The sequence below is a fragment of the Halichoerus grypus genome, chromosome 1 (genome assembly GCF_964656455.1).
Source record: "Halichoerus grypus chromosome 1, mHalGry1.hap1.1, whole genome shotgun sequence".
NCBI lineage: Eukaryota > Metazoa > Chordata > Mammalia > Carnivora > Phocidae > Halichoerus > Halichoerus grypus.
This window is the reverse complement of record NC_135712.1, coordinates 147,692,868-147,837,046: the sequence shown is the minus strand read 5'-3', so window position 1 is coordinate 147,837,046 and position 144,179 is coordinate 147,692,868. Positions and strand designations below refer to the sequence as shown.

Genomic DNA, 144,179 nt, shown 5'->3' with positions numbered 1-144,179 from the left:
AAAAAAATCATAGCAGATTTTTCTTTTTCTGGCACTGGTCCAATCAGGTAATCTCAAAGAGCAAAATCATGATTAGGAATCAATTTATACTAAGTGCACTTGAGCTTTGGAGGGAAAAGCCAAGCAAAGCCAAAACCACAGAAATCTCATCTCTCAACGAATCATTCTTCTGGATTTCAGAGTTGGGCTAAAAACAAAGGATAGATGGCTTTGGCCCTACCCGTTGTAACCTTTCTGCACATGTATAAATGCTCCCTGCAGGTTGGAAAACACCCTTGGTCACCTGGATTTGTCTTGTTTCATCACAATATCTTTAAACAGGAGCCCCTCAACCTTGTTGCCCATTGGAGTTTTTGGGAAAGCATTGAAAAAAACATAGATTCTTGGCTGTCACCTCTGGACATTTAGATTCAGGAGGCCTAGAGTGGGGTCCAGGAGTCTGTGTCTCTAAAAGTTTCTCCAATATATTCTGATGTGTGACCCAGAGTGGGAACCACTGCATTCAATCTTATCCACACTTTTCTAACAAGAGTACTTTTGCCTTGAGTTTGAGGCAAAACTTATCTCCGAAGGAGTATATCACCTCCTACCTGCAGACTATGGTTTCTCTGCTTTCTATGTCCATTTTTTATTTAGCTGTAACATTTTCGTCAATACTTCTAGGATGTTTGGCCTCTGTTACCACAGCTTTGGTAAAATTTCTGAAATAGCACCTGCTAATAAAATATCTCTTTGTATCAATATGGCTCTTTGAAGAACATAAACTTGACATTGATCTGGCATGTAGAGATTGCTAGTTTTTGGATTTGGCTATAATTTTTCTCCTTATCTTTCAGAGGATGGGAGATAATGGGAGTCTTCTATGGAAATAGATTAATAATACTAGTTTTCTAAGAACTGTGGGTGTTTGGGGAAGGTCATATATTCAAACAGCCCACAACTGTGCTTCGTCTTTGGCTCATGGGAAAAACCTGTAATTCTTCCCATATAACCCCAAGCATATATCTTTACACCATTAGCCATAGATTGGCCCCCGAGTCCCGCAGCCAAACCTTTGCTGGCTCAATCTTGCTTGTCTTCTAGGTAAGAGATCCTCTCTTCTTATCCCAGCTCGCCACCACTGCAATCCATGAGCTCCTGGAACACACGTTCAGCTTAATATTCAGGCAGAGCAAGAAGAAACTCCTCTTCTGCTGGAGAGGCTAGTGAGCAGCTCTGGTAGGAGAAGTGAGTCCGAGACCCCCCAGCTCTGCAAAGACTTACACTTGTTTGTGCCTTCAGTGAACGTGCTCCGGCCTGTCTGATAGGAACGTCCCTGGTGTTCAGGGAACTGCAAGGACTCATGCTTCCCTGGGTGTCATTCCCATTTCCCGTCACGAGTCCCACCCTGGCTGCTGGTTCTCCAGAAAGTGCACTCCTTGGACGGAAGCAGGGCGGGGGTGGAGGGAGGGGGCGTGGGGAGAAGCTTATGTGTGATTAGATGGTAAAGTAACAAATGTGATTTTAAATGGTCTCGTGGGAAACACTGAAACCCGAGGAAGCAAAGAGGCTGCACTTAGATAAGGATGCCTCCAGCATGCACAATAGACTCCCAGCCCGGAGCAGGGCTGCCTAAAAAGAGCTGGATGGGCTGTTTCCCACCATTGACCCAAGAAAGCAGAGTTGCACCCATTCATATAGTGCCTTCCTTGTCTCTAGGTCCTTGTTCCAGAACAAACACTCATGTTTGCATTTTGGAAAAATTTAAATGAAAAAAGTGTTTGAGTAATTTTCATATTCTTCATGCGTACTCAGTAATAGACTAGGTCATATGAAACAATAGTTTGAAATGAAATTATAGAAAAGGTCTCAAACCCCAGATCTGATAGAAGAAAAGAGCAGGAGAAAATGACCTGTACACATGGCCATGGGACCAAGAGGGACGGGGGTAATGCAGAGGGTCACAGCCCGTCCTGACCCCACTGTGTCTGCCTGGTGCAATGTGGGCTGGCACGGGAAGTGTCCCTCAATGCCAGTTTATATCACAGAAGGCTAACTGGCTGGATGCTTTATTCAAAATTTCCCAAATCAAACAAAAAGCAGCTTCTTCAGGTCAGAATTCAGATCATATGAAATGTCGACCTCTCTCTGTAGGGACCACAACTTTCAAAGGGCCAGGCCAAGGAGGGCCAGCACCCCCACTCCAAGGCAGAGCTCAGTAGAAAGGGTGGAGACTGGAGGGTTTGGGCATTGGGACAACATCATGGGAGGGAGGAGAGGGAGAATGGTCCCTCCTTGCTACTGGTTCCCTGCAACCTCCTCATGACGCTTCTTCTTGTGTTCCACCCAAGCAATGGAATATGCAGTTCCTCCAAAGATGATGCTTCTGAAATACAGTTATCCTTGAACAACACAGAGGGTTAAGGGTGCTTGACATCCCTTCTTGAAGTCGAAAAACTAGGTATAATTTTTGACTCCCCCAAAACTTAGCTATTAATAGCCTGACCTGAAGCCTTCCCAATAGCATAAACAGAACATTAACACGTATTTCGTATGTTATATGCGTTGTATATTATATTCTTACAATAACGTAATATAGAGAAAAGAAAATGTTATTAAGAAAATCATAAGGAAGAGAAAAATACATTTACAGTACTGTACTGTATTAACCAAAAAAAAATTCTGTGTATAAGTAGACCCTCACAGTTCAAACCTGTGTTGATCAAGTGTCAACTGTATTTATGGATGGAATGACATGCTCTCTGGGATTTGCTGCAGAATAATCTAAAGGGAGTGGGTAGGGTGGGGTAAAAATGAAACAAGATTGGCCATGAGTAGATAATTGTGGAAATGGAGTAGGTAAGGATTTATCACACTATTCTTACCACTTTGGAAGATGCTTGAATTTCTACAACAAAAAGTTTTTAAAACCTGATGCTCATGCAAAATTATTAACTCTAGGCTCTTACATGAAAAGAGGATTATGACACTATAGTGATCCTAAACTTTATGAACAAATACTCTAGCTATCTGCAGAAAATATTGTCTGGAAGGAAAGACACCAAAAGTTTATTTATTCGTATATATATATATATATATGGTGGAATTAGTAATGTTTTAAGATTTTCCTTTTTTAAACCTCTCTTTGTATAATTTTTTCCACAATAAACATGGTAATTAAAGACAATATTTAAAGAACATGGTTAGAGCTCCAGCTCCCAGGATCTCTGTTCTGCAAGTCCTGGTCTGGTGGGTAGGAGGGAGGGGCTGCTGGGAACGCTGGCTGGGAGAAGGAAATCCTTGCACTTAGGGGGTGTTCCCTGAGCACCCCAGGGTGTGTGTTACACCCTGTCATCACTACAGGAGAGCATCTTCAGTGTTCTCAGAGGTGACATCCTTAAGGGAAACAGCCCTGGGGTTGACGTCAGGGAGGATTTGTGTCCTTGGACAAGTAACCTGATTTCTCTGGCCCTCATTTTCCCCACTACTGATTCCTACCCTCCAATACACTCTCCACACAGCAGCTAGAATGTTCTCTGTAACAGACATCTGATCAGAAGTCACCTCTGCAGGAAACTCCTGAATGAAGGCCATTGATGTTACAATGAAATCCCAGATCCCAGACATAGCTTGTGAACTCTCTGTGTTCTCTTAGCTTAGTGGTAGCAATGGTCCACCCACCCCATCTCCGTGTCCCGGTGATACTGGGCTGCCTTTGGATGCTTGAACACACAATGCTGCCCTCCAACTCAGGAGTCCTTGCAGATGTTTTTCTCTCTCTTGTTTCCTTTCGTTTAATTTCCTCCCCTTTCCTTCACTTACTAATATCTGGTTATCCTTTACTCCTCAGACTAAACATCACTCCCTTGAGAATACATTCCCTGATCCTCCAAATCAGGATAGATACTCACGTTATACCCTCACATGAATTCATTCTCTCATTCATTCAACACACTTTTACTGAGAGCCATCTATGTGCCAGGAGCCCACAGTCTAGTGTGGGAGAGAGATATTGAACAAATAGTTCTGATAATGACCATGAAAATGTGTCTTGTGATGGCATATCCATAATGCAAATTCAGACAGCAATGGGTGAATGCTCTCATTCTTAGCTGCTGGCTCATGAGCCTCATGATAATGCATCACACATCTGACATGAATGGACTTTTGGGGCCTCACTTAAGGCATTATGGCCAGATTCTAATGTGCAACCAGTTATAATAGGAAAAAGCAAAGGGAATGAACTGCTTATATGACCAAGGATATAAAGCACTTCTTCAAGCCATTTGTTTAATGTCTATCTTCCCTACTATTTACTTATTTAACTAGTGCTTAAGAAGAGCCTACTCTGTGTCTATGCTGAGTGCTGAGGATACAAAAATGAAAGGATGAAATTCCCCTCTCGTGGAGCTTACATTCTAGAAAGGGAGGTAGAAAATAAGCAATTAAAAATTAACGAATGCAAAGTCGAAATACTATGGTGTTTATGCCAGACAACTACCACCAGGACAGTTATTTCAATCATTAAACCTAATGTAAGAAGTTATGTTCACAGAAGGAAGCTCAAGTCTCTCATTAAAACAAAAAATTTAAAAACTGTATTCAGAAAAAAATTAATGAACACATACATGGTGATGTGGTTTAGAAGAAATACGTATATGGTCTTCCCCTGTTTCTGGCACAGAGCTCCTGAAAGGCTTGGAGTTTCCAGTGATGAGAGTCTGTTATCATGTTAATGGCGTGTCTTTTGGAACTCCCCAAGGATGGGAGCTGGTTGCCAGGAGAACCTACCAATGAGTGGAAGCTGGGAATTTCTGTCCTGCCCCCTGACCTCCGGGGAGGGAGGGGATCTGGAGGTTGAACTAGCTGCCAGTGTTTTAAAGGCCAGTGATTTAATCAATCGTGCCTATGTAATGAAGTCTCCATAAAACCCAAAAAGGTGAGGTTGGGAGGCTTTTGGGTTGGCGAACATGTGGAGATTTGGGGAGAGTGATGTGCTAGGAGAGAGTATGGGAGCTCCATGCTTTTTTTCTGCTTCCATGTACCCTGCCCTATGCGTCTCTTCCATCTGGCTGCTCCTGAGTAATAGCCTTTTATAATAAGCTGGTAATCTAGTGAGTAAACAGTTTCTCTGAGTTCTGTGAGCCACTCTAAAAAGGAGGGGTTTGTGGGAACCTTTGATTTATAGCTGGTTCTTCAGAAGCACAGATGACAAGCTGGGCTCATGATTGGCATCTGAAGCAGAGGACGGTGTTAAAAAGGAGACAGGAGGCCCACAATGGAGTCGTTTTTGCTAAACTCCAAATCAGCAAGCCGAGACTTAACACCTAACCTCACTGCAGTTTCAACCCCTTGGGAAGGTAACTTTTAGCCAGTCAACGTGGAATTACCTGGTCAGCACTAGTGAGACAATCTGCCAGATAGACTCCTTCTGCTACCTTTATGGAAATTGACCTTGCTTGAAACAGTGCGTTCTTTGCTAATAATTTCTATTTTCTGCGCCCCTTGTTGCCTTTAAAAACCTTTCTGGTGGAAGGAATGGGGTGGTGGCAGGTTAGGGTAGTAGAGATCCTTTCTGTTTGTGAGATGGGATGCTGCCCTACTCATGAACTATTGAATAAAACCAATTAGATCTTTAAATTAACTCAGTGGAATTTTTGTTTTTTAACGTCAGTCTTGGGGGTCTGACCCCTGAGCCGTGGAATCTGCTGCCAACCCCAGGTACCGTCAGAACTGAGCTGAATTGTGGGACACCCAGCCAGTGTTGGAGGCTTGCTTGTTGGATGTGAGGGAGCCCCCCAACACACACACACACACACACACACACACAGTTGTTGGAATTGGGGGCTCAGGACACTCTTAGCATATTAAAGGAAAGAATAATTTTTCAGAAAGCAACATATTTTGCAAAGATTTCTTCTGCCCCAGACAACCAAAGAATTATTTGGTGATGTAGACTCATTTTACTTCCTTTTACACAAACTTCTCTTCCTGTGCTTCAGCCTAGGGACCTTCCTGTCCCTAGTAAAGACACCTCTGAAAGTCTTCTTCCCCAGTAAGTTACCACTGCCCTCTGGTCTTGTAGGTGTATGTCTTGTGTTCATCTCCCTTAGAAGTTCTTTTTGTGCTCCTTGAGAAAATGGTGTCCATGCCTATTCTGGCACACCTCATAGTGCTAGGTGCGCGATGCACCAAGAAAGAAACTTTCTGTGCTGCTAGGACTCCCTCCCGGCAAGGGCCCATGACTTACTCTTGGGACTCTAGCACCTGGCACCATGCCTGTCTATAGAGTCACCAAGCTAATACTTAAAAGGAATTGTTCTTTTTAATCCATCAGCTATTTGCTATGCGTGCATTTATCTCATTCTTTTGAATACAGGTTATGGTCTTAGCCTGCTGTAGCAACAATTCCTTACCTGTAAAAGGGCTTTATAGCTTACACTTTGATACCTGATGATGTCTGGTGGATCAAATGGTCCTTATTTTATATTATGTGGGAAACTGGGCTGAGAGTGGTTGAGAGGCTTCATGAGCAGCACCCAACCATGCAGTATGAAGACAAGGAGGAGAACTCAAAGTCTCCTACTCCAAGGCTCTTAGCAACACAGATTTCCCAGATGTGACTCTTGCCTCCTTTGATTACTGCTCCTGGGGCAAACCAACTCTTTTCAGGCAGTAACTGTCCCCTGGAATCATGGCAGTGGTCAGATGAGTGGAAGGGAGAGAATCATTGCCAGTGTCATGGTTCCTCTGCTTTCCCTGTTCCTCTGAGCTCCTGTCATCCATCTCTGTGCCTGTGATATGCCCTGGACACAGGTTGTGTGGGCGAGGGGGAGCCCAGGGCGACGGTGCCCTGTGGAGTCTGGCCTCCTTGTCAGAACTCCAAGCACCAGGAAAGGCGAGCAGCTTGGTTTCCATGGCAACCTGCCCACCCGGTCCTTGCAGCTGCAGCCCCTCTCGGGGCCCTTGAGGCGGGGGCTGTGGGTGGCCCGGGGGAGCCCTGTGCCCACATCGGCCCCCACCGGGTTCAGGCCCGAGGCAGGTTGTTCATTCTGAGCTGGAGCTTTGCCTGACATGGTTCCCATGGGGACGGCTGTGTGCACATGCTGCCTGTGGTCAGATCCCCAGATCAAAACTGCCCTGCAGTTCAAGCAGCTCCTGCTCAGAGCCTTTGGAAGAAAGACTGAGTTTCAGGTGCCCTTGTCCCCCAACCATGGGTAGATTTAAGAACACGGCACAGTGGGCCTTTCTCTCCCATGCATAGGGCATTCCCCCATGCCAGGGCCTAGGGGCACCAAGATGGCAGGGGCATAGTTCCCACCCTTAAGAAGGGGCAAGGAAAATGGTGGGGCTGGTAATTACAGTGCATCTTGGCCTGGCAACAGTGGAACTAGGACCAAGAGACAGGAGGGACTGACCAACTCTGGGGAAGTTTCAGAGTGGGAGCAGGAGGAATTCCAAGCACAGAAAGAATGTGCTCTCTGAGATAACAAAGTTTGCGTGCTGTAGAAAAGGGGAAGGTGGAGGTGGGGCTGGGGGAATGTGCAGGACTCCCCTGTGGAAGGTTGCAGAGCTTGGGCTGTGTCCTGTGGGAAAAGAGGAGTCATTTCACACAGGAAAACAGAGTGGCTGGATTAGCGCGATTTAGAAAGGTCACCATAGAGGCTGGGAAGGGACTGGTTTAAAGAGGGGATGAAAGGTGGAGAGGACAGTGAGGTGGCTGCAGAAATCCTGGCGAGAGCCCAAGGCAACTAATCTCTCTCAGAGTCACGGGCCTCCTTCCACGTGAGGTGTGGCCAAGGGCATTGATTCTGTGCCCTTGTGTGGAAATGGCAGGAACCAGGAGGCAGGAGATCTGGCTATTTGTTGTCAATGCCTCACCCAGCTGCTGTCACGTGTCAGGTTCCCAGGAAGACTCCCAGAGGGGGGAGTTAGCCTACAGAGGTTTATTAGGGAGATCCCTTGGGACAACATCTGTGAAGGGAGTGGGGTGGTGGCAAGATAGGGCAGGGGAGAAGTCAACCATAATGAGGGCAGCTCAGGTGCTGAGGGGCCTGTCAGAGCTGTCCTGCATTGGGTGGGATGGCCAGGCCTTTATGACCCTTCTTCAATTGGTGATCAAATGTGGGCTATCCCCAGAAGGGCATGACTTTGGGGATGCAACTGCCAGTAGCTGAGGCATCCCTGAGAGGCTGGCAGGTGAAGTCTACCTCCAGCACTCCCAGAGCTGGTCAGGGAGTCCTCGCTGAAGTGAATCTGGCATGGTACCTACTGTGCCCACCATATCTACAACTTCTCCCTGCTTGTGTGGGGTCTGGGCAGCTCTCTCAGCTGGAAAATTGATGGGTTATCTGGATTATTTGGTCTAGAAAGTCCTCTCCAGCTCTATTCTAATCTTGTATGCCTCTAATGTCAGGGAGATAGTAATAGTAGCAAAAATAGCTACCATGTCCTGAGTGCCTACTACATGCACAGACTCCAGGCCTTCACATTTTACTTCATATCATCTTGTTTCATCCTGTGAGACAAATACATGTATTATCCCATTTTCTAGAGGAGGATGCAGGGGTCAGACAGGGGAAATAAGTGCCCAGGCCCCCAGCACCCAGGGGACAGAGTCTGGCCCTAGGGCCAAGTACGTCAGTTAAGGTACGATGGCGTCCTTCCTCGTTGCTGCTGGTTCTGTGCCAGAGGCTGCTGCAGATGGGGCCCCAGAGTTGCAGGAAGATTTGGGGGATGAATATGTGACTGTCACTTAAGTATGAGTCGGTGAACAAGGTGTCTTTACCTGTCAGGATCCCCATGTTTCAGGGATGAGGCTGGCAGCACCCCCTTCCTCCACCTACACACTGCCTACTTAAGTGTCCATGTCTAGGGCCTGGGACTGTCCTCAGGGCCTCAGGGGTGGAGAAGTGACACAAGAAGAAAAGACACTGCCTTCAGTCTTGAGAAATGCATGTGTCTGGTTTCTAAGCAGAAATCTGCTCAGTGAAAGTGCTGCACCTGAGGTGGACTCTGTTCCTCCCTCTCCACCTCCTGAAGGCATAAGACGGTCACCCTCATCCTCTGAGCCGCCGAACTTGCCAGGCGTGCACCAGGACCTCCTTTGACCCTCCCATCAGCCCTGGGAGGCAGGCATTGTCCTCTCCACTTCACAAAAGAGGAAACTGAGGCTCAGGTGAGTTAGGTCACTTGTCTGCATCATGTGGTCATTGGGGCAGGCCTTGACTCTGGACTAGTTTGTCCACACAACTGTGGGGCAGAGGATCAGGAGAGGGTCTGGCTGAAGACCAGCACTGCGGAGGATGGAACAACATGGGCTAGAGCAGGAAGGAGGGGGAGTCATGCGGGGCCAGAGGGAGGTGGGGGCTGGTTGTTCTGGGAGCCATACAAGGGAGGTCCTGAAGTAGCATCTTGGGAGGGGATTCAGAGCTGTGGAAAAGGGCAAGTGTAGATGAGCTGGCTTGGTGAGTCTTGGAGGGTCTTTAAAAGGTAGTGCTGAATGACAATCAACTGGGGATGCAGGAGACCTGGTCTCTCCCATCTGGGTCTCAGGGTTCTTTGAGGCAAAAATGCCTCAGGGGTGGGGAGGGTGGGGAAAGATGAGATAGAATGGTTTGGAGCAGTGGTATTCAGACTTCAGTGTGCATTAGTATCACCTGGAGAGCTCATTAAAACAGATTCCTGGACCCACCCAGTTATCCTGTCTCTAAACATGGAGGGGGGGCAGGGTGAGGTTCCCCATTCCTAACAAGTGCAGCAGATGCTGATGCTGCAGGTTCTGACTCCACTGTGGGTAACACAGGTGTGATGGCCTCTGTGGGCTCCTGCTAACCCTGGCATCCCAGCTTCCTGAGACTCTGAAATGGGCTTCCCCAGCAGCTTCCCTTTCCCTAAGGATGGCCACTGCTGCCTCAGGCAGGGGAGAAGGGGTCCCTATTGCTCCAGGAGCCATGACTGAGAGTGGCTGCCATTGGGTAGATGCTTTTGATGCTGACTTTACAGGTAGTAAGCCTGCAGTTCAGAGAGGTAATCCCAGAGTTTACACAGCCAGGAAGTGCTAAAGCCAAGATTAAATCCTGGAGCTTAGCTGAGACCTGAGGGCACGAGGCATAGACACTACAGGGACTCATCCAAGACCTATCATGACCTAGAATGTCCATTGCTCTCAGGGATGTTATAAAAAGACATTTGTTTGAGAAGCCTGGGGCTCTGTAGGTATGAGATTCACTGAACCACCTCCCATCCCAAACTCCTGAGACAGGAAGGTCACTGGAGTGAAAGAAGGACACTGCACGGTGGTCAAGGAGTCATCTGGAAGGAGATGGAGTGATACCATGGCTTTTCCCCCTTGTGGTTCCAACTTACAGGACACAAATGGACCAAGTGTAGTAAACATCATTGAACTGTGCATGAGCAGGCAGCACTAGGGAAGAAAGACACTCTTGCAGGGAACAGAATGGGGCTTGGAGTGATATGAATTTGAATACTAAAAGAGATGTGATTTTATTTTCTATCTCAAGCTCCTGGTTACAATAGGATTAGATGGGGGTGGTGCAGGAGAGATGCACTATTACTCACATTATCTCTGAAATAGATTCACATTCGTTTAAATGACAATTGTTTTAGAGTCATAATTGATACCTGTTTTCATAACTTCAAAGTGAGAGAAAAAAAAGATGGAAGAAAAGGTGCCTAAATCAGCAGTGGCAACCTGAAGGTGCCATGGAGAGACAATAGCATCTCATCTGACAGAGTGCCATTTAAAGGAAAATGCATTGCCTGGTATGGATTCAGGAGAAGCTGGCCAAAGAGATTTTTAGAAGAAGAGAACATTTGGGTTCTCAAATATCTTAGCCCTTGATTGGAGGAAAAATTCAGAGATGGGCTGGAAGGAGCAGGGTGCACCCTAAGAGCTATGCCATGCCCAGGAGAATCGGGAGCTCGGAATACAACTTCATCTAAATGGACAAAGGAAATACGGGATGGCTGTTAATGGGTATCTCAATCTAAGATGAAATAGGAGTCCTAGGAGCATTTCAATATAATATATGTTTAATTGAAATGAACTACATATCTTAAATCAAAATGATGTTAGCAATTCCATGCAGAGTAGGAATTGCTCTGTGACCTTTATTTTCTCCCTCTCTAATGTTTATTTTGGGAGAGAACTCTTAGCTCAAGTATTGGCTGAATGGACGATTGATTAAATGAATGAGTGAAGTTGAAATCGTCAGAGGTTCTTGAAAATGGACTTTAATAATGCAGTTAATTTCCTATGCTTTCCAAGTTTTACTTTGATAATTAGAATATGCCCTCCCAGGCCCTCCTGGCCCATGAACCAACCACGGGGTGAAAGATGAACGCAGACACTGGGCAGCAAGACTGGGGCAGTGAACCAGCTGGGCCCAAGTCTCTGTGTGTCAGGAGCTGTGCACAGAGTTGACATTTCAGGGGAGGACACTCAGATGGCCTCTCCCTCAGTAAGCCCACGTTTTGGGCTGTGAAGGTTCACGCACTGGGCACATGTAATTCTAGAACAATCTGTGCCTGGGGCCAATAAAGATGACAGTGCTGTCTGAAGCTGAAGAAGGACACCTAGCAGGTGGGTGGAGACTGTGTGTACTCAGAAACTACTATTTATGCAAAGGAGAAGTGTGCATCCTGGCCCACGACTTCTTTCTCTGGTCAGAAATGACTACAACATGGTAAACCACTTTAGATCTCCCAAGGGTATGCTTCCTGGCACTCAGAGCAAAAAATTCATCTGAGCATTTCACTAGAGGTGGGTCAGGGTGGGCTGGAACCTTCCTGGAAGGGGCAGGGCTCCTTTATATGGGGAGGTGGAGAGGTGGGATGGGAGCAGGGGGAGACCCAACAATGGATGGGCAGAGGGTGGCCAAATGTCATTGGCAGGAGTATCCTGTCCAGAAGCACCTGTCAACCTTAGGAATTGCCTTGGATGATCCTAAATGCATAGTCCAGAGCCCCATTCCTAGAGATATTTTCTTTACTCTTTTCTTCTCTTTTCTTTTCTTTGTAGGTTTGGAGTGGATTCCAAGAATCTGCATTTTTCATAAGTACTCTGGATGATTCTGGTGCAGAATGTCCAGCATTACTTTTCGGGTAATGTATTAGTGTGGGCTGTCATAAAATACCACAGGCTGGGTGGCTTAAACAACCGAAATTTATTTTCTTGTAGTTCTGGAGGCTGGAAAGTCCCATATTAAATCTGGCAGGGTTGGGCTGCTGTTGAGACCTCTCTTCCTGGCTTGTCGACAGCCACCTTGTCACAATGTCCTTACACGGCCTTTCCACTCTGCCCACAATCTCTGGTGTCTTGTGCTCTTTACTTATAAGGACACAGTCCTATCAGGTGAGGGCCCCATCCTGATGACCTCATTTAACTTTAATTATCTTCTTAATTACCTTCTATCTCTAAACACAGTCACATGGGGAGTCAGAGTTTCAACCTATGAATTGGGGGGTGGGGTGGGGCACAATTCAGTCCATAGCAGATGCCACTCCATAGAATAACGGGGCCTGACTATCTGGTAGAAGATGGTGGAGGACACTCAGTGACAGGGGCCAAGACTCTGGCGAAGGATCTTGTGCAAGCAGGAAGCTGATGCCAAGGCTACCTGTCTCAGATCATGGGAGAATCATGCTCACATGCTCAGGGACAAGTAATGCTACATTACTTTAGTTTTCTAAAATTAAATGCCCTGTGTCTATGAGCCCCCATCCATCCAGGAAATGAGAACCCCATCTTAGTCATACCTGGGAATCTTCCTCTCTCTACATCTTCCCAGGACTGAGTGAAGTCCTCCAGGCCTCCTTACAAGGTCCAAAACACCTGGGGAAGGTGCTCTGGCCTTGGTGACACACCTGTCACAGCGGCCATGCTTATCATCTAAACCTGCATGGTCTCTCAGAGGTGCTAGGTGGCTGCTTGGTGCCCTGCCTGATGGGACATCTTCTGCCAGGGCTGAGGCACCCAGGGCCTGGAATGCAGCTTCCCTGTGGTATCATGAGGCTATTTTGCTCTGGTTCTGCCATCTTCCCTGGACACCACCACTACTCCTAGCTCAAAATTTCTCCCTAGCCAAAGTGAAGTAAAGTGCACAAAGTGTTGAGGTTTCTGGCATGCAAGAAAATCCTCTTCCTAGTTCCAGGCAGTGCCTACTTCATCCCTAGACCCAGGCAGTGGATGCACCACCCCATGCCTTCCTGCTGTGGGAGAGGCCCAGTAGGCCTGTGATGGAACAAAGCTGACCCTCCTTTTGGGATCGGGCTTGGGGAAGAACAGGGGAAAGCTGATGATTTGGTGCCCTACAGTGTTTAATGGCCTATCCCTAGCAGATTCCTTGGAGAGTTCAGGCCTCTGGAATCTGGAGCACAATATGCAGAATCATCCAGGCCTAGAGGCCAGGGAAGACCAGGGGGCATATCTCCTGTCTGAAAAGTAATGTGGCCAAAAGAGATCCACAAGAATGAGCAGACCATAGAACATCAGTGTTGAGAGAGAACTGAGAGCTCCCCTCATCAGTCTCCTTGTTTTGCAAATGAGGAACAGAGACCCAAAGACCTGCCTAAGGTTACACAGATGGCTAGTTCCAGGGAAGGAGCAGATCCCTGAGACCCCCTTCACTCTGGCCCTGCTCTTCTCCTTCTCATCTGGTGTGGGCCTGATTCCTCCCCTACAACTAAGTCTTATAATTTACCTAGTTTTGCTGACCATAACATTGCCAGGTGCTTTATCAGAAAACCTGCAGTACTTCTAGAAGCCCTAGGGACACGTGCACTCATGTCCACGCAGGCACACATGTAACACGCACACTCATATATACATACACTCCCCTGCTCCAAGGTAATCCCTGTTAGCACAAGAACACTTGTTTTTCCAGAACATGAGCCAAACACCCAGCACAGAACTCTGGCATGCAGCTAGGGGAGAGAGCTTTCATATTTGCTCCCCACACTAATGAAGAGTGTGGATGCTGCAGCCAGCTTTCACCAAGCTCAGAATGGGAATGGGTGTCCATAGAGGGACCACCACCAGACCACAGAGTCAGGGAGAAGATCCAGAGACTCCCTTTGAGGAGTCCTAAACCCACTATGCTTGGCCGAGAGTCCATGAACCATCAGGAAAGTGGGGAGCCCCTTACTGCATTTGAGATCTGGCGGCCCTGCATCCTGATCTGGGCATGCTGCCACTGAGGCAGAGTGGGAAGGGGACCTGGGTGCAGCTCCAGATTCCTTAATCAGCACTGACCCTCTGCAGCGAGCTGTTCTGACCACGAAGGATGGTGAGAGCAAGGGAGGACAGCACTAATGCTAACAATGGCACCAGCTGACCCTTACTGGTGCTTATTATGTGCCAAGGGCCTCACACGGATCATCTCATTTCAGTCCCAGAATGAGTGTGGACAAGGTAGGGGGGCAGCAGGTGACGAGAGGGGACTTGATGAGTGCCTTTGGGAAGGCTGGGATTGCCAGGGCTCGCTGCTGGAGCAACGTGGAGCACAAGGGAGAGGGAGGAGCTAGGATGACTGCCAAGCTCTTCTGATAAAATATGCTAAGTGAGTTCTAGGTCTTCCCCTGAACTTAGCCCTGAACTCTTCAGCCACTAGCTGGGAGCGACCCAGGTAGTGAAAGCAAGAGTGTCTGTGTCCTGCTGGCCACAGCTCCACAGCAAGGGTGGGAAGGGAGCAAGCGAAGGAGGCTGCTCTCGGGACCCCTGCCCTGTCTAATTTCTGGCCCCTGGAACCATGTTCTCCCTCCTCCTGGGATCCACTGGCTTCTTCCTGACCTGCTGCTCCCAGGTGAGGCAGCCAGTGGGAGGCGGGAGACAGGAGGAAGCAGCTCTCAGAGAAGAGGGGAAGAAAGGCTCACTTAGTCCAGTTGTTTCTCTGGTGTGCAGCTCGGGTTAGTCAGACAGACCTCGGAGAGTCAGAGGCAGCTGCTGCTTTCACTGCCTTGCAGAGCACGTGACTCCCTTAGTGGGTAAGTGTCCGTTTGCCATAAGTACTTAGGCAGCTCCCCTCCTCATGCTCCCCCAGGCTCAGCACCAGGAGCCCTACCCCGATTCTCCATGGTCAGCCCTCAGGGAAGCAGCGGGTGGGGCTGGCAGGCAGACCCTTCAGCCAGAGAGGAGTAGAGAAGGAGATCCGAGTGGGGCCAGACTCAGTGGAGGGAGGACGGACAGAGACCGTCACCTTAGGTGACAGGCAGCATGCCCAACCTCCTCACCTACAAGTCTCATGGAGCTCTGACAGTAGCCCTGAGAGCCTAGAGGTTTTATCTTTACCATTTTAATGCCACTCACTCAACCTGAGTGAGTTGGGGCAAATTTTTCCAAGTCACAAAGAGAGAGTCCAGGTGGGATGCTGAGGTGGCCAGTTCCTTGAAGATCTCTGCACTGTTGAGGGCAGCTGAGAAACCCATTTGGACTCACCCTTCAGAGTCCCTGGGAACCCTTGGCTACAGAATTCTGGAAGTCTGGGAGACCTGGGGGACCAGGCGCCAGGATACAGGCTCCCACACAAGGTCACTTCTTTGGCAGCATCCGAATGATTTCCTAACAGCCAAAGGCATGCAACAATTCTCTTCAAGGAATGAGACTGGGAATTCCTTGAGGGAAATAGGACTACCCTTTTGTCACCCTTGTAGCCCCATTCTGACTCTTCAAAATCTAGCAAATATACGTGCAATAAATATTGAATATGTAGTAATAATAATACAAATTGAGCCATATCTCATCTAAGGATCACGATTATCTCATTAAGTAGGTATTGTCATTATCAGTTCCATTTTTTAGATGATTAGAGCCTCAGAGAGATTGTGGAGTGGATCCGAGGTCACCCCAGCTATTTGGTGCATGGATGTGAGACCCAAGTGGCCTCCATTGTCTGCCATGTTTTGGGCCCAGAGAAAACAGAGTCCTTGCAATGAGGATGGTATAGGGTTGGGGGCAGACTGCACTCACAGACCCAGTGGCACCCTCTCTAGCTCACTCCACCTAAATTTATCCATTTCTGGTCATTTTATTTTTTTAAGTTTTTGTTCTAGTTCCAGTTAGTTAACATACAGTGTTATATTAGTTTCAGGAGTATAATATAGTGATTTGACAATTCTATATAGCACCCGGTGCTCATCACAAGTGCACTCCTTAGTCCCCATCACCTATTTCCCCCACCCCTCATGTTCCCCCCACCTCTGGTAACCATCAGTTTGTCCTCTATAATTAAGAGTCTGTTTCTTGATTTGTCTCTATTTTTTTCCTTTGCTTGTTTGTTTTGTTTCTTAAATTCCACATATGAGTGAGATCATATGGTATTTGTCTTTCTCTGACTGGCATTTCGCTCAGCATTATACTCTCTAGCTCCATCCATGTCATTGCAAATGGCAAGATTTCATTCTTTTTTATAGCTGAGTAATACTCCATTGTATATATATACCACATCTTTATCCATTCATCTATCAATGGACACTTGAGCTGCTTCCATATCTTGGTTATTGTACATAATGCTGCTCTAAACAGAGGGATATGTGTATCCCTTTGAATTAGTGTTCTTGTATTCTTTGGGTAACTACTTAGTAGTGTCACTGCTGGATCATAAGGTAGTTCTATTTTTAACTTTTTGAGGAACCTCCCTACTGTTTTCCACAGTGGCTGCACCAGTTTCCTTTCCCACCAACAGTACAAGAGGGTTCCTTTTTCTCCACATCCCTGCCAACACTTGTTATTTCTTGTGTTGTTGACTTCAGCCATTCTGACAGGTGTGAGGTGATATCTCATTGTAGTTTTGATTTTCATTTCCCTGATGATGAGTAATGTTGAGCATCTTTTCATGTATCTGTTGACCATCTGGATGTCTTTGGAGAAATGTCTATTCATGTCTTCTGACCATTTTTTAATTGCAATACTTGTTTTTTGGGTATTGAGTTTTGGAAGCTCTTTGTATATTTTAGATATCAACCCTTTGTCAGATATGTCATTTGCAAATATCTTCTCCCATTCCGTAGGTTGCCTTTTAGTTTTGTTGATTGTTTCCTTCACTGTGCAGAAGTTTTTATTTTGATGTAGTCCCAATAGTTTATTTTTGCTTTTGTTTCCCTTGCCTCAGGATCTGGTCATTTTAAATCCAATTTAAACTCCATTATTTTGTTCTGGGAATGGAATACATAGGAAATGTTGTATTACCCTTCAAGGTTGATGACAGAACCATTGTATCAGTTAGAAAATCCCCACAATTGCTTGAAACAGAGATTCACTAAAGAGCAGCTTGAAGAATATGTGGATCTTTTTCTCTAACGTAATGTAATGTGCAGAAGTAGGTGATTCTGAGCCAGTACAGCAGATGCATGAGTCCATTGGGTCTCACACTTTTTGCATCTTTCTTCTCTGCCATCCTTAGGGTGTAACTTCCATTCTTTAGCGTGCCTCAAGGTCACAAGATGGCTATTAAGCCATACCAGCACATCTGTATTCCAGGCAGGAAGAAGGAGGAGGTGGGAAAAGACAAAAAAGCACATATCAACTGAATTAGCCCCCTTTTTAAGGGAGCTTTTCTAAAAGCCTCATCCAGTGATGGTCACTTATACCTCAGTGGCCAGAACTTAGTGCAAGTCCACTCTTAGATTAAGGGTGGGTTGGAACTGTATTTGTTTTAAGGTGGGCACTTTGGTGCCACTAATAAAATCTGATTTCTTTTACTGAGAAAAGAGGAGAGTGGATATTGGATGAGCCCCTTACACCGTCTGTTATAACTTTAATTTGTCTTGGCCCGACTCAGGTCATGATGGTCAAGGACAGCCCCGAGAAGCATTTTTATAGAGACTAAGCTTTAAGTGACTTGAGCATCAGAAACTTTGAGACGAGCCTGGCCAGCTCTAAATTCTTTCTAGCAGCATCCTCAATAGCACAGCCTGTCTCTGAGTTGGCCTCAGGTAGGAAAGCACTTATCTATGGAGAAAAAATACATTTGGGGGGTGCCTGGGTGGCTCAGTTGGTTAAGCGTCTGCCTTCAGCTTGGGTCGTGATCCTGGAGTCCCAGGATTGAGCCCCGCATCGGGCTTCCTGCTCAGCAGAGTCTGCTTCTCCCTCTGCTCCTCCTCCCAGCTCATGTTCTCTCTCTCTCTCTCAAATAAATAAATAAAAATCTTAAAAAAAAAATACATTTGGTTTGACTATGCCCTGTGGCTGCTATGAGCCTCGGGGGAGCTAATGCACATAACAGCACCTCATATAGTGCTGCACTAGACACATATAGGTGTCTAGGACTGCACTACTAAATGGGGTCTAAGAACCAACAGCATTGGCACCACGTGGGAGCTTGCCAGAATTGAACATTCTCAGCCCCACTCTAGCCCTAATGAGCCAGAATCTTCATTTTAACAAGGTCCCAGGTGATCCAGGTGCATATTTAAGCTTAAGAAGCACTGCTCTGAAGAGTTGAGGGCTTGTCTCCTGAGGGAGGCCAGGTGACAGGAGACAAGTCAGCTCACCCAGGATACTTCCTCAAGCCTGATTAAGTATCTTGGGAGAGTCATTCTCCCCATCTGGGCTCAGTCTTCCTGCTTGTTATAGCAGCGGTATGCATCAGACCCTTGCTCCATGAATGTGGTCTTGGACCAACAGCATCACCATCACTGTTAGGAATACAGAATCTCTGGCCCCACCGCAGGGTGATGGAGTAAGTCGTCTGCATTTTGGCAACCTCCCTAGATACTGCATCTGTCCATTCAAGTTTGAGAAACCCTGCACTAGGTGCTCTATGTGCCTTGAAGTGAGAGAAATCAAAGTAATGTAGGCAAGTGTCTCCAGGGGCCTGGACTGATGTGGATGATGAGAGACCACTGATTCCTGCCGCTGCACAGGTTGGGCTGAGCACAGATAAACTCCCTCTGAAAGCTCAGTGACTGGCAGACCACAGGGTCAGGGAGTGTAGGGAGCCCCACCGCTGGTACTGCAGATAGATGCCTGGACTAGGGCTGGAGCAGGACCAGCTGGGGCTTCCTCATCTGGCACTTCTCCTCTGGAGCTGGATGGGTACCTGGAGATCGAGGCAGGAGCTGCAGGTAGGCTCTGGGGATGGCTCTGAACCATGCCTCCCTCTTCCCCTTCTCTCTCTCCAGGGTAGGTGGGCACAGCCGAGGTGCAGGGGTGGGCAGTGTGCACACCATTGGGTCGATGCCACTGGCTTTCAGCAGCAGAAGGAAGCGGAGCCTACCTTGCCCGTCTTCTTGCCACTCTACACTTGGTTATTAAAAAGAATCCTTTAAGGCTGTTTGCTGTTTGGGACTAAATAAAGCTGTGCTCCCACTCCAATTGGGCTTATAATGGAGTCTAATTTTATAAAGAAGCCGATTAATGGCTTTGTAAATATAAAAGAAAGGATCCCTGCTTTTTTTCTTGACCAGAAGGCCCCAGAAGTTAGTCCTGTAAAAATGTCAAATCTTGCTTTAAAGAATGGCAGGACTTCTCTGAGGAGAATAACAGGAAATGACTCACAGAGGGCACCCCGAGGCAGCTCTGCTCTACAAAGGGCCCCCCTGCGCAGTAATGTGAGGCAGCTGCAGGAGGAAGGTGCCCCGCCCGCCCACGGGTGTGTGTGTGTGTGTGTGTGTGTGTGTGTGTGTGTGTCTGTCTGTGTGTGTGTGCGCGCGCCCTTGCCCATGCTGTCTTCTCGAAGCTGGGTCTGTTTGTGGGGCCTGGGAACTGCCGGCATGCTGGTCCACAGAGACAGAGCAGCGTGTGAGGCTGAGAGCCCACACAAGCAGCATTTGTTGCTTCAAGAAAACTCACCTAGAAATAATGCTAAACTAACCACACCAAACTGCCAGCCCACACTCTTTACTGTGGTAGACTCTCTTTGGATCTCACCTTGATGCTATTTGATGAGCAGGTGGAGACAGGGAGATGGCTCTCCTGGTTTCTTGTGGACTAACTCCGGCTTGAATCTTCTAGTCTGTCATCCACCCCTCCCCCACCATCCTTTCTCCCCCTTGTCCTATTCCTGCCTCAGTCCCTAGGCTTGCCTTGTCCAAGGTCCTTACTGAGGACAGCGGTTCTACCCCAGACTTCCAGATCTCAGGTGATGGATGGAGAGGAAGATATTCAGATGGAACACACTGGTACAACCACAGCATTGTTAAGATATTGAATTTTTTCCATGCCAGTTGTTAAGTGGCTACTGCCTTGAGCCTCTGTATTAGTCAGAAAGCAGAATCCACCTCAGATGGTTCAGGAAACCTGAATGGAGTGACTGTTTACAGAGGTATGGATATGCAGTTGTACTAGTTATCTGCTGCTGTGTAACAAATTACCCCAACATTTCACAGCTTAAGCCAATGAACATTTATGATCTCACAGAATTTCTGAAGGATGAGAACCTGGGAGTGGCTTGGGTGGGTGGTTCTGGCTCAGGATGTCTCATGAGGTGGCAGCCAAACTGTTTGCAAGGCCTGCAGTCATCTCAACACTTGCCTAGGGCTGCAGGGTCCACGGCTGGGCTCACTCAGGGGATGGTCTGTTGGCAAGCCACAGTTCCTTGCTGGCTATTAGTTAGACCATGTGGGCCTCTCCCTAGGGTTGCTCATGACCTGGTGGCCTGCCTCTCCCAGAATGAGTGACCAAGAGAGTGCAAGCAAGAGGGTACCCAAGACAGAAGGCTGCAGTCTTTCCTAGCCTATTCCCAAAAGAGGCATATCATCACTTCTGCTTATTCCATTGCCCATACAACACAAATCTGGCATGGTGTGTGGGGAAGGGGCACTCAAGTCAATGAGTACCAGAAGGGAGAGATCACTGGGGCCATCCTGGAGGCTGGCCCCCGTAGGCGTTAAGGATGTTGAAGCACTCAGAGCCCAGCAATGGTAGGAAGCTTTTCCACCCCCAGACCCAAAGGGGTAAAGTGGAGCTAGACCTGTGGAAGAGGAGCACAGAGCAGGACAGAGCCACTGCTGGAAACACAGGAGCAAGCAGGAAGCAGGGGATATAGCCTGACTTCTTCTTCCTTCCCTTCCGTCTCCTCCTCGTGCCTCCGATGAAGTGAACCCAACTGAAAATCAGGCGGCAAGTGAGTCCAACTGATGCAGCCTGAAAGGATCAAAGAAGGATGGCAGAGAATGGTCTAAGGTGAGCATGTGAATAAATGGATTCTAACCAGCACCCCCAAATGTTCTCTGGCCACCCCAGCTACCCTGGCTTCTTCCCTGTGACCCCCAACCCCAATTATATCCTATGATCCAACAGTTCAAGGGCTACACTGGCCATACCTCTAATCCCCACACTCACTGCCTGCACACTGACCACTCTCAAGGACCCTCCAGTACTTAGTGACCTCCATTCTGTCTGGTCAGTGCCCAAGACTTACCAGTGTAAATATTTTGAATACCACCTCTGATCAGAACAGACAGCAAGGGAAATAATTGGAACCAAAGCAGAGAATGATGGCCCAAGGAGAGTTCAATGAGGGAGTTCCATCTAGAAAAGGGGGAGCCTCACTGTCTCACATTTCTGAAGCAGCCGGAACCCAGAGCAACATCGGGCTCTTGGGTCCCTGGGGAAGGGCTCCCCTGGCTCAAAAGAGCTGCCTTTTAGCACATGGAATGAATCTCTCAGGGCCACCAGGGCATTTTACCCATTGTTTGTCGTGCAGTGTGGGGCCCCAGTGGTGTGATGGGAGAGCAGACAAACCCCATGTTTCCAGACAGAGCCTCCTCCACACTGTGTCCGAGCTGTTCCCTGCATAGTGATGGCATATGTAGAGTTTAAGGCTAGGAATCTTCTAAGGCGTCTCGGAGTGAAGTTAGGCAGAGAAGTTTTCTAAGGTGGAGCCCAGAGCTGCTTTGGAAGGGAACAAGAAGAGGAGGGCATTCCAGTGCAGGGAATTAAGGGCAAGAGGATGTGGGGGGCAGGAACCACCAGGATTACACAAAGGCCAGCTAAGGGATGGCAGGACATGAATAGAAAGTAATGAGTGGGTAGATTAGAGGTAAATTCCTCATCATGGCCTGCACAGGAAGACCCAGGCCCTGGGGCCTGCCTGAGACATGGAGCCCATGCCTGAAGCCAGCTGTGGCACATCTGGGGCCAGCTGATGAGATGCCTGGAATGGCACAGGAAGTTGAATGCCATACAGGAAAGGTGGCCAGGTCACTGTAACCTGGACTGTGCTTTGCATAAATCTCTGCGTGTTAATTGTAATGTATTTACCCTCAAAAAGAACAGAAACCCATCTAGAATTTCTCCCCCTTTCCCAGCACTTCTATTTTGTGGCATTTCTGCCTCTGGCCATTCCTTTCCAGATCTCTAACCTGATGTGTCTTCCTGTTCTTGCTCTGCTCACCCAGCGACGGCAGACTGTGAGAATGACCCGGTGAGCACGCAGCCTTTCCTTTTTAGTCACGTCAAAGTTAGGCCCACAGAGGGGAGGCGCCTTGCTCAAGGTCGCATAGCAAGTTGGTGGCAAAGCAGAGGTCAGGACCCTGCTGCACTGTGAACAAGGGCAGGGAGGTTTTCTCAGCATCATGTAGAGGGAGCGGGAAAGCAGTTGCAGGCCCCAGTGGCTCTGAGAAGAGGCTGCTGTGGGGCTCATCAGAGCATTCTTAAGTGGAATTGACTTTTAGGCATTAAATTTTTACCGGAATGAGCTCACAAGGTCTTTAGGGAGAAGGAAAGTGCCTGGCATTTCCTGCCTCTTGGGGCAGCGTCTGGGGTGCAGAAAAGCTCATCCTCGGGGCTGCAGTATGGAGCCCTCCCCTGGGAGGGAGAAGAGGGGTGAGGCCCCTGAAGAGAATGCAGGGCAGGATACAGAGCTCAGTGGCCAACTGGTTCTCATTAACTCTAGGGGAGGAAGGGAGGGTGGGAGCTAAGTACCACCCAACAGCCCTCGAGCAGTCATGCCTATGCAGTGAGTGCCTACAGCAGGGGTAGGGGGGAAGAGACAGGTAACTCAGTTGCTGCTCATAGAGAGCATCCCTCCCTCCCCTGACCACGCTCACCCACCATTTCATCCCTAAACCTGTCCCACCATCAATCATGGACCTCGGGTTGGATCACTACCAATCTCAGGGCAACGGTTTTCTTATCTACACACAGTAATGACCAGTTAGTTGGTCAAGACGATGTGTGGACATCTTTTGAGCTTTGTCATTCCTTAATGAGGGAGTTACCCCAGCTCTTATCCCAAGAGCTTCTTTCCAAATACTGAGGCAGCCGCTCCTTTCCCCCAGGCAGGGTGTCACTTTTGATGCGCAGGCCATCCCTGGAACAACAGGAGCCACTCCCTTCAGGCTTTAGTGCTAAAATGAAGGTCCCGAGGCTTATGGAGATTTATTTCCATTTAGATCTGAAAAACTCAAGAGCTGCGCTTTTTTTTTTTTAAAGCAGACTTATTGACGTATAATTGACATACCATGAATTGCACATTTTTAAAGTGTACAATTTGATAGATTTTGATATGTATTATTCGCTTATAAAACCATCACTACAATCAAGATAGTGAACATATCTATTATCCCCAAAAGTTTCCTCATGCCCCTTTATCCACCCTTTTACCAACCCTTCCTTCCCCTAGTCCCAGGTCACCACTGATTTGCTTTCTGTCACCACAGTTCAGTTTACATTTCTTAGAGTTTTATATAAATGGAAACATACAGTGCATATCTGCTTCCATCCAGTTTATTTCACCTAGAATAATTCTTTTGGGCATCATCCATGTCATCACTTGTACCAAGTAGTATAGCCTTGGATGGAGATACCTCAATTTACTTATCCATTCACCTGTTAATGGATATTTGACTTGTTTGCAGTTTGGGGCTATTAAAAATAAAGCCACTATTAATATTTGTAAATAAGTCTTTTTGTGGACATATGCCTTAATTCCTATTAGGTAAATTTCCAAGACTGGAATGCCTGGTTGTGTAATAGGTTTATGTTTAACTTCATAAGAAATAATCAAGCTATTTTCCAAAGTGTGTACCCTGATTTCCATTCCTACCAGTAATATATGACAGTTCCAGTTACTCCACATCCTCGCCAAAGCTTGGTGCAGACTTTCCCCCCTTCTTTTCTCTTTTCTAATAAATGTGAGGTGGTATCTCACTGAGATTTTAATTTGCGTTTGCCTGTTGACTAATGATGTTGAGCATCTCTTCATGTACTTTCTTATCAGTTCTTCAAAATCATTTACCAATTTTTTTTATTAGATTGTTTTTCTTATTATTATTGAGTTGCAAGAACCCTTTGTATATTCTAGATATAAGTCCTTTGTCTGGTATATGTTTTTCAAATACTTTCTCCCAGTCTGTGACTTGCCTTTTCATTTTCTTAACAGTGTCTTTTAAGAACAAATGTGTTTAAGTCTGAAGTCCAGGAATACTATATCCAGCAAAACTGTTTTTCAGAAATGAAAGAGAGATAAAGGCATAAACAAAAGCTAGAGGAGTTCATCCCTAGACCTGCCATAAGAAATGCTAAATGGAGTTCTCAGGTTGAAATGGAGGGATGCTAAGGGCCAACAGGAAAACATATGAAAGTATAAAATTCACTGGTAAAGGTAAACATATAGTCAAACTCAGAATATTCTAACACTATAATGGTGGTGCATAAATCACTTTTATCTCTAATATAAAGGTTAGAAGTCTGCAGTGGCTTTCTGCCCAAGGGTCCTGTCCCCATGCTTTAATAAGATCACCTTTTTTTTGCACCAAAAAAAAAAAAAGTTAAAAATCAGTAGTGTTAAAGGTAATGTAGCGGGGTGTCTGGAAGGCTCAGTCATTAAGCGTCTGCTTTCAGCTCAGGTCATGATCCCAGGGTCCTGGGATCGAGCCCCACATTGGGCTCACTGCTCAGTGGGAAGCCTGCTTCTCCCTCTCCCATTCCCCCTGCTTGTGTTCCTTTTCTCACTGTCTCTCTCTGTCAAATAAATAAATAAAATCTTTAAAAAATAAAAAAAATTTAAAAAGTAATGTAGCTACACTACTGGGTATTTACCCCAAAGATAACAAATGTAGTGATCTGAAGGGGCATCTGCACCCCAATGTTTATAGCCACAATGTCCACAATAACCAAATGATGGAAAGATCCCAGATGTCCATTGACAGATGAGTGGATAAAGAAGATATTGTATATATATACAATGAAATATTACTTAGCCATCAAAAAAAAAAAAAAGAAATCTTGCCATTTGCAACGATGTGGATGGAACTAGACAGTATTATGCTAAGTGAAATGAGTCAATCAGAGAAAGACAATTATCATATGATCTCACTGATATGTGGAATTTAAGAAACAAAACAGGGAATCTTAGGGGAAGAGAGGAAAAAATCAAACAAGATGAAACCTGGGAGAGAGGGATGCCTGGGTGGCTCAGTCAGTTAAGCGTCTGCCTTTGGTTCAGGTCATGATCCCAGGGTCCTGGGATCAAGTCCCACATCGGGCTCCTTGCTCAGTGGGGAGCCTGCTTCTCCCTCTGCCTGCCACTCCCCCAGCTTGTGCTCTCTCTCTTTCTCTGACAAATAAATAAATTTAAAAAAAGAGAAGAAGAAAAAAAAACCAGAGAGGGAGACAAACCATAAGAGACTCATAATCATAGAAACAAACTGAGGGTTGCTGGAAGGGAGAGGAGTGGAGGAATGGGGTAACTGGGTAATGGGCTTTGAGGAGGGTATGTGTTCTAATGAGCACTGGGTATTATATAAGACTGACGAATCACAGACCCGTACCTCTGAAACCAATAATACATTATATGTTAATTAATTGAATTAAAATTTAAAAAATGTTAAAACAAAAACAAATAATACCTTGGACGTATACTCAGATACAGTGAGTCAGAGATTAGTGTGGTATTTTGTCATTTATTTAATAATCATGTTTACTCAATTCACTTTATTGTTATGAACAACTTAATAAACATCCTTCAAGTTATAAAAAATGTAGCTACAATAATTTGTTAATGGATGCACGACATAAAAAGACGTAAAGTATGGCATCAGTATCATGAAATGTAGAGAGGGGGAAGTAAAGGTATAGAGTTTTTGTATGTGATTGAATGTAAGTTTTTTAAATTAGTTTTAAATAGACTGTTACGCTATAGGATGTTTTATGTAAGCCTCATGGTAATAACCACACACACACACACACACATGCACACACACACACACACAATACCTCCAGTAGATACACAAAAGATAGAAAGAAAGGAATTAAAGTATACCACTATGAAAAATAAATAATAAAGGAAGAAAACAAGAGAGGAGGAAAGGAACTACGAAGAGGCAGAAAACAATTAACAAAATGGTAATAGTAAGTCCTTACTTAGCAATAATTACTTTAAGTGCAAATGGATTAAATTCTCTAATCCAAAGGTGTAAGAACTGACACCATAAAAATTTTAGAAGAAAACATAAGGGAAAAGCTCTTTGACATTGGTCTTGACAATGATTTTTTGGATATGACACCAAAAGCACAACAAAGCAAAAATAAACAGGTGGGACCACATCAAACTAAAAAGCTTCTGTACAGCAAAGGAAACCATCAACAAAAGGAAAAAGCAACCTACGGAATGGAAGAAAATATTTGCAAAGCATATATCAGATACAGGGTTAATATCTAAAATATATAAGGGACTCAAACAACTCAGTAGCAAAAAACCAAACAACCCAATTAAAAAAATGCACAAAGGACCTAAGTAGGCATTTTTCCAAAGAAGATATACGCATAGCTGACAGGTACATTAAGAGGTACTCAATATCACTAATAATCAGGGAACTGAAAATCAAAACAATAAATATCACCTCACACCTGTTAGAATGGCTATTGTCAAAAAGATAAAATATAACAAGTGTCAATTAAGGTGTGGCATAAGGGGAACCCTTGTATACTGTTGGTGGGAATGTAAATTGGTATAGCTATTGTGGAAAATAGTATGGAAGTTCCTCAAAAAATTCAAAATAAAACTAACCATACAATCCAGCAAACCCATTACTGGATATTTATCCAAAGGAAATGAAATTACTATCTCGAAGAGGTATCTGCCCTTCAATTATCATTGCAGCCTTATTCATAACCACCAAGATGTGAAAACAACCTGTGTCCATCAACAGATAAACAGGTTTTTAAAATGTGAATGGAATATCATTTGGAATGCTAACGGAATACCATTTAGCCATGAAAAAGAAGGAAATCTTGCCATTTGTGACAACACAGAAGAAACCGGAGGGCATTATGCTAACTGAAATAAGCCAGACACAGAAAGACAAATACTGCATGACCTCACTTATATATGAAATCTAAAATATGTCAAACTCATAGAACCAGAAAGTAGAAAGATGGTTACCAGGAGCTGGGGTGTGGGGGGTAGTGAGGGAAACAGATATACTGGTTAAAGGGTACAAGATGGTATATAAAGGTATAAGATGAATACGTTCTGGGAATTGAATGTACAGCAAGGTGACTATAGTTAATAATACTGTATTGTATACTAGGAATTTTCTAAGAGAGTAGATCTTATGTTTTCTCAGCATGCCAAAAAAAAAAAAAAAAAAGGAAACGGAGATGATGGATGTGTGAATTAGCTTGATTGTGGCTATCATTTCACAGTGTATACATATATCAAACCATCATGTTGTACACCTTAAATATATATAATTTTTATACCTCAATAAAGCTGGGGGGAGAATAGAGTACACGCCATCAGTGTGACTTGTATCCAGAAGTGATTTTTAAATATAGAAAGAGCTTAGAGGAGGTAAAGGCACTTGAAGTTGCAACAGCTGAACAGCCACAGTGGTTTTCGTTGGACTGTATGCTCCTTCCAGGTGGCTTGGGTGGGGGACTGACGGAGATTAAGACAGACGAAATCAGCATGGCCACCATACCTCTTGTACCACCACTATTACATTAGCACACTTGAAGCCTGCATTAATAGCTGTACATATATTGTCCAAAAAGCGGGGGAGATTCTGCTCCTGCCCCCTGCTAGAGGGGACCAGTATTGTGCTCTCTTTCCACCAGCTGCTAGAGGAGTTTGCCTGGAGGAGGGAGAGAATGATAAAAGGATGGAAACTAGGTCAAAATATTAGGGAACCGAGTACATTGACAGAACTGAGCATGCAGAATTTGCAGGGGGGCACAGCATCCGCATCTCCCCATGTAGTGGATGCTTCCACAATGGAAGAACTTCGAAAACATGCATCATCTCCAGAGGAGAGGAGATGGATGGTGAGAGGTTCACAGAACGTTACCAGGGAAACTCTGTGTCCTCCTTCAATTGCAGTCACACTACCCCTTCGTGTCTGGCCAGTGTGGTGCAGTGGTTGATAGCTTGAGCTCTGTAGCCAGACTGCTTGGGTTTGAACTAGCCTCTTACTTCCTCCATATGCCTCAGTATTCTCTTCAGAACAATGAAGATTAAAAATAGTCTATGTCTAATAAAGCTGTCGTGCAGATTAAGCGGGGTAATCCTGCTAAAGTGGCAGCCGAGTCCAGAGTAAGTGCTCAATAAATGTTAGCACCTGTTTTCTCACCGCCTCTATGATTACTCCGTGCGCAGCGACGGATAGGATTGCCCAGCAAATGACCCTGGAGCTTCTCTCTGGGTTGCCAGGCAACAAGCTATCTGGGACCAGTGGCTCCCCCTCCTTGAGCAGGAGGAGCTGTACGGGATTTCAACTTTCCCAAGGGCACTGAGCACTAGTAGCTGACATTCCAAGACAGCTCCCCTGGACAGCTGGCTCCTGAGCCTGGATTGTTTATAAGGGAAGCTCTCATGCTTGCTCAATAAAAAGGTGGAAGAGTAGGCACTTCCTTACACAGGGAGTGGGATCCTTCCCTGGAACACAACTATGCTATGTCCTGGCTCCTTGCTTGCTTCTTGGTGGAAGGGATGAAAAGGTGGGACCATGTCACTCATCTTGTTGGCTGGGTATTTCTCATAAAGCCTGCTCCATGCCCAAACTGCATGTCATGGTGTTTACCTTCACCTACCTTCCCATACCCCTCCCTGAACTGTCTCTCCTCCTCATCTTTACTCTCTGAAAGTATGCCCCCAGGACGAGTCCCCTGCCTCCTCCTAGATCTGGATATGCTCCACTCCCCCATGATTTCATCTGCTCCTGCGGTTTCAAATGTCATCCCTGTGCTGAGGACTCCTGTTCATATCATATCCTCAAGTTCCTGGCTGGATACTGTCACTTGGACCGGGCATTTTAAACCTTCAAAATGCTCCAAACTGAATTAATTTAAAAATTTTCCTCTGCCATAGCCATGAAACCAAACAAACCCTTGCCCTTCTATACTCATTAACTTGGTAACTTGTACTGCTATCTATCTTGTCACCCCGACAAAAATCCTAAGGTTTCCCCTAGACCCTTCTGCCATGGCCAGTTAGTTGGCACAAATGTTGGTCACACTTTGTTGCCCCGCCTCTCTCCTCACTCAGTGCCTCTTCCCCTCCAGGACCAGTATTCTGCTCTCTTTCCACCTCATTCCACCCTGCATGCTCTGTCTGATTAATTTTTCTCCCTCTTTCAAATACTTTCAATGCCTCCCTATTACCTAAATATGTTATAACTCCTCACTCTGGCATTTAAGGCTCTCCACAAAACAGCCCATTTCTAAGATTCTATTGGGGCTGCTCCACTAACTATACTCTTAAGTCCCAATTGGTCAGTTGGATAGCTGGTACTTCCTTACAGTTTCTACACTGTCTCCTTATACTGCTTACACTCTGCTGTCCCTTCCACTTCAAACACCCTCCCGAACAAACCTCTCCCCAACCCCCGTCACAATCCTGTACATCTATCAATCTCATCTCGGGTGCCCCACTCTCTTTCATGAAGCCTTCCTGGGAGCCTGCCTGCAGTGACACTCTCAGAGCAGAAGGGTGTCCTTGGTTTACTGCACCTGTTCTGTTGCATTGTATTATCATCACATGAATGCTTGTCTAATACTCTTCCCAATCAGCATATATGCTCTTGAGGTTAAGGGCCATTGGTTGTGAGCAGTTTACACAGGATGGTACTGTACTGGCCCTCAGGAACATGTTTGTTGATTGAATTAAACAGGGGCTGATTTGCCTGAATATAAGACTCAGAAGACAAGACAGCTAGCTTCTTGTGCCTGTAGGGCTGTTTGCCCTGGACATTCAGCATGGCCCCAGGAGGACGGAGCTCAGACTATCATCTCTGTCTTGGGGGGTATCCTGGATCCTCGAAGAGTGAGAGCTTTCTCAGGGGGAGAGAGCTTTCTAGCACCCATCCATGATTTAAACAATTCACCACTTCCTGCCTTGACTTTCCTCCCCTAGCCCTCAGGCTCACACACAGATGCTGTGCAGTGCTCAGAAAAGAGCATGTTGGGCATTTGCTGCCATCTAGTGAAGGAAGTGTGGCTCAGTTTCTTGCTAAAGCTAAGCAGATCTTGTGCTCTCCCTGAGAGCTGGCTTCAGGAACCCAGCCTTGGCAAAAGGGGACCATCTGGGGATGGACAGGTGTGTATGGGAAAGGCGAAGCTTCTGCACAGAACAGATCACACCCAGGCCTTTAAACTGTAATCTGGGATGGGCAAGACCACATCCTTCCAGAGCCTCCCCTACCTCCAGCCAGAAGGTATTCCTGCTGGAATGATGGTCAGCCACCTTGTTCAGAAAACTTGGTAGGCATCAGTAAAACACCCAGTGTTCATAATCAGAGGCATCTTTTAGGGAAGTCATCAGTCATCCATGGTGCCTCAGGTGGAACTGGCCATGACTTTGGAACTGGTGATTTCTATGAGGCCCTTGCAGCCCTGCAGCCTTGCAGCCAGCCCCTGTGGCCCTGTCTCAAAGGTTTCCTGGCTCTGGGACCCCCCACTGCCCTTCCCCAGCATGGCACAAAGGCTCAGGCACCACCAGGTGAGTGACCGCACACTCATTGGGTTACTGTGAGGTACAATTGAGATTATTCATGACAAATGCTCAGCCAGTGCCTGATGCACAGCAACCACAAGTAAAAATTAGGTATTGATAATGATTAGATAATGATAGTATTGCTATTTTGCCAATGCTCCAGAGCATAAGGCTGCCTACAAAACTCATAAAATTCAAGTCCTGGATGTGAATACACACTGAAAATAATCACTGGCTCAGTGCACCAGAGCACCCAGTGCGGGGCAGGGAGGAGCCGGTCAGAGGCTCAGAGGCTCAGACCTCAGACGTTGGGCTGCTGATGGCATGCCAGCCCCTCTAGCCTATCTGCAGGACTGCTTTGCACAGGGTTTTACTCCACATTTCAATTATCACAATGTAGGTTCTCTACTCCCAGGGCAGCTTCTTGCCAGGCCTGATGTCTTGTTTGGTCTCTGGGCATCTCCAGTTTTTAGGGAAGTCCTGGGCCTTTTGATAGGCCTGGGTTGTTCTCTGGACTGCATTTCATGCAGACATTCAGCCAGAACTGAATACAGGGGTCATCAAGCTAAGATCGCTGGCTAACCAGTGCCTTCTCTGGCCCTCCAACACCAAGGTCCAGGTGTGGCTAAGAAGGTGCTCTCTCAGTCCAAGGTGGCCACCACAGATTTTTTAAATGAGGCTTTCTTATTGGTTCCAGCCAGTGCTGTGCTGGAGCCAACTAGGGCCAGCTCACAAGAACTGATTGGGCATCTCTTCCCAACTTCACATTGAGGAATATCATGGTGGTAGTCAGTCCTGATGGGTGTATTCACCACAGAAATCAATACATGTTACAAATCGTGGCACTTTTTTTTCCTGAAGAGCTAATTGTTACACACTTATCAGCATATGATGGGCTCCCATCTTAATTCCAAACAAAGCATCACTTTTGAATGGCTACTTACGTAGCCACCAAAGAAGATTTTTTGAATGAAATGTACCATCTGAATGAAATACATCTAAATGAATATACCATCTGAATGAAAATACAAACTGAAAGTCTCATTTATTTATTTTTTTTCCCAAATGTATATAACGGAGATTGTAGCTGGTGGAAGATAGGGTGGTAAATGACAAGTCAAGATCACACCTTTTGTTCAAAATAAACCCCAAATACTAATGTTGGTAAAAATATCTGTAACAAGCTATTTATTTATTGGCAGGTTTTGAATTTTTACTCCGCATACAAGAGAGTTATATGTGATAAGCCACATACTTGCATTGGGGAAAACATTGAACAAAGGTATTGAGCAATGTACCTAGAAACAATATGGGGAAAAACACTATCTAAATTTTTAACATGTTTTTTGTTTCTTATTCTTTTTTTTTTTTTTACATGATTTGAACTGTGTTTCAATCCCGACATTGGTGTGTCCTTTATAGTCCTTCTAGTGTCTTTTTCCTTGCTAAAACAGTACCAGTGATTCATAGACAGCCTTATCTTCTATCCCTGTAAGACCTGTTTGAAATAAACATTGAAATATCACTTCTTTTAGGCAGAAAAAAATGGGATGGCTAGTTCAGGGAGTCAACTGCTTGTTCACACACTGAGCTGTGGACCCCTGGAGCTCAGATGCCAGAGGCCAGGTTGTGAGGCTGTGAGGTAGGAGTGGAAGTAGGGGCTCAGTCGTAGTGGACTTTGCCCTCGGCCACCCCAGAGCTGGACAGGTCTCCATTGCAGAGTGTGTGGAGTGGTGAATGGGGCCTGTCTTCCAAGGCACATGTGGACATCTTCAGCCTGTATTTTCGAAAGGCCTTTTGAATAACAGCAGCACATCTTTCCTCTTCCTTCCTCTTGGTGGTGGTGACTATGGGTTCATATAACTTCTTGGAAGGGTTGGCTTCCATGAACTTCTCCTCCATCATCATTTTCATGCTGTCCAGGCCACCGGAGTCACCGAGTACCCTAGTGGTGAATGCGAAGAGAATATCCAGGCAGTGGAGACGATCTCCACTCACCATGGGCAAGTCCATCATGAGAAATTGAAATTTATTGGGCTTTGCCACGCGCAAAGGCTCAGGAAGGGCATCAGCAAAGTCAGAAAGGGCAGAATATTTGATGAACTGTGTTGCTTCTGGGTCAAACTTTTCCCAGACTTCATAGAATATCTCAAAGTCATCTTCACCCAAAGGGTCCTCACTTTCTTCAGTGGCTGTGTTAAAATTCTCTAAAATCACAGCAATGTACATGTTGACAACAATGAGAAAGGAGATGATGATGTAACTGACAAAGTAGGTGATGGCTATGGCAGGGAGGTGACGGCTGTCTAAGTTGGGGTTGCATGAATCCTTTGATTGCAGCATGGGCTTGAGGAGGGCATCCCAGCCTGCTGAGGTGGTGATCTGGAAGAGACAGAGTATGCTGCCGACAAAAGTTTTGAAGTTGAATATGTCATCAATTCCATGCTCCTCTTTCACTTTGCAAAAACAGCTCATACCAAAAATGGCATAAATAAACATAACCAGAAAAAGTAGAAGACCGATGTTGAATAGAGAGGGAAGAGACATCATCAGAGCGAAAAGGAGAGTCCTAATTCCTCGTGCTGCCCGAACAAGTCTCAGGATCCGACCAATCCGAGCCAAGCGGACAACCCTGAAGAGTGTTGGAGGGAAGGGAATGTGCTGCTGGTTCTCCAAGGCAGAAACCATTGTACCTTAGGAGAAGGAGATAAGGAAATTAATTTCCAGCAGGCATCCTGCTTTCAGATCCAGCCTCTCTCTCCTGCCTTGGAATCTTAGTGGGGCCAACTTTAATCAGTACTTTGTAATTTGTGCACTGCACAAATTAAGAACTTTCTTTATCAATATTGGGAAAATATCTATCTGTGTCTTAACTTGGAAAATAATTTCCAAGCACTGTACAACTTTAGATGGGACTTTAGATGAAATAGGATGTCTATAATATTGAAGACACCCAAGGAAAAGAAAGAGAATGCAGCTTATGAAAGCCTATATTGTGACTTATCTCAAACACTTGAAGTGCATTATCTATATTGGGTTTTGAAAGTCACTCATGAGATAACAAATATAATAGTTTTCCATATTTATTTTCCATATATCCATATTTATTGGATATATAGAATGGAAAGCAGATAAACTAAGGATGGAGTCCTTCAGATTAGCATAAGGAGAAACTTCTGATACTGATTGATGGTTGACTTAAGCCTGAGCTTTCAGTGGAAATTGTGGAACTTCTAACCCCAAAGCTCCTTAAAAAGGCAGGGTTTTATTTGCATAGGGGAATTTGAACACAGCCTCCTACAGGTGAGGACAGGACAGGGCTGGAGGGAGATGGTGGTGTTGGGATGCTCAACTCTGGGTGGAACCTGCCACGGAGCTCTCATATTTGTCAATATGCTCATCCCAAGGAAGGACTCCCGAGATCCACTCAAAAAGCTTAAGGGATTAAGTTGGAGATACTTTCCTTATTGTTATAGATGCCTCCAAAAATAGCATCTCGAGCAAAGTTTTCTGCAAACAGCTAATTATTTGGCCTAAAATGTCATCCTGTTCTCTCATTGCCTATTCTGTAAGCAACTGATACAAGATTTGAAACAATTCACATTTTGGTCCAAATATTATAGAATGGCTGGAACATGCTTGCCTTGTGTAGACATGGCCTTGCTCTTGCTCTGGGTGGGGGGTCCTCAAAGGCATTAGGGGTGATGGGCAGCCAAAATTGTCTGCTATCCCCTAATGACTAAAGAGAACTAGTTCATAATATATTTCACCAACTGCCCAATTGTGCCAACGAAGTTGAATTCATATGTTAATTGGACAGCCAAATCTAGTGAGATGTAGATTTATTAAGTTCCAACTTAACAACAACTGGAGGAGGTCCACCCTTTAAGGCTACCTCCTTCACAAATATTTCTTTGACTAATAGGAGCCCACAGTAATCTGTCCTTTATTTGAGCTCAGTTCTTTTGCATACCATGGGATTTGGTGTACAGTTTTCTCTTTTTCTGACTCTTTAAGGTGAGTAAGTCTTAATACTTAAACCGCATTGTTAACTCCTAGAGAAGGATTCACTTTGACTCATACTCATTTTGTATTTCTCTAAAAGCTTAGGAAAGACCTTGGGAAAGTGTAGAGGCTTAGTGTTGGGTGGCAGATCTACTGGCAAAGGTGTATAAAATGCTGCCCACGTTGGTGAGTAGGATTTGGCTCAATGTGTGGATTTTCTCATCCACTGGAGCAAAATGCTATCCAGTGCTCTGCTGTGTAACTGCAATTGCCTAGCAGTTGTTCAAAGGACAGAAGTAAGAGATATTTCCACAACCTGCATGCTGGCTAGCACTGCCTGGAAGGAGTTCAGTAAGTAGTGGAAAAAATGAGCTGCTCTCTGCATATTGGAGGAAGGGGTTCTTCAAGTTCTCAGAGGGCTGTGCCAGAGTCATTCTACCATCATTTTCCTGACCTTATTGCTGCTGTCAATTTCACCAGGACTTGGAATTGGAATTGACTGATAAAGATTAGCAGTCTATTTCACTGGAGGTGTGTGGAAGGATTTATTTCTAAACTTTATCTACATAAACTTCATGGCTTAGAAACCAGAACAGACTATGAACTGTACCATTTTCTTGTTCTTGGAAACATCTGCATTGCTACTGTAGTGATAGGAACCAAAATATTTTGATCTCACATATCTGTTTAACACATTCTTTCTGAAATAGTACAAAATCTTCCACTTGTGAAATCAGTTTTCATTGTCTTCATTGCTTTTTGAACTATGGGAATGGCCCCTGGGTGGTTGCACACAATTGTAAAAAGTCAAATTACTGGTTTAGTCAAAAGCAAACTGCAAAAACCCAGAGTGTAAACTCTTATGGTTTAGCCATGAAGAATTTAATTTCAAAGTTGATGTGTGTGTGTGTGTGTGTGTGTTATAAAAAAGGTATATGGCAACAACACTTTTTTTCTCTATTCTTCTTCAACAAATCTTATAGTTAATCCTGCCTATGTTCAGAAAAATACACTGATTATAGAGCAAGACTGTTTGGTGAATGGGGTCCAAGCAGTTGAGACAAGCATAGTTCATGCTGTGGTTTAAGTTAACATGGGATACAGAATAGAGAGAAAGCATTGCTTGCCCTCACGACACATTCTTGGAAACCCAGTCTAGGCTGGGCCATGGAGGTCCTATATAGGAGGTGAGAGAAGACCTAGCAATGTCACAGGGGCGCAATAATTGTGATCTGATATCCACATGGATTTCTGAACTAAAGAAAACCATGGGAACTAAGTACCAAATCCTTAAGACTAAAAGATGCTCATGAGAGTTTATAGTTGCCCATGAAAGGTAGACCTTTGACTCAGTTACCTGGATATACCAGGTATCCCCACAAACACTTTAAGGTCATCTTAGCTTTGTCTATTTCCATTGAATAAATGGATCCACACAATTATTTAACTCTATTTCAGTAGTGTAAACAGTCAAGGGAATGAAAATTGCTCTGTATCTCCTAGCAACTTCCCAGTAGAGAATGGCATCAATACACCTGTTTATTTTTTCAGAAACCACATTAAGCCTAATTTGTTGCTTTGTGGATAGTTTGGACATACTTCCAAATGGTAAGATTTACTTCTAGCTCTCAGATTAAAGCCCCTTGGGTTTCTGATATTACTTACTAACAATAGAAAGAATCACAATCACACAATCAAATAAATTCCAGCCAATGGTGAAGTAGTATTGCCTCAAAGCAAAGATTTTGGTGAGACACTCAATTGTAAAGATGACCACAAAGGCCAGGTTGAGACGCTCAAGGATGAGTTTCGTGGCTTCAGACTGGTCATCTGATTCAGCCATCATGCTAACCATGTTGAGGAAAATGAGGATGATGATGATGATGTCAAAGACCTGGCTTGTGACTAGGTCAAACACGAGACCTTGGCATTTATTCTGAGATGGAAAAGAAAAAAGGAATCTTAGATCATTTTGCATTGTAAGAATGAAATCACATACACAAAAAAGGCACATACAACAGAATTTGTCCTCTCTTACAATTGAAGCAGTTTCTTAAAAAATGCACACCCGTTTTAAACAACAAGAAATTCTTGCATTTACATTTTCATTTAAATTTAATTATGTAACTGTTTTTGAAGTTGTAAGCTTATAGCTTTAATTCCATTTTAAAACGAAAAAAATGTTTGGTAATGACATAACTTTGATGTGATGGATGATGTTTTGCTGAAATAAAACAGCTCCTATTGGATTTAATAATAAAAAGATGAACTTCAGTTTCTATATTTCATCTGTTTCTTTATTTGGGCTTCAATAATATTAATGCAGAGAATACCTACTCACATAATTATGTTGGACGAAATGGAATTAACATCTCCAAGCCTCCACTTGTTAATTCAGAATGATCAGACCTAAGTATACTTAACCAAAACTCTGTATTCAAGCAGTTCTTGAATGCCAATTTTCTAAATATGGTTCACTTGAAAATAAGGCTAGATAAATGGGATTGTGATGTAATGATTACTAAAAACAGAAATAGAAAAATTGATTATTTCATTTTATTATTGATGGTGAACTTACATATTGGTTGGTACATAGATGGTCATACTACTCACAAAGTAAGTATATGTTAATTACTCTGGTTCAGGTTCTAGCTCAAGTTTGCATGCCTAATCCACCACGTACAGTGAAATGACTCAATTGTCTCACTATATTTTCTGTAATCTAACAGCTGTGAAGCACTACTTCTCTTTACTTAGTGGAAAACTATTCTTAAACACAAACTCAGACATGAATATTGTATGGTATTCTTGACTGTAAATGGGTTGTTTTACAATATATGTATACATTAAGGTATTTTATATCATATTATCATCTAATTGAAATATACATACACTAGTCTATTTAGAAAACTCATAAACTCCTGAGAATCATTTTTAGAACCCTAGGTATCTCTTATGGTAATCAGACAAAAGATGATGTTGGTTTGTGGTGGTAATAGTGGAGAGAGATATAAGCATTTAGGTTTAAGAGCTAATATGGAAATAGATGCAGAAGGAGTAAGTTTGAATGGAGGTGGCTATGGGGAAATGATAGGTTGAGGCTATCGTTCTGGTTGGTGGAGCCATTCAAGAGAACAGAGAATGAGGCACTTTGGAGGGAAATGATAAGATCTGTCCTGAGAACACTGAATTTGAGGGGCCAGTGGGGAATCTGAGGACCTTGGGCAGGTAAAGGTATGGGTTTGGAGCTCAGGTGCAGAGCTGGAATGCAGATGTGGAGTTCAATGGCACCAATACTGACATTAACTAAAACTATGAGAGTGGACGATATCAGTCAGGGAGAGCAAGGACCATGAGAAGAAAGAGGATAGGGACAGCACTGGAGGGATACTACATTTAAGTTGGTGTCTTTGAAATTTTGTCCCAGAATCATTAAAACTTTTATCAAGGAGTCTGGAGAAGAAACTTGAAAGTCAATTGCATTTGCTGTGTGAGAACACTTCTAGGAAGTCAGAAAGGACCTGGAGAAAAGATACTTTTAAGAGTGCTCTCCAGGGAATCACAGTGATTGGCAAGAACAACAGTGAGGGAGAGTAAGCCTAGGCCTAATAGTTTAACTCCAGGATTTAGAGAAACAGAGATCAAGAATACAAGTTACCTAAACTGGTAGATATCAAAAAGCATTCGATATCACTTTAGAAGGTACAGTGAATCCTACACCTCAGTATCATCTATGTGGATGGTTCAGAAAGAATCAGAAATGATTCCAGATCCCTTCCTCAAATGTTAAAAATAAAATGCATCACTGCTCAGGTTAAAACAGCTAGACTCCCCCCCACCCCCATGCAATTGCTATTCATTTGTTACAAAGGTCAAAAATAATATTTAGATTTTAGAGATTAAAAAAAGTCTGTGGGGAGATAAAGTTAAGGGTTAACAGCTGATTTTAAAATCTTAACTCAAACTAGGGACATCTGGAATATGTATTTATCTCATGCAACAGTGCTCTCTGGAATATAGCAGTTAAGGTAAATGTGATACATAACTGGGGAGATGATACCTGCTTGTTGGAGTTACTCCTTGTGAAGCCCTGACTGGTAAGCTGTAGCTACACAGGGAGGGCTATGGCATGACACCTATTTCCAGATGAACCATGTGATGAACATGCCAGAAGACATAGTTAAAGCATGGAGGTAGAAGCTTGCCTCGGATAAAGTAGTCCTTGCCCACCTGAAACTCATCCCTTGCAGCTTAGCATGCCCAGTGCAGGGGAGAGGCCTCAAAGCTGCAGCTGTGTCATTGCAACTTGTGTTTGGCTATGTGCTGCCTTTTGATTCATATTCTTTATGAAATAAATGGTTAAATATGTGGGAACCTATTGTGTCTCATGATTCTTTTAGTTAATTTCAAATCTAGGACCAACTGGTATTGAGTCAGTGGTTGCACAGCATGCACATGTAAATAAAAATTCTCTTTGTCTTTTTTGTTGGCTCAAGTTCAAATAAGAACCTTTCCAGATATAATTGTCTCATTAACCTCTCAGTAAAAAATTCTTCATTGTATAAATTCTAAACACTTTGCCCTAACATTCCCAGATATTTTTAGTGCAACACAAATATTTAATCCTAGTGGGATGGACTCTGTGTGTACCCTAAAACATACTCTTTCATTCAAATAATAATTACTGAGAATACACTTTAAGCCAGGCTCTTTTCTGAGTCATGGGAATAGCAGTAAACTAAACATACCTTTGATAATTTGGGGTCTCGTGTTCAAATGAAAATCTCTAAATCCTATACATGCTTCGGATATCAAGCCCTTCTCCCATACTACTTTCCTGAACTTGCCCATTGACCCTCCCTGCCTTGAAAACCTTCAAACTTACTTGTCAGACCTACCAACTATGCCTAGCATATTACTTTATAATCTGATGCGTTCAGGTTCCAGCTCCTCAGTTAGACAGCTCTGGAGTACCTGATAAAGCAAGATTCATCGAGAGCAAGGGTCAGCAAACTATATCCTGTAGGCCAGATCTGGCCCACTACTGGTTTTTGTATAGCCTGTGATTTTATATTTTTTAATGCTGGGGAAAGAACTGAAAAGGAAAATAAAATTTTGACATGTGAAAATTAAAGAAATCCAAGTTTTAGTGTCTATAAATCAAGTTGCACTAGAGCACAGCCATGCACATTGTTCTATACTATCTATGGCTGCTTTTGTGTTATATGGCAGAGCTGAATAGTGGTGGCAGAGACATTGTGGCCTGCAAAGCCTACAATATTTACTATCTGTCCCTTTTTTTGTCAAGTCCTGATATAGAAATTTTATGATAAATACTGATGAAGTGGAAGCCAGTATGCATGACCTAGACTTCACACCAGAAAAGGCTGGAAAAAGATATTATAAATGCATTTTAAATTGGTCAATATTTAGTCAAAACTATAATGAGATATCACCTCACACCTGTCAGAATGGCTAAAATTAACAACATAAGAAACAATGGGTGTAGGTGAGGATGTGGAGAAAAAGGACCACTCATGTACTGTTGGTGGGAATACAAACTGGTGGAAAACAGTATGGAGTTTCCTCAAAAACCCAAAAATAGAACTACCTAAGATCCAGCCGTCACACTACTGGGTATTTACCCAAATAATACAAAAATACTAATTCAGAGGGATACATTCCCCCCGATACTTATAGCAGCATTATCTATAATAGCCAAATTATGGAAACAGCCCAAGTGTCCATCAACTGATGAATGGGTAAAGAAGATGTGGTATATATACAAAGGAATATTATTCAGCCATAAAAAGAATGCTATCTTGCCATTTGCAATGACCTGGATGGAGCTAGAGAGAATAATGCTAAGTGAAATAAGTCAGAGAAAGGCAAATGGTATATGATTTCACTCATATGTGGAATTTAAGAAACAAAACAAATGAACAACGGGGCAAAAAAGAGAGAGGCAAACCAAGAGACAGACTCTTAACTATAGAGAAGTGATGGTTACCAGAGGGGACGTGGTTGGGGGGGATTAAGGAGTGCACCTGTCATGATGAGCCCTGGGTTACGTATGGAAGTGCTGAATCACTACATTGTACACCTGGAACTAATATAACACTGTACGTTAACTATACTGGACTTTAAATTTTAAAAAAAGATTTAGTTAAAACAAACTATTAAGTTTACATCATTGCAATGAGTATATACTAAGCACCTATTTTGTGCTCACTAAAAAGCAAATGAAAGTTGTTGCTCAAGTTCTTATTATTGAATTTGAATGTCTAATTTTCCTAAGGACTTGAGCCAGACACCAGTGTATCTGGGTCTTTGTTGAGTTCTTAGATAATGTCTGTAAACTTAAAAAATAAAGAACAGCACTGCAGACATCTGAGCTCAAGACCACTTAATGGATCTATGTATTTAGAATGAATCAATTGCTCTCACCAGAGGTCTTGGAATGGGCTTTTGAGGTTTTTTGGATCCTAATTTTTTCATTGCATTATAGTATTTCTTCTGTTCTTCTGTCATAAAAATGTCTTCATCACCTAAGTATTTGGAGAAGATGAGAGCTAATTATCATTAACAGGTTTTTTTGGAAACAAGTTCTGAATTTTCAGAAATAGTTTCAAAGTTATATTACATTCTATCAACAATTCCTAAAATTCCATTGGGAAGCAAAAGAGGCTGGACTCTATAGGAGGGCTGAAACAAGATTTAAATTAAGGAAAGGAAAAAATGCTACTTTTATAAGCTATATCTTACTTTTTAGAATATGAACAAAGATTACATACTGTTTGCAAACATCCACATCTTTAAAAAATTGAGTATATTTTAGGTTGCATAAATCAAATCACAATCCAAGAAAAGTAGATATTAGTAACAAAAATTTAAACAAAAATCTCACCAAATGGCAATTAAAATTCTCTTAAATAAATGAATAAATGCATATATTGCTATTAATAAAATTTTCCAGACCCATTCTCAGAGAAAAAAGAACTAGAGAGCTTTAAATGTTTTCACTTTTGAGCAAGAACAAATAGAAATATGAACAAGAATTTTCATTTCTGGAAATTTTAGGAGGAAGTAAAATATCTAGAAATGCTGGGTAAATTAGAACAGAATTCTTTTAAAATGTATAGCTAAACTTGCACAAAAGTAAGGAAAATCTCCGGCGTCTGAAAATCAACAGTGATCAAAGAGTAGCAAATTAGCCTGAAGCCACTGCTGGCCTAAGAGCATTTGCTAATCTCTGTAAAAACTAGAATCTTGGGCCTTAATAACTACAAGGGAGTCATGGGGAAAAGGTTTATGCCAAGGACCCTGCATGAATCTGAGACTCCTTAAGTGCTGCCGATGAAAGGGTGAAGAAAAAAACAGAATCTGTCAATAGGCAGTGGAATACAAGTAGGAAACTGTCTTAGTCTGGACTATGGGTAAAAACCCCGTCTTCCCTGAGAATCTGGGAATCTGGGCCTGCCTTGATGATGGTGTGGGATTTAAATTTTCACCACTACCAGTATGGACCAAAAATATACATCCCTAGGATCATCTTTTCAACAACGGTCCTAGGGAAACTGGATATCCACATGCAAAAGAATAAAGTTAAATTCTTACTTAACACCATACACAAAAATAGCTCAAAATACATCAAAGACATAAATGTAAGATCTAAAACAACAAAACTCTTTGAAGAAAACATAGGGCAAAAGCTTCATAAGACTAGATCTGGCAATGATTTCTTGCATAGGATACCAAAGGCACAGATAACAAAAGAAAAAATAGACAAATGGGACTTCATGAAAATTTAAAATTATGTGCATCAAAAGATACTATCAATGGAGTAAAAAGGCAACCCACAGAATGGGGAAAAATATTTATATATCATATATCTGATAAGGGATTAATCAGAATATATGGAAAACTCCTAAAATTTAACAACAACAACAAAAAAAACAGCCAATGTCAGAGAAATTACTATCTGTGTTCTCTTCTAGAATGTTCATGGTTTCAGGTTTCACATTTAGGTCTTTAATCCATTTTGAGTTTATTTTTGTATATGGTGTTAGAAAGTGATTCAGTTTCATTCTTTTACATGTAGTTGTCCAGTTTTCCCAGCACCATTTATTGAAGAGAATGCTCTTTACCCATTTTACATTCTTGCCTCCTTTGTCATAGATTAATTCACTATGTAACTATGAGTTTATTTCTGTCCTCTCTATTCTGTTCCATTGATCTTTGTGTCTATTTCTGTGCCAGTACCATACTGTTTTGATTATTACAGCCTTGTAGTATATCTTAAAATCTGGAACTGTGATACCTCCAGCTTTGTTCTTCTTTTCTCAAGATTGCTTTGATTATTCAGGGTCTTTTGTGGTTCCATACAAATTTTAGTGTTATTTGTTCTAGCTCTGTGAAAAATGCTGCTGGTATTTTGATAGGGATTGCATTGAATCTGTAGATTGCTTTGGTTAGTATGGACATTTAAACAATATCAATTCTTCTAATCCACGAGCATGGAATATCTTTCCATTTGTTTGTGTCATCTTCAATTTCTTTCATCAGTGTTTTAGTTTTCAGAGTATAGGTCTTTCACCTCTTTGGTTAAATTTATTCCTAGGTATTTTATTCTTTTAAGTGCAATTCTAAATGGAATTGTTTTCTTAGTTTCTCTTTCTGCTACTTCATTATTAGTGTATAGAAATGCTACCAATTTCTGGGTATTAATTTTGTGTCTTGCAGCTTTACTGAACTCATTTATTACTTCTAGTAGTTTTTTGGTGGAGTCTTTAGGATTTTGTATGTATAGTATCATGTCATCTGCAAATAGTGATGGTGTAACTTCTTTAGCAATATGGATGACTCCTTTATTTTTCTCGTCTGATTGTTGTGGCTAGGACCTCTAGTACTATGTTGAATAAAAGTGCCAAGAGTGGACATCCTTGTCTTGTTCCTGATCTTAGAGGAAAGGCTCTCAGTTTTTTCCCACTGAGTATGATGTTAGCCATGGGTTTTTCATATATGGCCTTTACTATGTTGAGGTATGTTCCCCCTACACCCACTTTGTTAAGAGTTTTATCATGAATGACTGTTGAATTTTGTCAACATTTTTCTAGATATGTCTCCTGAGGCAAAGGAAACAAAAGCAAAAACAAGTTATCAGGACTACATCAAAATAAAAAGCTTTTTCACAGTGAATGAAATGATCAACAAAACAAAAAGGCAACTTACTAAATGGGAGAAGATATTTGTAAATGATATATCCAATAAGGGGTAAATATCCAAAATATATAACTTATACAACTCAACAGTCCAATTAAAAAATGGGCAGAGGTCCTAATATATCTTTTTCCAAAGAAGACATATAAATGGCCAACCGATACATGAAAAAGTGCTCAACATCACTAATCATCAGGGAAATACAAATCAAAACTACAATAAGATGTCACCTCACACCTGCCAGAATAGCTAAAATCAAAAACACAGAAAACAACAAGTGTTGCCAAGAATGTGGAGAAAAAGAACCCCTCACGCACTACTGGTGGGAATGCAAAATGATTTAGTCACTGTGGAAAACAGTATGGAGGTTCCTCAAAAAATTAAAAATAGAAATATCATACAATCCAGTAATTCTACTACTGGGTATTTACCCAAAGAAAATGAAAACACTAATTTGAAAAGATATATGCACCCCTATATTTATTGTTAGCCTTATTTATTATAGCCAATACATGAAAGAAACCTAAGTGTCCACTGATGGCTGAATGGATAAGGAAGATGTGGTACACATGTGTGTGTGCACATGCATGTGCACTCCTGTACACACACACACACATACACACACACACACACACAGGAATATTATGCAACCATAAAAAAGAATGAGTTCATGCCATTTGAGACATGGATGGACCTAAAGGGTATTATGCTAAGTGAAATAAGTCAGACTGAGAAAGACAAATACCATATGATTTCACTCATATGTGGAATCTAAAAAACAAATAAATAAACAGACAAAAAGCAGAACCAGGCCTATAAATACAGAGAACAACAGATGGTTGTCAGAGGGGACGGAGGTGGGGAATGGGTAAAATGGTTGAGCGGAGTGGGAAGTACAGTCTTCCAGTTATGGAATGAATAAATCATGGGAACAAAAGGCACAATATAAGGAATACAGTCAGTGATATTGTTAATAGTGTTGTACGGTGACAGATGATAGCAACACTTGTGATGATCATGGCATAACATATAAACTTGTCAAATAACTATGTGGTACACCTGAAAGTAATATAATATCATGTGTCAATTACACTCAAAATAAATAAATAAATAAATAAATAAACAAATAAAACAATCCAATTCAAAAACTGGCAAAGGACTTGAATAGACATCTCTCTAAAAAAGATATACAAATAGCCAATAAGCACATGAAAAAACACTCAATATCACTAGTCATTAGGGAAATGCAAATAAAAACCAAAATGAGGTACCACCTCACACCCATTAGGATGGCTACTATCACAAAAAGAGAAGACAAGCATTGGTGAGCATGAAGAGAAATCAGAATTACACTGTTGGTGGGAATGTAAAATGGTAGCTTCTGTGGAAAACAATACAGTGGTTCCTCAAAAAATTAAAAAATAGAATTACCATATGATCCAGCAATTCCACTTCTGGATGTATACCCAAAAGAATTGAAAGCAGGGTTTCAAAGAGATATTTGAACACTCATATTCATAGCAGCTTTATTCACAATAGCTAAAATGTGGAAGCAACCCAAGTGTCCATCAACAGATGAATGTATGAGCAAAATGTGGTATATACATACAATGGAATATTATTCAGCCTTAAAAAGGAAGGAAATTCAGAAATATGCTACAACATGGATGAACCTTGAAAACATTATGCTAAGTGAAATAACTCAATCACAAAAAGACAAATACTGTATGATTCCATTTATATGAGATACTTAGAAGAGTCAAATTCATAGCAACAGTAGAATGGTGGCTGCCAAGGGCTAGGGGGAAGGAGAATGGGGAGTTATCGTCTAATTAGGTATAGAGTTTCAGTTTTACAAGATGAAAAGAGTTATGGGGATGGATAGTGGTGATGGTTACACAACATTATGAATGTATTTAATACCACTGAAATGTACACGAAAAATGGTTAAGGTGGTAAATTTCATATTATATATATTGTACCACAGTAAAAAAATTTTGTGAAAAAAAAAAAATGCAGCCCTAGAAGTTAACCAGGTTGTTCCAGGATGCCTGGCAGATACAAGTGTCTTCAGTAATTACATTCATCACAGCAGTGTATATTACTATTATTCTGAGACTGTCCTATGTGTGTTTTAGGGGATAAAACAAAAATGAGTAATTATGGAAAATTTTAATTCTATTATTTCCTGTGCCCATGAGAATCAGTTTTTTCAGTGTGGAAAAGAGGATATACAGATTATTATTAGAGAAGAAGTTAAGTGAAAACCTTGTAGTTCTGAACTTGAATGAACAGTATTCATATTTCCACATACATTTCCTTGAAGTCCTAAATTTGAAGTAGCTCTGTCCACTGAAAAAGCATTAAAGCAATGACAATGTGCATTTCGGGTTGTGATCTCAGAATACCACCTCCCCGCCCCCCCCCAAAAAACCAGAATTCCTTAGAGAAATGGTTGATTCTTGATCTGGCACAAAAGTATGATTTAGCCCTGGAATATCTTGTCATTCTAGAGAGCAAGGAATCTGTCAAATGGGAGGACCTGATTTTAATCCTGACCTCAAAAGAATATCAATTGATCAGAGAATGAATAAATGAATAAATATTTTAAGAAAATAAAGAATCAAGGAAATTTGAATGTTGACTGGATATCTGACAGATTTAGAGAATTCATGTTAAACTTCTTAGGTGTGGTAATGGAATTGTGGTTATCTTTAAAAGAGATATGTTTTGAAATATATGTGGGTGAAACAGTGTGATGTCACTTGCCCTATTAAAAAATCTGGTGACAGGATTGGATAAGGGCATAGATGCCATAAATATGTTCTTAAGTCAATAAACGTGTTGGGTGATGGGTCTTGTAGGTTCATTTTAGTATACTTTTGTGCATGGTGGAAATTTTCTGTAATAAAAAGTAAAGCAAAACAAAACAAAATACTATGGCCTGATCAAAACAGTGATTTCAAATGTAAGCTTCCATCTAAAATCACAAGGCCTAACATCCAAATTGCAGGGATTGATTGCAATCAAGCTGCATATTACAAAGGTGACTCTACACAGCACACTTCCAAATAACAGCAGCAATGTAGTTACAGAAGGACAATGAGTGACTCTTCCAGCAGACACTAAGAAGGCTGATCAGTATCAGGATACATCTTGGATAGATTGCAAGAGTTCAAAAAAAATTAAAAAGAGCCATAAAAACAATTAGGAAAACCAAAGGTGAATATTTAGTTATCCTATTTTAGGATTTTGGGATTCAGTTCCTACATGCAAGAGAAGAAGCCAAAAAGGACAAGATTGGGAATCTGACTCCATAAAAACACTAAATGTCTATAAATAAAAACTGTCATTATAGAAATATAAGAAGTCACAAATTAGACTTACTACTTAAAAACATAAGAAAAAGATAACAATCTCAACTTTAAAAAAGAGACAAAGGGAGAAATACTTACAGCCATCAATCTGTGAAAAAGTGTATAACCTCACAAATGACCAAATAAATGAATATAAAACAATGAGATAATACTTTTACCAACAAGCTGGAAAAGATAATAAAAATTATAAAAATAAGAATGGTGAGAACAGAGCAAATAGGCATATTTACATCTTGCAAAAGAAGAGTACCTAGCACAGCAGTTCTGAAAGGTTATTTGACAATATATCTTTAATGCCTTAAATTCTAGAAACTTATCCTGAAGAAATAATTGCTGATACACAGAGAATTTCAGGAATGTTCATGATTGTTTTAAAAGAGCAAGAAATTTGTAAATGATCTAAATGTCCAAAAAATAAGGGAATGATTAAGATAAATTATTATTTATCCATAATAATGGGATGCAATTTAGCTCTGAAAAATTCTTATAACAAAGATGATTTCATCACATGGGCTCATAACTCATGGGGAGGAGGGGAAGCTACAAAATTAAAAGTATCATGTAATCTCAACCATGTACAAGGAATACATGCATATTCAGTGAGAAAGTAATTGGAAGAGATTATGTCAAAATGATGAAGCTTAATCTAAAATTGTTATCATTTGATGGTCACCTTATGAGTGGTTTAAATTTTTTTAATCTTTATTTTCCACATTTACTACAGATCCCCTGTGAATTACAGAATCAGAAAAAAATAAACATCTGTTTATTATAATGCATGAAGAAAAAAATCTCACTAAAAAAACCTGCTGCTTCCCCAAACATCTTTCCAAGTTCAATAAATCTGCTTAGACTTACGTGCTGGAAGCCAGGACACAAGTTTGCTGGAAGAGAAGAGTTTTTCTTTTTATCCTGGATAACAAGGTACACTTGAAAGGTTACTAAAATATGACTATAGTGTCATAAATACTAATCCTGGTACTTGTTTTTCTGTTGGGGTTTAACAATGTCCTCCACTTAAGAAGGTAGAATGGAAAGTAAAAACAATGATTTAATAAAACCCAGCTGTTCTCAGTCTCTTTTCAGCCATATCTTCAAGAATCTTCTCCAGGTGGCTTTGTTCCCATACAGATGATAAACGTTACTTTGCACAGCAATCTAGATTAGAACTGTGTTCTATCCAAGCCCTTTGGAAAAGAGAGGTGAAAATACCAAATCAGGACAACCCCCATACTTATCTTTTTCTGCTGTTGGTTGAAGTTGTCAATAATAACACCAATAAAAAGATTCAGCGTAAAGAATGAACCAAAGATGATAAAAGCCACGAAGAAAAGGTAGTTTTCTGGTTTCTCCTCAAACCCTGGCTGTAGATCTTTCTGTTAGGGATTTTTTCAACAAGAAAAGAAAACAATTACTGGAGAAAATTATAAGCCATCTTAACTGGCTTATCTAGAAGACCAAAGTGTTTCTCAGCAGTAACATTAACTACTCGGGTTCCTGAACAGCCATGGCCCCTGTAAGGAAACCCTCTTTTAGTTTCCCCTAGAGGAGCCTGACTAGTACCATGCAATGGGGAGGGCATGTGACAAGAGGGTTAGACTTTTTCTTCTAAGCAATGGAGAATCATGAAAGGATTGTAAGAGAGGGGAGTGGCATGATCACATGTGTCCTTTGAGAGGGTGTCTAGGATGTCTATATGGACACATAACTGGAAGGAGCCAGACTGGAGATAAGGCCACTGGAGAAGGGGCACAGTCCCATCAGGCATGGTGACTAACTACCAACTCTTGATGAATGATAACATCCTTCATATTAGAGCCCACTGTTGTATTTGGTCTGTGTTTGTGTCCTGTCACTCTTGAATTCCTAGGTCCTAGAATACTTTGTGACATGTAGATTCTCAATACACATTGAATGAATGTTTGGATGGATGGATGGATGAGTGAATGAATAGTCAAGCTATAGAACAGACACAAAAATGGACTACAACCAAGTTGCCCCAACTCAAAGTATGACCAAAAGCATCCAAAATCCCTTTCATACAAGTTCTTTACATTGTCATTGGCTTTATACACTTTGGGCATAGGTGGCAGGACAATTTCTCTTTTCTTTCTCCAGATCACATTCAAAGATATAGGTATGAGTGTTGATAGCTCTGTCACCTGCTGAATGTTTTTATGATATTTGTTATTCAACACCCACCGTACAGACTAATGTAATGAAGGTAATATTTGAAAACATTTTTGTCTTTTGTCTTGAAGAGTACAGGACCTTAGTCCCAGTTGGCTTGAGATGTCCATTTGTTTGAACTAGGGGTAGGAATTAGTACAGAAACGATACAATGGAAAGAAAGAATCACTATCAGCATCTGATATTTAAAATAAGATTATAGGGGCGCCTGCATGGCTCAGTTGTTAAGCGTCTGCCTTCGGCTCAGGTCATGATCTCAGGGTCCTGGGATCGAGCCCCACATCAGGCTCCCTGCTCCACGGGAAGCCTGCTTCTCCCTCACCCACTCCCCCTGCTTGTGTTCCCTCTCTCGCTGTGTCTCCCTCTGTCAAATAAATAAATAAAATCTTAAAAAATAATAAAAAAATAATTAAAATAAGATTATATAGCAGGCTAACAGTCCTGCAAAGAGAGGTTCAGATAAGAAGAGGAAGAGGAAAGGACAAAAGATCACCCCTGTTGTACCTAATTGTCAGAAAAAGAGAGAGACAGAGAACATCAGAGCCTTGAGATGTGTGTCCTGATTCACCCTCTTTGGGTTTGGAGAAGGGACTTGGGATTCAGTAAATTGAAGAGAACATGGGGGTACAAAGAGGATATTCTTGCTCAAATTCTGTATTTTTCTAAGAGGAAGCTGCTGCTGGGAAGGCCTTGGATACACTGGACAGGCAGGATGAGTTAAGAGGTTAGAGTAGCATAATTAGACAGAGAGAGTCTCTCAAATTTTTCGGTTTTCATGAGGCTTGGACATGGAGTCGATAGCCATAGGCCTGCCATGATGGGCTTTTGGCAAGAGATGGGAGTAGACTGCTGGGTCAGGGGACCATGTAGAGGACACGGCATAGAGTCAGTGTTTGAGACCAGGAGGAATTAAATGGGGAGAAAGGCCCATGGTTTCACCAATATTTGAGACCAGCAAGATTCTCTGTGACTACACAGACAAGGGCATCATCATGCTAGAAGCCAGTACATACACACCAGCCATAATGTTCCAGGACCAGCATCAGGATGGGCATCCCTCCACACACCTCCACCCATCTATCATTCATTCAGGGAACATGTAAGCCACACACCTCTTCCTGCATACATCTGCATAAGATTTCCTCCCCATCTCCCATCTCCACTTCAAGGCACAAGGATGTCTAAGTTAAACTAAGATGAAGGTCATATATTCAAAAGACCAAAAAAAAAAAAAAAAAAAGCACATTAAAATTTTAAAATACTGTCTTTGTTATAAATTGCCTCTACTACTACTACTGTAACATTTCTTGGCATGCATGGGTAGCTCGGTCAGTTAAGCATCTGACTCTTGATCTCAGCTCAAGTCTTGATCTCAGGGTCATGAGTTCAAGCCCCACATTTGGCTCCACAGTGGGCATGGAGCCTACATTTAAAAAAAATAACCCACTTCTCATACCACCTCCACTGCCCTACCAGCTCACATACCTACTATGTACCAGGCTCTGCAGACTCTCAAACAGAACAACAACATGTGTGTGATTATAGGAAAAAGTAAACAATGCTGATTCCATTCTTGATTCAATCATTTGCTTACTCCATGGTTTTGGGCAACACTCTTCCTTTCCAATTCTCGATTTTCCCAACTGGGACATAGAAATGGACTAGATGGCTGAGTACTCTTCCAACTTTCAGAATCCATGATTACTTTTTACTTAACTAGAATTTTACAGTTGGCAATCACCAGAAACCCATTTAGTCTCTGAGCCTGGAGCCATGGGAAGGTCTCTCTTATCAGACGCTAGTCCAGCTGTAAGGTTTTCCCACAGTTCGGGCTATTACCTTTTGAAATTTGGTTTCTGCCTGAATACCCATTTGGAAAAGAAGTAAGAGAGGAAAATCAAGGCATCTTGTGATTCTATTGTTTCTGGCTCCATCTCCTCCTTGAAATGTTTCTCCCTGGTCACTATGGGGAAACAGAACTGGACTTTGGAGCAAGATAGGATGTAATACTCATGGAAGGATGAATAAGAACTTCTTTTGTCCCTATTTCATAGTCATTGTCCCAAGAAAACAAGGCAAAGAACGCTGGCTGGTGGAACTATGATGTGGGAAGTTCTAGACTGTCTGTGCAGTCATGATATCCCTGATTTAACCCTAGCACTCTAGAACATGGTAGAACAAAAGCTCACCCCTCTGGAATCGACAGCTGCATACATAATATCCATCCAGCCCTTAAATGTTGCCTGTAACAAAAGCAAATAAACATGAACATAATTATAGGCTTGCTGTCAACAGACAAGTGCCATACAATAGCAAGCAAGACCCACTGGGCAGATGTATATAAGATAGACAGGAATGAACGTCCAGGACAAAATGTCCGGTTAAAAGAACAGTAGAAGGGAATTAAAAAATGGGTGTCTTGGGGTTTTTTTTCTTCTTCATTTCTACAAGATAAAAAGTTTTTTTAAAAAGGAAATTTCTGCCTTAAAAGTTTCTAGAGAGGCTGTGTAACAACTACTGGAAAGAGCCTGGCTGAGGCTTTCCTGATGCTACATGTTTGCACTGTCTGCCTAAGACCTGGCAACTGTGGTTTGACCAGCGGACTGACTTCCAACAGAGAACTGCTGCTAATGGTGTGGTTTTGCATCTGAGGCTCCAGTCCTCCTTGGCTGGAGCTCTGGAGAGTAAAGCACCATACAAGATAGGGTGAGATGTAAAGGGGCATTGTTGGGAGGTTGAGGCTCAGTAGACAGCAAAGTTGGAGATGCTCAATGGGGAACAATTCCAGAGGGCATTGGCTTCCACATGGGGAATTGGGATTTGATTCCATATCTTAATGGGCTCACTGTGTTTTTATTAAACTGAGAAATGATTTATGTTTCTTTTAAGGTTTCTCTCCTCACAGTAAAAAACATACCAACAGCACTTACCACTTGCAGCAGGGCAAGGTAAGCCATTCCCACATTGTCAAAGTTGACTGGAAGGGTGACCCAAGTTAAATTTCCACCTTCACATTCAGTTTTGCTTGCAACAGTGCTGTAATTTATAACTGAGTTTATATCTGTTCTATTAACGCATCTTCCAAAATTTCCAGAGAAGAAGTTTACTCCCAGGATACAAAATACCAACCAGAAAATGAGGCAGACAAGCAAAACATTCAGAATGGCAGGTATGGCACCTATGAGAGCATTGACTACCACCTTAAAAAAAAACAAAACAGAAGAAAAACATAACAGATGCATGGGATTCACCAAGCTCTGGATCTCAGGATGGGCCTGATGTGTGGGACTGGACCTCTTGGAGCTCTGTCTTTACTTTCTACTTCCAACCCCCCCAACCCTGCATCCTATGACAAGCCCTGCTTTCAGCTCCATAGATAATGGGTCCTTTCTGTTGTCACTGAGGATCACTTGAGAAATGTCATTTTATGACAGTGTTACAGACTTATGGGACACCTGCCCTAGGATTGAAAGGAAACCAGAGCCCATCTTGGCTACCACAGAATGGATGCTATATCTTAAATTTTTCTCCATCTCTCAAATTCTAAGCAGTGGATTGGATGGGAAGGGGCCCAGGAAAAGCTCGGCAATTTAAGGGAAGCCCAGCCCAAGAAGAGCAATTGGCTTTTCCACCTCTCCCTGACAGCTTGATCTTCCTCCCATCTGCCTGAAGAATGTACCTTCATTCCTTCGAACTGAGACAATGCTCGCAGGGGCCTCAGGGCTCTTAGGGTCCGGAAGGACTTCAAGCTCTTTAAGTCAATGAGACTGGTCACAGAGACCTGGTGGGAAGAGAAGCCACAGGTAGTGTACCTGACTTGGTTTCCAGGGAAGCCAGTGGGGGACTGGCAGCCCTCGTTCTGAGTGGCAGACACATGGTGCCTTCAGTGGATTATCCAGAAACAGAAAGCAGCCAGCCCCTGCAGGAAGTGGGAGGGCAAGTGAAGAGACTATTTTTCTCCTTGTTTGCCAGAGCTACAGCCCATACAGGTGAGGACAATGCATTTACATTATTTGTTTAATGAAAGACAAAGAAAAGCTGAGAAATTGCTGTGAGTTAAAGGAAACCAAAGGGACATGACAGTGATGTGTCACTTGGGGTCCTGAATTGGATCCTGGATTGGGGTTGGTGAGGGGAGGCCACGGTGGATGGATAGAAAGAATTAACCATAAAAGACCTGTTGAAACAATTGACAAAATTTGAAAATGGATATGGGTTTTGTTACTGAGTCATGTTAAATTTCCTAACTTTGATAATTGTGCTGTGACTGTGTGAGACAGTATCCTTTTTCTTAGGAAATACACACTGGAATGTTTAGGGGTAAAGGGCTGTGGTGCCTGCAACCTAATCTCAAGCAATTTAGAATGAAAAATGGAGAGAAAATGACAAAGCAGATGGGGTGAAATGTTAATAATTGGTAAACTTGGGGAAAGACTATAAGAGGTTCTTTACACCATTTCTTGCAACTTTTCTATAAGTTTGAAACAATATAATAAAAAGTTACAACAAAATAATAAACTGTTTGCTAATATTTCCCCTCACTCAGATGCCTCCTTTTGGGGGAATTAAATCCAATTTTTTCTCCCAACATAGTTCTTCCCAGTGGGTAAGGACTAAGGACTGGAAAGCTCTGCAAATACACTAAATTGAAACTTAAATATAATGAGCTTGAGTTGAAGACCACTATTTGCAGATTCTAGTCATTCTTACTGATTATGCAGAGCCTTCAGAGGTTCAACTTGAAAGAAGGGTTGCTCAGCAGGACAGGAAGTGAATTATCCTATGACTGACTATGCTGATATCAGAGTTCACTATTATCTAAAATCATTCCCCTGCCAATCTCATTGTAGTAGTAAAATACTAGCAAATTGAGAGAAATTAAGTGAGCTAATATGGCAGAATAACAAAATTTTAAAATGTATAATCAATTTTTTAAAAAAAAATCACCATCAATTCAAAATGCTTTTATTTATAAAGGTTTTCCAGGGGCGCCTGGGTGACTCAGTAAGTTAAGTGTCTGTCTTTGGCTCGGGTCATGATCCCAGGGTCCTGGGATCGAGCCCCACATCGGGGCTCTCAGCGGGGAGCCTGCTTCTCCCTCTGCCTGCCACTCCCCCTGCTTGTGCTCTCTCTGTCTCTCTCTCTCTGTCAAATAAATAAATAAATAAACTCTTTATAAAGGTTTCTAAAATAGGCTTTTTGTTTGTTCTCTTGTTTGTAATAGCATTGCCTGTTGGGAGAGTTATTTCAGCAGCTTTTCCACAAATACCTCCTTCTACCTTGTTCCTAGCCAGAGGGAAAAGGATGGCACAGTTTAGCAGTTCTTCTGGCTTTACCAAATAACTCTTATCACAGGTGGGGAAGAAGGGTCCCTAGAGGGACACTGTACACCTTTCACCTGATAAGGTTATCCCCAGTCTCCTATTCCACCAAATTGGGGCGCATTGATGATACATGCAGACATAAAAATACCCACATTCTTTCCCACTCTACAGTACTCTTAAGGTGGGAAGTCTTCTGCTGGTTTTATCTTTTTTTCTATCTAAATTGCATTTATTACTCTGTACTGTTTTGACATTCACCATTTTGATATACATATTCTTGTGGTTTGTTCCTTTAACTGTTATAAAATATTACAGCATAGAAATATTCGTATTTTATGGATCCATTCCCCCTTGGTGAATATCTAGGTTATTTCCAATTCTTTGCTATTATGAACAACAAACTGGACAGATGTGTGCATTTTTCCTGCATACATACACAAGAGTTTTCCATAGATGTATAACTAGAAGTGGTATTTATGGATAATAAATTGGGCTCATTTGTAATTATACTTAATGTGCAAAATTTTCCCTAAAATAACTGTTACCAATTAAGTTGTTAGCAGTGATTAGAGATTCCATTTTCTTATATCTTTCTCAATATTAGAAATTATCCAACTTTAAAATTTTTGTCAGTCTGATGAATAACACAAAGTCTCTCATTTTAATATGCACTTCTATGCTAACTGGTAATAAAGCTAGTGTGTATTTCTTCATATATTCATTAGTAACTTGTGTTCCTTATGTGAATTGCCTGTTTGCATCCTTCTCCCATTCTTACACTAAGTTGTCTTTTTCTTGTTGATCTGTAGAGAGTTTTTATATACTGTGGATAATAATTTTCTGTTATGCATATGGCAAGAACTGTCTCCAGCTCTAGCCTGTCTTTATAATTACAATTCTATTGAATAAAAAACCAAAAGTTTTACATTTTGATATAGTTGAATTTAGATACATATTTTTTGTGGCTCTGTTTATATTTTTCTACTTCAAAACTATAAAGATCATTTTATATAATGTTGATTAACAAGCAACATAAAAGGATTATTCACGGGGTGCTTGGGTGGCTCAGTTGGTTGAGCATCTGACTCTTGCTTTGGCTCAGGTCATGATCTCAGGGTTGTAAGATCAGGATCCATGACAGGCTCTGCGCTGAGAATGGAGTCTGCTTAGGATTCTCTTTCTCCTGTCCCTCCTCCACCCCCCACTCACACGCTGTCTCTAAAAATTTTTTTTTAATAAAAAAAAAAGGATTATTTACATACATTCTCTTATTTAATCTGCATAATAATGTTATGAATTAAGTAGCATTATATATCACTTATCATGTTATAGACAAAGAAAGCTGAAGCTCAGAGGATTAGCAACTTGTTTCAGGTGGAACTGGGATTCACACCTTGGTCTATATGATACTAATGTTAATAATAGTAATATTGGACCATACTTATCAAGTGCTTTCTCTGGGATTTATAAAAATAAATAATTACAAGATTATTTCTTTTCATGTTGTACTCATTTTTGTTCCATTCATTTTGTTACCAAGATTATACTTGTCTCATCAAATAAAGTATGCAAACTTCCTCTTTTTTTATTCTTTATAACAATCTGAATAAGGTTGGGATTAACTGTTTATCTTAGTTCAGGCTGCTATAACAGAATATCAAAGCCTGGGTTGCTTATAAATAACAGAAATTATTTCTCACAGTCTAGAGGCTGGGTAGTCCAAGATCAAGGTGCCAACAGAATCAGTGTCTGGTGAGAGATCACATCCTGACTCATAGATAGTTTTCTTCTCTCTATGTCTTCACTGACAGAAGGGGCGAGGAAGCCCTGTGGGGTCTCTTTTATACATTGCTAGCCCCATTCATGAGGGCTCTGCCCTCATAACCTAATCACCTCCCAAAGGTACCACCTCCAAATACAAACACATTGGCTGTTAGGTTTCAACATATGAATTTTAGGGGATGCAAACATTCAGTATATAGCACTATTTCTTGAAAGTTTGGTAAAACTTGCCTGTAAAACCATCTGGGCCTGGTGCCCGTTTTTGACAGTGTGGTGTTGAACTACTGTTTTGATATTTTAAATGGTTATTGTTAGATTTATGTTTTCCATTTGTGTCTGGTCTAATTTGGGCAATTTGTAGTCTATACTCTCATTTTTATTAAGGTGAAGACTTATTAAAAGGGGGAAGTACTTTGCCTAAGGTTACACAGAAAGAGAGCAGACAAGATAACTTTAGGATCAGTTTCCTGAGTTTAAGGTCAGTAGACCACAGGTCTCTAGAACGGAGATACCAATCATCTGTCCACTGTCTTACGGGTTCTTCACTATACTATAATATAATGGGTTCAAAGTGATTTGCATGCTGTTAACTGATAGGGTTTACAGACATGTGGATATTTTTATTCTTTTTTATTATTCCTGTTGGAGCTCCCGTGGCACTGATGCCTTTCTAAAATGCCTGAACAACATGCCTATTTGTGTCCACCAACAACATTAACAACATTATGGTTTTCCAGTTGCTATGTTGACCACATGGCTTATGCTTATGCATTTGTCATGTCTACTTCTTTAAATAGCAGGGACAAAGTCTAACTAATTAACACATGGTAGAAAGAATATAGATGTTAAAATCAAGGACTTTGGAGTGAGGCTTACTGGGTTTGAGTTTCATCTCCACCACTTCTAGCTGGCCAATTTTTGACATGTTTCTTAACTTCTCTATTACTCAGTTTCTCCCTGTGTATATGAGAAAAAATAATAGTACCTACCATATGGAGTGGTTGTGATAACTAAAAGAAAGAATGCTTATGAAGCATATGGAAGAATACCTGGCATAGAGAAAGCACTCGATAAATGTGATGTACTATTATTAGCCTTAGCATCACGCAGACCAAGGTGTGAATTCCAGTTTCATCTGAAACAAGTTGCTGACCATCTGAGCTTCAAGTTTCCTTATCTGTAATATGGTAGGTAATGTATAACTCTGCTTAACTCAGAACATTGTTGTGCAGATTAAATGAAAGAATGTATGTGAATAATCCTCTTATGTTGCTTGACAATTAAGATGGAGACCAGCCTAGTCTGTTGGCTGCTGACCTTCTTTGAGAAGTCTTGAGAGAAAATAGAAAGTTGGAAGAAGACGGGTGGGATACTCAAAGTTATTCTAGGTATACATCAGACATAAGCAGTGCTTATGGAGATAAGTGGATGAGTGCCATCATGGAAAGTATTGGGGTAGTGAGAATATGAAGTGCAGTGTGAGGAATGGGACCCAGGACAAGCAGGACTGCTGATGGATAAATGACAACTACTTACAAGTACTGTGAAGAAAAATATTTTGGAGAGGCACCCAAATAAGGCACACAGGAAAAGCAGCTTCCTTATGATATCTTCCCCTCCCCTACCCCAACCCCTGCCTGCATGGAACACAGAGATGGTAAACTTACAATCACAATGATGAAATCAAGCCAGCACCAGACACTGGTGAAATACTTCCCAAATCCAAAGGCCACCCATTTTAGACCCATCTCCAGGATAAAAATGTATGTGAAAATATGGTCAGTACAATTAAGTAATGCTTGGATATTGGGTCGTTTCTCAAGGTGAACATCTTCAAATACCTGAAATGATAAAGCATAGCCATAGGCCAGGTTGAGTATTTGCTTAGAACTACTTGCTGACCTTACTTTTTAATTTTTCTTCCTTATTTGAATAAACTAGCATCTCTTTTGGTGACAAGGTTTTGCTCAAAAGGTATTAAGAATGAAATTTCGCAGTAGAATAAATTCCTTGAGTAAGTAAAACTGGAAGAAGGAAAATCCTATTTCTAGACTTCTATTGCCACAATATCTCCCTAGGCTCTCATCAATGATCCCTGAAATATGAAAATATCCTCCTAATAGATCACCACACAATTTCCTGGTCTTCCTGATCCTTCCAATTCATGCTAACAATATCTTGCCAACTTTTCCAGAACCACCCAGTGGCAAATTCCATCTCTTTCATCCTCCTAGTTACCTTAGTGGCTCTATTCAGTGGCTCTCCATTGCTCATAACACCCTAGCTCCAAACACCTTGGTCTACACTCTAGATTTTGCCAACCCTGAGGCCAACGATCTATAACAAACAGCCTTACGACTTACCCCAGTGCTTCCAATGTATGTGCCCATTTTTTGTGTACCAAGACATGCAAAACTTGGGGAAGCTCTGGGCTAGAGCTTCCAGTGTAAATTACTTTGAATATTAAACATTCGTTGGGTGTGATCATGAAAGTGAGACATCCTAGCTTCTGGAGAGACCGTTTTTCATGCTACATCCAAACATCCCCCTCATCTGAAGTTTGTATGTGATTCTTTGGGGTCTATATAACTCAGGTAGAAGCTGTCCTTTTGGCCTTTACAGAGTTACTGAGAATGAAGAAAAAAAAAAAAAAGAAGAAGATAAGGGTCCCTGGTACTGAACCTGTCAAGACATTTAGGCAAACACTGAAGACAAGAAAGAAATAGGTCCTGCTGTTGAGTGCTAAGGTAATCCCATAGCCCCATGGCCCTGGGGGAAAAAAGAATGCAAAAGAATAAAACAGTCTGACTTCCAACTCCTAAGTGGGCTTTTGATTGGAGAAGGCTCTCCATCTCCTCCTGTCCCCTGCCGGCTCCTCATCATTATTAAAGTCTCATTTCAGTTGATATTTTCTTTGGAAACTGTCCTTCTTCCTCAAAGGCAATTAGGTGCCTGTTCTGCATGGACCCATGTCATCCACTGCTTCTCTGAGTGTATCACTATGGCCCTGGTCTATAATTGCTTGAACCCCATCTGTCTTCCCTAATAGACTCCACGCTCCTGGAAGTCAAGGACTTGTCTTTGTGCCTCTTGAAGAGAGACAAATCTGAATGGTATTAGAAGCTCATATCCTCTCTCATTTTGGAAGATGAGCAACAACCTGGTTCAGCAGATCTGACTTCGTTCAATTGAAGAATAGGTCAATATCGGCAACTGAACTTTGGAGGCTCCCACATTATAATGAGACCATTTCCTTGTCCAGAAAGCTCTCATTATTACCCAGTTGCTCAGATCAGAGCTTCCCAAACTCTAATGAGTCCCAAAGCACTTAGGTTCTGATTCAGCGGGTCTGGGGTGGGCCCAAGACTACATTTCTAACAAGCTTCCAAGTGATACTGAGACTGCTGATCCACATACCACATACAGTGGCAAGGGACTAGATGTTTCTTATCTCCATTTGTCTACAAATATGTAAAGTGAAATAGGACCTGAGTCCTTCTCACTCTGCATTGTGTGCTCAGTCTTCCTCTGCCCAACCTACACTTGCCTCATCAGAAGGCGGATGAGAACTAGGAGGATGGTATCATGTGTCCCTGACCTTCTGATAACACCATGCTTTCCCAGTGACTAGCACAGGGCTTGGTAGACACCAATTATCATTTGTGGAATAAATTAAAGAATCCTATTACTTGAATTAGAGTAAACATCCAGTGAAAATGTAAGCACCAGAAGGCTACAGGGAATCCTAGACCAAGGATCAATAAAAATTAATTAGGAGAGTTCTCTGGCATGGTTTAGAGAAATTTACTTTTTTTTTTTTGCTTGAGAAATAATTTACACTGCAGTAAGTAGATAAATGGAGATGTGTGCTGATCATAGGTTCTGATGGGCCCCAGTGTGTGCTCATCTCCTTTCACCTAGAGATCACACAAATGTACAGCACTAACCAGGGAGGCAACGGTGAAGAAGCAAGACATTTCCTTGTCGCTTCTAATTGCTGGTGACTTGCTGTGAAATGCTCTGTGATTCTAAATCAATAATGGGGAACCTAAGACTCCATTCACTTATACAACAAATAGTAAGAGAGTTTAGTTCTATATTATGGCTATTTTAAGGGAAAATACAAGATAGAAGGGGAGGGAGGAAAAAAGAGAGACACATGTAGGTGATAAGAGAGAAGATGCTATCACTCAAGTAAGGGAGGCAAGAAGGACCAAAAGGTGAGGAGAGAGAGCACGAAGGAGTTTACGACTATAAGCTATGGAGGCGTGGATTTAGAGTTATTTCCAAACCTCACTGGGACCACTACACTTCAATCTGGAAGGATCTGCTCTGTGAATAAAGCAGTATCTGTTTGTTTCTCCTCTCAAAGGACCATGACTGATGGACAATACCAAGACAACTTATTATATATCCAAATCTGGTCCCTGTAGGCTCCTCCTCCTAATGTTCTACCTTTAGGAAAGCAGCATTATGGTTTTCCAGAAAAGAGAGGTAGGAACATTGCTGTCTAGAGGAAGAAACATGTAGGATACAGTGAAAATGTCTAGAAATTCTCCAAGAATGAGGGACAGGCATGGAGCTCAGGGCCAGACTCCAGTAGCCACTTTAAAGTGCTGATTTATATCATGCTTCCCCATAAGTAAAGTGTCTTTGGCTTGGGACTTCCCAGTTGGAGCAGGACTCCAGAAGTTGTGCAAAATCCTGCCCTCAAGGGGAACCAGCAGCAAAGATTCCACTTCTGCCTGGTCTCCCCATATTCACAGCCCCATGTCAGAATGTAGCCTGGCCACCTGATGCCCAATGTCCCCACAAGACTGTGATAATTTACCAGTGCCCCACTGCTCAGCAGAATCACAAAGATAATAAAGCTCTCAAACAAGCTGTGTTTCACTATTTGGTAGCAAGTTTTTCGCAGGTTCCACCAAATGATCCAGGGGGACTTTCTCTTGTCCATGGCACAGCATGGGAAGCAGTGACCCAGGCCTGCAAGGAATGAGCAGTAGCATTATTCTTAGTGTCTGTAATGAGCTGTATTAATAACCCTAACTCTTCACCCTCCCTTTATGCACCTCCCTTACCTCTGCAATTCTTCCCACTGAAGAGGTGGAGTCATTTTCCAACCCCTGAATCTGGGCTCAGCCATATGACTTGATTTGGCCAATAGAGCAGAGTGGGAATCACACACACCAGTTCTGAGCTTCAGCCTTGAGAGGCCTTGCATGTTTCCCCTTGCTCTCTGGCACCATCTCCATAAAGAAAGGAATATTTGGGCCAGCCCACTGGTTTCAGGAGAAGGATGAACATGTGGTACAGAGCCAAGGGGCCCAGGTAAGCCAAGGGGCCCAGTTAAGCCCAGACCAGATTGGTCGACTCCCAGTCATTACCACTCATATGAATAAAGCCAGCCCAAATCAGCAGAAATAACCAGCCTGGATGAGTGGAGTCATGTAGACGCATGTTTATTATTGTGTGCCACTGAGGCTTCATGGCTGTTTGTCACGCAGCAATTTCTTTTGGCAACAGTAAACAGTGTCCTAAGGACTGAGGGGAATGAGGTAAAGATGGGCATAGGCTCTGTGAACCGCCCAAACCACACAATCTGATCAATTGTCAAGGTACACATAGCTAAGCATTTGACCTCAACACACACCAGCCTTCAGCATGAATCACATCACCCTTCTACCTTGTCTCCTCCATCCATCCTCCAAGTTCCATGGAGGTTAATTTCATGGTGATTTTAACATTCCACTCCTTTCCTCATCATCTTCCTAAGCTACTGTGAGGTCTCCTCAGTCTTCCCCTGCCCTCCTCCATCATTCAGAACATCAATAGGTTAATCTCCCTAAAAGGCTTTTTTTCTATCTTTTATGCCATTCCTCCCTTCTTTTAGAAACCAACCTTTCTTCTCCAACTTCATTGTTGACATCCTGTACACACCTCAAGCACTAGTCCAAATGTAAGTCAGGATAATTAACAGTAATCTATCCCTAGACTGACCTCTGACCCCATGGGCAGTTTGGGGGTTGTCAAATAACCTGCAAAAAGTTTGAAACTCATTCTTGGTGTCCATTCTGAGACCAGACTAGTGTCAAACTTATGAAGAAATTTTTAATTTTAGATTCATTCATTTAAGTCTCTATCTATCTATCTAGCCATCTAAATTTGTTGAGCCCACAATCTGGGCAAGAGTCCATTCTTACACTAGAGATACAATATTGATTAAGTCACTGCCTATGTTTTTAAGGACCTCACAAGAGAGACAGATACAAATAAATTTCCCACAATGAATATAGGAAATAATAAAGGCACATAAGAAGGAACCACTATATCCACTCAAGGAATCAGGAAAGACTGCATTTATTGATTGCTTATTATGTACCAGATATTCTTCTAGGTGATTTACATTCACTCATTTAAGACCAACAATAATCCTTTGCAGTAGATATTATTATGGCCATTTTATAAAGGAGGCACTAGAGAAGCTAAGTAAATTGATCAAGTCATACAGCTAGTAAATGAAGAGGCCAGAATTGAGCTCAGGCAGTCTGGCTCCAGAGCCAAAGCTCCTAACTACAATATTATCCTTCTTCCACAGAAAAATCTTGAGGGATGTGTTGAGGATCTGGCAGGGCCCCATTCAACCCTGGACTTATGGTCAGCTTCCCTTGGTCTACCACCTCAACTACATCTTAACAATGGATGTACTGGGGACTATAGAAAGTGGTAGACATATTGGCCCAGTGGGAAAAGTTTTCTAGAGGGAAGTTTTCTAGAGTTTCTACCCTGGTTGTTGGGCTGTGTTAGTTGAGTCCACCTAAATCAAGAATTTCCTGAAATCTCCTTTACCTGGATCTGATAATGGCCCCAAGAATCTATGGATGCTCTCTCTTCACTTCTGTCTCCAGTAGAAGTAGAAAGAAAGTATCTATCAAAATCACAGAGCTTCAAAGAATAACAGAATCTCATCCAATATTCTGTGAACTGGATGCAGGAATACTGCCACTTACCTTTGGGAAAACATCTCTCTGGTTCTTTTTTGGGAATCATTTCAGGCACCCACCCAAAGGGATCCTGTGGATCGACGGTGCTACATTCTGAGAGCACACTGGTAGTATCACACTTCTACACAACAGAACAAAGGAAAAGGGGAATCATTTACCAAGAATGACTCTCACAATGGTAGCACCTAATATCTTCGTGTATGACTTTTTAGGAATGAAGCTAGCTAGGCAAAAGATTCTAGGTATAGGTGTATCTAGAAAGTGTCCCTCTTATTGGGTGCTTTTTAAAATGCTCTGACTAGCTCTGACTTCAGGAGAGAATTCTCTAACTGCTCTCCCCTGGCTTAAAAAAGGTGAAGTATATAAAGACATAGTATCTCAACCTTTTCCTCCCTACAAATCATATCTCTGATACTACCTAACTCCAAATAGGGAGGCTGGGTGATGTGGTGAAGGCTATTTTACTGAGACTAATTTTTAGCTCTTTCAATTCCTGGAATAATAGGTCTAGACTAGTGGTTCTCATTGATTTTGCCCTCCAGGAGACATGCTGACAACGTCTAAAGACACTTTTAATTTCACAACTGGGGGATACTATTGACATCTGGTGGGTAGATGCCATGGATGCTGCTAAACATCCTACAACAAACAGAACAGCCCAGCACAAGGAGGAATTATCATGCCCCAAATGTCATAGTGGAGAGTTTAAGAAACCCTGGCCTTTGCTTAAGATCCGATTCTGGCAGTTTGCGCTGCATTAATCCTGATATTTTAATCTCGATAGCCATAATGGCTATGTTGGAAAATGTGTATGGATAAGCTACATGTTCCTTCTGGAACACCCTGGGAAAATTACCTTTTGGGGATCCTTTTCTGACAAACATATGTCATCTTCAGAGAACACATCAATTTCCACACTTTGAGCTCCTGGGCTTATGGACTTCTTGGTCACCTGATGGAGTTCAAAGGCCTGACACCAAAAAGCCCAGAGTAGAATTACTATTCTCCTGGGCATTTCACTTGAGATAAAACAAGTTTGAATTGTGACATTATTACTTTTTTTCTTTTTACTTTTTAAAACTGCTCCTGGAGAAACTCAACATAAAATAATTCTGGGAAAGCTACTATAGGAAACAGGTAATGAAACTTACTCAAAAGTCATATGATCAAACAATATGGTTTTGGTACAAAATTCACCAAATAATTCAGAGGTGAAACTTACTGTATCCTTTCACTTCAATGGCTAAATAATAAATTATTTAATAAGTGGTATAATTAGTTATCCCTGAAAATATAATATAATGCCAGAATATAGTAAAAATAAAATCCATAACAATTTGATATACTGATATAAAAATACATGAGTTAAAATGTTAGAAGAATAATTTGGAAAATAATTTTTTGATTCTTTGGGGTATAGAGGGTTGGCTTAGTGAAATAGAAAAGGGCATAAAGAGAAAAATAAAAATGTATTACTATATAAAAATAAAAAATAAATTTTGTCTGATGACCTGCAGGTATATCCAAGAAAGATGTGCAAAGTCATGCCTTAGCTGAGGGTTTCATCCTAAAATCTATGTGAGTGTTCCTGTGACTCTGACACTATAAGGTCATAATTTAAGAACACTTCTCCCATTTGAACACATGCATTGATATATTACAAACACAGACAAACACACACACACACAAGAAACAAGTAAATATAGCTGTGGACCAGACACAGAACAGAAATATGAAGTAGTGACAATTTAAAGCATGTAGCAGGTAATGATGACTAAAAATGCCCCATGTGAGGAAGGGAAACAGCTATGTTCAAGGCTTGAAACTATGGACTGGGCTGAAGTTCTTGCACTTAAGAGAGAAAGCCAAAACAAGTTGTGGCCAATGTTTGGAATTATAATTATACACAGCTGCATGGAGGCAGGAGGAAGTACAGCCTCAGAAATAGGATCTGAGTAAAGGTACCCACTGGATCTGAAATACACCTAGTATCACTATTAAACAAGAATCCTAAATTGTCAATGTAAAACTTGGTTCTGTAGTGGCTGCCCTAGGAAGGTCTATTAAAGACATCATAGAATCTAGACTGCAAAGAGAGTGACAGATCTTCTCACTAAAGAGAAATTTAAACTAACACTCCAAAATATAGGAGGAGACAAACAAAATCAGTAGCCCTAAAAATTAACTACTAGGAGGTGAATTTACTTGAGAAAGAAAAATGAAATTAGTATAATAATCTGAAAGTGCCGTTAAAATGAATAAGTTTAGGATTTAATGAAAAAGATATATAGAATTTCACTTCCTGGAGGGCAACTTAAAGGAAGCTCCATGGACATGATCTCCAGAGAAATAAGCATAAGTGGTGAAAAATATTTTTAAAAAATCATTTAAAGTCTCTGGAAATTGTCCTAAGGCATACAGCAAATGAAGAAATGTATTCAAAAAAAATCTGGAAGCCCTACTCTAGGCAGCTGTGATCAAGAAGATGGGGCTCCCTTTACCCTCAGCCCCCAATCAAGAGATATGTATCTTATGATATGTACATATGTACATATGTATCAGGAGGTGTAAATCACCAACTTTTCTTGTCCTCTCCAACTCTAAGTTGAAGAGGCTACATTCCTCATGAATATGGCCAAGAAATTGGGTTCTGTTTTTCCATCCAGCCTCTACTCATAGGACAGAGACTCTATTCCAGATTCAGCAGCTTGAGAATACTGGGGTCTTGACCACCCTCACCCCAGCTAGTTTATAAGGAAGAGGTTCCATGCAGAAAGAAGGAAGCTGAGAAGATGAGAGGCTACTGCCCCTACAAGTACTTGAATCAGTAGCTAAGAGATTTTGCCTATGGTAGAAGGCATTCCATAAGAAACAAGAACTCTGAAGCTCTCCCCAAAAGAACTGACTTTATCTGGAACAATGTGTGTGGGGGGCGGGGAGGGGGCTCAAGCCTAAGGGTATTCTTGAAAACAATGGAGACTTTGATGGTAAGCAAATAAGAAAAGACTAGTAGCTCTTCTTCATTAAAAGCAACAAATTAAACCACAGGTCAGCAAGTTCACTACAGAGAACCATGGAAAGAGACAGCTAAGAAGAATCTCCCTGGGGTCAGAACAAATCTCAGAGACTGGCCTTATAAGTATCCCTCCCTGAAATTAATTAGATCAGACTGTGGAGGAATTAATGCCCTGTGGTATTGTCAAAGACAATAGAGCAATTAGCCAGCAATTAGTTCAGCCCCAAATCTGGGTGTGATACCAAATAAAGCAGACAGATTAACAGAGAGAGCATGGAAAGATAGTCAAAGAGAGCCCTGCTAAAGTAACTGTGATCCTGCAGTGACTGTCTGCAAACCCAAGGGTGTGCCCTCTGAGGAGTGACACCAAAGACTTCACCTTTGTGTGTGTATGGTGAGGGGAGGTAGGGGAATAGACTTCACTAGAATAGTCTAGCCAAGTCACCAAACAAGCCCCAGAGAGGAGAAAAGGGAATCAGTTCCAGATCTGCTACAATATATTACTTAAAATGCCCAATTTTAAACAAAAATGATAAAACATGGGAAAAACCCAGGGAAGTATGACCCACACATAGGAAGAAAGCAGGCAACATAAACTGCCTGTGAGAGGCCTGGATGCCAGAGTTAAGAAACAATGCAAAGCAGTCATTATAAATATGTTCAAAGAATTAAAAAATATATTTAATAAATAAAGGATGCTATGATAACAATGTATAATCAAATACAGAGTATCAGTGTAGAGATAGAAGTTATTTAAAAAACAAATAAAAATTCTAGAGTTGAAATGTGTGATAATTGAAATGAAAAATTCACTAGGTGGAGCAACAACATATCTGAACTGGCAGAAGAAATAATCAGTGAACTTGAAGAGGGATCAGGAAAGATTATGCAATCCAAAGAGCACAGGAAAGAAGGAAGAATGAAAACTTAAAGGAAGCTCAAAGGAATGTAGAACACCATGAAGCATATCAACCAGAAAGAAAAGAGAAAGGAGAGCAGAGTAATGGCTGAAAACTTCCCAATTTTGACTGAAAGTATTAATCCACACCTCTAAGAAGCTCATAAAACTCAAAGTAGGATAAACACAAAGGGATCCAAACCTAGATATATCATAGTAAAAATGCTGAAAGCCAAAGACAGAGGAAATATTGAAAGTAACAAGAACAAAGTTGCTCATTGCATACAAGGGGATCCCAAGAAAATTAATAGCTGACTTCTTCTTCTTCTTCTTCTTTTTTTGTAGGCTCTGTGCCCAATGTGGGACTTGAACTCATGACCCTGAGATTACAAACCACGTACTCTACCAACTGAGCCAGTCAGGTACCCCAACAATGGAGACTAGAAAGCAGTGGAATGAGATACCATGAGTGCTGAAATTAAAAAACAAATGTGAACCAAGATTTTATTATCCAGCAAAACTATTTTTCAAAAATGAAGGTGAAATAAAATTGCACATAAACAAAAACGGAAAATCCTTTGCTAGCTGACCCACCTTACAAAAAATACTGAAGAAGATCCTTCAGGCTGAAAGTAAGTGATCCTAAATAGTAATAAAAGTCCACACAAAAGAGCAAAGAGCACAGGTAAAGGTAAGTCTGTAATTATAAAAGATGAGAAAAATTCATATTTATTTTCCTTTCTTCTCTAAAGCTGACTTCAAAAGAAGTTGTCTAAAACAGTTTAAAATTAATGTATTACTGGACATGTAACATATAAAAATAAAATATATGTGGTAATAACAGCACCAAAGAGGTGAATGGGAGCAAAGTTGTAGTAAGGAAATGACACCTGAAGATACCTCAGATTCACAGAAACAAATGAAGAAAGCTGGAAATGGTAAATAAGAAGATTAATAAAATAAACTCTATAAATATATACTTTCTTTCTTTTCTAAGCTTCATTAGTAAACATATAATTATATGAAGCAATGATAAAAATGTATTGTTGGCTTCTTAACATATATGGATATAATACGTATAATAAAGAATAGTACAAAAATGTGGTAGAGGGAATAGAGCTATACATGAGTAATGTTTCTATATCTCACTAGAATTACGTTAACTTACCAGACATCAATTCTGGTAAGTTAGATGTATGTGGCAGCCCCTAGAGCAATTAATAAGAAAATAACTAAAAAAATATTGTGAAAAATCATTAAAGGAATTAAGATGTTACATTAGAAAATATTCAAATAATGCAAAGTAAGGCAATAAAAGAAGAAAAGAGGAATAAAAACAAAAAGTAAAATACTAGAAATAGATAAACTAGATCAATAATAATATTAAAAGTGAATGGGTTAAACAATCTAACAAAAAGGCAGAAACTGTCAGGCTGGATAAGAAAACAGGATCCAATTATGTACTGTCTATAGGAAACACATTTTAGATTCAAAGATACAAACAGTTTGAAAGTAAAAGAATGGAAGAAGCTATCATACAAGCAGAAACCATAAGAAAGCTGGAGTGACTATATTAATGTCAGAAAAAATAGACTTTGTGTTTTCTTCTTTGTTTTTTTTGTTTTTTAGAGAGAGAGAGAGCACACGAGTGCAGGAATCTTAAGCAGGCTCCATGCCCAGGGCAGATCCTGAGACAGGGCTCAATCTCATGACCCAGAGGTCATGACCTGAGCCGAAATCAAGAGTTGGATGCTTAACCAACTGAGCCACCCAGATGTCCCAGACAAAATAGACTTTGAAACAAAAAAATGTACTAGAAATAAAGAGGGACATTTCACAATGACAAAAACATCATATATCAGAAAGATAACATTTATAAACATATATGCACATAACATAAGAGCCACAAAATATATGAAGCAAAAACTGACAGAATTGAAAGGAGAAATAGACAATTCAACAATAATAGTTGGAGGCTTCAATAATGCATTTTCAAAAATGAATGTAACAACTAAGTAGAAGATACAAATAGAAGGCTTGAACATTATCTATCAATTAAACTAAAAGACACCTACAGAACCCTCAACTCCAAACAGCAGAATACACATACATGGATTGAAACTGTACAAAGTGTGTTGTCTGATCATAATAAAATAAAATTAGAAGTACAAAAAGATATTTGAAGAACTCACAAATAGGTGGAAATTAAACAAAACATTCTTAAATGACCAACAAGTCAAAGAATAAATCACAAAAGAAATTAGAAAAGACTTTAAGATAAATGGAAATAAAAATACAATATGCCAAAATTTGTTGGAGGCATGTAGATAAAGTAGTACTTAGAGGGAAATTTATAGCTATAAATATCTACAATAAAAAAAAGTCTCAAATCAATAACCTAACCTTCCATGTTAAGGCACTAGGAGAGGAAGAGAAAATGAAACTCAGAACAAGCAGAAATAAGGATACAGTAAGTATATGAGCAGAGATTAATAAAATAATAGGATCAACAAAATCAAAAGCCGATTATTTTAAAAGAGCAACAAAATTGACAAAACTTTAACAGGACTGACCAAGAGAAAATGAAAGATCAAATTACTAAAATCAGGAAAGAGGGAATATTGCTATCAATCTTGCAGAAAATCAAAAGAATTCTAAAGAAATACTATGAACAACTGTATGTCAACAAATTAGACAGCTTCAGTAAAATGGACCTATTCCTAGAAATACAAAAACTGCCAAAACAGACTCAAGAAGAAAGAGAAAATCCGAATAGCCCTGTAATCCCTATAACAAGTAAACAGATTGAATTTGTAATTTAAAAACTTCCCACGGAAACTTCCAGTTTCTGGTCTGACATGTAAGAAGCCTGGAGGTCTCCACTCCATCCCAACATGTACAAAGCTAAACAAACTGGAAAACCAATAACTCTTCTTAGAGCCATAAGAGAAGTGAGGTCCAGGGCAAACTGCTGCCCCTCCAAGTTGGAGAGAAAGACAGGCTGATACAGAGAATTACAACTTAGCAAAGCAGAAACCCAGGAGCAAAAACCTCTGTGGGAACCAATTCCAGAGTAAGGAAACCTGAACTATAATTGACAAACTCCTGGAGGCTCAGTGTGGACAAGTCTAAGAGATAAAAGCTTGGGGGGACCCAGTCAACAGGGGCCCCCACACTTTTGTGAGTTTTACCTCTTGGAGTTTTACCAGGTTCTCACCATGAGTATGGGAGGAAAATCCCCACTTTCTTACCATTTTGAAACATGCACACACATTCTGTTCTTCACAAGGCCTTCTCTCAAGAGAAACTAATTAACCAGAGCCTAACCTGGTGGGGTTTTATCAGGACCTGACTGACCTGTGGGGTGGGAAATACCCAATTCTAGCCAGCTCTAGATTTCTACCTGGAGGGAGGCAGATCTCCAACTCCAGTTCACACTAGCCATACTGACAAGCACTGTTCACACTCCAGAAGCACAGGCTCACTAAAAACCTGAGACCTACTCATAGGACCACAGGGCTTCTTCATTCCCCTCACACCTCACCAACACATTAATAAAGACCTATTTAGAGCATTTCCATCTACCCAGTACATCATGTCTGACTCTAAAGAAAAAATTAGAAGGCATACTAAAAGGCAAAAAATATAGTTTGAAGAGACAGAGCAAGCGTCAGAACCACATTGAATACGATAAAAGTTGTTGAAAATGTCAGACCAGGAATTTAAAATAACTATGATTAAAATACTCATGGCTCTGGGGCGCCTGGGTGGCTCAGTCGTTAAGCATCTGCCTTCGGCTCAGGTCATGATCCAGGGTCCTGTGACTGAGCCCCGCATCAGGCTCCCTGCTCTGCAGGAAGACTGCTTCTCCCTCTCCCAATCCCCCGCTTGTATTCCCTCTCTCGCTGTGTCTCTCTCTCTGTGTCAAATAAATAAATAAAATCTTAAAAAAAAAAAAAAATTCATGGCTCTAATGGATAAAGTAGACAGCATGTGAGAACACAAAGGCAATGTGAGCAGAGAGATAGAAATTCTAAGAAAGGACAAAAAAATGCTAGAGATCTAACACATTGTAACAGAAATGAAGAATGCCATTGATGGGCTTATTAGTAGACAGGAAAGAATCTCTGCTTGAGGCTATCTCAATAGAAACCTCCAAAACTGAAAACAAAGAGAAAAAAGTATGGATAAAAAGAAACAGAATAGAATACTCAAGACCTGGAATACCAGAAGGAGAAGAGAAAAAAGAACTGAACAAATATTTGAAACAATAATTACTGAGAATTTTCCATACAATATTTTAGGTCAATCATAATTGATAATATTTGGATGGACCCTGAGGACATTGTGGTCAAGTGAAACAAGTCAGAGAAAGACAAATACAGTGTGATATACTTATGTGTGAAATCTGAAAAAGCCAAATTTGCAGGGACAGAGAGTAGAATGGTAGTTAACAGGGGCTGGGGGGTGGGGGGAGTAGGGAGATGTTGGTCAAAAAGTACAAACTTTCAGTAAGAAGAGTAAATTCATAGGATATAATGTACAGCATTGTGATATAGCTAATAATACTGTGTTATATAGTTGAAAGTTGCTAAGAGAGTAAACCTTAAATATTCTTACCACAATGAAGAAATAATTATGTGACATGCTGGAGGTGTTAGCTAATGCTATGGTGGTAATCATATTGTAATATATAAAAATATCAAATCAACGCGTTGTATACCTTAAACTTATACAATGTTATATGTCAATTATATCTCATAAAGCTAGGGATAAAAAAATAGAAATAGAAGAGGAGGAATGCTCCACTCATTTAATGAGGCCCATATTAACCTGATACCAAAACAAGGCAGACACATTATAAGGGAAAAACCTAGGGGTGCGAAATCTTTAATGAAATATTAGCAAGTTGGATCCAAATATATATAAAAGGATAATATACCATGACCAAATAGGGATAATCCAAGGAATGCATAAGTGATTTAACATTCAAAATAAATGATATGATTATCCCAATAAATTTAGGAGATGCATTTCAGAAAAATCAATATATATTCATAATTTAGAAGAAAAATAAAACGTCCTGGGGTGCCTGGGTGGCTCAGTCGTTAAGCGTCTGCCTCCGCCTCAGGTCATGATCCCAGGGTCCTGGGATGGAGTCCCACATCGGGCTCCCTGCTCCATGGGAAGCCTGCTTCTCCCTCTCCCATTCCCCCTGCTTGTGTTCCCTCTCTCGCTGTCTCTCTCTCTGTCAAATAATATAATCTTAAAAAAAAAATTATTAAAAAAAAAATATAAAAAAAAAGAAAAAGAAACTTCCTAGCAAACTGGGAATAAAGGGAACTTCCTCAACTAAGTTCTTACTTAATGGGGAAAGGTTTTATGTTTCCTCCTAAGATAAAGAGCAAGGCAAGGAATACACTCTCATGATTCCTATTCAACATTATATGAAAGGTCCTAACCAATGTAAGAAAAAAAAAAAACCCATACAAATTTAAAAAAAAAAGCTGTTTTTATTTACAGATGAAATAATTACGTGTGTAGAAAATTCTAAGGAATCTACAAAAAAGCTATTGGAATTAATAAGTCGGTTTACCAACATTGCAGGATACAAAGTCAAAATACAAAAGCCCATTCATTTCTATGTACTAATAATGAACATTTGGAAACTGAAAATTTAAAAATTACATTTACAATACCATAAAAATATTAACTTCTTAGGGATAAATGTAACCAAATATGTCAACATTTATACACTGAAAACTACAAAACACTGCTAAGAAAAATTAAAGAAGATCTAAATAGGTGGAGAAAAATACGTGTTTATGAATCAGAAGACTCAATGTTGTGAAGATACCAATTATTTACAAAATTGTCAGTGCAACATGAAACAAAATCCTAACAATCTTTTTTATGGAAAGGAACACACTGATTCTAAAATGCATAAAGAAATGTAAAGGGCCTAAAATAGCCAAAACAAGTTTGATAAAGAACAAAATTATACAACATGCTTTCAAAACTTATTATAAAGCTACAGTAATCAAGACAGTGTGGTATTGGTATAAAATAGATATACAGATCAATGAAACAGAATTAAGAATCCAGAAAAAGTCCCGATAGATAGATAGATGATAGAAAGATGATAGATAGATAGATATAGATGATAGATATAGATAAATAATATAGATAGATATAGATATAGCTAATTTGATTCTGACAAAGATATCAAGTTGATTCAGTGGCATAAGAACAGTCTTTTCAATATATAATACTAGAATCACTTAGCTATATATACAAGGGAAAAAATGACACAACTCATTGAATTAAATTGAAATGGATCATGGACTTGATCCTGAGAGGTAAACCTATAAAATTCTCAGAGAAAACCTTTGCAGTTTTGGATTATACAAAGATTTCTTAGAATGGAAACAAAACACATGAACCATAGGAATAATACTGATAAATTATACTTCACCAAAATTAAAAAGTTCTGCTCGTTAAGATACCATTAAGAAAGTAAAAGATAAGCCACAGTTAGAAAATATGTGCAGTGCACATACCAAAGGACATGTATCAAAATATGTAGTAAACTCTTACACCTCAATCATAAGAAATCTCTCAATAAAAATGGGCAATGGACCAAGGAAGATACATTAGGCAACATCATTATTTATCAGTGAAATAAAACTTGAAACCACAACAAGGCACCACCACAAACCCATTAGAATGATTAAAATTATTGCTGGGGGAATGCAATATGTTACAACCATTGTAGAAAACGCAGGAGTATACAGACAGAATGAAGTCTGTAGTTGTTAATTTGGGGTGTCTATCACACCGCCACTCCCTGACAGCCCTCACCTCCCACCACTCCTCATCCACTGGTCCCTTCAGAGCTGAGTTTGTTCCCATCACTGTCTCCTTTTCTGTGCTGCTCCGTTCACTTTCCTCGCCTTTCAGCTAGTCTAAACTTTATACTTCTTCTAGGGCTCAAAGTCACTTGATTCCCCTGTTGCCCCAGCCCACTCTGATCTCGCTCCCCTCTGAACTCCTCTGCCTCTCCCACCTCCATATGTGCAGGACCATGATTAGAACCAGCACTGGGAGATGCACGTGAGTACTGAAGGGCAGCCTCCACATTTTATACCCTTATTTTCCCTGCGTGGTGCTCAGAACAGGGCAGGCAGCCAGTATCTCGTGGTAGCTCTAGCTTCGTATGACCTCCATGTCTATGTATGAACCTTCATACCTGTTTTCCAGCCTCAGGTTGTGTGACACGCTGTGCATTATTTTCACCAGGAGATTCAAAACCATCCTCTTCCTCTGCAAGTGGGGCCAACCAAGTCCGGTCATGCTGCTCCCTCATCTCTGGGCCCTTTTTCATCTCTGTGACCAGTGGAATGATGTCTTTGCTTTTGGCAGCAGGGCCTCCTGTCACCCCTTTTTGCCTTGGTAAGTTTTGACTCCTGCACCACTTGTGACAAAAATGCTGAAGAGTATGTATTACAAAGCAAAAAGCCCGGCGGAACCGATCCAGGGCTAACTGGACTTTGGTTTTTTTGGACTCTCCATCCAAGTTTCCATCTCTCTCCTCATTGCTAAAGGAATTGAGCAGCAAGGCAATGAAGAGGTTGAGTACCTGGGGTGGGGTGGAGGGGGAACACACAAGGAGAATGGAAAGTTTAGCAGAGGGAAAGATACAGTAGGTTTCCAGAACAAATTTTCCCCAAGACCCAAAACTAAGTCACATGAGATACTATGTCCTTCGGTCTCCTCAGAAAGTTCATTTATAAAATGAATAAAAGGAGACAAGATCGAGGAAGGCAGCAAGATAAGATGAAAGAAAAACTGAAGTGAAAGAGTGCCAAGAGCCAAGACCAGTTTGTCTACATACAAGCAACACATGTTGTAAACTCTGGCCAGGGTAAAACAGAACTGTGTGACCACTGGCAAAATAAAAAATGTGTATTCCTTAAGGATCAGTTGAATAGTGAGCTTGGCTTTGCTGGAATGGGATATGGGTCTGATGTCTAATACTGCCATGGAGTCCTCCCCTCTTGGCACAGTTTGAGAGATGATGTGCTTTGTGCAGGCTCTTTAGGTGCTATTGCCCGAACCACAACAAAATATTGGAGCTGAACTGGAGGGGTTTGGATAGAATCTGCAGCTCTTCTGTTGAAGCATGGATCACTTTAAATTCAGATCATCTCATCAGCTTCCTACTTGGGTTTTTTTGCTTACATTTACACACCCTCCAATTCATCATCTTCATCTCTTCAAACTCCTTTGTTTGTGGCTGTCACCAGCTCAAAAATATACAGCTTCGGAGAGGAGTGTCTTATGAGTGTGAATGGGTCTAGTCACTCTCCCACAGCTTCACCACAAGAATTCCAGCTGTGGACCTCTGCTCAAGCTTTCCTCTGTTTGCCAAGTCCTCCTTGCCTCTTTAGTGCCCTTCTCAAGTACTGTATCTTCCACGCATCCTTTGTTAACATTTTCTTCCCACTCCCATTGGTTATATTCTGCTCTTCTGAACTTTTGTACCACTTACTATCTATCTAACATTGCTGATCAGGCACATAGGATAAAGCCATTGTGTGCATGTGGATGGTTCAGTATATTTGCACGATAGCCCCAACTTGATTCTTAAGACCTTGTGCTCAGGTATCCTGTGTGTCTTCTGTCTTTTCATACCCTTACTGGGTACCCAATTAGCTAATAATATCTATGTTTCCAGCTGCAAGTGACAGACTCAAAGCAACTTACACAATAAGAAAATGTAACTTAAGAAGTTTGAAAATAAAACAGAAGGACCAATTATGACATGAAGATTGGTCTGTTCCCCCTTTTTCCTCTACCTTCCTCAGTGCTGGCTTTGTCTTAGGCTAGTTCTTCTCATGCTTGCATAATGTTTGCAGTTCTACCAGGAATCATGGTCATAAAAAGGCCCAGAGAAAATAAAAGGACCATTTTTTTTTTAGCTCATCCCTTCTTTTCTCTTTTAAGAACAAGAAACCTTCTCACTAGATGCCCCTTTACAACTTACTGACCAAATTAAGTCACAAACCCCTACCTCAACCATTCACCAACAAAGAGAATACAATTATCTTAGAATAATCACCTGGTATAAAATAGATATTGGGTCATCAGTTAATATGAGCACTATGTGACAAGGATGTTTTGTTTCATGCTTTTTATAATTCCCTCAAGTCAAATTCAAATGCAGATTTTTAATATCATAAAACATTAAATGTATATTATATTTAGAATAATAATTACCAGTGAAGTGTTGCAAAAGAAGCTAATACATTTGTGCAGTCCATATATTTAAAAAAAAATCTAAGACACTCACCACAAGTTTTCCTATCACCATGATTGACAGAAAGACGACAATGCACAGTGCTTGATTTGTTTCTTGCATACATTCCCACATGTTTTCAATCCATTCCCCACAGAGGATGCGGAATACCACCAGAAAGGAATGGTAGAAATCCCCCATGTGCCACCGTCGTAAACATGGGGCTGTAGGGCCACAGGATGTTTTATTGCTCTTTATAGAATTGAATTTAGAGCCAAAGACCTGCATGCCAACCACTGAGAAAATAAAGACCACAATAGCCAGGACCACGGTCAGGTTTCCCAGGGCTCCAACGGAGTGGCCAATTATTTTTATCAGTGTGTTTAAAGTTGGCCAGGATTTGGCTAACTTGAAGACTCTCAGCTGTAAAAACAGACAATAAGCAAAAGTGGAAGAAAAGCCAGTTAAAGACAAATTCCATCTGCTCAGCTATATAGTAAATGACATGCTCCCAAACCACAGCATTTATGATTTTCAAAAATCTTTTCAAAGTCAAATCCATCCTAAACATAGTCATCAACTCCCTGGCCCATGATAATAACTATATCTACTTTTTTGTTTTAAAAATGGAAATATTTTGTTCTAATTTTTGTTAAATGATAAAGACTTTGGAATCATGATGATGGAATTAAGCATACATGTTTATTGCATAAAGTGAATGTTTTGGAATCCTATATAATATACCAAGGGTCAAAAAACTATGGCCCAAGGGCCAAATCCAGCCCATTGCCTGTTTTTGTATGTCCTGAGGTGTAAGAATGTTTTACATTTTTAAATGGTTGAAAAATAATCGAAAGAAGGGTATTTCATCACACGTGAAAATTGTATGAAGTTCAAATTTTTGCATCCGTAAATAAAGTTCTATTGGAACACAGCCACACCCATTTGTTCTCAAATGTCTATGGCTACTTCCGTGCTACAACAGCAGAGTTAAGTGATTTCAACAGAGACCATACAGCTTGTAAGACTGCAAATATTTATCATCTGACCTTTTATAGAAAAAAATTGCTAACTCCTGCATTATATAATTCAGGTCACAAGTTTGAATCTGAACTTTCTAACAATGATAAGAGGAATATAGTGTTTTATACCCAGGAGAGAAAAAGCAATCAGCTACTCAAAACACACACACATACTTTCTTCAAAAAGAAGTTTTTTCCATGGAATTTTACAGACCCTATGTGAGACAGCACAACAACTAGTTTCATAGGTTATTTCTTATATTAGCTTCCAGCGTAAACCAATGGTTTCACTCCAAAGTACAATGGTGTTAAGTATCAACTCTTTGGGGGAAATACTGCAGGTCAGTAAGACTTATGGCCCAAGAGAAGGAACGGCACTGTGTCCTCAGAAGTGAGCTTGGGGCACCTCAGGGAGAAATCACGGTTCTGTTACACACAGACAAGGCCACAGAGTTCCTCCCCTCAGAGCATGGCTGCAAGAAGCCTAAACAATCATGAGGCAAATGTAATTTTGCTCACCTGAGCGCCAATGAAACTTTAGGAGAGCAACGTAATAATGTCTGACTTTGAGCAGCGTGATTGCCTAACATATCCCAAGTATAAAATGTATGTTTAGGTAACTGAAACAAATGTTTTACTCTGTAGTCTTAGAAATCTTATCCCTGCCAAAAGAAAAAGTAAATCTCTGAAAGGACACCAAAGGTCATCTTTTATGGCTTCCCAATCCCCCTGTCGGATGTGGTTTCTCTGTAGCTTTCTATCTATACCTCTCATGGGGTTTGTCACACACTCTACTTTGCCTCATTTCTGGCCCTGTCTTGTCTCATCTCTAGATGGCAAACTCCTTGAAGATAGTACTTTCCTCGTCTTTGAGTGCTCCTTCAGGTCAGATCCTCTCAAGTGCCTCTGCAAAGGTCACCAGAATGCCTCCATGGTCAGTGGGTGGAGGGCAAAGACGACAGGACAGGAATGCGGCACTGGAAGCAGTGAGGAGGAACCTATTGAGACAGCACCTGCCAGCAGTGCCCGGGCCCCTCCCGGACTCTGCAGTCTTCACCCCCTTGGCAAGCCCAGATGTGAGGGTGCCTGGCTCAGAGCTCAGGGGTGAGTGATGGGGAAGAGATCATGGGAGGGGGCTACACTAAGCAAGGAGAAGAATCCTGACACCAGAAGATACCATGTTGAGTCAGGTTGCCTAAGGGGTCATCTTGGGATGGGGGAGGCAGGGGTTCAGCTGGGAGGAGACCTCCTGGGACTCCCAAGAGTATGCAAAACCTGGGTGGGAGGAGGAGTGCAGTTTTGATTCTCAGATTAAGGTAAGATGAATTAAAGTTTGATGCAAAATAGCCACTGAACTCAGTCAAGACTCTTGTCAATCCTGACAGCTAAGGTATTCAGTAAAATAAAACAGTAAGTGCCTTACCACTCTTAAGGGACGGAAAAACAGCAGGCTTTTTTTTCTCCCTGCAACTGTACTGTTCATCACATCTGCAAAACTCAGAAGAGCAACAATGCTGTCAAAAATGTTCCAGCCTCGGCGAAAGTAGTTGTAGGGATCAAGTGCAATAATTTTTAGGCACATTTCTGCCATGAAAATGCCAGCAAAAACCTACAGTGAGACAGGGAAGAATGAGGAAAGGAAGCTACTCCTCCTTGAAGATACACTTCTAAGAATGGTCCAAGGGAATTGCAGAGGTTACAAAGAAATAAAATGCATTTTTATTTACTTTGCTGCTCTCCCCCCTCCCCATCATAGTGCCCATTACAGTATTACCAAGCTCACAGACATCAGGGTGGAGAATAAATATTATTTCCCAAGGCACAATTGGCTTCTTGATAGAGGGCAGAGTGATAGAAAGTGTCAAGCAATTCTTCCTCTAAGTTCCCTTTAAAATGCCAATAAACATTCCCAAATGAGGGGAGGGGCAGGATATATAACAGCTCTGAAAACTGACGATAAATATCCTCCATAAAGCAGAATCAGAAGGAGTTCACCTAACCACTCAATCTCAACACCTTGATCAGAAAAAAAAAACAAAAAAAAAAAAACAAAACATTTAAAGGGGGCCCAGAGCAAAGAATTGAAAAACACTGCTAGGAACAGGAAAACATCTTTAAGCAACTCAATATATAGGCTTACCCTACATGATGAAAATCTTGGGATAAACCCTAGGTTGGTTATGGTTGAAAGGAGGGTTAGTGAGTTGGAATATAATCCTAAATCCTGTAATTCACCCACAGAATGCAGGGTTCATTATTCCAGAACGAAATACCAAAGAATTAAAGGGAAGGGCAAGAGTTAAGAAAGTGCTAAACTATGTGATTTCCATGGGCACAAATAAGTGGTTTTGTTTTTAAAACTTAGATAAACACAGGCTTAAAAACATTGCACAATGTTGAATAAGTGGTAGCCAAATTCAAAACTAAATCTATCATCTACATCTTTGTAGAAGATAAAACAAAGCATTTCTTCATAGCAAATAGCACATTCTGACACAGACACAACTAAATAGATATGAGAAAACAATAGTATGAAAATAATAAGGTAATACAAAAAGGTTGTCAGTAATAAGACTCTCCTCTATAGTTCTGGAAAAGAAAAACAACTCAGAAATGATTTTTAAATCTCCATAATAAAAAAAAAATCTCCTTATTAAAAGTAACAGATGATCCATTTTTACAAATAATTTGATGACTTACTATTTATTTTAAAAATCCCTAAAATAAAGTGACACAAGTTAAAAAAGGATAGGCAAAGACAAATCCAAGATAGACAAAAAGAAAAGAAATCAAGGTGGCAAAGAAAACCCAAAGCTTGTATCTGTCTTTTCCCTTTAAATATTGCTATCTACCTCTGCCCAGAGCCACGACCAGTGCCTAAAAGCACGCAGTGTTACCTATTGTAGTTAATTGTGCTGGACTGGTCCCTGTCCCCTTTTGAGCTCCTCCTCCGCCTCCTGTCTCCTTCAGGCCTTAGGTGTCTAGCCTTACAGCAAAACCCTACATGTCTTGGAACCATTGGTTTGCCATCCAATTCAACCGCTATTCATGGCTTCTTGGGAGCTCAATGTACTCCCCTGATTCAAGCAATACCAAAGCCTAGAGAGTTCATTTCCAAGTCCAGTCCCACAGAACTGCACAGGCCAGTTGAATCCTGGTCCACCTGTCAGAGGAGGCAGGTTTAGATGTGTTCTTTGGTACTCAAGGCTCCAAAGCCTCCCTCCACCACTGCTATGGGGGTACAGTAGATGAGGTGGCTACCACCTTTGTATTATGTGTTAATTTATTTTTTTAAAGATTTTACTTATTTATTTGAGAGAGAGAGAGAATGAGCTGGAGGAGGGGCAGAGTGAGACGGAGAAGCAGACTCCCCACTGAGCAGGGAGCCCCATGTGGGGCTCTATCCCAGGACTCTGGGATCACGACCTGAGCCGAAGGCAGCCGCTTAACCAACTGAGCCACCCAGGCGTCCCAAGGTATTGTGTGTTTAGGGAATGGGGTACATGGAATGGAAGCACAGGCTACAAGGCCAGTTCTGCCTGTTTCTCATCAGTTTTCAGGGGCTGGGGTACAGCTGCTGCCTGTGAACTCAGACACCAACAATGTCCCTGTGCCTCCTTCTGTACCACTTCTGGGGAGAGTGAAGAAGAATGTCACTTAATTATCCAGCTTCTGACTGCAAAATGCAGCTTCACCTCAACACCCAGAACAACTAGTCAGTGGGAAATCTGAGAGGGTGGCTTTTGTCATTTCCCACTGCTGGATCAGCAAATGAAGGGACGGACAGACCACTTTTGCAAACTGGGAAGCCCTGCCTAGGAGCATGACTCTGGGTTCTTTGGGTATTCTCTGGAACTTATCTAATAACTCCATCTACCAGGAGGTGCTGAAAGATGGGTCTGCTGACTCTGCTGAGGCAGGAACCTGCAGGCACAGCTTTCTGTCTTCAAGGGACAACACTGTCAACCCATTTCTGGGATACATCATCAGGAGACAGCTGAATACCATGGCCTGGAGCCCAGAAGATACCAGCCTGTTAGAAGGTACCATGTGTGTTAGGTTCATCATGCAGCATGAAATATAATCTGATCCACACACACCTACAGAGCACTTCTTCCCAAGGGCAGTTTGGGGAAAGAAACTTAAATGCAAACTGTCTGTAAGGAGAACCACTCTGGCCTTGCACTGTGGTCCCGCTGTATCCCTGTACCTCCTGAGAGGGACATGGAACTGAGGGTAACCTCAACCTGATGCATAGAAGCAGCTCTGTGAACCAGTTTCTGATTCAATAAGTATAGTGGATTCTGATCAGTGTAAAATAATTAATTAAAAAATACATGCATATACATTGACTAGAGATCCTCTGCAATGCTAAAAATGATCATCTTTGCTAATAGGACCATAGGAAATGAGTTCTTCTTTGTATTTCCCTTCTTTGTACTTTTCCTTATTTTTAAAATTAAAAAAAGCATGTATTGCTTCTTAAGTTGGAAAAATAAAATAAAACTTTAAGAATAAATGGTTAGATATTCTGGTAAGATTAACTCATTGGCTAATTAAGGTAGAACATTCAGTGGGTAATTTTTTGTTATTTCTGATATTTGGGAGACTAATTAATCCTTGGAGGGGGGAAATGCCTTCTCCAGGAACAATAAATAGAACAGCTCATGGGAAGTCTGCTCTCCTATCTAAGTTTTCCCAATTTAACTGGGACTAGATCCATCCAATGAGAAACATACTGAAGCAGGCTGAAGTCTGGAGGCCCCACTACCACTCCATAAGCTCTGCACAACTCCTCCTGGGAAAGTACGCCTCCCACAGCTGCCAGGCCCTGACCCATCTTTCCAGGGGGAATAACAGCTAGTAATAGCAGTCACATTATTTTGTGACAAATGATGTCATCCATATCACCAGGGACCATGGGACACATTACCAGGGTCTCTGGATATGGTTAACGTTTTCTTGATCATCCCAAATGGCTGAACTTTTAAGATGTCTGCTGGCTTCCTGCTTCCCACTGGATGACTAAAGAGATGCCTTAGCATACCAGAGAGCCCACACAGGGCCCATGGAAAATTACTGAACTGGGTAAAAACAAAATCCTAACAGTCATCTTCTCCCTCAACTCTACTTAATGGGACCAAAGACCTAGGCTAGGTTAGGCCATTCACAACATGTTTAGACTTTGAAAGAATTATAATTCACAGTTTGAAATATTTTTATATTTTAAAAAGCCTAAAGTTACCAAATTCCCTATATGCAACATAGAATCAAAACTCCGGCGCATGTTGTAATGATCCATGGCCAAGAAGATAGTGTTGACGATGATACAGATGGTGATGGCCAGCTCAGTAAATGGGTCAGTCATCACGGTTCTCAGGGCCTTCTTAATGCACACCCATTGGGGGCTACAGTTCCACACGAGGTATTTGGATGCCAGGTTTCCCCCACATGGGAGGCAAGGCTCCTGTGATTTTTCTTGTTCTGGAGAAGGAGAATGTGAAAGAGCAGTGAGTAGTTAGCTCTGAATCCATCTGACTGCTATTGGCCTGAGTGCATTCCTTCCTCCCACTTCCCTAGGGTCTCCTATGAACAACCTGATCAGCCAAGAAGGGCACTGATGGGTGTAGCTGGAAAGGTTTCCCATATGCAACTTCCATGTGGTATAGCCATGTACATCTAGTCTTTATACTTGTATTTAGCATCTGGGAGCTGGGCTGCATGGCTAGCGATACAGATATGGAAGCCAATACTGGATGTGAACCCATGAGAGAGAGAAATATAAGCTCAAGTTATGTTCATTCAAGGCAGACCATGGTGACAGCTGTAACAGAGGCACATAGAGCTACCAGGGCTCAAGGGAAGGAGAGGTATTCAGGCAGGGGCATCTACATGCATTGAAAGAAAATGTCCTCTCCAGCTGGTTGAGTTCAGGCCATAAGGCTGCTGGACCCCTGATTTCCCTGGCACCATTTCAGGGACTCATGCCAGCCAAATGAGTTGATACAACAGGCTCAAAAGTGTTAAGGATCAATCTGACCCCACCCTTGTAAGGACTTGAGTCCTGCCTTTGAACCCAAACCCTTAGTTGGGTCCTGGTTACCTGCTGTTAATAAGGTCCATCAGATGGTTCCAGCCTATCTACATAGATCTTCCATCGTCCATGCCAGATTCCTAACTCTAACCTCAAATACAACTGTCAACTACTGGAAACTTCTGTGTCTTCTCTTCTTTGGTCACTATCATTGTCATTGCAACCTCATGTGACTGCCTGGCCTGATTGGGAGGTCCTGTCTGTACTCTTGGTCCCAAGTCCCATCACAAGGCTAGCCAGTTCACACCACTACCCAAGGGCCAACTCAGGGTGGGCCCACTTCTTCCGAGTCACTTAGCTCACATGCTCCAATGAGGCACAAGAAGTGACTCTGCAAGAAATACAGGGGGCTTCAGAGGGCTTCTGGGGGAGGAGAGGAGAATGGAGGGACATCACTGCAGTTCGGCTCTCCCTGGGGCTGGGAGGCAGAGCTTACCCTGCACGGTGATGGTGAGGATGCTGACAGCGCTCAGGGCCCTCTGTCTTTGGAAGGGGTCCCTGTGCTCATCGAAGTAATCCACTGACAGATTCTGGGATAGTCGTTTGGTTTGCTCTAGGATGTGTGGCTGTAAGAGAAGGCAGGCATGACAGACCTTCAAAGCAAAGAGGCTGCCTCTCCTCAAAACTTCACAAGCTACTTTGTTTCAATGCCACATGCCTCAGAGACACTTCATATCTTATATAGGTCCACTCACTCCCATTTCATGGCACACTGAAGGTTCAGTTTTTGTATTTCATATTTAGTAGATAAGTGCAATATAGTTTGACCATTCATATTTCTTATGCATGCACATTTCCAGGGTCCCAGCTACAGAAAATTTTCTTTCTCTGTGATTTATTCATTGTCAACAAAGAGCAAGCAAAATTTTATAAAAACGAATGAGCAACAGTTCAGGGTACAAAAGCAATAAAAAATTGAATTTAGAAACAATGTTTTTGAGTGGCAGAAGTGGGGGATACATTTAGAAGGGTGGATTGGGGCCAGATGGTGAAGTGCCCTGAATGGCTGCCTAAATTGATTTAAAAACAGTCAGTAACTTAAAAAGAACAGCCAAAATACATACAACAACTTCTATATACTAAACCTCAAGCACTCCTTCAGGCTGTGTCCAGGAGCTTGACTCTCACTTTACCTCCAATTCTACAGTCTCTGGAGGTGAAAAGACATAAATCTCCAGATACCTAGAAAACTACCCATAATGACTTATTTCCCCAAAGTTCTGACCAACCAGGGCCCCAGAGGGCACTATCCCTTGTGATAAGCTATTTTAAAGGCAATCTATAGTCTTTCTATAGCTAGTTCTCTTTCGGTTTAGGGAAAAGACTTCTTATTAGCTGTCTGTTCTTGGTCTATTGTTTTGTGAAATGAGGAAAAACCCTCAAAATATTAAAAAATACTTGCAGTCTCTTCAATATGCTATCACCTGACATTAAAGAAGTCTCTAAACCAAGAGATCTGTCCCTGTCATTCCATCAGAGAGCTGCTCACAGCAGTGAATGAGGTTTGTCCACCTACTTCTGCAAAGACTCCCAGACCCCCTTTCCCCACCCCACCCTCAGGTGTGCACAGCCCCCTTCTGACCACTTCACCTCTTCCTTCCATCTCAGGAAAGTGGCTCTAGCCATTATTCCATGGTCTGTATCTTCAACATTTTCCTCTCCTTTGAAGTTTCTCTCCACAATTAAAACATGTTTGAACATACCCCACCTCACTGATTAAAAAAAAGGGGGGGCTTTTTTCCTACCGCACATCTCCCCATAGCTTCATTTCTGCATATCCTATGGCCTACTCAATATCCCTGCTAGGATGCCCCACAGGCATTTCAAACTTGCCACGTTCAAAACTGAACTTTCCTTCTTCCCCACCCACAGGACATGTTCCTTTCCTGTCTCAGTAAACTGCCCTCTATCAAGTTGGCTACCCAAGCCATCAACCGGGCATCTTCCCCACCCTGTACATCTAGTCGACTGCTGAATCTTATCTTCTGGAGATCACTGCACCCTGTTATTCTCTCTTCATCCTCCCGCCCTAACCACAGTTTAAGCCCCTGTCGCCTCTTGGATTACTGCCACAGCTTCTTTTTTTTTTTTTTTTTTTGGTTTTCATGTAGAAAGCATATTTATTTATTTAATTATGTTCATTTAGCCAATATATAGTACATCTTTAGTTTTTGATGTAGTGTTCAACAATTCATTATTTGCATATAACACCCAGTGCTCATCACATGTGCCCTCCTTAATACCCATCACCCAGTTACCCCATCCCCCCAGCCCCCTCCCTTCTGTAACCCTCAGTTTGGTTCCTGAAGTCTCTCATGGTTTGTCTCCCTCTCTGATTTCTTCCCATTCAGTTTTCCTTCCCTTCCGCTATGGTCCTCCATGCTATTCCTTATGTTCCACATATGATGAAACCATATGATAACTGCCTTTCTCTGATTGACTTATTTCACTTAGCATAATCCCCTCCAGTTCCATCCATGTCAATGCAAATTGTAGGTATTTATCCCTTCTGATGGCTGAGTAGTATTCCATTGTATATATGGACCACGTCTTCTTTATCCATTCATCTGTTGAAGGGCATCTCGGCTCCTTCCACAGTTTGGATATTGTGGACATTGCTGCTATGAACATTGGGGTGCAGGTGCCCCTTCTTTTCACTACATCTGTGTCTTTGGGGTAAATTCCCAGTAGTGCAATTGTTGGGTAGTAGGGTAGTTCTATTTTTAACATCTTGAGGAACCTAAATACTGTTTTCCAGAGTGGCTGTACCAGCTTGCATTCCCACCAACAGTGTAAAGAGGGTTCCTCTTTCTCCACATCCTCGCCAACATCTGTCATTTCCTGATTTGTTAATTTTAGCCATTCTGACTGGTGTGAGGTGGTATCTCATTGTGGTTTTGATTTGAATTTCCATGATGGCTAGTGATGTTAAACGTTAGTCATTTGCATGTCTTTTTTGGAGAAATGTCTGTTCATGTCTTCTGCCCATTTCTTGATTGGATGATGATGATGATGATGATGATGATGATTTTGGGTATTGAGTTTGAGAAATTCTTTTTTTTTCCAGAATATTTCTTTTATTTATTTACTTTTTATTTATTTATTTATTTTTAATTTTATTATGTTATGTTAGTCACCATACAATACATCATTGGTTTTTGATGTGGTGATCCACGATCCATTGTTTTCGTATAACACTCAGTGCTCCATGCAGTACGTGCCCTCCTTAATACCCATCACCGGGCTAACCAATACCCCCTCCCCCCTCCCCTCTAAAACCCTGTTTGTTTCTCAGAGTCCATAGTCTCTCACACCCAAAAAACAAATAATCAAGTCAAAAAGTGGGCAGAAGATATGAAAAGACACTTCTCTGAAGAAGATATACAAATGGCTAACAGACACATGAAAAAATGTTCATCATCCTTAGCCATCAGGGAAATCCAAATCAAAACCACACTGAATCATGGAACACTATATCTAAAACTAATGATGTAATGTATGGGGATTAACACAACAATAAAAAAATTTAAAAAAAAAAAAACCTCTTTATGCTGAAGTTAAATAATGCTGGATAAGAACTTGGGTCTACAGAAAGGAATAAAGAGCTCCAGAACTGATAAATATTAAAGTTATTTTTCTCAATTTTGAATTTTTTAAATGTTAATTGACCATTTAAAGCAAAGATGTAATAACATATTATGAGGTCTATATCATATGTATAAATAAAATGTATGACTTGGGGAAAAAAAAAAAAAAAAAAACCACACTGAGATACCATCTTACACCAGTTAGAATGGCAAAAATGGACAGGGAAAGAAACTGCCACAGCTTCTTAACTGGTTGCCTCCAATTCTGTCCTACTCCCGTCCCGTCTCTTCAATGCATCTAGGATTTCAAAACTGTCAATCTGGTTGTCACTCTTTTGCTTAAAACCTTTCAAAACTGCTTGGCCCTTGCTCTCTGAGTAAAGGGTGAACCCCTGAGCTGGCTTCAAGGCCTTTTGTGATGACCCCATCTTACTGCTATAGTCTCTCACCACCCACCCTCCAGCTTCATCACATACACACATGTGCGTGTGCACCCACACTCCCAAGTGTTCCACTGGATCATGTTCTCCTGCTCTCCTTTGCCTCCAGGCCTTTGTATGTGCTGTTCCCTCTACCTGTGGTACTCCATTCACTTTTTACCAAAGGATGAAACATTAATTCATCCTCTCGGCACAGACACTGCTTCCAATCCATGGCTCTTTTCCCACTCCCACAAGTCTGGGTTGGTTGTCTGAAGCAGATGCTGCTGTTGGCTGAATCTGTATGTCCCTGGGTCCTACCTGAGGCTTTCCCTGCTGACTTGATCACCCTCTTCCCTAATGCATGCCAAGTCAAAAACCCATGAAAATGATTATGTCTGGAACCCAGCAGTCTGGAACCAATGATGGACCAAAGTTGGTGTATAAATACTCTAGTGCCCTCACTCCATGGAGATTAAACTCCAACCATCAGTGGTCACAGGCTTGATAATGAACCTTAATTGGCCACCTGCTCTTCCATGTATCGATTCTTCCCTCTCCTCTTGGTGCTTCCTGGGATCACTTCCTGAATAATCTACTTGTGCTCTAATGTCTCCGTGTTTCCTTTGGAGGGAACCCCCACTAAGACACTGCCTCTCCTCTGCTCTCCCATAGCGATCATCATGTCAGTAATCACATTGAACAGTAACTGCCTCCTTGTCAGTGTGTCTTCATCATTAGTTGTCTGTTTCATACATCTCATGTATCCCCAGTAGCTACCCCAGTGCCAAGCAGATAGTAAACATGGTCAACACCTCAAATAGATGCTTGTAAATAAATGGGTCATTGACTAGATACATGGATGTGGGGAAGTAGGCACAAATGGATAAATGGATAAATGAGTAAATGAATGAATGAATCCTTTCAATTAGACTGACAACTTGACCTGTTCCCCTAAAAGTACTATAGTATCATTAATTTCTGGGCCAAGACTTGCCTTTTTTGTGGAATCTTCATCAGAATCTGATCCTGGAGGCTGGTCTTTCCCAGAGTCTCTCAAAAAAAAGGACTTTCTTTTCCTTTTACCAAAAAGCTTTCTCTTCTTTGGGGAAAAAGATGATGCTTCAAGGGAATTAAGTGAACTTCTGTCAATTCCCATGGCAACCAGAGCCTTAGAAAGTGAACAAAAGCAATTAATAAACAGATTATACCTCCCCATAAAATGCTGCAAATGACCCAAACTTCGCAAGTGTTCTCTCCTCTCTTCTGGAAGCATCATACCATTTAGATTGTTCATCATGTACTTGGAATACACTAGCTTTGTTATTATTTATCAGAGGCACATATCCTATTTGTTTACCCACAGAAATTGCAGCCTCAAAGGCAAGTTAACTCTTTCATATCTCTATCACTAACTCTGAGCACAGAGTCCAGTATGTGCTAGGCACTCAATAAATATTCGTGCCTGATGATGCAGGTATTAAGCAGGATGGGCTCCCCACTGACGAGTATCTGTGGAGGATGAGAAAGAACATGTTCCTGAAATCTTAGAATGGGAAAATGATACCAAGGAAACAATGAGAATGGGCTATAAATATGACAGGAATTTCAAGAAGGGAGAGGTGATCTCAGCTATTGTCTTTAATGGTAGAACACCATTACTGCTTTCCCAAACCCTGCCAAGCAAAGGCCCTGAACACATACATCTCCAGATTCCCATAAGAAATCCTGGAGCAGAGCCTTAGTTTACATATATGTACATTTTATCCTCTAGCCAGCAGTCTGGGGTCTGTCCTAGAAGGCCCAGATTTCAGAAAATCTAGGGTTCCTGGTTCTTAAGAGCTCTGTGCCTGGACTTCATAGTGAGAGACAGCAGCAGAGCCAGTGTTCACAGGGCTTCAGTTCCCAGAAAAGCACCAGTAGAGAAAGCTCTGAGACCAGGTCTCATGGCCTCTGCAGTACGCCCTCACCCAAGCAGACCCCACTATCTGACACTGCATGCCCTTACCTCCTTCTCCTCCTTCAGCAGCCGCTGGGCTTCCTGGAACAACTTCTCCTTGGCCTCTGTCTCAGCAGCTACATTTCTGTTCTGTTCCTCATAAGCCATGGTGACAACAGCCAGGGTTAAGTTAATCAGGTAGAAAGAGCCCAGGAAGATGACCACCACAAAGAAGAAAACTGAGTAGAGCCCTGAGGCACGCAAGGTCTGCAAAGGACAGAGCACACACTTGCCTCTAAAACCTTTTTCTACAGAGGGGGGACCGTCACCTCAAGCAGACATGATACAGTAGCAATCAGTCCTCCTCCTCGTCTATAGCCTCCCATCACCCAGGGACTCTTGATGCCCATCAGTGAGCAGATGCCATCCTTATATTCCCACTTAAGACATGGTACTTTGTTATGACTTTCTCAAGGGTAGTTGCATTTTAGAATTTAAAAGGCAGGAGAGAAAGGAATGCTTCATGAAAACTGAAGCGCTGGTGGTGGAATCCGGAGAGGGCTAACGTTTCTAGGAAGAGGAGATGTTTTGTATGTTTCTAACAGAATATCTAAGGTAGAATTTAACAGTCCAACTATTGAGGATGATAAACAGATGACAAAGGAGGAGGGTAGATGATAAGTTATGAATAAATGACAGAAAGATGAGTGATAGAGAGGTAGGAAAGAGTGGAGGGGGGAGGGTGGAAGGAGAGAGGGGGAAGGAGAACGAGAGAGAATAATTAGATAACCTGTTGATAAAGCTTCTCCCAGGAATCTTGGGTCATAAGCCGAAACATGGCAAGAAAAGACCAGCCAAAGTTGTCAAAATTGGTATAATTATAGTCAGGATTCCTTTTGGTGTGTGTGCACTGAAAATTTTCAGAACAGGCACTAGATGGAAACAACGGAACAGAGGAGGAATTACGTTCCCTGCAGGCCAGCTTCCCTCCCACCCCCCACCCATCCCAGCCAAGGCACCAGCTCTTCTGAGAGCCACAGGCTCATAAGGGAAAGTCCTGGGTGCAGACTATTTATAGAGGGGCCATGCCCCACCTGCCAAGCCTTCCAGCTTATCCCTTACTGAGGGCACTCACTGACTCTTTTCAGATGGATTGATTAGTAAGCTCATATCAGCAGTTTTTCATTAAAAATTAAGTGCAGTGATACAGTGAACAATTAGTGGTAATAAAGGGCAAGAGAAGCACATATGCACCAGTACACATCTTTTACAATACATATATGGGATTGTTCTTTGACTATTCTCTTGCGCCTTGTTTTTTTCATGGAACAATATAGCTTGGAGGTCTTTCCACACAAGCTATACAAGGAAATATTTCTTTTCATGTCTTACAGTTCTATGATTTATTTAATTGCTCTGCTAGCGGTGAAGATTTAGGGTTTCAGTTGTTAACAGTCTTTTGTTCTCATTACCATTTGGGTCTTACTTTACAAACAGTAGATCTCTTGCACATAGGTCTTTGCCCACATCACCAAAGCACACATCATTAAGTGCATCTATCAGATAATACTAAGGGTAGATACTTTCTTCATTTTTAATAAATACATTATTTTGATCAAAGTAATACATGCATGTGGTTTAAAAATCATGTGGCACCAAGAGGCTTGTAATGAAAACCATTCCATCATTCTTTAATTATCATTTACACACTGCCAAGTCAACAACTTTCAACTCTTTTATGTCCATATCTTTAAAGATAACATTTATGCTGATATATACCAATTTTAGTCCTTGCTGATTAAGTTCCTGCTAAGATGAGAGTTAGCTCCTCAACATCCCATCCCACTTATCACTACTTATATCCCTCTTTTCAAAAAATACTGTGGCCTGTGTCAATGGCTCTCTGGGGTTGGATACGTTTTTTCCTTGGCTCTTGTGTGTTGCTTTTTCCAAGTTTTACTTTCTCATTTTTCTGGAACAAATCTCAAGTGGCTTCTTAAGAAGACTGGGTGATCTTTGCATATGTGAGTATATCTTTATTCTACCTTCACAGCTGATTGATTGTTTGGCCAGAAGTAGAAATCTGATTTGAAAATAATTTTTCCTTAGAAATATGAAGGCACTGTGCAGTTATTATCCTGTGTGGCTGTTGAGAATTCTGATGCCATTTTGATTTTTGTTCCTTTGTGGGTGACCTTTTTCTCTTTGGTTTTAGAATCTTTTCCCCGAAAGTCCACAATAATGCACTTGGCATGGACCTTCTTCACTCATTGTGTTGGGCACCTTGTGGGATGCTGAGGGACTTGCATCCTTAAGCTCAGGAAAATTCTCTGTATTGTGGCATTGCTAATTTTCTCCCTTTTGTTTTTTCTGTGCCCTGTTTCAGGAATTTCTATTTAGTCAAAAGTTGGAACTTCTGGTTTGATATTTATTCTCATATTCTCTGTCTCTGTCTTTCGTTGCTACTCTCTGGACTATTTCCTCTACTTGACCTTTTAATTCTATTACTGATATTTTGTAATCATGTTACTAAAAAAAAAAAAAAATCTTTCTTGCTTAGTGACTATTCCTTTTTCATAATGAGCTATTTTTGTTTTTATGCATATAATATCTCTCTTAATTCACTGAGGACCCTATTTAAAGTTTTAAAAGTCCTTTTTTGTTCTCTCTGAACTGTTGCTTTGTCCACGGTTCTTATGGCCTGAATGTTTGGGTCCTCCTGAAATTTTTGAGTTGCAGTCCTAATCTCCAATGTGATGCTGTTGGGAGGTGGGGCCTGTGGGTGGTGATTAGGGTGGGAGGGTGGAGCCCTCATAATGGGATTCGCACCCTCATAAAAGAGACCCCAGAGAGCTTCCTTTCTGCCATGGGAGGACACAACAGAGAAGACTGCCACCTACAGCCAAAAAGAGGGCCCTCATTAGAACCCAACCAAGCTGGTGCCCTGATATTGTCTATCCAGCCTCCGGAACTGTGAGAAATAAGTTTCTGTTGTTTATAAGTCACCCAGTCTACAGTATTTTGTATAGCTGCCTGAACTATGACAATGTTCATTTTTCCTGTTTCTTTATCTCGGCCCCTTTTATGCCAAAGACTTTCTTCAGCTATCTGGTGAGCCTGGGCTGTTCAGTCGCATTTAATCAGAGGTCCTGACAAGTTGATTGGGAGTTTGCTTGGTGGGCAGAGTAGGACTCAGTGAGTGGTAGGCTTTGCGTTAGGGTGACTCAGAAGGAAGACATCCATTGTGCCCTCTTCCCCACCAGACCTCAGTGAAACCCTGTGAAGTCCCAGCACCCTTATTTTCCAGGAACCTATTGGGGCTGAACCTAACATACTTGATTTATCTTACTTCTTGGTCACCATTCAAGATATTAGCTTGTTTTGTCCAATATCCCCCTGTCTAGATATGCCTTCCTGTCAACATATACAGGTAATTAAGTCTCTCCTCCAGTGGTCCCATCTTGGCAAAAACTTCACCAGTCACTCACCCCAGAAGCAAGAGAAACACCTCTAACAGTTTTCTCCCCTCAACACATCCACCACCCTCCCACACATACACTCGTGCACAGTGTACATGCCAACCCCCTTCTTCAAGTCACTATCTTGTTCTTTCTGTCTCCTAAATGTCTTTGGAATTCATCCATCCATTTCTCATCATCTCCACTGCACTGCTTCGTGACTTTCATCTGTATCAACCTAGTCTTCTAAGTGGCTGCCTCATCTGCTCTATGCATCCATTCTCCACATAGCAGCTGTAGTGACTTTTACAAACAACTAATCTGCTCAGGTCTTGTTTCCTTTGTGATCAATGTAAAAATCCTTGGCACTGATGGGCTACCAGGTCTTGCAGTGTTAGTTCTAGTCTCCTGCCTCTGCTTAATAAGCTGCTGGGCTTCTTACTGCCCCTGAGCTCATGCCCTCAGGCCCAAAGCCTCCCCCCTTACTATTCTATGGACTGAAATTGTTCACTCTATATCCTCACCTACCAGAACCTCCTACTCATGCTTTAGATCCATATTGTGGTCACCAGTCAGTTGGTTCTCAGGGAAGGAGGCAGCAAGTAAAGGCTGAAAACCAGGCCTGGGCCCTGGACAGACAGAGAGCTGCCTATGAAGGTGACCTTAGACCTGCCATCTCCTTGGAAACTACTGTGTTATGATCAATGGGGAAGGTCATGTACTAGGAGTTGGTCTTCTATAAAACTCCTGAGCTTTGAGACTACACCTAGACTAGAGAGCTATGATTGGTACACAAGCTTAGAGAGATGAGGACACGATAAGGACCAGTTAGAAGCCAAGGCTACTGTGTCTATGTGTCCAAGTGGCTGACCCCACCTTGGATTTTGCCTACAGTAACTGTACTTACCCTGTGTGGGGTAAAGGAAGCACTGTATGTGACAGCTGTTGGTCCCCTCATTAAATGAAAGCACTGTGGATGCAGTGTGTCCTGTTGCAGATCATTTTAGAGAACTCAGTAAACCTTTTATTAGAATAAAGTCTATGATGTCTTGTGAGTTTGACTGAATCTGAACCTATGACCACCCAGGTGGCATTAGAGGACACTTCCCTCATTTTACAGACAGGGTTATACCCTCTGTTCAATTTCTCTCAGTACCTACATGTCTCTTTTAAAACACTCATCACACTTTCAAGGAGTCAAACACACTTTCTCTCCTTCCTGTGAGATGCCAGATTCAAGAGGAAAGTGATCTCTAGCTCATATTTGCATTCTTTGGGGCTACCACAGAATTTAGTATGCTATTAGCCTTTGATACATATTTGTTATTGAGGAACAAATTTAGCCTATTTTATCAGAGTGACTAGCATATTATCTTAATTTGAAATACACTAATTAAATCATCCTGAATTGAATTTCTCACCACAGAGAGCACTGATACTCTGGAAGAAAGAAGGGTATCCCTAAAGGGCCAGAGAGCTATGAGCCTCTAGGGTGAATGTGTATGAACACAGATACAACTGTATATGAAATTAGAGGCAGTGGTGATCAACACATGAGCAAACAGAGGAAGATGTTCAGATAGTCTTGCATCAGGTCCATGCCACCGGACAGGAAATAAGGACTCCACGGGGCTCTCAGTCATAATGTTCTCCCTACCCTTTGAAAGTCTTGAATACCCATTTCACAAAGTCAAAATATCACATTTTCAGTAGGTTTCTTCAGCTATAAATTCAACATGACTTGGAGAAAGCTACTCTAAACACTTGGAAATAATTATTATAATATTAATTATAATTAAGTGTATAATTTTACTATTAATTTTTAAATTAATGAATTAATTTTATTATTAATAATTATAATAATGAATTATTAATAACTTAATAATGCATGTCTAAACTTGCCTAGACACATGAAATAATCAGTACTGTTTGCCATATTACCCCAAAAGGTCCACTGGTACTGTGCTTGGGAGAAAAATGGAGATATGAACCTCTTACCTGTTACCCATCCAGATGCCACACATTCTGAATTCAGAGGAATTTTTCTTTTCAAAGCAATTGTCTGAGAAGGAAAGAATCATAAGTTCAGATTAAAAAAACAAACCTGAAAGGAAAGACAATAGGAAATATGCCAGATTGGCTTGAAACGAATGGTTTGGAATCCTCTGAAATGATCAAAGTGGATGGCCAGAGAGGAACCAGAGCCTAACCCCTCAGGAAGGAGTAAGAGAAAAGGAGGGAAAGGAAGAAGGAAGAAGGAGGAGGAGGAGCAAGCAGCGACACCACCATGCCCCTGAGGCCCCTCAGTGCGTAGAACTGCACCAGAGGCCATGCCCTGGGGGAAGTTGGACACAGACTCAGCCCAAGACAGTCATGGAGAGGGCTTAGCCACATGAGATCCCGGACACATGAAATTGCTGTAGGGTTGACTTCAGTGTGGAGAGGATGCAACAGGAAAAGAAGTGATATCATTGGAGAAAATACCCAAGGAGGAGGGCTGGGAAGTTGCTGGACAAATGCAGGCATTCTGAAGACTTCTGCAAAACATGACAAAGAATCAGGCAGATCCATAGGGGAAGAGATAGGAGCTGACACCACTTGTGTGGATGTGGCTGCAGGCTTTGCCTTCTCCATGGAAACCCAAAGAACGAGGCAGTGCTCTAAGAATGCATCTGTCTGCATGAGAACTCTGGATGGATGAAGTCATCCTTGCTCCTAAGAGACTCTGTAATGCAGATCTATAGATACTATGAGTGATGACAATAAAAGTTAACCATGCACAGACCAAGATGTGAAAGGTGGAATATTTACCATCAGGGTTATCGATATTCCTACAGTCATTATGGAGACATCTCTGGTTCAGACTTCCCATGAAGAGCTGCTGACCTACCAGGGCGAAGATGCTGAGGCAAAAGAGAGTCAGGATCATCACGTCAACAAGCTTCTTCACAGAGCGCAGCAAGGCCCCAACAATGACCTTCAGACCTGGGGAGGAGAAGGACTGGTGTGGGGAGAAGCCCCCACTCGCACACACAGCAGACAAGGGCAAGGGTCAGGAAGGGAACAGCCAAGGCCTCAAATATCGCCCAGCTGCAGGCTAGAATCAGAAACTGGCCTGGCCTAGGATTCTGATGCCATGAATTCTGGTTCTAACTCTGCCTGAGAAGTTGTATGGCATTGAGTAGTCCAGCAGTCTAGAGTTCAGCCTCTTCATCCTGCCCTGTGTCTGCACAGGGCTGCTCTGAAGAATTAGTGAGAAGACTTTGAGTAGAAACATCCCACACAGACAACTTGATTACAGTTGTACAGACACCTCACAGCTGAGGATTTCATGCAGCACCAAGGCCAAAATGAGGCCACCCTAGAGGAGACAGACCTGTATTTAACATTCAGTAGTCATCACCTACTACAAGGTATGCAAGGTGCCATGAGACAGTGCTAAATTGGGGGGCAGGGAGCTAGAAGGAGGAGCTTTGTCTGGACCCAGATAATGAGAATATTCTAGGGAAAAAAAACTCAGATTACTACTTATAATAGGTTTTTTAAAAAAATTCAAGAAATATTTACTAAGCTCCTACTGTGTCCATGGCACACTGCTAGGCTGCCAAGATACAAAATAAGAAAGACATAACCTTGTGGTACAATGGTAAATGTTTAAAATCAGCTTTCTGAGGGTGCCGGGGTGGTGCAGTCAGTTAAGCCTCTGACTCTTGCTTTCTGCTCAGGTCATGATCTGAGGGTCATGAGATCAAGCCACGTGTCGGGCTCTGTACTCAGCACGGAGTCTGCTTGGGATTCTCTCTCTCTCTCCCTCTGCTCCTCCCCACCCCTGCTCTTTCTCTCTCTCTAAAATAAATAAGTCTTAAAAAAAAAATCAGCTTTCTGTGTGGGGGAGGAGTGTGTGTGCAGAGCAAGTCCTATCTATAGCATTTACAGACTTCTTTGCTGAATTATGTAGTGTAGATCCCTTTTCTCCCTCCAGAGAGCCCTCTCACCCTGCTGGTTTCAAGCGAAACTACATGACATCCCTGGATGCAGAGCTGGAAAAGGACATGCACAATCTGCTGCTGAGGAGCCAGAACAAGTCAGCTCCAGTACACCACTGAGTCCGGGCTCTGCTCTCAGCACAGCTGGAGAGATGAACAACCAGACATGACTTACAATGTGTGAGATGGCACAAAGTGGCAACGTTTCAACTAATTGGTGTAAACCATGACTGGTAGACTTGAGAACAGAAAGCAACACTTAATGGGAGGCCATGCAGCAAATGACCCTTCCACAGTGTGATGCCACATAAGGAGGAGGCTTCAGGACAAGCTGGGACATTCACTGTATCCCCAGCTGCAGCCAAACAAGCAGATGCTTCAACCTCATCTACACTGGACTCTCATCTATAACAGCATGCTTGAGTCTTCTCTAAAGCAAGAGCATCTGGATGAAAGATGGCTCTGATTCCTGAATAATTTTTACAAAGTCCCTTAAATGGTCCTACCTCACATCCTTACTTCCAAAAAGTATCCAAGGATCTCATGAGTTTCATGGGTCAAAATGGAGACTATGTTCACCTGCTTAGAGATGAAGAAGGAAACACTACAGCTGCTAAGTGACTGCCTGATGTATATATTACCCGTTGGAAACACAAGGCAAAAAGGCCCTAAATTTACCTGGAAAACCAAGGTCCACCTTGCAAAAGAGGAAGGAAAGGAGGAGAGGGACAAATTCTACATGAAGTGTCCTTGGCTGCCAGTTTATCACTATGTAGTTTTTTTTCTGAGGTTTCAAAAAATAACCCACTGCCTCTGTTTGAAAGGATCCAAATTGCCTAGAGTTTTGGTAGTGGAGCTAAGCATTGATAGAAGAGATTAGAAGGGAAGGGAAGAAGAAGGGGGGAGTGAAGGACTCCAGAGAGGGAATATCTTTTAGTAAAGATTTTTTAATGTAAAGGAAAAAGGAAGGAGAGGAGAAGGGTATGCCATAATAACCTCATTTTTTATAAACTCTGGTTCATATTCACAACCCATCCTTAGCTTCATCCTGATTCATAGAACACCTTCCTTACATAGCTTCCAGGATCCACCTTTCCCTCTTACTTTCTGGTGGCTCCTGCTCATCCCCTTTGCTGGTTTCTCCCCTTCTCCCTTCACCTTTAAGGTAGTGCCCTGGGACTCAGTCCTTGGCCCTCTTCTATTTTTCATCTAGGCTCACTCTCTTGGTGATCTCATCAGATTTCATGGCTCCAAGTATCATCTATAGGCTCATGATTTCCAAAATGATATCTCCAGCCCAAGCTGCTGCCTGGACCTCCAGACTTGTATACCTCATTACCTACTTGATACTTCCATTTGATGTCTCACAGCTATCTCAAACAGAGCACATCCAAAGCTAACTCCTCATCTGACCCCTAGACCTGCTCCTCTCACAGCCTTCCCTGTGTCAGTCTACGATGACTCCACCCTTCCAGTCACTCAGGCCAAAAACCTTGACTCATCCTTGACTCTTTTCTTTTGCTCACATCACACATACAATCAGCCTATCAGGAAATCCTATTGTTTCTACCTTCAAATTCATAGAGTCGGACAACTGTCTACCAATTCTTCTACCACCATCTGATCTGAGAGCACAACCATCTCTTTTCTTGGATTATGACAGTGGCCTCTTGTGTCATTTTGGGTTCTCTGAGAAGCAGATCCACTGGAACCAGAAGTGCAAGAGATCTGTTGGGTGACATGCCTGTGAAGAAGAAGGGGAAGTGAGTACAGCTGGCTGGGAGAGCATCAGACTATGACACAGGGCTGACACCTGGGAAAGGAGAGTGGTAAGGAAGGAGGACCGGACAAGAAGAGCCTCAGACTGTAGTGCCACTGTGAGAGAGTCTCAACCAGGTTCCTGAGGAGCCCCTGAGCTAAAGTCCTTTAGGACTTTATCCTTTAGGAATGGGCCTGCACTAGTCCCCCTGACATGCAGGGAAAGTGTGATCTTGGCATGTACATGAATGCAGTTGTGAATCCAAAGATGCGGCAGCTGGGATCATCAGTCAGCTATGCTCCCTGCAGCAGGAGATCTGAGTGGCACATTTCCATGATGATTACCATGCCTCCTATCTGATCTTTCTGCTTCCACCTTTGCTCCCCCACATTCTATTCTCCATGCAACAGCCAGAGTAGTCCATTTAAAACCTGTCAGATTAGATGAATGGATAAAGAAGATGTGGTATATGTATAAAAATGTGTGTGTATATATATTTATACACACACACACAGTGGAATATTACTCAGCCATAAAAAAGAATGAGATATTGCCATTTGCGACAACATGGATAGACCTAGAGGGTATTATGCTTAAGTGAAATAAGTCAGACAGAGAAAGACAAATATTGCATAATTTCACTTACATGTGGAATCTCCAAAACAAAACAAATGAACAAACAAAACAAAATGGAAACTCATAATACAGAGAACAAACCGGTGGTTGCCAGGGGGATGGGAGGAGGGGCATGAACAAAAGAGTGAAGGGGAGTGGGAGGCACAGGCTTCCAGTTTTGGAATTAATAAGTCATGGGGATGAAAGGTACAGCATAGGGAACATAGTCAATGGTATTGTAATAGCATCATATGGTGACAGATGGGAGCTACAGTTGTGGTGAGCACAGCATAATTTATAGAATTGTGGAATCACTATGTTGTACACCTGAAACTAATGTAACATTGTGTGTCACCTTTACTTCCATAAAAATAAATCAAAACAAAACCCCTGCCAGATCATGTGACTCCTCTGCTCAAAGCCCTCACGTAGCCCCCATTTTCTCAGAGCAAAGCCCTAGTCCTCCTAGTGGTTATGTGCCTCCCCTTCACTTATGCAGTCCCACTTCTACCACACAGCCCTTCACTCTGTCTACTCAGCCCCACCTATATCCTTTCTATTCCTCAGCCTGCACTACTGGCTGTCACCTGTGCGCAGAACACTCTCTCCCATATATCTGCTTATGAAACTCCCTCACTGCCTTCAAATCCTCTCCCATCTCCCATCCCCCAATGACACCTATTCTGAGTACTCTATTGAAAACTGCATCCTGCATCCCTGAACCCCTGTGACTTCCAATAGCCCTCATGTTGTTTACTTTTCCTCTTTATTTTTCCATGGCACATATCACCTTCTAAACAGGATAGATAATTACCTCTTAATTATTGTTATTGCTTAGTGTCTGTCTCCCCACCCCGACCCAGAATGTGAACTCCATGAGGGCAGAGACCTCTGTCTGTTCACTCACTGTTATGATATACCCCAAGCAGCTAGCACGGTGTCTAGACATATGCTCAAATACACATTTATTGAATGATCAAATAAATGAGTAGAGCAGAATTTGTTTGGTTTTGGTTTACATGACATCTTGAGAAATTTTATATATAGAAGAACATTCCTCCTGCTAAGAGGCAATGTTGAAAATCAGAGTGACTTACCTGAAACCACTGAAATTGCTTTCAAAGCTCTGAACACTCGGAAGGTACGCAGGGAGGACAGACCGAAGATGCTTTCCCTGGCTTCTGGTATGTATGTTGCAAACCTATAAGACAAAGCACAGGAAAAGTCTGGGCCTACTCAGTCCTACAGCCACACTGTATATCTCCACAAAGGCCACAAATAAACATGGGCCCTGTGTCTATCATGGTGAAATCTGGGGCCTCCCCTTCTCAGCCTCACCTTCATCTCGGGGTCTGGTAATATTCTCTGTTGCTGTGGACTACGGATTGCACAGGAGGCTGTGCTCATTTTTATATATATATTTTTTAAAGATTTTATTTATTTGACAGAGAGAGACACAGCAAGAGAGGGAACACGAGCAGGGGTAATGGGAGAGGGAGAAGCAGGCTTCCCGCTGAGCAGGGAGCCCGACACGGGGCTCGATCCCAGGACCCTGGGACCATGACCTGAGCCGAAGGCAGATGCTTAACGACTGAGAAACCCAGGCGCCCCCTCATTTTTATATTTGGACATAGATGAGGATTCCTTGAAATAGTATGCAGTTGTGGCTACATCCATTGATAATAGAAATCAATTGAAACACTTATTGACTACCCAGTTCCAGGCCCAGTGCACTTCCCTAAGGTCTCACTATGTGGCCAAGCCCGGAAGAAACCCAGGCAGTCTGACTCCAGAGCCCTCATCACTGCACTACACCACTTTTCAATAGCCAGGAGCACCCAATCATTGAATTTCAAGTGTAAAACTCTGCTATTAATAGCATCTACTTCAAAGGGCTTTCGTGAATATTAAATAGGAAAACATATGCAAAGTGCTTAAAACAATGACTGGCACAAAGTAAGTAATGTGAGGTTTATTATTATTGTGCTGGCAGTGGACCATTACTCTTCTTGTTCTTTATTTTGCTGACTCTGTTTCATCATTCAGATGCCAAACTGATGTCCTTTCCTTCAAGAAGAACTTCAACTCTCACCTCATGTCATACACAATATACATAATAATTAACTCGAAATGGACCATGGACTTAACCTTAAGAGCCAAATCTATAAAATTCCTAGGAGAAAATGAAAAAAAAAAAACTCCTTGAGAGCTTGCAGTAGCCAAAGATTTTTAAGACTCTGTGGTTCCTCCTACACGTTCTGACAGCCCAATATATGCCCAATTCCTGTCCTAACACTCACCCTACCAGATTGTGATGGTTGTTAATTTTCTCTCTTCCCATCTGGACTGTGAGTTTCAAGAGGGTGAGAACCATGTCTGTTTGTTTTGTTTTGTTTTCATTATCACAACCCCTGTATCTTGCACAGAACTTGGCCCATAATAGGCCAGTGTTTGGGAAGTGAATGGCTGAAAGAATGAGAGCATGAATGTGGCCTAGAAATGAATTCATGCTGGAGGTCTCTGGCCAATCAGCTGCATGGTGCTTTTCAGGGCCAACCAACACTGTACTCAGAGCTCTAGGCATTATTAGGACACAGTTACTCATGGAGACCCACACAAAGCCCTGGTGGAAGCCAAGGAGCTTCTTTCCCACCCTGAGTTTCCTCAATAAACATCTTTGACATTCTTACGCTGTTACAATGACAATGGAGTCCAGCCAGTTCCATGGATCTCGAAGAAAAGAAAACTCATCCAGAATAAAACCTCTTGCCAATATTTTTATCAAAGCTTCAAAAATATAAATCCCAGTGAAGACATACCTATAAAGCAAATCATTCAGAACAAGAAGGAACATGATAAGTGATGTGAAAAGCAGGGAGCCCATCTGTCTTATCTGGCCTTTATGCAGTTTTATTCCATTTCAATGTGACATTTAACATTCTGATTTTCAGCAAACCAGAGTTCAGAGTGGTAGGTTCCTTAAGCAAGTTCTAGTAGTTAGAATTTCTGAGAAACAGGCCCACAGATAAAATTGTAAAGCTGCTCTTCAATGCCTAGCTCTACAACCATATTCTTGAGAGTTGTTTTAGCCAACATGGGACCTTAGGACTGGGGGCTGTCAGTGCTATTTTGTCACCACTATTCTAGAATTGTCACTTTGATGTACAGAAGTGGATGATGGCAAAGGAACAAAGAGAATAAATGACAAGGCTAAAAACTGGATCTTTCCTTATCCCATGTTCATGGATAGGAGGACATAATACTAGTAAGATGTTTGTACTACTCAAAGTCATCTACAGATTCAGTGCAATCCCTGTTAAAATCCCAGTGACATTCTTTGCAGAAATAAAAACATCTATCCTGAAATTCATATGGATTTTCAAGAAACCCTGAATAGCTAAAACAATCTTGAAAAAGAAAAAGTTGGAGGTCTCATACTTCCTTATATCAAAACTTATCATAAAGCTAAAGTAATCAAAACAGTGTGGAGCTGGTATAAAGAAAGACATATAGACCACTGGACTAGAACAGAAAGCCCAGAAATAAGTCCTAACATATATGGCTAAATGATTTTCAAAAAAGATGCCAAGACTATTCAGTGGAAAAAGGACAGTCTTTTCAACAAATGGTAGTGGGAAAGCTCAATATCTACATGCAAAAAAATAAAGTTGGATCCCTACCTTATACCATGTACAAAAATTAACTCAAAATGGATTAAATAGCTAAGTGCAAGAGCAGAAACTATACAACTTCTAGAAGAAAATATTTGCAAATCATGTAAATACCCAGAATATACAACTTAACAGCAACAACAAAAATTACACCGTATACAAAAATAAACTTAAAATGGATTAAAGACTTAAATGTAAGAACCAAAACCATAAAATTCCTAGATGAAAACTTAGGCAGTAAGCTCTTTGACATTGGTCTTAGCAGTATTTGTTTGGATCTGTCTCCCCAGACAAGGACAACAAAAGCAAAAATAAACAAATGGAACTACATCAAAGTGAAAAGCTTTTGCACAGCAAAGGAAACCATCAACAAAATGAAAAGGCAACCTACTAAATGGAGAAGATATTTGCAAATGCTATATCCCATAGCCCCCTATGGGATAATACCAAAATATATAAAAAACTCATACAACTCAATATCAAGCAAACAATCTTATTAAAAATGAGCAGAAGACCCAAATAGATAGTTTTCCAGAGAAGATATACAGATGGCCAACAGGCACATGAAAAGACACTTAAGGTCACTAATAATGAAGAAAATGCAAATCAAGACCACAGTGAGATATCACCTCACATTTATCACAATGAATATTATCAAAAAGACAAGAAGCAAATGTTGGCAAGGATGCAAAGAAAAGGGAACCCTTGTGCACTGTTAATGGGAATGTAAATTGCTTCAGCCACAATGGAAAACAGTATAGAGGTTCCTTTAAAAATTAAAATAGAAGTACCATATGATCCGGCAATTCCACTTCTGGAAACATTTTCCAAAGAAAACGAAAGCACTAATTTGAAAAGACACACATACTGCTATGTTAATGCAGCATTATTTACAATAGCCAACATATGGAAGCAATCTAAGTGTCCATCAATAGATAAATGGATAAGAAGATGTGGTATATATGCACAATGGAATATTACTCCACCATAAAAAAGAATGAAATCTTGCCATTCATGACAACAAAGATAGACCAGAGGGTATTATGCTAAGTAAAATTAGTCAGACAGAGAAAGACAAATACTGTATGATTTCACTTATATGTGGAATCTAAAAGGCAAAACAAACAAAACAAAACAGATGCCTAGAAACAGAGAACAAACTGATGGTTGCCAGAGGGGAGGGGGATGGGAGATGGGGGATGGATGAAATAGGTGAAGGGGATTAAGAGGTGCAATCCTTCAGTTATAAAATAAATAAGACATGGGGATGTAATGTACAGCATAGGGAATACAGTCAATAATATTGTAAGAATTTTGGGGCGCCTGGCTGGCTCAGTTGGTTAAGTGACTGCCTTCGGCTCAGGTCATGATCCTGGAGACCCGGGACCGAGTCCCACATCTGGCTCCCTGCTCAGTGGGGGGTCTGCTTCTCCCTCTGACCCTCTTCCCTCTCGTGCTCTCTGTCTCTCATTCTCTCTCTCTCAAATAAATAAATAAAATCTTTAAAAAAAATAATATTGTAAGAATTTTGTATGGTAACTAGACTTACTCAGCCTTAAAAAGGAAGGAAATCCTGACACATGCTACAACATAGATGAACCTTGAAGTCATTCTGCTAAGGGATGTCACAAAAAGACAAATACTGTATGATTCCACTTAAATGAGGCACCTAGAGCAGTCAAATACATAGTAACCCAACGTAGAATGGTGGTTGCCAGGGATTGGAGGGGCATTAGTGTTCAATGGGCACAGAGTTTCAGTTTTGCAAAATGGAAAGAGTTCTGGAGATGGATGGTGGTAATTGGTTGCACAACTCTGTGAATATACTTAATATCACTTAAAAATGGTTAAGATGGTGAATTTTTTGTAACCTGTATTTTACCACAATTAAAAAGAAAAACCTATTTCCATTCTCTTCCTTGAGTCTTTCATCCTGATCTATCCTCTAATTTATTTCCCTTCTGCCCCTTCCTCTTTCAAAAACAAACAAAATAAGCAAATAAACAACAACAACAAAACCCCACAATATTCCATCTCTCTTGTTATAATCCCAAGTTGTCGAAAATGCTGGTTCTGTACACACACACACACACACACACACACACACAGGTTCCCCTTTAGGGACAGAAACAATCAGTTCAAACAATCTAAACAATTTGTCATTTCACAGTAAAAGAAGTGGACCTTTTCTGGTAGAATATCCAGCCACTGTCAGCCCACAAGCCTAAAGAACTAAGGTCTTGGGAACTTGAAAAATCCAAAGTAACCAAATCCAAGGGAGAAATGGTTATGAGTGGCTCTCTGCTTCAGTCTTTTTGTTAAAGCTGATCACCTTTTAGGTGACAAATGAACACAGCAGATTAATTAATTCATGTCGGCCCTGAAACTCAGGTATAATTTACAAAGTTAAGGGTATTTTGGAAAAAGGCTGTAATTGCAGATTTGTGGGATTTTGCAAGTCTCCATCTAGATCTCAGACAATTGAGGCAACAGCCTCTGGCTGCCATTTCTGCCTGACCACCCGGCCTCCTACCTCCTACCCCCCTCATTCTCTCTTTTCCAGCAGAAGCCTGGCCAATAGAGGGACAGGCAGTCCAACATGACATATGATATGGAGTAGAGCCATGCCCACCACCGGGAACAGGGCTTGGGAGCTCCATGATGGGGAAACCCCAACCCCCCAGGTAAATAAGGCCCTCTGGAGTGTGTTACTGTCAGTTCAAGCATGGTTAGGGTATCCAGTCAGGGCCATGGGTGGTGTCCAGGTAGGTTAACAGAACACCATGACCTGATCCTAGGGCTCTTTGGCATTCATTCTCTGAAAACTATCAGCTTAGAATCGATTTCCCATTTAAGTTTTCTAACCAAAGGACACTGACAAAACTAAAGAAACTCTCCCCCCATGGGCCTAACAACTCTGCTACATGCCTTCTTTTATAAAACCATTTTCAACAGCCTTCTCCCACCCCCACTTTCATGAATCCATTGCCAGTCCAAATGCCACCAGGGGACAGCAGCATCTTCCCTATAGCCTAGACAAGGGTCCTTCCATATCTCTGCCTTATAGGTCTTTTAGTAATGAAAATGGCCTTTGAGCAGATTAGCATCCAATTGGGCTACTGCTTTCCATTAATAGAAAAAAAAAATCATTGCATCTTACCAGAAGTGCTGGCCAGGCAGACCACTGCTATGGGAGCAATCCCCATTCCTGGATCTGCCTCCTCCATAGATCTCATTTGGTTGACTACAAAGGCTTCCAGAGACACTGCAGTAAACAATGAGCAGCAGCCCCTGTACTATCAGTTAGCTCCTTACGTGGAATAGCCAACTCTCTGGAGGGGAGACCATTTTCCCCAGTGATATTGCCAGGATGGTTTCTATTCCCGGGGGTGTCCATGCCCCTTGTTCCAAGGCACAGCCCTGAACTCACTGGCCTTAACTAGATCCCAAGTCCCACTTAGCAACAGAGAAGAAGCAATCACTAAAAAGTAATGCAAAGAAGGAAAGCTAAAAACAAAACAAAACAAAACAAAACAAAAAACGCAGCAGGGAATTAAAATGAAGTACTACACATACCTGATTAACAAAAAAGAAGGCAGGAATGAAAGAACAGCAGAAGAGCAAAGGAACAAAAAACAGATGAGATCAACAGAAAATGGATAGAAAAACAGCAGACCTGAATGCAAGCATATTCATAATTATATTAAATGCAAATGAAATAAATATTCCATCAAAAGGCAGAGATTGAAAAATAGACCACATAATAAACAAGAACCAACTATGTGCTCTTTATAAAAGATACACTATTAATACAAAAGATACACTATTACTACAAAAACACTAACATACAAAAATACAATACACTATTAATACAAAAAAGTGTTGAGAGTAAAAGGATGGAAAAAGATATGCCACACAAACAATGAGCCTAAGAAAGCTGGAGTAGCTATGGTAATCTCAGACAAAACAAATACTAAAAGGAATGATACTAGAGATAAAGAAAGACATTTCATAATGATAAAAGAATGCATACATCAGGAAGATATAATAACCATAAATCTGTACGTGCCTAATAATAGTGCTGCAAAAATACACGAAGCAAAACTTGCCAAAAAGAAAGGGGTAATAGACAAATTCACAATCATAGATGGAGACTTCAAGCCTCTCCTCAGTAATTCATAGAAGTACTAACAGAAATGATAAAAGGATAAAATCTAAATGACACTATCAACCATCTTAACCTAACTGACCATTTTCAGAATATCATACCAAACAACTGCAGAACCCATATTCTTTCAAGTGCATGTGAAACATTTCCCAGGGTAGAACCATAAAATAAGTTTCTCCTAATTTCAAAAGATTGAAATCTTACAGAGTATATTCTCTACAACTAAATTAAATTGGAAATCATTAACAATAAGACAACTAGAAAAATATAAAATATTTGGAAATAAAAAACAACACTTCTGAATAACACATGGGACAAAGAAGAAATCACAAGAAGAAGTAGGGAATATGTTTAACCAAAAGGGAATAAAAACACAATGTATCAATATCTGTGAGATGAAGCTTTAGCAGTGCATGGATGGAAATTTGTACAAGAAAAGAAGAAAGATCGCAAACCAATTAAGTTTCTACCTTAAGAAGCTAGAAATAGAAGAGCAAATTAAACTCAAAGTAAATTGAAGGATGATATTAATAAAGACTTTGAAACCTTCATATATTGCTGGCAGAAATATGAAACAGTGCAGCCGCTTTGGAAAAGTTTGGCAGTTTCTTACAAAGTTACTCATATACTTATCATATAACACACAACAATTCCACTCCTAGGTATTTATCCAAGGGAAATGCAAACATATATCCACAAAAAGACTTTTATACAGAAATGTTCATAGCAAGTTTGTTCATAATAACCAAAACCTAGAAACAACCCACATGTCCATCAACAGGTGAATGGGTAAACAAATTGTGGTATACCCATACAAAGGAATACAACTCAACAACAAAGAGAGGAAAAGCTAGTGATATAGACAAGAGCATGGATGCATCTCAAAACATGCTAAGTGGAAGAAACCAGACATGAAAGTATGGTATCATACACACCATATGAGTCCATTATATGAAATTCTAGAAAAGGCAAGACTAGCCTAGGGTGACAGAAAGCAGATCAAGCCTTGCGTTGGGAGTTGGGGTGAGGGGATTTACATGCCAAGAGGCATGAGGAAACTTTTAGGGTGTCTGGAATGTTCTGTAATGTTGATTGTGGTGGTTTCTATCACATAGTTAAATATGTGATCAAAATAAGAGATCTCTTATTATTCTGTCAATTTATTATTCAATATATTCCTGAAAGACTAAAGCAGTAAATACGTTAAGTTAGAAAAACTAAGACAATATATAAGAGAATATTTATCAAAATACAGAACTTTCTAAGTTGAAAAATTAACTTGTATGTCTGAATAGCCAACTAAAAATTACAAAAAGTTAATATTTTAATTATACAAAGAACTCACTCAAACTTACCAGGATAAAAGCAAAAATGATACATGGGCAAAAATGGGAATACACAATTCACAAACTAAAACAAAAAAGTCCAACCCATCCAGAAATTAAGGAAATGTAAATATTTTCAACTCTATAAATTAATAACTTTTCCAAACATTTTGGAAAATATTTTGTCACCATATATTTTTCAAGCATTAAAATGTACCTTCTAATCCAGCAAACCCATTTCTAAGACTATCCTAAGAAAATAGTAATTTTTAAAAAGTAGCTATATGCAAAACTGTTGCTTGTTGTACTATTTATAGTAGTAAAATACTAGAATGGTTAAGTAAATTATTGTTTATTCACCTGATAAAATATTATATAACCATAAAAGTAGATTCCTATAAAGACTATGTAAACACAAAGAAAACCACTTAAAAGCTAAACATAAAATTTGTATGTGTGCTGTTTATTATTTTAAAATTTTAAAGACAATTATAAAAAATATGCCAGCATTTGTGTTGGGGAATTGGGATTATGGGTGAGTTTGTCTTTCTCTATATATCTGAACTCTGATGTAATTATAAGTCTTTTAGGTGTATTTGTTTAAAACCTTAGGACGGACGTGTGCAGGACACACACTTACTCAGCATTGTCGGTATCTATATTGCTGTTTTCCTTCCCGTAGGCAGTGGCCATGAACACGCAGTTGATGATGACGGTGCAGATGATGAACATGCTGAACACTGTGACCGCTGTCCGTTAAGGCAGGTACACTACAGGGTGGCACATACCATCAGCCATAGTAAAGGCTGTGGGCATACCTCCAGGTCTCCTTTTCTGCAGGTGCACCTGTCTGCTTACCGTGAGTGTTGGCGAAGAACAACTCATAGCTGTCCCCTCCTCTGAAGAACTGTCCTCAGCCGAATGGCAACCTCCTCACCTGGAGGGCTACAACCCCCTTCCTCATGTCTGACTGCCTGAGACTTAGAAAAAGCTGGCCCCTTGCTTCCAGGGGGGCAGCTCTGTGACATAATTAGTGCTCCAGAGCTCCCGGTGGGCTCAAGCTGATGTGGGATCAGTTGAGACCCCGTTCTTACTAGCCTCCTCTTTCTGCTCCATCCTGCTTCCCTCTTTCCTTCTCCAGAGAGCACTCCTCAACTAAATCACTTAAATAAGAATCCCCATCTCAGGCTCTGCTTCTAGGGAATACAACCTGAATGGTTATTCCTTCCCATGCCCCCAGTACTTCATTATGTCTACCAGTCTATATGTCTTTCTCACCTGTCCCAGTCTAAAACTGCCTGGTGTCACCACTCCCTGCTGCACACATCAGGAATGCTGCCTGTCTTTACTCTTTAAGACTGAGTTTGGAAACTCAAAGTCTTAAGAGTTTGGGGAGTCATTTAAATGGGTGAAATGGGCAGATGCTGGGTCACAGAGAGGGGTGGAGATGTGCTGAAGCAGAGCTTGTACAGCCCCTCTGAAAGAGACAGTGGTTCCTCACTACACCGATTTTTGCCAGGTAGGAATGCAGGCCTAGACTTTATAGAGGTTCCATCTTCAAAAGATGTTGGAAATCTGGACTTTTAACATTATAGGGTGTTTCCATAAAGTTTTAAACACTGTGTAGGTCCAACACAACACATTTAGCGGCTAAATAAAGAGCACAGGTTGACAGTTTGCAACTTTGTTTGGGTCTCAACTTAGATGATCCTTTCTCCAGGAAGTCATCCTGGATGCCTCCAAAGCACAACTACCACTCCCAAACTGCCCATCTCACTAACGAAATCGCCTGCCTTTTGGGCCTGTCTCCTTCTGGGGCCACAGGATCCTAGAGCAGGGCTAAGTCTTGTTCACACACAGCACCAGCACAGCCCCCGCCATGCAGCAGTAGGCATTCAGCCAGTATTTGATCCAAGAATGAGCTACTTCCACTCAACCAGCATGTGAACAATCTGGGGCTCTTGCACTTTTCACATGACCTGGACTTAGTAAAAGATGCAATGAAAAGATATGAATGGACCGAGATTTTGATGGCTAAACTTCGGATTGGATTGAAAGGCCCAAAAATGAACAAGGCACGCTTGGCACTGAAGCGGTAGATTGTTCTCTTTTTGTTCAACACCATAAATGTCTGCAAAAACAAACACAACAAGAATTACATGTAGTGACAAAACAATATTTCTCATGAGTTCATTTAGAGAAAATTCAGTGGAACCACAGATTGAGGTGTGGCTTGTTTTATTATGATCATGCCAGTTTCTAATTGGAGTGCTGTCATTCTGAAGTCTGAGATACTTTCTGACCAGCCTACACTGTGACTCTGGACACCAACAGATCTACCATGTGGCCTAGGTCTCACTCAGAGTCCCAAGATAAGTACTGGGCTGTGGACTGTTTACCCAGTGTAATACTCTGGAGGCTCCAGAAATGGAGCATATAGACCCTGCAGATAAACAAGGGTGGAGACTAGTAACTGGGGCAAGCAAAACCCTTCATATTGTACTCCATGGTATGTATCTATGGAGATAAGAACTAGAAGGGAACTTGGAGAGATGGAAGTAGTACTGAACATTCACATTCAGCAGATTATTTTAAATTATTTTGATTGCAAATGAAAACTTCGTAACAAATCTTAGAATAGTCAGGGACCTAGAGAGTCCATATTGTTGCACCTGAGCAGTTCTACATGAGATCAATCAATTCTAACCTTGAGGATCATCAACAAAAAAGTCATCAAATTTCCCAGACTTGTTCTCCCGTTCCCACAGACATTCAGGCAAATCTGCCTGTGGTTCCCAGCTGGTGGGAGAGGCCCTACAGAAGGCATCTGGAAATGCATGTGGGTGTTTTTGATTGTCTGTCACAATTACTGGAGGCCCTACTGGCCTTTATTGAGTAGTTCTAGGGATGCCAAACCCGGGACAGATCTGCTAAATGGTATCCTGTCCCATCCAAAATGCCCACTGGGCTCCACTGAAGAATACCATACCTGCACCCATTTCTTCCTAGTAGGTCTTCCTGGGCTTTGGGAATGAAGCGGCCCCTGGACAACAACCCATCACTCACAGGCTTCTAACATCAACTCCCAGACCTCCTTTTTTCCATTTAGCTGTAATCTGGCTGTCCCCTTATATGTCCCTAAGGTTTTAGTTACAAAAGCCTTCACAGAATGAGGGTCATTCCTGTTTCCCCATGTCTCTCCTCCTTTAAGATTTGCAAAAGTACTACTTGACGTGTAATACAGTATGTTCTTATACAGAAAAGACAGGCCTTATCACCCAGGCCCAATATAGCAGGGTGGATGCTGCCTTGGCTGAGGTACCAGAACTTCAGTCACTGCCAACCATCAACCGTCCTTTGTTGAGTTGCTGGAACTTACTTGTCTGCTGGCCATCTGGCTGCAGGAAAAAATGGAGTAGGATATTTTCTGTTGCCTCTATAACAAAAGGAAATGGGCCACAGAGTTCTTTGAAAGCTATGAGCTCAGGAGCCCAAGACCCACTTTAGGGATTCTGGGCCCTTCCTTTGGATAGAAAGACAATTTTAGGGCAGAAAGCAAATCTCTCCTTGAGGTGGATCACCCAGATTAATAGGTGGCATGATATGGCTCTGCCTCTGTGGCCCTTGATATTTTATTAATGCTATCTCTGACTGCTTTAAATATTTCAACTAATGGTGTATTTAACTATACCCACCAGGGTTTTAATTATTAAAATGATAGGTACCAGCTCCTTCTGTCTGTTTGCTGAATCCACCCCTTTCTCTGTAGCTCTTCAAAATGGAAATTTCTAAAGATAGGAAGTAGCCTTAGACTACAGAAGGAGCCCGTGGGTTTGAGGCACAACTCCATTCCTTACTGGTTGTTTGGCCTGGCCCAATCCACTTCCCCATCTAGTCGTTGGATTCCTCATCTGCGAGGTGGAGTGGTAACTACCACATATATCTCACATGACTAATGAGAGTACCAGCCACATGGGGTCATGAGTGTGCAGAACTCTAAAAGAGTATCATGTCTTCTGATTTAAAGGGAGAGCCCAAGCTGAGAAGAGATGATTCTAGAACAGAACCTATCCTCCCAGGACTGTCTGCAGCATACCAAGCTGCTGCCTGCTCCAGCCTTGAGGCAGAAGACCTCCAGCAGTTAACTCACATTTAACAACTCTGCCTCCAAGAAGGCCCTGGAATTCTGGGGCATAAGAAGGAGAAATACTGGACTGTTTTTGTTCCCTCATCTCTCACCCCTTTCTTGTTTTTCCCACTCACACCCCACTTTCCTTTATATACATAGTTCCCATTTGACCTGGTAACCCTAGGTCTGTCCTAATACAAGGACATACCAGGCAACATTTCTCTGGAGAGATCAATTTCTTATGGTTGCCAGCAGAAAATGGTCTCAGTAGCTCATATTTCTGCCCAAATTTCCTTCCTTCTGAACTCAGTCTGGTGAGGTAAGTTTTCCATTCTCTGCTGGATCACATAGTGAGATGATGATGGTAAGGTCTTCTGAGCTTTTCCTGAAAGGGGAGTACTGTCCTCACTGCCCCAGGCTTTCAAAAAGCCATCAGAGGAGCCCAGAGCTCACATTTCCTCACTCAGGAGCCCCTTTAAGGAACTTTCACTAGAATTTCCCTACAAGAACTACATTCAAGTAGGTTAAACAGTGATAGCAAAGGAGAAGGACAGACATCCCTGCAAACTCCAAGATCAGTGTTTGGAGATTCTTATAATAGCCGTTATAACTGCATGGTTAGAACACCCCAGACCTCATTCAACTACCTTATGATTTTTGTAGAATGGGTCCAAGTCTTCCAGGGGCCTTGCTATCAGCTCATGGGGAATGTCACCATAGAGTTTGGGCAACTTCCTGGAGACCTTTAGGTCAAGCTGAGGTCGAGGCTGGGGTTCTGCTGCTGTCTGGTCTTTGCACTTCTTTTTCTCCTTTTGGATGGCAATCCTCTTTTCAATTGTAGCCAGAGTGTCAGAAGTGAAGGGACGGAAATTCCGCTCATCTGGAAAGATCACTGGGTAGCACCTGTCATCCATTTTCATCCTCGAGACAGAGATAAGCAGTAGATCCTCAGAGAGCTCTGAAAGGTAGAAATCACACAGCCTGCCCTGGAATTCCACTTTCCAAGGATGAGGTCATGGGGGACTATAAGAATTAAGTGAAGTGAGGGGGCTTGGAAGCTCATTGGCTGTGGAGCAGGTCAGAAGAGGTGACCACCATTGTAAATACAGCAGGAATTTGGGGCACAGGGAAAACCAAAGGAGGCCATCATTCTTGGAGGACCTGGGTGTAAATGGTAAGTTAAGTTCAGGAAAAATGGGCAGAAGAAGCCCAGTCTCTAAAACTGAGACCCAAGCATTGAGCAAGACAGTAAGACTGAACCCACCAAACTACTGAAGTGGGGCCTGCAGATGGTGGCCCAGTGGCTGTAGTGTGAACAGGAGCAGAAAGAATAGGGAATTAATTGGGACATAGCTATGGGTTGCAAAATCAAAACTGTAAGTGCATGCGTCTTCTCACTGTTTGGTCAGCAAAGTTCTTACAATGTGATGGAATAGAAACAAAAAGGCTATACACACAGGCACAAACATTTACACTAATACCTATGATTCTATGCCAACTTTCTTACTTCTGAGACCCTGATCTGGCAGAAATGAGACCCCAAGAAAGCAGAAAGGATTTGCCAAAGCTAACAGGGTCATTCTGCCATGGGATAATAGCTGTACTGGCCCCTATCCCTGACAGCCCTTTCTACAAGGACTTCCTCTATAATCTCAAGTTTAAAAGTAGGCTCTGAGAGGGGCGCCTGGGTGGCTCAGTCGTTGGGCGTCTGCCTTCGGCTCAGGTCATGATTCCAGGGTTCTGGGATCGAGCCCCACGTCGGGCTCCCCGCTCAGCGGGAAGCCTGCTTGAACCTCTCCCACTCCCCCTGCTTGTGTTCCCTCTCTCGCTGTGTCTCTCTCTGTCAAATAAATAAATAATATTAAAAAATAAAAATAAAAAAAAAATAAAAGTAGGCTCTGAGAAAATGCAGTAGTGCTCAGGTTAAATGCCTTTACTCCCCATGCCAAGCATCCTCTTCCTTTCTTATATACCTGAATGCCAATCTAATATTGATTCCCAAGGCACTCCAGAGAATTACAATGGGTAATCCAACATAGCATTGGTTTGTTCATTCAGCAACCCATGTGCTCAGTGTCTGTTCTAGGAACACTGCTAGGCACTAATGGAGAAGAAACAACAGCCCCTCCTCCTGGTCCTACCAGTTATGCTGCCCTGGTGTCGTAGGCGTGAAGACAGATAAAAGACAGGAAATTACAACAGAGTAAGACAGATGCTAATATGGGGAGAAGTAGAGGGTGCTATGTTTGTGCATGGGATAGGTGTCTAACCAGTCTTGGGGAATCAGGGATGATCTGCCAAAGCTTTAATGTCCCAGTTGAGACCTGAAGGGGATGTAAGACATAGACAAGAAAAAAGGAGGATATTAGAATGTGGTAGGAGAAACAAACAGCATGTACAGGGACCCATGGGTGAAAAAGAACATGGTGTCTGTCAACAGGTTCTGTCTGCCACGGATGGAGATTCTGTGGGATGGATGGCCAGATAAGGCTCCAGTCAGCATTGAGAGAGCATGTGGGGCCCTATAATCCTTAGTAAATATCATGGATTTCACCCTGAGGGTAATGGGGAGTTGCTAAAGAGTGGGTTGTTGTTGTTGTTGTTGTTGTTGTTGTTGTTACAGAGGAGTAACACTATCAGGTTTTTAAAAAATATCCCTCTTACTGATGAAAATGGATAGGACTTGGGACGAGGGGCTGAAAGAGGTGAGGAGCTGGAACTACAGAGATTGTTGCAACAATCATAACCACTAAGGATGACCTAATGGAGTGGGTAGATCTGATAGTCACTTAAGAAATAGCCTTGACCAGTGCTTTATGGGGAGGGAGAGATTTGAGGGACAGGAAGGAGCTGAAGTTCCTGGCTTGGGCAGCTGGGTCAACACAGTGCCGCTCACTCAGACAGTGAGCACTAGGGAAGGAAGAAGTTTTGGGGGAATAAACTGAATTTAAAACAGACGGAATTGAAGCTGTTTGTGGAACCTGCAAGTGAAGAGAACCAAGAGGCATTTGAATACAGAGCAATCATAGCTTACACATTAGCCTCTGAAAAAAGCATATTAAAAAAAAACAACAACATAAACTTCTCTTGAAAATCCCTCAGGAAGGCATCATACTGATGAGGCACCCCAACTCAGTGGTCAACAAGGTCAATACAGCCAATTTTTCTTCTGGTGCTAGAACCGGTTACCCTTTCTTCAGTTAATCTACAAATTGGTCAGGGATTGTGTTTAAGGGCCATGATAAAGGCAACATATGTGTCTTTAAACATACTAAGGGTAATGTGATGCCCATAGTGTGAGTCATATGTCAACTGAAATGACATAGGGAATCTAGATTTACTGCATTCTGTTCCATTCATTCAGGGTCAAGCTCTTTATGAATGTGCTGGGTGATGGAATTGGCCACACTACTTAAATTACTTTCTCTCTCTTCCCACCCCTCCACTCCTCCTCCCTTCCATTCCACTCCCCTCTCTCTCATAAACATATATGATTGAACTGGTATTAATGAAGTGGAAATATAATGAGACCCTACTGTATTTGGTTCTAGAGCTCATGAAAGACATTTGAGACAGGGATGGAGTCCTCTGCAGTATATGAATGTTAGGTGATCCTAGAAAATAGATGAGCCGAGAAAGACTCTGGATGGCAAAAACCAGACCTTATACTAAGTTATAGCAAGGAATCCAGTACAGGGCTGCTATCATAATAAGGAGACTATTAAAGAAGAAACTGGACACTCTGCCCCTGTTGTTCTGACCCTGGGGATATTTTGCTCAGTCTCTAGTAGAAAAGAGGCTTGATGAAATAAGTAACACAAAATAAAATTGAGAACCCCAGAAACTGTGCACATTAAAATTTGTTATAAATGCTGAAATAACTAAAGAACCACGTGTTAAAGTTGACATTGAAAACTACAAAAATTGACCCGGGAATAAGAGGACTTTATAAAAATATCAACTCAAATAAATCTGACAAAATAAAATCACATGCAGTAAAATTTTCTTAATAACTGAAAAAATTGATGAAAGAATCAAATATTTTTAATAAAAGCAGACTCAGGATAACTGGACTATAGAAATACAGGCTGTGCATGCAAAATTAATTAAATTAATAAAAATCAATATGGTATAATTGGTAAAAATTTGGAATGATTCAAATCTTCATTGTGAAATTTATACCTCAAATATTTAATTCTGAAAAATTTTTCTGCACAGAAAATGTATTGCATTGCATGGAAAATTGGTTGAAGAATTAAATTGGCTAACGTACAATTCTTTCCCAAGCTTCACTAATAATCAAGTATGATGGCAAATTTTTCAGACACTGAATGACTTTTTACAACAAAATTATTTGAGTATATGCTCCCAAACAATGAAAAGAGAAGCCAAAAAGTGGTGGATGCTTGAAATCCAAAACATAGTGTACCTAACCCAAGAGTGCAATAAAAAAATGCCAGGTAACTGCACTACAATCAGCTTAAAAAAGCAATTGATCCAACTAGAATTAGAAGTCAGAGAGCCCTAAGAAAAACCCTTCGAGAGTAGAGTAAATTCTCTGTAACAAAGAATATGATTAAGCAACTGGTTTCTTAGTAAGTAAAAAAGAAAGGCAATTAGAAGTTCCATCAAAACAATAGCTCCTCCAAAAGTCAGGTTTTACGTATGAAGCCAACTAAATGGCTTGAGCAGCTGATAGAGGAGGAAAAAAAGAAAGTCCACTTGACCTTGACACTTAGGACATTCTTTTTCATGCAACAGAAGGTCAGTGACATCAGAGTCCATTCCCTTCTCTATGGGTCCAAATATGGTACTTGGTTTTAGAGACTAGAAGCTACAAAATCATTGTATCATAAAAGTTATATACCAGTTTTTAATTTTAACAATCATCCTATAGATAAAGCAGAATTAATTACAATTACAGAATAGAATTCAAATTATATAAATGTTATAAAATGTTATTGCAAGCTAGAGTTGGAAAGCAAAGACTAAGGGAGACTCAGAGCCACCAATTTCCTCATCTTAAACACCTAGAGAATCAAGACATTCTATGGAAGGTTGATGGATCAAGCAATCGAGTATAAGTCTAACCCTTAAAATTATGCAGGTACTCAAGGGCAAGACAAAATGAAAAATATACTAAGTAGCAGAAACTGGAGGAACCACGGGGACAGCAGAAGGATTACTGTCAGTACACTAAATTCCTCATCTTGCACAGAGGCAATTTGATAACCACTACTTAACCTTGATGAATCAAACAAATAGAAGAATAAGAGAATCAATTAGAGTTAGCCAGACAATGACCGGAACACTGAAACACTGAAAGGGTTAAAAGTGGAACTGAGGATACAGGCGAAGGTGGGGACATTTTATTTTTTGTGTGATACCCTTCCCAGCATTTCTTCCTTCTGAGTTGTTTGAATTATGTGCATTTAAGTGTTACTTTTATAGATTTGCAAAAGGACTGTAAAAATCCTCCCAGGGCTCCAAACATCCTCAGATTTAACACAGAGAGTCAAAATATCGGGTACAATGACGGGCTCTAAATCTCCTTGAGTCATAAAGGAAGGAGGCATAATCTCAACTTGCCGTCCAAACCAGGAGGCCAGCGACATGTGAACTATGATTTCACACAGGAAACCACAGAGACTGGGAGGCCCATGCGGAGGCCCTGCCAGGCCTCCCTGAGGTGATGCACTAGACTTGCAGGGGAGGTGGGGAGTTGCCCATCAGAGAGGGCTCTGCTCCTCCTCCTCTGAGGACTGGCCCTCAGCAGGCTCACAGGCCCACTCCTGCTGAATAGACAGAAGACAAGCACTCATCCAGGAAAGAGGGCTGAGGCTTCACATCCTTAAGCAGAGACCATAAATTCCTTGAGAATTCACTTGCAGTTAAGATTAGGTAGCTCCAGGCTCTACTTCCAATCTACACGCCTTATAGAGGCATTAGATCTGAACTCCAGTCGCTCACTCATTCATGCACTGGGCGCTGGAAATGCAAAATGATTTAAAACACCATCCCAGCCCTCGAGGTTCTTACAAAGATGTGGGGAATTAGGTGAGTCAAGGATGGAGGATGAAACCACACAGTGAGTCTGGCTGCACTAGGGGGGAACTTTAGGTGCTGTGGGAGCCCAGAGGACACAGTGGTAATGAAGAATCAGGAATCATTGAGCTGGTAGGACAACAGGAGGTGTGCGCATGTGTGAAAACACTGAGGGCAGCAAAGGGCTTTTGTTTCTTATTTATGACTCTACCAGCTGTTATAAAAGTTGCATAACCTCACTGTGCCACACATTGGCAGTTTGCCCACCAGACCTCTCCCCTTCCTTCTCCTCTTCCTTCTCCTCCCTGCTCAGTGCCTATGCGGCTAATTCACATGGACCACTCAGTTGGATCCCCTGAACTCTGGCTTCTGGTTGGGTTTGGCCGATGCAAGGTACCAGCAAGAGACCCAGGGAATGGTGGAGAGTGAGGTCAGGGTTTTCCTCCCCACCTCTCCGCCCAATGGCTGCCATGCACCACAGCTCCTGCCAGCTGGCCCGTCCACAGGGCTCTCTCTGGTTCTGTAGAACCGCCTTCTTCTGGCCCCTTCAGATGTGAGTGTAATGGCACCCCATTCTCACCACTCCTGAAAACTGCCTCCTCATGGGTTCCTGTTATTGAACTCTGCCTGCTTTTAAAAAATATCCCTTTAATAAAATACCTTCAAAATGCCCGGTTTGAATGTACCATCTGTTTCCTGCCAGGGCTCTGGCTGATGGAATCATCCAGTAAATAAAATTTAGAAAACAAGAAAAAGAAATGATCACCCACAAACCAAAGTCACCGAGCACATGCAAGTTTTAACATTTTGGTATATTTCTTTTCAGCAGTCTTTATGTCCATATGTTTACATAGCTGGCATTGTTACGCATATGCAATTTTACCTCATGAACTTTTCAATTAATGTGATATTACAAACATTTTTACAATGATAGTTATCATTTAATGGCATCTACCCTGTTTCAGGTAAAATTCTAAGTATGTTAATATTACATTATCTCAGTTAATCCTCAGAACAATCTCATGAGATAAATATTATCCTTGGGGGCTTTCTGAAAGGAAATACTCATCTGGAATGAAGGTGAATTATTAGTGGCCTTCTCTTAAAAGGCAGGGGTTTTAACTTTGTACCTTCTTAGACTAGTGTCTCTCTCCAATTTTCTCTGTCAGTAAGAAGCCAAACTGGACAACCTGATCCTCACACTTTACCCTAACCAGTAAGGGAAGTCACTGGGGAAGTCACCAGAGGTTTGTAACTGCATGCCCAAAACATTTCGATGTGGATCTGGTCCATACAACCTGAAACACCACACTGAGGTTAATAAGAGCTATAAACTATGAGCTAAGCACTGGGTCAAATGCTTTAAATGGATTATCTCTCATAATCTCTCTTAACTTCCCAGGAAATCTACAAGGTGGATATTGTTTTATCATCCACATTCTACAGAAGAAAACATAAAGGCTCAAAGAAATTGAGATACTTGCCTATGGTCACATAAGGAAGTGCTAGAGAATCTCAATCCCAAGTAATCACCACCATGTAATACACCTACCTGCCTAAGCTAAGACATCTCATGATGAGGTGAGAGAAGGGAGTCAGGATGAGAAAACCACACAGCTCCCAGCTGGGCTGGGCGGCGTCTATGACACCCTCACTGTGTGATGTGCTTCCCAGAACATCAGCCTCACTGCCACCTCTTCATTCACCTGTCACTCCCACAGGCATTCCACCGCCCCCACCATGACACCCTCCCATCCACCCAACCCAGACAGCCCAACGGTACCGTACGCTGTAAGATGCCCCTTTGTCCACTTTGGGTGGTGGTCTAAACAACAAGATCTTAATTTTGGTGACACAGAAGCCATGTCCATTAATGTGGGTTACAAAAAAATAATATCCCATATGAAAATCAGAAAACAAATGAACATTAACAGATTTTGACACAATCGATCTCAATCCAAAATTTAATCCCAGTTTGATTAGCTCTTCAGAAAAAAAGAATTTTTTTTTAAGTGTACATTAATTTCTGATTAAGTTTAATTGGCCACAGTGAACTCAGAAACTATTTGGAGGATTTGCACGATAGTCTCAGGATATAAGACCTGAACATATCTTTTCTAGAAAAACCCAATTCCTGACATGAAGTCCATCGTTGTGAGCACCTGTCAGGCCAGGTAGCCGTCTCCTGTCCCCATGGCCCCAGGACTTCTCAGAGCACTTGAAAGGAGGAGAACTACCCCCATGGACCCCATCACCTGAGCCATGCATCTTGTGACTGGTTCCTGACTCTGATTTGAGCAGGAATGATACAAAAGGCCTGTACCCCATCCTGATGGAAAAAAACAGAGCAAGTTCCATAATGACAGGTCTAGCCTTGAAAGCACAGAATAGGGCTGCCCCCAGCCCAGAGGACTTACCTGCTTTGGTAAGCTGGCTCCAGACAGCAGTCCCAGTGGCACCTCTCAAAGCTCTCCACAGAGCAAGTCTCTCAGAGCCTGAGCTCCTGCTCCTGGCAGTTGCAGGCCTTCTGGGAGGGGCGGCTCGGAAGCTGGGTGGAGAGCGTGAGGAAGGCAAACGGGAACACAGCCAAAGTGATTTTAAAGAATCGTGTAGGAAACCCTGTAACCGGAGAAGTGACTGAGATGGTACTTACATTTATACTTTGGAAGCATCTGCCTTTAATCAGCGCTTAATCTAACTCTGTAGAAAGCATCATTAATAAAGAAACAGGTTGTTTTTTTTTCTTTGGCCTCATCCAAGTGGGTGAGAGAACAGCAAAGAGTCTATCTGAAAAGCCATGCTGGGCTTCTGCAAGCAGCTTAGCCTGTAGGACACCTAACCCAGGCGCACTGAGGTTTCACCCCCCAGGACATACTAAGACCCACAATGTGAAATTGTTCATAAGTCACCCAGTCAGCTGCTCTTCCTTTATTTTTTCTTGTGCCATCAACACTGGGGGTTCCCACCTATGAGAACACATGCTTGCTTATGTGATTGTCATAAAGGACACCAAGAAAATCCTTTGGCCTCCAAAGCAACTCCATAAAGGATCTGTCCTCAAGCCCTGAACTCCCCCAAGTTAGTTTTTGTTTTGTTAATTCTCGAGGACAACTTAGATCTCTTTGGAAAGTGTCACACCATAAGCTATTTTCAACCATTGTCACCTCCCAGAGGCTAGCTGACAGCCAACAGGGATAAACAATGCAAGATGGGTGTTTACATGGGGGCAGGAGGTAGGAAGTAGGTTTAAAGGAGTGTTGGAGTAGAATTACAGGCAGATTTGGGTCCTGCCAGAAGTGGCACTGAACATTAGTCAAAAGAACTGGGCATAAATCCCAGCTCTACCACTAAAGCTGCATGGTATTGGATGAAGCACACACTTTCTCTGAGCCTTAATTTTCTTTGCATAAAATGGGATAATTCTTTCAAACCTCCTTAGTCTTAAGAAGCAAATGTGATGATAGCTATAAAAACACTCTGCAAATACTGGATATAAGTATCTTCATTTTTAAGAGGGAAAAAGCCTGGTTGCTTTTCTCCCCCAACTGACTCAACACCTAGATCCCACGCAGAGAAACTGAAATCACAGGCATGGGATTAGTACCAGGCTTGGCACAATGAATATGCCCTGACTTTTTAAAGCAGTGATCAGAAATTCTAAACCCCTGTCTGATTTCAGAGTGATTCTCAGAATAACGGAAGACCAAAGAATAGGAGAAGTACTTAGAGTTAATAAATAAGCATTTTTTATATGGGTAAAAATGTGTATGTCTGAAGAGGTAAAAGAGGCCTCTAAATCCATAACCTTAAAAGGTCCTGGCCTTTTTAAATATAAACTCTTTGCAAATATTATTTTCCTCAGCTCTATTAAGTCATTTTCTGACTTCCCACTCTGAAGGTTCAGAGAACATCCTAGCTTCATCTTCAAGGTAAATGCAAATGATTCCAAATGTAAGGACTTCTAAAGAGTAACACACCAACACAGGCCACCCGAACAGTATGGGGTTTGCATTCAGGACTTTCCCCAGACTCACCTCTCCTGTGGAGAACTTGGGGAAGGCAAATATGCATTTGAAAGCTGGAGCAGAATCCCTGTGTTGAGTCCTCATAATAAGAGTATGCTAACATCAGCACAGGGTCATGATGGCCCACATTTGCAATCCTGAAGCCATTCAGCATTGTCACCTCTCTTGGGTGCTAGCAGGCAGCAAGACCCTGGTGGTCTCAGTCTTGCCATCTGATAAGCTGACCAGCTTCGACATCAGTGGCCAAGTCAGAATCATCAGCTTTAGCAGCAGCCACACGTCCATCTGTTTATTTAGCAAAGATGACATTGAACCTCCACTATTCAGAACATCTGAAAATACCAAAACAAGACCTGAGTCCTTAAGGAGCATGCAGTCTGCTGCATGAGAAAGATGTACAAAGAACTATAAGCAAGAAAGAGGGCATCAAGGAGCTGCAAGCAAGATGCAAACAGAGGTCTCCACAGAAGGGATCAGGGAGCAACTCATTTTGGGAAGGCTTCCAAGAGGAGGTAGGATTTGAGCTGAGGCTGAGATAATGAATGAGAACTCAATACGCAGAGCAAGTAGGGATGGACTTTCCAGGAAAAGCCTGAGCAAGGACACACAGGCCTGGAAGGACAGGACATGTGTAGAGAATCTCAAGTGGTTCTATGAGGATGGACAGGTGACAAAGAGAGGAACACAAAAGAAGAGGAGGTTTTGCATGGCCTTGCATACCACTTGAACACAACTAAGCAGTTTGAATTTGAACTTGTATTGAGTCACAGGCATGGTACTGGCATAATCTTAAGCTTCTGATAATATATAACCACCAACTCTTCTGTTTCCCTGATGTGCACTACTACTGGTGTCTCACTGACATGCAAGTAAACAATGTTCATGGATAATGCCAAGGGTAGTGACATACACCATAGCAGGTGTGGCAGCCAAAGTGAATGGAACATTTGTGGGAAAATCTGGAGGGAGCAAACCAACCAAGGGGAACTAACTGGCTGTGACTGATTTAGCTGAAGTCAGAGATGGCCTGAGGAAATGTAGCAGTGGTACCAAAAGCAGCTGCTCTACTCAGAAACCTCCTGAAAGCTGGTTCCTCTATATTCTGCCCTCCCCTGATGCCACAGGGTCAGCCAAAGGCTTGCACATACATGTAGAGACTGAGCAAAGGTTTCAACGTCCAGCTCCTGAGGTCTCTTGCAACACAAGAGTGAAGACTGCTCCATCCTCTAACTTCCACAGTTCTTTCCTGGCACCTGCATTTAGCATTTAGTTCACTGTGATTCCACTTTCTGATATGTATGCTGATATGATGTGTATTTCTGATATGTAATATTGAGGAGTCTTTTGGTTGCAAGTAACAAAATCCTAACCCTAGTATACAGTATAAGCAGAAAAGAGACTTTATTGGCAAGGATCACAGGTGTCACACGGAATCCAAGGGAAGAAATGCTATGGACCCTCATGGAATAGAACCCAAAACTGAAGACCTGAAGGAAACTCAGGAAGCTCTGTCTCTCTTCATCTCCTGTTTCTATTGCTATTCCCCAGCCTCTATGCTCCCTTTTTCTACTGTACACTACCTTTTTGTGGTCCTAGTGGACCTGACAGAAAATGGCCATTCTCAACCTCTGTGTTTAAATGCAAAGCCCTTTCATTCTGTGATACAAAAATCCTTGGGGAAGGACCTGAATCATCACACTTGGCTCCAGGGCCTGACTCTGAACCAATCAACAGAGTTCAGGGAGTTGGAGGTCAGGCAGCTCTCACTGCCAACCTGAGGATGGATCCAGGAGGAGCAGCTCCTAAAGAACCCCCAAATGGGGACAGCACCAACATCACAATGTCTTAAGGATTAAATGAGGCAACATGTATGAACTTCTCTTTGTACACTCTTAAATATTATACAAAGATACAACTTTATGGTTCTTTGGGAACCAAAAGACCTGGACTTGAATCCTACCTTGTTGTGCCACCTAAAAACCATGTGATCTCTTTTTAAAATTTCTCTAAATCTTGGTTTCTTCATCCAGAAATGGCACTGATAACATCTACTGTCCACAGCATTCATGAGACTTAAATGATCAGGGGATTCTACCACTTTGTGAACTCTAAAGTACAAGCTAAAATAAATGTAAATGGTTGTGGTAAGAGTCAATGTTCACACATGTGGTCCCCCACTAACTACAGTGTCCTTACCACCCCACCCACACAGATAGAAATACACACACTCCAAAGTCTTTATACCCACCACAGTCCCTACCACACTTAAGCTCCAGCAAGTAGTAGCTACAGTGGATTGCTAACTTATTTGCGTAGGAGGGAGAGGGGAATAGGTGGAGGAAGGGAGGAAGGGAGGGAGGGAGGGAGAGAACAAGGCAGGCAGACAGGCATGCCGCCAGGCTGAGGCTGGGATAGGTGGCCAAGTCTATATGCAAGCCCAGTGAAGGGACTGGCTGGAAGTCAAAAAGGATATAATTAACTTAAGAATCACAATAAACTTGTAGCCACACTTAATAGGTTTCAAGTATTTTCTCAATTTACCCTGGCTTCATTCTTCTTGGTTTGCCCTTGTTGAGGAGGAAGGGAAAGGAAAAAGGCAAGGAAAAATCTTAAAGAGACAGCACTCCCAAGCCTGTAAACAAGAGGAACTGGTGTAGGCTTTAAACAAACACTCAGTGGCTTGCCTGACATCAGACCTCTGTGCAGACACTCCTCAGAGAACACAGAGAGGAAGGGAGTTGAGCTGTAGTGCCAGGAAGAAATATATCTGACCTATGAAACTGCCTTGCCTGACCTCCCTCCCCACCACCCATCCCAGCCCCCTCCTCAACCCTTCTCTCCAGGAGCCCTTAATACCCTAGAGGCTGAAAGTAGTCTCGGGGCTGCAGCTGAGTATCCCTTGAAGAATTCAGGCAGGTTTGCCTCATGATGCCCTAGTTGTTTTGTCATTTCAGCTTTTTCTATGCTTTTTCCTGACTGAGCAGAAAATGGATGTTGGTATTTCTGGAGCAAATTTAAAGCCATCTGGAAATGAATTCACAATGTGTACAGAAGAGAAACAAGGTCTTCTGAGGTTCAAGTTCAGAAACAGAATGACTGGGTGTCACAGGAGGAGTTGGAAGACCCTCCTCCTCTGTTGCGTCTCAGGTTAAGTGCTTCACACCAAAACCTAAACTTGATGATACTCAGTTCTCTTTGTTTATTTATTTATTTATTTTAAAGATTTTATTTATTTATTTGACAGGGAAAGACAGCGAGAGAGGGAACACAAGCAGGAGGAGTGGGAGAGGGAGAAGCAGGCTTCCCACCGAGCAGGGAGCCCGATGTGGGGCTCGATGTGGGGCTCGATGTGGGGCTCGATCCCAGAACCCTGGGATCATGACCTGAGCTGAAGGCAGACGCTTAACGACTGAGCCACCCAGACTCCCCACTCACTTCTCTTTAAAATCTTGAGCACAGTAGCTCCTCTGGCTACCTCCGTAAAAGGTGGCCTGACCAAAACCTCGGAAGTACTTGAGCCTGTGGCCATCAGTGGCTATCTAAAGAATGTATCCTTTTATCTGTAGCACAGATGTTAGCTGTCTGCCCCGCTGCTGTCTCCTGGACCCACTCCTGCTGTCCCTTGCTTCTGGCCCTGAGGGAATCTCTCTTGGCCTTCCCCAGCCCCATTGGGCCCTCAATTCTTTTTATTCACTTCAATTTCCTACCATCTTTCCTCTCAAGAATGAGGCAAATTTATTTCCATGCCTTGAGCATAACAGTTTGAAAGATGTTCCCTATTTTTTTTTTAAATGCATGCCCTGGGTCTCATCTGCCATCTCAGGCAATTTATCTGAGTATTTCTTTCAAATAAATAATATGTTCTCTGCAAAAGAAATTTTAGTAAAGAAGTATGTCTCCACCTGATTGGATTGCCATAATTTGGAATTAAAGGTAATACTATCTTATTTTGTTTGCTGTCAATTTTACATTTAATTTTAGAAATTAAAATGGATACCAGAAATTTTAATTAATTTTTTGAGGCCTTATTTTTAAGACAGTTTAGTCTTAAAAGACACCATGAAGTGAGTATGTATGTACAGGTTTCTAGATGCCTGGAGAGTCAGACCATTGGGGTCCCTCTGCAGCTCCCCCGCTCTGCTCCTCTCCACTCTCTGGAATTATCTATGCCTTGACCAATCAAACCTATCAGCATCTCTGCCCCTTAAGGCCAGTGAGACCACTCATCCACAGCACCCAGCATGAATTTTCTTCTTAGAAGGTGGGTCAGGTTAGGCGGCAGTAGGCACACCCTGACCATGGGACCTTCGATGTACTCCCAGAGCCTTGGGACCTTGCTCAAGAGAAAGGGCCTGTGTGGGTCTCCTTCAGCCCCTCTGAAGGCCCAGGCTTCCCTACCTCCACATCCTTGGGTACATCTTCCACCATCAGGGAGCCAACAGAACTCAACATGAGGACAGAGCTGCTACCAGGGTCCCTGTGGGGGGCTGAGGGTCTCACAGCCTCAGTGACTCAAAGTTATAGCCCCTGTTGCCCCAATTCTATTATTACCACCCCAGGCCCAAATCCAGAACACAAGCGTCTGATGAGAGTCCCTGAGAGCCCAGGTATACATTCACACTCACTCATACATACATATAGAGCGAGAACGCAGCAGAACAGAGATGTGAAAGTAAATATGACCCAGAAAACCTAGTTTCATTGGGGCCACTACCTGATTTCTGTAAGGCTGGGCTCCCCACACCCCAAACACCATGGGGCTAAGAAAGGGAGGCTCACAGACCTGGTGATCCCAAAGAGGAGACAAGCAGGCAAATGGCCACCCTGAGTGGCACTGGCCTGGCTAAGGCTCACTTCCCTGACCTTACTTACCTACTCTCATGTCATTGGAGGCTCATGCCCAAATCCACACCTGTGCTCCTGTAGGCCCCTGCACAGATTGCCCTCTCCTCGGAATCCACACAGATATTCAGAACTCAGCTGAAGCCCTCTCCTCTAGGGAGCTTTTCTCATAGCAAGGTCTTACTTTGGTGACATCGACTGTCCCCCACTTCCTCCTTTGACCATTTCATGTTGGATGAGCCTCATCACCCCAGTTACATTGAAGGTTGGTCCAGGGCAAAGACTGTGTCCTCTTCCCTTGCATCAAGCAGCACCCAGCCTGGAGTTCATGCTCATAAATTAACATTCAAGCTCCCTATTAAATGGAATGAAGGAAGCTAGATGAGAGATGGCTCAGCTGCTTCCAGAAAGACACTTGTGCTTCAGAGCTTGAGGAAAGCAGGAGGAGGGCGGGAGAGAGGGAGGGAAAGGCTCACTAAAAGCATATGGAATACACAGAAGAGCTGAGCACCAGAACAAAGACTCATTTAAAAGGGCAAAGGAAACACTAGATGGCTGTTAATGGTGAACTGAATATGATAAATTATTGCTTAAATCACTTGGTTTCACTCCTTGTTGTTATGCACAGTTAATTGGAGGGAACAAAACACTGAGCCTGGCTGAACCGGATGGGAGGTGGCAGCAGTCACAGGCTTGCAGCTTCTCCAGGACCACAAAGCCATCATACAGGGATGACAAGCATGGGGCCAACCTCACTCCCTAGCCCCCTGCAGTGGCCCAGTCTCATTATCCACACGCTGGTCCCCTGCAGGCTGTAGCTGTTTGCAGCCAAGTGTCCTAAAGGAGGGAGAGTCAGAGGGGTGGTCTGAGAGGCAGGAGGTCACCTTATGATCCCTTAGGCTCTGAACACCAAACTTGCCACCACAGGGTCCCATTCAGATGTCTCTCACCCTAAAGAAAGCCAGGTAGCCTCAACAACAGATTTAATCTCTGTTCAAAAACTTGGATTTTGACAGGTTTTTTTCTTATGTTTCTATTCTATCACTATATATATATCTTAAGTTCCTACTAAATTATAAAGCACTTAGTGGGGGAGAGGGTTAAGGAGACCCAGAAATGAGTAAGACACAGCTTCTGCCTTTACTCAGTTGAGAGAACAGACATTGAACTCGCTGTGGGCTTCATAGAAAAAAAATAATAATCTTTATAACACTTAATTTAAGACAAAGAATCTGTTAGAGCCTGGGATTTTATTAATAATCCTGTGGCCAAAGGGAGAAGAAGCAGGCAAAGCGAGCCTGATAAAAACATCAGCAAAGAAAGAAATTTAGAAACATATAGAACTGTTAAAGACTAGAATTTCACAAGTAATGTTTACATGACAATTAATTAACAAGGCTTGAGAGTTACAGTTACATGATATGGAAGACAACATTCAAATGTTGAAGTTTACATGTCTACAAGATAATTTAACAAATACTATCAAGAGACATCTTTATGGTTACAGAAATAGAAAAAGAGATATAACACAAGTATAAGTTTGAAGACCATGTCCCTTTTCCTAAACACGAATTTAAATTTATATTTAATCTTATGTTTAAAGACTATTCTCAACCTTCAGTTTTATCACAAGAAAACGTTTTTAATTGCTATACTCCTTTCATTAAGTTTTTGTGTAAATAAATGTTATCTCAGGAGAAAAAGCTTTTTCACAAGACTGTTAATTAGAGGCTCACAAGCTCTTCTTAGAGTCAGGAGTCAGTACAGGAAAAAAGTGATTTTATATATATATATATACTACACACACACACACATACATTTCAGAATTAAAATGCTAACAGAGAATGGAATATGGTTTTTCTGTTAGAAAATGTGAGCTTAAAGAAGACCCTGCAGCAACATTTCCATCAGTATGGAGAGTTAGATACCTTGACATTTTTTTGCAGTTGAACCAACTAATATACTGGATAAAATTGTAAAAGATGAAGAATTAGGAGCACCTGGGTGCCTCAGTAAGTTAAACAACAAACTCTTGAGTTCAGCTTGAGTCATGATCTCAGGGTTGTGAGATTGAGCCCTGTGTCAGGCTCCACACTGAGCATGGAGCCTGCTTAAGATTCTCTTTCTGCCTCTCCCCCTCTCTTTCTCTCTTAAAAAAGATAAAATAAAAATAAAAGATGGAAAATTAAAACATTTAAAAAGCTCTGAGAACTCTACAGATAAAGACAAAACAGAAACCCTTGAATGGAAAAGTGCTGGAACCAGCTTTTACCTAAAGGATCTCTGCCAAGCCTTAGAGACCTTATGTTTCCAATAGATGGCTGCACAGGGTGTGGGACAGGCCAGAAAGCCTAGGGCCCATCTAAAGTGGGATATCTAAGAGTAGTACACTGTGTAAGGTGGGAGCATCAAAGGGCTTATGCCCATAATGTGAGGTGAACAAGAAATATAATCTGCCTCTAGAAGGAGACTGGCAGAAGTAAACACAAATCCTTTCTGGAGAAATTCCACTGTGATCCAGGACCTCAAGCAATTCCCACAATAATGTTTTAATAAAATTTAGCAGTCCACAATCAAAATCACAAAACACACAAGGAAATAAGTCACCATGAGTGAGAACCAATCAAAGCAATAGACAACACAAAGATTTTAGTTTCTAGAATTATCTTACAGAAAATTTAGGAACTAATAAAAAAGCTTAAAAATATGAGGGAACAAGAGACTGTAAATAATGATCTTTGCAAATTTTAAAATGAATCAAAAAGAATATCTAGAAAGTAAAATATTTAGTAACTGCAATTAGAAATGCAATACACAAATAAAACAGCAGATTAGACATATATGAAGAGAAAATTTTAAAACTGGAAGATACATATAAGGAAATTAGACTAAAGTGCAGCACAGGATGCAAAATTAGTAAGACAGGTTAGGAGGAACGGAAGATAAAGTCTAATGTAAGTTCAAATTGAAGTTTCATAAGGAAGTAATAGAATGAAGAAAAGAACATTCAAAGTATATAATAATAGTGGAGAAATTCCCAGGATTGTTAGAAAAGATCAATCTTCAAGTCCAAGAATCTCAATAAATCCAAAGAAGGGAAAAATTTTTTTAATAAAATATTCAGGCTTCCGGTTGGTGAACACGTGGAGATTTGAGGAGAATGGCGGCCTGGAGAGGGCAGGGAAGCTGTGTGCCATTTCTCCAGACCTTGCCCTGCCTAACTCTTCCATTTGGCTTCTCCTGAGTTACATCCTCTTATAATCAACCACTGATCTGGCTGACATATTCCACAGAGTCCTTAAGACAGTTGGCTTCACAGTTTTCCATCTGGCAGAGTCTTGGTGAGCTACAGATCTCTTCGGAGACTAAGAAGAAGCAGACATTTCATTATACAAAAGGTATTGGTTCTAGAAAGACCACCTTTGGGTTATTCAAAGATTGCAGAGGAGTAGGGGACCCTATTCCAACTGGTCCCCGGAATTGAGCTCCCCAGACCACTCTGAGCACCCACGAAACCAGTCTGAGATGTAAGAAGATCTGGATCTCTACAAGCAGAATATCGCAGGTGGTTGGTTTTGAGGTATGAAGCGGGGAGCCCTGATTCCGCGGGCAGATACCAGAGGATAAACGGTAGCGGGAGGGTGCCTGGCCATGGGGATCCTACACCACCGGTGAGTGACAACCTCATGTGCTGGGTACGGGGCGCAGACTCGCAGACTGGTAGCGGTGGGGAAAGTACTTTAGGGCAGCCCCCGGGGCGGAAACCTGGAGCTGCGGGGTCGCGCGGGTGAACTGGGAGCAGCTGGCAGTTTTAGAAGCACAAAGGGCAGAGACGAGCCCCGACCTGGAGGCAGGCCTAGGAGCGCTGCAGAGGGGCGCACAACCCAGGACGCTGCAGTTTATAGCAGCACGGACAGAAACGGAGATGGTGTGGCCTGGAGAGCTCACTGAAGAACAGACTGTGGTCTCTCTGCTCTGAGGCAGAGGGTTGGAAACAGTCTCCTCTGCTCTGACTCGCGGAAGAGACACGTGGAAAGCCACCAGGGAAAGCCGCCAGAGAACAAAAGCCCCAAAGACTGATTCCCCCTGAGCCCATCCCCTACCACAGGGGGGGCAGGGCAACTCCACCCAAACAGGGTTGCCTGAGTAACAGCGTGGCAGGCCCCTCCCGCAGAAGACAGGCTGGGAAAACAAGAGGCCAGCAACCCTAATGTCCCAAGAAAACAGGTGCATCTTGCTTGGGTTCTGGTCAATAATTTGGACTCTATACATTCTCTCAAACACCCATCAACAGAATGACTAGGAGGAGGAGCCCCCAAAATAGAAAAGACTCAGAGATTATGACTTATGCTGCAAATTTACAAATGGATGCAGATATAACCAAGATGTCGGAGATGGAATTCAGGCTAGCAATTGTGAAGACAATGGCTAGAATGGAGAAATCAATTAATGACAACATAGAGTCTCTAAGGGCAGAAATGAAACGTGAATTGGCAGGACTTAAAAATGCTATCAATGAAATCCAATCCAATCTAGATAATCTAACAGCTAGGGTAAGTGAGGCAGAAGAACGAATAAGCGACCTGGAAGACAATATAATAGATAAAAAGGGAAAAGAGGAGGCCAGGGAAAAACAACTCAGAATCCATGAAAATAGAATCAGAGAAATAAGTGACACCATGAAGCGTTCCAATGTCAGAATAATTGGAATCCCGGAGGGAGTGGAGAGAGAGAGAGGGCTAGAAGATGTATTTGAGCAAATCGTAGCTGAGAACTTCCCTAATCTGGGGAATGAAACAAACATTCGCATCCTAGAGGCAGAGAGGACCCCTCCCAAGATCAAGGAAAACAGGCCAACACTCCAGCATGTAACAGTAAAACTTGCAAATCTTAGAACCAAGGAAACCATCTTAAGGGCAGTTAGGGGGAAGAGATTCCTTACGTACAGAGGAAGGAATATCAGAATAACGTCAGACCTATCCACAGAGACCTGGCAAGCCAGAAAGGCCTGGCAAGACATATTCAGGGTACTAAATGAGAAGAACATGCAGCCAAGAATACTTTATCCGGCAAGGCTTTCATTTAGAATGGATGGAGAGATGCAGAGCTTCCACGACCGGCAGAAACTGAAAGAATATGTGACCACTAAGCCAGCCCTGCAAGAAATATTAAGGGGGGTTCTATAAAAGGAGAAAGACCCCAAGAGTGATATACAACAGAAATTTACAGGGACAATCTATAAAAACAACGTCTTCACAGGCAACATGATGACAATTAATTCATATCTTTCAATAATTACTCTCAACGTGAATGGCTTAAATGCTCCCATAAAACAGCACAGGGTTGCAGATTGGATAAAAAGACAGGACCCATCCATATGCTGCCTACAAGAGACTCATTTGGAACCTAAAGATACATCCAGACTGAAAGTGAAGGGATGCAGATCCATCTTCCATGCCAGCGGACCTCAAAAGAAAGCTGGGGTAGCAATTCTTGTATCAGACAAATTAGATTTTAAACTAAAGTCTGTAATTAGAGACAAAGAAGGACACTATATCATTCTTAAAGGGTCTATCCAACAAGAAGATCTAACAATTGTAAATATCTATGCCCCCAACATGGGAGCAGCCATCTACATAAGCCAACTGTTAACCAAAATAAAGAGTCATATTGATAACAATACGTTAATTGTAGGAGACCTCAATACTCCACTCTCAGCAATGGACAGATCATCTAAGCAGAGAATCAACAAGGAAACAAGAGCTTTGAATGATACGTTGGACCAGATGGACCTCATAGATATTTACAGAACATTCCACCCTAAAACAACAGAATACTCATTCTTCTCAAGCGCGCATGGAACTTTCTCCAGAATAGACCACATACTGGGTCACAAATCAGGTCTCAACCGATACCAAAAGACTGAGATTATTCCCTGCATATTCTCAGACCACAATGCTTTAAAACTGGAACTCAATCACAAGAAAAAATTTGGCAGAAATTCAAACACTTGGAAGCTAAAGACCACTCTGCTCAAGAATGTTTGGGTCAACCAGGAAATCAAAGAAGAACTTAAACAATTCATGGAAATCAATGAGAATGAAAACACATCGGTCCAAAACCTATGGGATACTGCAAAGGCGGTCCTAAGGGGGGAATACATAGCCATCCAAGCCTCACTCAAAAAAATAGAAAAATCCCGAATTCACCAACTAACTCTACACCTTAAAGAACTAGAGAAAAAACAACAAATGATGCCTAAGCCACACATTAGAAGAGAAATAATTAAAATTAGAGCAGAAATCAATGAATTAGAAACCAGAAACACAGTAGATCAGATCAACAAAACTAGAAGTTGGTTCTTTGAAAGAATTAATAAGATCGATAAACCACTGGCCAGACTTATCCAAAAGAAAAGAGAAAGGACCCAAATTAATAAAATTATGAATGAAAGGGGAGAGATCACGACTAACACCAAGGAAATAGAAACAATTATTAGAAATTATTATCAACAACTATATGCCAATAAACTGAGCAATCTGGATGAAATGGAGGCCTTCCTCGAAACCTATAAGCTGCCAAGACTGAAACAGGAAGAAATTGACAACCTGAATAGGCCAATAACCAGTAACAAGATTGAAGCAGTGATCAAAAACCTCCCGAAAAACAATAGTCCAGGACCTGATGGATTCCCTGGGGAATTCTACCAAACATTCAAAGAAGAAATAATACCTGTTCTCTCGAAGCTGTTTCAAAAAATAGAAACAGAAGGAAAACTTCCAAACTCATTCTATGAGGCCAGCATTACCTTAATCCCCAAACCAGGCAAAGACCCCATCAAAAAGGAGAATTTCAGACCGATATCCCTGATGAATATGGATTCCAAAATCCTCAACAAAATCCTAGCTAATAGGATCCAACAATACATTAAAAGGATCATCCACCATGACCAAGTGGGATTTATCCCCGGGATGCAAGGGTGGTTCAACATTCGCAAATCAGTGTGATAGAACACATTAATAAGAGGAGGGAGAAGAACCATATGGTCCTCTCAATTGCTGCAGAAAAAGCATTCGACAAAATACAACATCCTTTCCTGATTAAAACTCTCCAGAGTATAGGGATAGAGGGAACATTCCTCAAGTTCATAAAATCCATCTATGAAAAACCCACAGCGAATATCATCCTCAATGGGGAAAAGCTGAGAGCCTTTCCCTTAAGATCAGGAACACGTCAAGGATACCCACTCTCGCCACTACTGTTCAACATAGTACTAGAAGTCCTAGCAACAGCAATCAGACAACAAAAAGAAATAAAAGGTATTCAAATTGGCAAAGAAGAAGTCAAACTCTTTCTTTTCGCAGACGACATGATACTTTATGTGGAAAACCCAAAAGACTGCACCCCCAAATTACTAGAACTCATACAGCAATTCAGTAATGTGGCAGGATACAAAATCAATGCACAGAAATCAGCTGCTTTCTTATACACTAACAACGCAACTGTAGAAAGAGAAATTAGAGAAACGATTCCATTTACAATAGCACCAAAAACCATAAGATACCTTGGAATAAACCTAACCAAAGAGGTAAAGGATCTATACTCTAGGAACTACAAAACACTCATGGAAGAAATTGAAGAAGACACAAAAAGATGGAAAAATATTCCATGCTCATGGATTGGAAGAATAAACATGGTTAAAATGTCTATGCTACCCAGAGCAATCTATACCTTCAATGCCATCCCGATCAAAAGTCCAATGACATTTTTCAAAGTGCTGGAACAAACAATCCTAAAATTTGTATGGAATCAGAAAAGACCCGGAATCGCCAAGGAAATGTTGAAAAAGAAAAACAAAGCTGGGGGCATCACGTTGCCCGATTTCAAGCTATATTACAAAGCTGTGATCACCAAGACAGCATGGTACTGGCACAAAAACAGACATATAGACCAATGGAACAGAATAGAGAACCCAGATATGGACCCTCAACTCTATGGTCAAATAATCTTTGACAAAGCAGGAAAAAACATGCAATGGAAAAAAGACAGTATCTTCAATAAATGGTGCTGGGAAAATTGGACAGCCACATGCAGAAGAATGAAACTCGACCATTCTCTAACACCATTCACAAAGAAAAACTCAAAGTGGATGAAATACCTCAATGTGAGACAGGAATCCATCAAAATCCTAGAGGAGAACATAGGCAGTAACCTCTTTGACATCGCCCACAGCAACTTCTCACAAGATACATCTCCAAAAGCTAGTGAAACAAAAGCAAAAATGAACTTTTGGGACTTCATCAAGATAAAAAGCTTCCGCACAGCAAAGGAAACAGTCAACAAAACAAAGAGGCAACCCACAGAATGGGAGAAGATATTTGCAAATGACACTACAGATAAAGGGCTGCTATCCAAGATCTATAAAGAACTTCTCAAACTCAACACCCAAAAAACAAATAATCAAGTCATAAAGTGGGCAGAAGATATGAAAAGACACTTCTCTGAAGAAGACATACAAATGGCTAACAGACACATGAAAAACTGTTCATCATCATTAGCCATCAGGGAAATTCAAATCAAAACCACACTGAGATACCACCTTACACCAGTTAGAATGGCAAAAATGGACAGGGAGAGAAACAACAAATGTTGGAGAGGTTGTGGAGAAAGGGTAACCCTCTTGCACTGTTGGTGGGAATGCAAATTGGTACAGCCACTTTGGAAAACAGTGTGGAGGTTCCTCAAAAATTTAAAAATAGAGCTACCCTATGACCCAGCAATTGCACTACTGGGTATTTACCCCAAAGATACAGATGTAGTGAAAAGAAGGGCCATATGGACCCCAATGTTCATAGCAACAATGTCCGCAATAGCCAAACTGTGGAAAGAGCTGAGATGCCCTTCAACAGATGAATGGGTAAAGAAGATGTGGTCCATATATACAATGGAATATTACTCAGCCATCAGAAAGGATGAATACCCAACTTTTGCAACAACATAGATGGGACTGGAGGAGATTATGCTAAGTGAAATAAGTCAAGCAGAGAAAGTCAATTATCATATGGTTTCACTTATTTGTGCAACATAAGGAATAGCATGGAGGACATTAGGAGAAGGAAGGGAAAAATGAACGGGGGGGAATTGGAGGGAGAGATGAACCATGAGAGACTATGGACTCTGAGAAACAAACAGGGTTTTAGAGGGGAGGGGGTGGGGGGATTGTTTAGCCCAGTGATGGGTATTAAGGAGGGCACGTACTGCATGGAGCACTGGGTGTTATATGAAAATAATGGATCATGGATCACCACACCAAAAACCAATGATGTATTGTATGGTGACCAAAATAACATAATAAAATTTAAAAAAAGAAAAAAGAAAAAAATTCAGAACATCAAAAGTGACTAGATTCTAAAAGCTTCTATGGAGAAAAGACAAATCATGTACTAATGGATGGTAATTAAACTGATGGCTGACACCTCAACAGCAATAAAAAATTCCAGAAAGGAACAGAATAAAATGTCCAATGGAACAAGAGAGGGAGAAAAGGTAAACCTAAAATTCCATGTTAACAAATATATCTTTCAAGAACAACAGTGAAATATAGACAATTTGGACATAAACTAAGAAAAGTTTATCAACAAAAGATCCTCACTAAAAATATACCTCAAGCTGAAGAAAAATTTTCCCAGATGGAAAGTCTGAGACACATGAAAGGATGCTGAGTAAAAATATGTTAATATGGGGCCCAGCCGTCTTGTGAGAAGACTCAAGCGTGTGCTCTTGGCTCAGCACTGCCTGCTGCAATCTGTGGAGGAATGTGCCACTGAGCCACCATCATGCCTGGGCACTTACAGAAAGGCTTTGGCTGTATGGTCACCAACTGATTCAGCTGGTTACTTGATGATGAATCAGACCCCTTTGAGGTATTGAAGCAGCAGAGAACAAGAAAAAAGAAGCCAGCAGGGATGGTACTGGGGGCCCTGGGGCCAAGAGGGCAGCTGAACCCACAGCCCAGACCAACTCCAATGCAGCAGGCAAACAGCTGCCTAAAGAGTCCCAGAAAGACCACAAGAACCCACTGCCCCCCCAGTGTTGGCGTGGTTGGCAAGAAAGAGGAGACACAGTTGCCCATGGCGTTTAAGAAAGAAGGAATAAGAGGTGTTAGAAGAAGTCCTGATCAACAGCTGCACCATGAAGGGAGAATAATTAACAGGAAACCAGAAAGGTGACCACCTCATGAATGACGATTTGAAAAGCCACTTGAAGAAAAGGATGAAGGAGGAGACTTTTCAGTTGATGGACAGATTATTGACTGGCCTATCCGAGGCTGTGGTGGTGTTGGAAGAGGTTGAGGAGGCCGGGGACATGGAATTCATACCATTCACACCTAAAGACTGAATTTTATCTGTTTTGAAAATGAATTTCTCTCACTACACAGAAGTAACAATATGGTAGTCAGTTTTGGTTTAGAAATGTATTGGTAGCAGGGATATTTTCATAATTTTCAGAGATTATACACTCTTCATGAATACTTTTGTATTGCTGATTGCAAATATGCATATCCAAACTTGAAATACATGCATGAACAGTGTATCCCAGTTTAAAGCTTCCGTTTCACTTGTTATTTAATTAAGGATTTAGATGTTCTCCCAATTACAAACTGGTTTTAAATATTGGACATAATATCAGTTTTAATACCTCCTTTGCATTTTCATACATGGTCAATTGGGGGCTCATGTAAACTTTGATTTGTCAAATTTTATGCTGTGTGGAATACTAATACTACTTTAATACTACTTTAGTATTTTAACTTAGTTTTAATATTTTCATTTCTGGGGAAAATCTTTTTCACTTCTCATCATAGCTGTTATCTATGCTAAATCTTTATATACAGAAATATTAGTACTTGAACAAATTCAAAGCACATTGGTTTATTAACCCTTGCTCCTTCATGGTTCATTAAGTTCAAAATTATAATTGATTCACAATTTTAACTACATTTACTTTTAAAATGTGTGACTTTCCCATTTTAAAAACCAAACTAGACACTTTGTTGGTGAAAGTTTAAGCTACTTATTATCGATACACATCCTATCAAGTGAAGTAGTTTTATGGGTGTTGGGTTTTTTCCCCCCCAAAGGGTAGATGGAACCAGATGATTTGGCTACTGCATAATATTTAAATTGCAATGTAAAATAAGTGGCCACTCAGCATGACCTGTGTGTGTGGAAGGTCCCAAATCAAAATTGTTCTTCCGTGATCAACAACCCTTTAGCCCTTCCTTTTTCTAAAGAAACCAAAGGGCACTGGTTTGTATGGTAGGATGGGGGAGTATGTTAATTTTTGGAATTTGGAAAGCAGGCAGTCTTACTTTATAAGGCTGCACCATCCATGAAATATAAACCAAAAATCTTACTGTTTCCGAATTTCCTATTTTACTATTAATTTTGGTTTTAAGTTGATAGATGCCTGTTCCACAGAAAGTGGTAAGTAAGTATCTTTTACCTCTTCCTCCATTAGAAAATTAGGCTAATGGATTCCTTGAATGGGAGCATCACCACTTACGAAAACATACATGGAGAGAATTATCAACAAATAGATTTTCTAGGATCTTTTTTTTTAGCCTTATGCCACACTTATTGGTAAACAAGAAAGGAATCTCATGTACAGTTTTAAAGATCTTTTGTCACTCAGTATTTTCTACCTGTGTACGGTAAGATCCAGTTTTTAAAATACTGAAGATCTTAAATCATAAAATGTCTATTTAGCTGATTCATTCTCCCATATACTTCTAAAAGAGAAATTGTATAGTATAAGACTTACTCATTTGGATTAGATTAATTAATCTAGTTACCTGCTAGTTTGACATCTTAGGAAGGAAGTAATTGGTTTTTAATGATGGATAAACTTTTGTGCTGGTGTTTTAGAACTTATGATGCTGAGCATGTTCCACACTGATGTAAATGTCTACTATAATTTTATACTTACAAACATAAAAAAATATGTTTATATGTGGGTAAAGCTAAACAAATACTGTAATAATAACAGTAAACATGCAAAAAAATAACAATAAAAATGCTTAATTTGAGGGGTGAAAGGTAGGTTAGAAATAAAATACTGGATATCAGGGAGAGGGATTTAAGCATTCTTAGATCCTTGGATTGTAATTAAGTAGGATTAAAATGTTGATTAACATTAAACTAGTGTAGGCATGTTAAAATAACTTGCTAAGAAATAGACACAGAGTGCATAACTTGCAAACAAGTTGAGAAGAAAATTTTAGTAAGAAAAAGAAAAAAAGGCAAGGATGGAGATTGTTGGACATTATGCTAAGTGAAATAAGTCAATCACAAAAAGATTCCACAAACACAAGGTACCTAGAGTAGTGAATTCATAGAGACAGAAAGAAGAATGGCAGTTGCCAGGGGCTGGAGGGAGGGGAAAGTAGGGGGTTGTTGTTTAATGGATATAGAGTTTCAGTTTCACAAGATGAAAAGAGTTATGGAGATTGGTCTCATGACAATGTGAATGTACTTAACACTTGAACTGTATACTTAAGTAGTTGATGGTAAAATTTTATGCTATGTGTATTTTACCACAATTTTTTTAAAAAAGAAAAAAAAGAATAGAGACTGTTTTAACAAATTAGAAAAGAGTGCATTATAAAAAGAAAAAAATAAGGTAGTAGAAATATATCTTAGTATATCAGTAATCACTATAAAGGTTAATAGAACTCTCCAGTTTCAAACAATGTTGTCATATTTGATTTAAAATTAAAAATCCAGTTGTAGGCTTGTTATGAGACATAATTAAAACATAAGGAAACAAATACTGAAAGTCAAAGAACGAAAATACACATACTGTCACAAACCAAGTTTCCATATTTATGAGAATTGTTTCTCAGTTTTTTACACAATCAAAGCATCCACTCACACATCATATAAGACATTTTTGCATGCAGGGGACCTTACTGAAGGCCTGGGAGATGGTGGCAGGGCCTGTACATTACAGAAATACAAACCTCTTCAAATCAAAGATTGTACACTCCTGATCTGAACAGTTCTTTGGTCACCCCTCAAAGCCCCAGGCCTCATGTGACCTCACTGGCTTAATCCTTCTCCCTCCACCCCATCCCTCTTTTTGACAACCAGGGTCTCCAATTCTCCCTGCTCTTCATTCCAAGCAACTCCACTTTCTCCAGTCCCTCTGTCCAAACCCAGAGGAGCCTTCCTCCTCAAAAGGAATGATTTACGATTACATGTAGAATTAGAAGTATCTGGGGAAATAATTTAATATCCAATACTGCTCAGAGTGTGGATCCTTTGAGAGCAGTCGTTCCTAAACAGGGTTGAGAAGCAAACCCTCTAAAAATTTCCCTTCAGACCCTCTTAATCAGATGTCCTATGGTGGATTTGGATCCACGTGCATCTGCTAAAAAAAAAAAAAAGACAAAGAAAAAGAAAATGACGTGAATAAAATTATTATTGCTGAGTACATAGTGATTACTCAAAACAAAACAAAAAGAGTGGGTTTCTGCTTCACCGTGAATTTCTCCAGGCTAGTCCAGCTCTCATAGTTTGTCTGAAATGTTGCCACGGTTTCTTCCCTGGCCAGCCTGCCTCTAGTCCTCCTCCCCTCCATCTGCCCTACACATGCCAGTTCTGAGACCAGAGCTGCTCAGATGGCTTGGAGGACTCCCCGGTAGCTATTGAATAAGAGCTACACAAACTTGAACATGTCATGTAACCTCTCTGTGCCTCAGTTTCTTCATCTGTAAGTTATAGAAAACAATAACTCACATGAGGCATGAGGTTGATATAAGAACGAAGAGTTAGCATTTGTGAAGCATTTCAAATACTCCTGACACATCATAAGCACTCAACAAATGTCAGTCGTTACCACTGTTTATGTTATTTTTTTGTTCTGTCTTGTTTTGGTCACAACTGTCCACACTGCAGATAAAGCTGCACACTATGGCCCTACCCTCACCTGCCTTTCTAGACTCATTTCCCACTGTGACTCCACTCCCCCCCCCAAATATGCCTATGAGTTCCCATTTCTGTACTTTGCTCACTGTAATTTCCACTTGGATGCACAGTTTTTCTCTCTACATATTGGTTAATAGCAGATGAGTCATTTTTTAAAGGCATAACTCAAGTGTTACTCCAGTTCCCTAACTCAAGTTCTCTCCAGACTTCCTCTTCCTGCTACTATCCTATATCAAATCTGTATCATTTCCAGCCAGGAACATTTGAATAGTCAAACCATCTTCAGCTTCTTCCCACCAATATCACCATCCTTGATGCTTCCAAAAAAATTTCCTCCTCCTTAGAAGAACATTCTCTGATTACCTATGATGTGCCAAGCACTGTCAGAACCTTTTACAATATTTCATTACTCATTGCAAGCACCCACATAACACAGGTATTACCATCCCTATTTTACAGACAAGAAAACTGATACTCATTGCCAAGGTCACTGAGCTAGTGGTGGAGGACCAGGATTTCAAATCAGGTCTGTTTCCTCTAGCACCTATATTCATTCCACAAGAATTGTCTCTGAGCCATGTTTGCAATTGTTGCCAGTTCTGTTTACCACCTGTACAACCATTAACTTACTATTTTTACTTAAATCAAGTCAATTTTTAATCTTAAATATGTTCTTCCAAAAAATATGAATGTTACTACTATCCATTAAAAACTAATAACACTGGGGCACCTGGGTGGCTCAGTCGTTAAGCATCTGCCTTCAGCTCAGGTCATGATCCCAGGGTCCTGGGATTGAGCCCTGCATCGGGCTCCCTGCTCTGCGGGAAGCCTGCTTCTCCTTCTCCCACTCCCCCTGCTCGTGTTCCCTCTCTCGCTGTGTCTCTCTGTGTCAAATAAATACATAAAATCTTTAAAAACAAAAAAAAACTAATAACATTTGCCATAAATAGAAAGTAATCCTGAATAATAATACCATGAAGGTAACATTAGGTCTGACCTGTGCCTCCAGCCTTGGGTCCCTTCATTCTTCCCCTGCCCTTTCCACTCTGACCACAACAGTTTGCTTTCTGTCCTTACTGCTTACCATGCCTCCTGAAGCCACAGGGTATTTGCACATGCTGTTCTCCTGCTCAGAACACTCTTCCCTACCCTCATAGCTTATTTAAACTCCTTCTAGACTTTCAAATACCAGTGTAAGATATTTCCTTGGGAAAACCTTCACAGACCTCCTTAGTAGACCAAACCCCCTAATCTGGAGTCTCAGAGCACTGCAGGTCTCTCCTCAGCATTTCTCCCAGCCACACTTTTCCATTTGTTTACAGGATCCAATAAAATCTGTCTTTCTCCCTGGATTATGAAATTCCACCAGGGCTATGAACACGGTTGGTTCTGCTCACCACTGAATTTCTAGAATCAAGCATTGTTAATGGTATTTTCTGAATGAATGAATGAAAGAATGGTTCCTAGATTCCTAGATTTTTGAAATATCAAGTAGTAAAGTCTTGCAATTCCTTGTAGGTGTAAGTCTTCTCTTCCTTACTCAGCTTCTGTGTTTCAATTTGATAATGAGGCATGGGAGATACTGCAAGCTCTCTCCAATGAGGCTACAACTGCTTTCTGGGATCACGGAGGCAGAGCATGACCTGTTGCTCACAGGTTTTGAGAGTCAGAGCTTTCTGAACCTTCTGAATCCTCCAGATACTGCCATTACCATGTTCATTCTCTGCAGACCTGCTCCATGTCATTCAGATGAGCCTATGACAGGCAGGGAATTCAATATGTGAAATAAACACACAACTAATAAAGTTTAAAATGGACTTCCCTGAACCTTTAAACGTCACCCTTCCTAAAACTCTTCTCTGCCAAGTCTGCATGGTGCTTCTCCAAAACCTCTTCTGACTTGGTTTTCCCATCTCCACTGCCAATCTCTAAAGCATGCCCCCATCCTCTGGCATCTGGACCATTATAACACATCCCTCCAGCCCCTGTCTTCTTTAACCGATTCTCTAGACCGTCTAAAATTCATGTGAGCAGGCTGCCTCTCAGCTGAAAAAACCTAAATCTCCAGTTCCCTCCAAAATCTCAAAACTTCCCTGGCAAACAGTTAAAGTCCTCTTCA

General features: G+C 41.6%; 1 protein-coding gene across 1 annotated transcript; it reads right to left on the bottom strand.

The window, feature by feature from the left end:
- Positions 1-31,576: 31,576 nt before the first annotated feature.
- SCN11A (sodium voltage-gated channel alpha subunit 11) lies at positions 31,577-121,713 on the bottom strand. Its single transcript, XM_078073458.1, has 27 exons — positions 121,623-121,713; positions 113,808-114,118; positions 111,044-111,162; positions 109,672-109,773; positions 102,558-102,686; positions 100,965-101,068; positions 96,319-96,492; positions 95,506-95,569; positions 90,840-90,981; positions 90,119-90,316; positions 89,108-89,281; positions 84,541-84,670; positions 83,256-83,494; positions 79,434-79,619; positions 77,043-77,411; positions 74,940-75,329; positions 64,633-64,746; positions 63,783-63,897; positions 61,604-61,758; positions 58,440-58,613; positions 53,346-53,447; positions 52,597-52,866; positions 51,856-51,909; positions 48,711-48,852; positions 41,328-41,428; positions 36,546-36,816; positions 31,577-33,568 (listed from the first exon to the last, which is right to left on the bottom strand). The coding sequence occupies exons 2-27, from the start codon at positions 114,078-114,080 to the stop codon at positions 32,538-32,540; spliced, it is 5,322 nt and encodes a 1,773-aa protein (XP_077929584.1). The 5' UTR covers positions 114,081-114,118; positions 121,623-121,713; the 3' UTR covers positions 31,577-32,537.
- Positions 121,714-144,179: the final 22,466 nt, after the last annotated feature.

What these genes read in the sequence shown, in the direction of transcription:
- SCN11A (XM_078073458.1), bottom strand. Translation starts at nt 114,080, where the DNA reads ATGAAAATGGATGACAGGTGCTACCCAGTGATCTTTCCAGATGAGCGG. An exon ending in AGCAATTTCAGTGGTTTCAG is followed by an intron (nt 96,493 to 100,964) that starts GTAAGTCACTCT and finishes TCTCCTCCCCAG; the next exon opens with GTCTGAAGGTCATTGTTGGG. An exon ending in TGCTGAGCAGTGGGGCACTG is followed by an intron (nt 58,614 to 61,603) that starts GTAAATTATCAC and finishes TTATCATTTCAG; the next exon opens with GTATTTGAAGATGTTCACCT.